Source organism: Dipodomys merriami, unplaced genomic scaffold (genome assembly GCF_024711535.1).
Source record: "Dipodomys merriami isolate MVZ:Mamm:240054 unplaced genomic scaffold, mDipMer1.0.p SCAF_10, whole genome shotgun sequence".
Lineage (NCBI taxonomy): Eukaryota > Metazoa > Chordata > Mammalia > Rodentia > Heteromyidae > Dipodomys > Dipodomys merriami.
In genome coordinates, this window is record NW_027202271.1 from 47,927,670 (window position 1) to 48,054,506 (window position 126,837).

Below are 126,837 nucleotides of genomic sequence, written 5' to 3' on the forward strand. Positions count from 1 at the left end.
CCCTGAGGTGAGGGCAGAAGAAAACTAATGGGATGACACAGGACTTGATGAAAATAACAACCGAACTGCAGTGTTGTGGCTTTGAGTTCTAGCTACCAATGCTGTGGTTCATTGGGCTCTAGGGTGAGGTGGCCAAAGTGTCTAATTGATAGCATTATGTAATTCAGGCTTTTGAAGCGAACAACATCTTCTCAAAGTAAGCTCCAGCAAACACAGCTTCATCTGAAAACCAGTTAGAACTGGGAATGACTGCACTGCAGACTTACTGAATCGGACTGTGAGGCAGGCCCTACAGTTTGTTCGTCCAGCTTCTAGTAAAGCCACTCCATCAGGAAAGCATCAGAACCATTGGCCCAGGGCCTTGGTTTCTCATGATCTTTGGTGTTGAGGACTTACAATTCATTCAATTACTCCAACTCTTTCTTAGCATTTGAATGTTTTGTCACCAGCAATTGACCAAATCAAAGGAGGGAATCTTTAACCACCAGTAGTATTTTAGTTGTAATATCAGGATAGTGGGTGACTTCTAAATCCATGGCCAGACAACTATTCTGTAGTCTGGTTATGATTATGATGAAGCTATTATTGTCAGAAGATGATTTTTGTCCATTTTTAAAGGAATTTTTCATTGTATACTCATGGACTATTTACTAGACAAAGATACCCTCGGGATATGTTTTTAAAAATCTTTCTATAAGATGCAAGTAGAATACCAATAACAACTGACTTACTAAGTTATTTTTCCTGTGTGTGTTTGTGTGTGTGGGTGCATGCACACATATCGAGATATAAGTGTAAGTGCAGAAAGTAGGATCTCAAAAAGGTATATGCCTTTATTGGATATGTTTGTATGAAGACCACACAGTACAGAATTTGGGTGAAACCACTTCCACCCGTTTTATAGTTATTAAAATTTGGTCACTGAGTGTACCTGTTCATAGTGACCTCTGCTGTCCAGAATCAGTATTGCAACTGTTCAAAGCATCACAGGAACTGGCATTACTGAAGTCAAATTGAAAAGGGGAAGTTTTATGACTTGTTGTTGGAATGAAAATGCAATGTTGTGGAGTCTGATCTAGCCTGAAAAAATCATATTGTGTCTATTCTATCACTAAGTTGGATATGTCCTATTGGATGAGGCCCCTCAGGAGGTAGGGCAGTGTTAGGATTTGGAAACTACTTTAATCTCCTTGTGACCAAGATAGCTCTCAGTCTTTAAGATGTCACTTCAGTATCTACCACTAGATAACAGTGTATAATTCTAATAGTAAAAAAGTATGTTATATTCTTTGGGGGGGAGGGCACAAGGTTTAACTTTATATTCTTTTTTAATATGTTTTCATTTTAAAAGTACTGTATAGAGGGGTTACAGTTACATGAGTAAGGTATTGAGTACATTTCCTATCGAGCATTGTTACCTCCTCCTTTGTTTTTCCCCAACCATCCTTTCTCTCCCTACCTCCCCAACTCCTCCCTCCCTCCCCCGCAAGTTGTAAAGTTCGTTTTCAACATAATGTTACAATGGGTTAACCTGTACCCATATTTCAGCATTTTGTAATTTCCCTACCCCTCCACAAATTAGAAAAATGTATATACAAGATGCAGGGCACCAGAATCAGGTACAGTGAAAACAGGTGATAAACCGTGGGGGAGGAACATACAAAAGAAACAAAAAAAAATACATAGTACATTTTAAATATATTAAAAACTATAGCAAAGTTTGTTTTTTGACATAACATCTTGTACATCTCATTGTTACAATGGGTCCACCTGTATCCCTATTTAAACAATTTCTTTTTTCTATTCCCCTCCACAAATTATACCAACATCAAATACAGTGAAAACAAGGGTTATAGTGTGGGGAAGGAACATACAAAGCAACAAAAGAAATCATCTTATAAATATGTTAGAAACAATAGCAAGAAAGAAAAACCATTTGAGTCCTTATCTTGGGGTTCATTTTGCCTAACATCAACTTATCTGACTGTTTCTGCTTGTCTCAGACATATACTTGTTATTGAAAAAAAGGGAAACCATGGGACCTATGTTTCTTTGGGCCTGGCGTACTTCACTTAATATAATTTTTTCCAAGTCTTTCCATTTCCTAACAAATGGGGCAATGTCATTCTTTCTGATGGAGGCATAGAATTCCATTGTGCATATATACCATATTTTCTTGACCCATTCATCTACTTGGCACAGTGGAGGGGGGGTGAGGGGGGATGGGGAAGGGTGGGGGGGAGATGGGAAGGGATGGGAAGGGAAACAAAGGAGGAGGCAACAATGCTTGATAAGAAATGTACTATAACCTTGCTTATGTAATTGTAACCCCTCTGTACAGTATTTTCACAAAAAAAATAGCAAGGAAGAAAAAACCAGTTGTGTCCCTATCTAGGGTTCATGTTGCTTAACATCATCTTATATGGTCCTATGTACATGGCTTTTGACCTTTTCTGCTTGTCCTAGACTTCTACTAATTATTGCAAATAAGGGAAACCATGGGACCTATGTTTCCTTGGGCCTGGCTTACTTCACTTAATATAATTTTTCCAAGTCTTTCCATTTCCTAACAAATGAGGCAATGTCATTCTTTCTGATGGAGGCATAGTATCACATTTTCTTGATTCTTTTATCTACTGAGGGGCATCTGGATTGGTTCCCTATCTTAGCTATGGTAAATAATGCTGCAATAAACATAGTTATGCTGGTAGTGTTAGTATGGCCTTGTTTGTGATCATTTGGGTAAATACCCAAAAGTGGGATTGCTGGGTCATAGGGGAGCTCTATGTGGAGTCTTTTGAGGAACCTCCATACTGCTTTCCAAAGTGGTTGAACAAGTTTACACTCCCACCAATAATGCAGTAGGGTTCCCTTTTGGCCACATCCCCTCCAGCATCTGTTGTTATTAGATTTCTTGATTATAGCCATTTTAACTGGGGTGAGGTGGAATCTCAATGTTGTGTTGATTTGCATTTCTTTTATGGCTAGGGAGGTTGAGCATTTCCTCATGTGTCTATTGGCCATTCTTATTTCCTCTTCAGAGAAGTTTCTCTTTAAGTCTTTAGCCCAATTATTTATTGGGCAGTTGTTTCTTTGAAGATTTGTTGTTGGGGGATTTAATTTTTTGAGTTCCAGGTATATTTTAGATATGAGAACCTTGTCCGTTGTATTGCTAGTGAAGATCTTCTCCCAATCTGTGGGATTTCTATTGATCTGGCTAGCTATGTCCTTTGCCATGCAGAGACTCTGCAGTTTCATGCAATCCCATTTGTCCAACATTTCTTTGATTTATTGTGTTTCTGGGTCTTTATTAAGAAAATTTTGGCCTGTGCCAAGGAGCCCTTAGAGTTTCTCCTATTCCTTCCTGTAATGTTTTCAGGGTATCTGCTTTGACTTCGAGGTCTTTGATACATTTGGAGTTGAATCTGGTGCAGGGTGATATGTAAGGATCTAGCTTTAGTTTTCTACAGGTGTTAAACCAATTTTGCCAGCACCATTTACTGAAGAGACTGTCTTTCTTATTTTTTTAGCTCCCTTATTGAAGATTAGGTGGCTATAGGTCTGTGGGTTCATTTCTGGGTCTTCAGTTCTATTCCATTGGTCCTCAGATCTGTTCTTGTGCCAGTACCAAGCTGTTTTGATTACTATGGCTTTGTAGTAGAGTTTGAAACTTGGTATTGATGTTCCTCCAGCATTGCTCTTTCTGCTAAGGATTGTTTTTGCTCTTTGGGGTCTTTTATTCTTCCATATGAATTTTTGGGTTGCTTCTATTTTATTGAAGAATGAGGTTGGAATATTGATAGGTATCACATTGAATTTGTAGATAGCCTTTGGAAGTATTGCCATTTTCATGATATTAATCCTCCCAATCCAGGAGCATGAGAGGTTTTTCCACTTCTTAATTCTGCTTTAATTTCCTTTTTTAGGTTTTTAAAGTTTTCATTGTAGAGATCTTTCACTTCTTTAGTTAACTCCTAGATATTTTATTTTTTGTGGGGCTATTACAAAAGGAGTTGCTTTCCTGATTTCAGCCGCACTCTTCTCATTGTTGGCATGAAAAGCCATTGATTTTTATGGGTTAATTTTATACCCTGATACTTTGCCAAAGTTTTGAATCAGCTTGAGTAATTTGGGAGTGAGTCTATGGGATTCTTTAAATAAAATGTTTTTTTTTTTCTTATAAAGCAATGTCTTGGTTTTATTCCCCTTTATGAATTAACGGCTCTATGAAAAATATGAAAGGGTCAGGAAGTATAAATAAAATGTTTTATTCTTTAAAATAATTTTTGCTATATACTATGAATGGTAGTATTATGGGAGCTACTAATAAAATGACTGGTTTCTTGGCAATCAGCAGATGATCAAAAAGTCTTTGTCTACTAATTAACTATGACAAAAATTATCAAGGTCAGATACAATGTCTATGTCTTTAAGACGACCCTGCTCACAGTAGAGAGACAACTAAGGCTGTTGCTCACCCGAGAAGTATTGCTTACCTCTCTTGTATATAGGGTCATATGGAAAATTGCAGGACTACCATTCTAATGATAGTATTTTCATTTTTCTTCTTTTGTAAGTTTTGCCAGTGGATAATTTAAGCACTTTAGGGCCAAATATTCATTGGTTCTGGTTACTTAGAAAAAAAGCTTTTAAATAAAATAAGCATTTGGATGTTATTTCTGTGTCAATCAATTTAGAAATATGTATTAAATGTGTTTCCTGTGGCAATTATTACACAATAAAAGAAATGTGGTCAATCAAGCTTTAGCACTACAATGAGTTCTTGCAACTTACTCTTAGTCATAGGAAAGGTACTTTACTTCTCTGAACCTTAGCTTTCACATCTGTGAAATGGGATACCTAATATCTACCATTAAGAAATATTTTCAAAGCAAGAAATGAGACAGAAAGAAGATAAGATGGTCTTTCATGCTATACTAGATGTATTTTCTAAAAGGAAAAAATGTAACTTTGCCAAATTTAGTAGGTTTTATATATTTTAGAATTTGGTAAATATAGTAAGTTGTAGCAATATATATTTCAGTTCAGCAGAGAAAATAGCTCCTATATTAATGGCTTCACTGTCTTGAAGAACATTAACTAGTTTGCTTTCTCTGAATTTTGTTTTTCCTCCTCTATCTTGGACATAATTCATGTTTTTCATGACTTGTATTGGCTTTCTTTTCTGCTAGCTTTCTTAATAATAGTCCACATAAAATTTGACACATACTGCCAGGTGCCAGTGGCTCACACCTGTAATCCTAGCTACTCAGGAGGCTGAGATCTGAGGATTGTGGTTCAAAGCCAGCCCAGGCAGGAAAGTCTGTGAGACTTTTATCTCCAATAAACCACTCAGAAAACCAGAAGTGTCACTGTGGCTCAAGTGGTAGAGCACTAGCCTTGAGCTGAAGAGCTGAGGGACAGTGCTCAGGCCCAGAGTTCAAGCCCCATGACTGACAAAAAAAAGACACATACTCATTAGATGTTTGTGTAAGAATTGTGTTTTTAATAAACATTATAATATTGTCTTAAAGGATTTATGTCAGAATTGAAGGCCAATATTTAGGAAACATAGTTCAGTGGCTGGAACATAATTTCCTTTTTATTTGGGGGGATTAAAAATGTTTATGCATGGTTCTTGTCCTTGCAGAAGTCAACCTCCAGCTCAGAAACAAAATGGTCACCAGAGTCTGATAAGGTACACTATCCCCAAATATGACATAATGGCATTTGACAAAAATAACAAAAGCAAGAAGTATACATCATCTTCGCTGCTCTTCTCCAAGGCAGTTCATAAAACCTTCATTTCAGAGGTGTTCAGAGAAAAGGAAATCCTATTCACAGAGACCAGTAGAGATGTTAATAAGCCCCAGAATAAATAGACCTTACCAAGTTCCCCTTGCTTTACTGCCATCAGATCATACCTATCTAGTCAGTCATACTTCCACATGACTGCTCGTTCTTCATCATTCTGAAGCATAAATGTACAAAAGTTTCTCTGTTCCTTCAGATCTTCATTTCTAAAGGCTTCTGTTCCCTGTGAAACTTACATGAAGTAAATTTGTATACTATTCTCTTGTTAATCTGCCTTGTGTAAGAGGAGACCCTAGCCATGAAGCAAGTGATAGATAAAGAAAAAGGTTGCTTCCCTTACACATGTAAGAGGTGATGGGAAAATGTCCACGGACCAGGGTATGAAGTGGGACTACTCTGAAGGCAGGGTTCAGAGAACAGACACATCAGAACAGACACATCAAGAACTTGAGCCTGATGAGGCTGATTTTTAAGCTTCAGGAATCTACATTTTCAATAAATATCCTTCTATACCCATTCAGTGACTCCAAGTCAGAAAAAGACATCCTTAACTTTCTAGCCAATGTACCAACTATGTTTGGAGCAGCTAAACAACCCCAAGGTTATTTTTTAAAAAGACATATTCAATAGACTGAAAGTGGTCAACTGTAGTGTGGGAATGACAGTATTCAACTTTGGGATTTGAGTAATTACTAAAGCTGATGCTGAGAATTTCCTAGCCTACTGATCTGAAGTGATCAGGAAAGCAATGCCAAAGTTAGGAGTTTGAAGAATTATAATGTAAATGAGATTATTAGTTACATCTGACCCTTAGGGTAAGGTTTAATGGCTTGGGTCATTTGGTTTGTTAAGTGGAAGACCTATTGTTCTAGGAACTATTGTCAACACACCTTATTCTTTAGGTGGGCAGAGGACTCAAAAACATCTTGTGAAATCTGACAGTTGGTAACCTAACTTCAATCTTAAAGTCTGGTTATGTGTGCATTGGAAATTTTAATAGCAATGTTTTCTCTCTGAAACCTTGTGATCTCCTCCTGAATTGTATGTTCTCCAACTGTTATGGTTAATGTTACCTAAGGCTTTCTTAGATCCTGTATCCTTATTTCACCTTGAGGTACCTTTGGTGAAGCCATGCCTTTCAGTACCATAGGCAGCAATCCACTTGGGTGTTTGTTCTGTTACATTACATTACATTCTGTTCTGTTGCATTCACTAAGGCTTAAACAGACTACAGAGAGCCAGAGCATTAATGGGTAGAGAAGACTTTTTGTTGTTGTTGTTTTGTTGTTGTTGTTGCTGTTATTCTTAGGATGCTAAGGATGGAACCCAGGATCTAGAGCAAGTTTAAGCACAAATGTTCCACCATGGAGCTACAACCCTAGCAGGTTAATTTCTAGCTGAGACCATTCTATATTTGGGGCCAAGTCGTGCAAATGTGGGCCTTCACACCAGAGAGCTAGTTTCCATTTGGGATCTCCTTAACCCCTAGTAAGGGGTCTCAGAGTCTGTTGGGTGATGTTCAATAATTCTAGAGTCCTTCTCTGGCCATGTGTCCCCCCCCTCTCTTTCTCTCTCTCTCTTTTTGCATACCCTTCTACTCCTGTAATCCAGGCTCTATGTGGAACTTCTTAAGTCTGGTCTTGCTACAAAGATTCAAGGAGCCTGACTCCAGCTTTCCTTTGAAATGTAGATGTATTTGCCAGCAGTCCCTGGAGAGCTCAAAGACATGATCAGCATGTTGAGTGGCTTTGTTTATCTTTTTAAAAGTGAAGGCTATACCAGAAGCAGGGCAAAATGGCTTAGGCAGAGGTAGGCTGTGCTTTGGTGAATGCAGCTTTCCTTTTCTTTTTCTTTCCTTCATCTTTGGTGTCAAATATTAAAAATTAATTCATTAGAAACCAAGTGTGGTAGCATGGGGAAAGGAAAACTAGTTGGCTTACCCCGCAGCCAGGAGGAATTGGAGAGGGAAGGACATCTTGTTGGTAGCATTTTGAACAACAGGATCTTGCCTATTAGCATTTCACTTTCATCTCCCATATCATTCTTTCCCTAAACCCAGTCTCCACCAGTGTCTGCTTTTATTATCTAAGTTAACTTCAGGAGTCTGCTTCCCCTTCCTTCCTAGCCCCCCGTCCAGCTGTGGAAAGAGGCATTATTCAATTCATTCTGATACTTAGAAAAGCAGGCAGTCAGAGATTTATGATTTATATAGCTTGTAGATGGCAGGATAATCTAATCAACCAAATCCAGTCTGACAATGAAAGAAATGAGGAAGAAGACCAAAAGAATGAGGAATTATGGACCTAACTCTTAATCTTTGGAATCAAGACCTTTGTAACAAACAAAAAGAAGACCTACCAGAGATCCATCTTGAAGCATTCCAATTCTCCCTGTTTTACCCAAGGCCAAGCTCAAATGAGGAAGAGGGTGCCATGTGTCTGACTTAGGCTTTAGTGCCATCTTCCTGTGGCATGTCTATGACTCATCCTCTCTTTGTCTGCCATACTTCTTTTTTAATAAATTTTCCTAGCACCTATACTATGTTTTGAGTTTTGTCTGAATTCTCTTGCCAGGTGTAAGACCCAGGTCAACTTAGCTGCCCTCAATTTCTCATATCTGGTGTGCTGGCCAGGAGAAAGGTAACAATTCCAGGCATATTAGTGAGCATTGGCCACAAGGTACTGGTTTGGGACGTAGCCTCTGAGCTTTCCCTAGCTTCAGTGAGTGAGACAGATGGAGAAATACTGCTCTTCTTGATAGCAGATCCCTGATTCCATTTTGGTCAGGAAAATCCCTGAATCCATTTTATATAAAGGGAAATGTTGTCAGACCGGAAATTAGAATCTTGGATATATTTTCCAAGAACTTTAAATCTTTGCAAATGCTGTAACTTTCCATTGAAATGAGCCTTTTCTCCTGAAAGGCAGAAGAGTCATTGATTCTGTGAACCTTTCTGCCACCCCTACCTGAGATCAAGGGATCATCTCCACTGATGACCACATCTCCTCACCTGGAGAGTAAGCTCTAACAAAGCCCTCTCCTACTACTCTTCATTTATTTCAAGGTATATTAATTGAATTTTTAGGGAGAAATCCTAAGAGTCAGAGATAGAAACTTCTGGCTGCTCAGTCAGACTTCCTCTGGGCCTCAGTTTTGTTACTCATGAGCTTTATGATCTCAAGCAAGTTGCTTGATCTGTCTCAGTGTTACTGGACAGTGAAACTAGCAAAAATAATGAGAACATTTATGAGGAAAAGAATACATTTGCAATGGACTGAAAATGGATCATCTCTAAGGTAAGAAGGTCGTGATTTTGTTTGTTTGTTTGTTTGCCAGCCTGGGCCTTGAGCTCTGGGCCTTGGCACTCACCCTAAGTTCCTTTTGCACAAGGATAGCACTTTGCCACTTGAGCTACAGCACCACTTCTGGCTTTTTCTGTGCTTAATTGGAGATAAGAGTCTCATGGACTTTTCTGCATGGGCTGGCTCTGAACCATGCTCCAGGAATACAGGTGTGAGCTACCAGGGACAAGGGATAATTTTAAATCCTAGTATAAGTTTTTTGGGAGAGGGGAGAGGGGAGATGTAGATTGGAAGTATAATGGGCTTAGAGAATTAAGTCTCTTCCCAAGACCAATCAGTGAAGGTTGGGAGAGGTTTGTTAAATGATAGTTGACCTCTAGGGGCAAGTACTTTACCCCTTGAGCCACACTGCCCTTTGTGCTTTAATTAATTAATGAATTAATTAAAAAGTCTCTTACTTTTGCCCTGGCAGCCTCCTCTTAGAGGCTATCTCTTCTCTATCTATTCTATCTTCCTGGAGGTCTGGAGGTTCCTGAGGACAATGTTGATGACAGTAAGTACCATGCCTGTGCTCTATGCTCTTTGTTTTGTTAGATATTTGACAGCAAGTCTATGTCTCACTCATGTTTGGATCAGCTGTTCCTAATGCTTTAGCCACATATGGGTATATATCCAAAGCGCCCGAGTACTTACTACAAGAGAGCAAAAGTAATAATTTTGTCTACCCATCACATGATTCAAGACAGATACCCCTTTAAAGGAAGACGAGCCAAAGAAAAGGATAACACATTCATTGAATCTGAGTTTGAAGTAGGAGCTTTTAGAAATAAAATGTTACCCAGCCAGGTTTTTTATACAGGTTCTTCTTGGATTCTTTCCTTCGCTCTCGGTACAAGTTTGATGCTTGTGACATAGAAATCTTTGGACCTACTTTCAAAGCAGGTAAATCAGAAAGTTTTTTTATGGCTGTGTTTCAAGGGAGAAAGGCAAGAAGTCAGAGATTAATTGTCAATTTCCTTTGGTTGCAAGTGCTCATTAAACCATAATGTTATATTTGGGGGGTGTTAATATTTGGGAGTGTTAATATTTTAGGGGTATTTATATTTTGGAGAAGTGTTTCTGCACCACAGTGCTACTGTGTGCAAGGTTCTGTGCCAAACTTTTATATACATGGTCTCAATCCCTAAAACAACCCCAGAATCTGCTGGGATTTTCAGCTCCAGCTAGATAAAGAAGACTTGAAGAATTGGTCCTCCATTACACAGCTAAGGAATGTCAGGCCATAGTCTAAATCCCTATGTCTAACTCGTAACCAAGACATTGTTGCTAACAGCCCACTCCACTAACTATTAGAAGTAGGTGCTTGGCAGAAGGAGGAAAGTTGCATGCATTGAGTGCAGCGGAGAGTGCACTTATTTCCTGAAGAAATGTTCTAGAATTCCTTTGAGATCTTTATTGAGGTTATCTGAAAATCTTCCATAGCCAGTGAATTACTGGCAAGGAATCTGCACTGAATCTGGGTTCAAGTCCTGAATCTGTTATTGTCTAACTTGGCATTGAGTTAAGGGCTTTACTCCCTGGAAAGCTAACACTGATGGAGTCTAGGTGAATTTTTATCACAAAATATGGCACCATAGCATTCGAGAAAATAGCAGAAGCAAGAGAGTCGCTTTCTGACCTTCTCCCATCTCTCTACTCTGAAGCAGGTCACAAAACTCTTGGTCAAAATGATCCACATACTCAGCAGTTATAGGGCCACACCAAAAACTAATCTGAGTGAACAGCCTTGCTAAGCTCTCTGGTTAATTACCATTAAATCACACCTCATTTGTGCAATCACACTTCTTCACAACTATCAATTTCTTCATCAAACCTTATAAAGATACTTAGTTTTCCTTGTGTCTTTGGGCCTCTAGCTCCTTTGTCACATAAAAGTTATTAAATATAGCCGGGTGCCAGTGGCTCACGCCTATAATCCTAGCTACTCAGGAGAATGAGATCTGTGGATCACGGTTCAAAGCCAGCCCTGACAGGAAAGTCCGTGAGACTCCAATAAACCACTAGAAAACCAGAAGTGGCACTGTGGCTCAAGCGGTAGAGTGCTTGCCTTGAGCTGAAGAGTGCAGGGACAGCGCTCAAGCCCAGAGTTCAAGCCCCACCACTGATTCCCTCCCCCCCAAAAAGTTATTAAATACATTTGTATGTTTTCTCTTGTTGATCTGACTTGTGACGTTAAGCATCTCAGCCATGAGCCTAGAAATGATACAGTTCCTTCTTTTCCATACAATATATCAATTTATCTATTGGAGTGCCATTGCTTATGGTTGTTCGAAAACCCCGATCAAGTGAAAAATTGGGAAAGGGCTTTATTCAATCTTCAGTGTTGGTACCTATTTTAGCTAGGAAAAAACCATTAGGTTAATGTATGCCAGAAGGAAACTAGGTTGGAAACTGGCATCCATCCACTTCTAGTCTATTAAAGATTACTTATCAGTGGACATCTCGATGTGGTGAGGGTCTCTGAACATGTTTACTGCTTGCTAATGTGGACACCTATAGCATCTAATCTAAGTAATTTTCCATATTTGAGGCACATTAAGCTCCTAATGACCTTTGGCTTTAAGGATGCTGTCTTCCAAAATACCATAGAAATTATATTTAAATTTGCAATTAGTGTGCTGTCTCTGAGTCCATGACCAAAACAACAAGAACATTGAACTGAAAGACAAGAAATCTAGATTCTTACCAGAGCCCAGTCAATTTCTGTCTGAGTGACAGAAAAAAAATCATGTAACCACTCTAACCCTCAATTTCTTAACCCATCATGGAGTCATTATCCTTTTGAAGACACTTCATGGTTGCTTGGGGGAAATAAACTGAGCTAAGACTTGGGCCAAATGTTTTGAAACAGATGAAAGCACCATGTAAAGTTGGACATCTCCCTTGTTAATTAGCCAAGAATGAAATTAGATATTCAGTTATTCCTTTTGGTGTCTGAAAGGTAAACATTGTCCTGGACATCAGGATCATAATTTCCTAGGGGGTAGGTAAGGAGAGGGAGGTGGGGACATTATAGCTACAAAGTTAAGCTGAAGGACAGAATGTTTTATGAAGGTATGTGGAACTATGAAGCCCAAGATGAAGAGAAGGAGAAGAAATCTGGGAGGTTCAGATGCCTTTGACCTAAGTCAGAAAGATGAATAGATTTCTACACTTGGTAAGAAAAACAGAGAAGAAAGAACTTAAATTAAGGAAGGGATTCCATGGTGATCCTAGCAGGAGTGATTTCCCTGCATGGACTCACTTGTCAAACAGATAGTTGTAGGACAGACTGGTCAGGAAACTTACGATCTGCATAATTCCTTTTCAGGAACAATACTTAGCCTTTCTGCTCTGTATCAGAGGCAGATCTGTGTTATTGTTGGACTAATCAGCCAGATCTGTGTTGGCTTTGGGGCAGATCTTTGTGAGTCATTTTGTCTATCAGAAATGGTATCTGTTGTTATGTCAGCCTTTATAAATGAAATTAGAATAAATGGGCCCATAAGATGTCATTGTGAGATGCACATGGTGATGCACATCTGTGATTTCAGCACTCAGGAGGCAGAAGCAGGAGGACTGCAAGTTCAAAGCTAGCCTAGACCCCATAGTAAGGACCCTTGTTTAAAATACCCAAACAAAATGAGATGATTGCGAACAATTTTCTGATGATAAATGTATACCTTGAAAAAATAAGTTCCTGAAAATAGTAGAAAGGACACATTAGCCTGCTTCCTTCCCCATTCTATTGCCTTAATATATTAACAATAAAATGAGGCCATAATAGAGAACAAAGTGTGTCAGGATAGGTGGTTGTAATAAGGAGTTAATGGCATGCCCTGTGCTTGGTGGATATAGTCATCTAGAAGGTGGTTGTACATTGGATTTAAATGGTTATTATTACCACTCAGGAATGCAGGTACAGCTACCCTATGGTTTGTAGGGAGTACTTACGTAAGTGGCAGCATCACTCTTACCTCTCAGTATCCACTCCTTATTACAATGAGCCTTCACAGCAGCTAGCTCCTCCCATCAAGAGGTGAAATCTATTTCTCCCATCTTTAACGCCAGGCCTACTTTGTCAACTACCTTTGAAATATCTCAGCTTCCCGGGGCCAGTGGGACTTGAGCCCAAGATTGGTGAAGGGAGTCACCAACACTCAGTCAATAGGGCTAGGAATCATTTATTAGCCATGGTGGCTGACTTCCACTATACCAAGACAGTGAAGATCAGCAATGAAGTCCAATAGCTCAGGGTATTTAAAGGCAAGATCCATGGTGGGGGATGGGGGCTAGTGGTAATTTTCTGATTGGCAAAGAAGCAAGTTATAGTAGCAGAGCTAGCAGTTAGTGATTACAAAATGGCGATTGTAATTCCAGTCATTCCAATAACCAAGGCCATAAGTCACAAGGCAAAGTTATTACCAAGGCAATAAATCACAAGGCAAAGTCCTTATCCCAAATCTTCCCACCAAAGGATCAAGTTAGTGAAATAGCAATTACAGTCCCAATAAGCAAAGCAATAAGTCCTCAAAGCAAAAACCACATTCCAAGTTTTTTACTTATCACACCAAAATCAAACCACTTTCCATGTTTTCTGGCTGTTTCTGAGTTTTACTGTTATTTACCGAATTCCAGTAACCTGGCGCTTGACTCACCCATTTACTCCAAGTCTTTATCTTTGGAAATTTTTCCTTTTGATGATTATCCTGGAGTTTTTCTCTACAGGGAGATCCTGCCTTTCAAGTTTGGCCCTATTTCTTACTCACTTTGAAAATTTCAGTAAATGCCAAGCCTCCATTTATTCTAGTCCTAGGGTCTATACCTATGTTTCTCAGGTTACCTGGGACTTGTTTGTACAAATTAAATTTCCTTTTCCCTTGGTCTAATTAATACTCTTATTTGTTTAATTCAACCTGGTTCTAACATTTAACCTAGTTCTAACACTTTAAAAATACAATACAGCAGAAGTGCCAAGGTGTCAGGGCTGTGTGCTTGCTTCCACCTGGTATCTTGATGTCCTTCCCTGTGTCAGCCTGGCTACTTGATGGATCAGAATCCAGTCGGCCCAGGCAAAATCATGAAGTCCACCTACTCATCCTGCAGATGAAGATGATGACTATATATTTTAAAAATTCCAGTCAAGCCTGCAAGAGCCATTCAGCAGAACATAGCCTGACTTGCTAATCTGAAGAATTCCTAGGAAATAAATTGTTTAGGCCAAACAAAAACTGTTGGAAAATTAAGTTTAGCTTGCAGGTGACCAAACTGGATCTATATTTGCCCTTACATATATCTACTACACTGTAAAACAATCCCTGGTAGAATCTAGTTCAATGAATAGTTTACTGTTCTATCTTTCTTTCAGGAAATGACTTAGCTATTCTGTGATCACTTGTTACTTTCACACTCTCATTTGAAATGTCCTCTTTTGTTTCCTAATCTGAGACTATCTCCAATGATTGGGTCTCTATAATTGACTCAGGACTTGTCTTCCAAATCTAGCCTTCTGATGTCCATCCCCACTCCTTGAATTTCTGAGGATGGGCATTCAAGGACAAAAGTTATCACTATTATGTAAGTAACAACTGGAATGGGATGTCACTGGAATGCTTTTCCTAGGGAAAACCCAGAAATCTTTTTTGCTGGTTGAGAAGACACCAGTAAAATGTCTATCTGTTCTGGAATTTTTCCCGGGAATTGTTTCCCTTTAGATAAAGTGGCTCTTAGTATTAAGGCATTTAATACTGTATCCTCTCTTTCTTGTTCTTCTGGTTGTTAAACTTTTATCAGGTAAGTGAGTTGTACGTGTTTGTGTTCCTTTTCCTACTTTAGTATTATAACATTTTTATGTGTCTTGCTCAACAAATCCTTTCCCCATAGAGTATTTGATTTGCTTTTTGTAAAAACAAAACAAAACAAAATCTCAGCATTCTAACAATAGTTAGATATAGTTTGCAAGGGAAGGTCCTATGGTGAGTCCTACTGAGAGGTAGGACTAGCTTTCTGGGATGTGTTTCTGTGAATTATATTTTATGTTGGATCTGATCACGAGTATACTAGTGTTGTAAAACTCATGTCACTCTTCCAGTAATGTCTCATGTTTATTCGTAGGACATCATTCAACCTATGCATTTTGTTTTAAATGCACGTTCGTTTAACATAAGACTTTTTCTTCAATAGCCTCCTAAAACAAAGTTCGAACTGTAGTTGAAGACACACTATGACTATGTTAGCTGATTAGTTACGAACTTAGACAAGACTGAAATTGGAGATTCCATGACAGCATCCCTGCTTCTCATTCATGCAGCAAACCTGTTCCCTGCATGAATCTGAAGAGATGTCACTATTGTGGATGGCTGCTCTGTGATACTCATGTTTTATCTTTATTAACAAAGAGGCAGTTCCACATATATATGCTAAAATATTGGCTCATTTGCACCCAACCACGTCTTTGTGTTTGAAATTTGCTCTTTTCTTTTTCTTTTTAAGGCTTTCATTTCAGTTCAGTGAGAGCAAAAATGAGATTGTTTACAGCATGAGACTTTCTCTTAAGTGCTTGGCAAGATGCTATTGTTGCTGTCTGTATTGAACTCACTTGTCCCAAGCTAAGATGGTAGAAAAGAGCCACCGTCTTGGATGAGGTCAGAAAGGGGAGATAGAAATATTAGGCTCTTGAAAAAGCTGAGATGAGTGTTTGCCATGTGATTTTATAGAGAGAAGTTGTTAGAGTAAATTAGACTCAGCCAGAAAACCACACGGACATCCAGGTAGGAAGAACAAAGGAAAGGTTTATTGCCAGTAAAGGGACTGGCAAGACTATATGTCACCAGGTGAGAGGAAGGGAGAGTGCTGGCTATTGTCTCAGGTGACTTTTATAACCTCTGGGATTTGGGGGATCTCACTGCCTTATATGGTTATAGCTATCCCAAGGGGGTGCTCTCTCAGGAAGAGGGGAGTAGGGGCTGATCATGGACCTAGTGTTGCCTAGGGAAAGGGCATGTTAAACCATGAGGGAAGAAGCTTCTGGGCTAACAGAAGTCTTCTTTTTAAGTGAGATCTTAGAAAGGGAAAAACAATGTCCTGCACTGTGGACAGATACAAACAGTAAAATTGATACAGAAGGGGGTGAATCATAAAAACACACGAGGGCTACAAAATGGTGGCCTATGTGTTCGAGCAGGTGTTGCTGGGGAGAAAAGGCAATGGCAGGCGGATGTGAGTGTGAGTTGGAACGTAGATTCTCATATCATCTTTTACCAAGACTTTCCCATTAGTGGGACCAGACCTGTTTCTAACGGTTCTGGGGAAATGGGAGAGTTATTTGGGCTGTGTGCTTTATTGACTAGAGACCAAACTGGGCCACAGATGTCATAATTTCCCTATTATCACTTTGTTGAGCACTTCCTGGCTTCCCTTCATTATCTTGCTCCACAGTAACAGTTAAATGGCCTCTTTATAGGATCCAAGCACTAGCTAGCTCCCTTTGGCAGTACTTGGGCTTGAGGACCCAGTGAGGGTACACTGAGGAGCCCAGCTTCTCTGCATTTCTAAAGTAGTTAAAATGGAACACTCCTCTCACCTCTCTCTCCCCAGCTTGAGGGACATTTCCTCCTCATAATAGTGAGGCAATAATCTGTCTTTTTCCACCCTTGGCTAGAAGAGAAAGGCATCCACACTGAGAGCAGGAGCACTGAGCAGAGTGCAAGTATGCTCACAGGAAAACTTAGTAGAGATAGTGTACAGATTTGGGGGAAGGTCATATGCAATCCAGGATGGCTCTCCAGGGACAGGTGGGTTATCCACCTTGCCTGATGGCAAGGTGTTCTGCCTTTATTCTCTAAGCAAAGGTCCTTATCATCAACAGAACTCTGGGTCTTATCTGGCCAGCACCTTCAAAACGTATTCTTGAATGAAGGAAGCTTCACCTGGCACAGAAATGTGGAATTTCAAAACAGATTGCTGACAATTCCCTTGATGATCCTGCTATATAATTTTTGTTCTTTGTGTGACCTTGTATGTCGGTTATTCTTAGCACACTACTGAAGGTGTGAACTTAGTGGGTTTTTTTTTCCCTCTGATCATCACTAGCTATGAATATTATGTGCATTTGTAAACAACCTTTTGCTCTAAATGATCTCTCGTCCCATAGCACACACGTCCTACGGAATTTAGGATTGAATGCAGCAGCTGTTCATCGTCAAGCTTCCCAGTATTATAAAGCCATGTTTTATAATAAAGTTGAGTGTGTAGAGCAAGCAGAGAAATATCTTTTCCTCACCAATCCCTAGGTTGCTTGCTGAGGCCCCTGTAGCAAAAGACAGATTGATAAAAGAAAAGACATAAAAATGCATTTAATATAAATTTTATGTGACATGGAGGCCTTTGGTGGCATGAGATTTTCTTCTGCTAATCTGAATGTGGAAAGGAAGGGACTCTCCCCTACCGAGCACAAAACAGATCTCTGTAAGAATTCTTCCATTTCACCAGCTCTTTGTCAGTTAGTCCAGGATTTTATCTGCAGTGGGGATTTTGGGGAACTCTTTATGGCCACTAGAAACTGAAGGGAGGAAAGAGTTCGCTCAACCTTATGAGGATCCATGGTAGGGACCGAAAATAAAAATGATATCAATTAACAGGAGAAAGGTATACGTAGTTATTTGGTAAGTTTTGTTGCTGTTGTTATTTATATTTACTTTTGCGGAACTGAGATTTAAATGCAGGGCGTCATGCTTTTGTGGCAGGCTGGGCCACAATTCTATTCCCAACACTATCCCTGGCTTTTTAAAATTTTTATTTTGTGATGAGCTTTTCCTTCCTGCTCTGACATGTGCCCACACAGCAGTCTACCTAGTTTAGACTTCCAACTATAGCTGGGATTTAAGTGCATACCACCATGCCCAACTTCTTTCATTGAGATGAAGTCTCACAGACTTTTCTGACCAAGGCTAGCCTTGAACCATAATGTTTCCATTTTCAGTCTGTCAAGTAGCTGGGATTACAGGCAAGAATCCCAGTGTCCAGCTAGTACATATGTTTTGTGTGACATGGATCCTTCGTAAGAAATAAATGCTTAAGGAACCAGGCGAATGTGTCTCTGGCAGTGCTTGATAGATGAAGGGTGAGGCATCAGGAGGAAAAGGGTATGATCTAAGGGCCATAAACTGGAGATGATATTCTCTTCAGATTCTTCTGTGTCCTTAGGCATTCTAATGTAGAGTCTAGGGAGGGTACATCTTACATGCAATATTATGATTCCAAAAGGAGAAGACCAGAAAATCCTTTCCAGTTGTTATGAGCTGATCCAGGAGAGAAATGTAGGAATAATCAAAGACCCTGCCACTTCCGCAGTTTTCTCAGATCCCTTCAATTTAATATACCCAACATCCCACAATGCTATATTTGTTCTGAAGCCCAGCAAACAAGTGAACAAATGAACTGGACCCTGCCATGGAACAGCTGGTGTATTCTCCTTGAGCGTATAATTCATCAACATAGTAGGTCTCTACGGCTATCCTGAAAAGTAAATAAGATTGTGTATATAAAAACCCCAAAGAGATGCCTACCTTGTAGTAGTTATTCATATAATTCTAAGTTGTTGTTGTTTTTAATTTTCCCTTCCTTCTTTTTCTTCCTCCTGAGCTTATTATAAGCTGCTAAGGAATAGTGGGTACAAATGTTCTGTTCTGGAAAGACCTCAACAAATATCTTGTGGTTTTATTACCATCTAATGGGGCCAGGTGGACAAATATGGAACCGCATGGCAACAAGTATGGCCCATTTGAAAAACTTCCTGTCTTCCCACAGGCAGATGAGCAAGAGCAACACAGTGAAGTCTGTATAATGGTTCTCTTGTTGGGGCAGAGAAGGAAAGCAGAGCCTGAACTCCAGCAGGTTCATTATTTTAGCTGGAGAATCTTAGGTGCTGTCTCCCTGCGTTGCTGGTGGGATTTCCTTGTAAAAAATCTTGATTGGCCACAATGAACATCCAGGACTGGGAGATGTGACCTGCATTCTCTCTAGAAATTCATGCTCTGTTAGAGCTAAAATCAACAAGCCAAGAAAAAGTAAGCAGTGCTGAACAATTGCATTTTTTAAAGGAAAAAAAAAAAGAAAATAACTCTTGGGAAGCCAAGTGACTATTCATTTTAATCTTCTTGCCAACAGCGTGTTCATAGAATATTTAGGGTAGGGAAGTATTTGTATGCATGTGTTGGATTGCATTTGTGGGGTAGAAAGAGAGGAACTGGGGGAAAGATTCATTCAAGGGAGACAGAGGTGGCACATCCTCGGAGACTGTGGGCAAGTAGGAAGGAGAAAAAGGATATGGACCATGTGCCTGGAGACTGGGCACAATGCAAAAGCTTGTGCTCATAGGTAAGGAGCCAGATCGAGGACTCGGAGGAAGAACAAAGGACAGCAGACAGGCACACAGCTGAAAAGGAGAGAGAGAAAGAGAGAGGCAGGGTGGATGCACGCAACAGGGGCCTCACAGCTTAATTAGGGGGATGTGGGAGCAGCCTTCTGTAACCAAGTACAACCTGTCCCCACCACGGAGAGGGGGCGTGGGTGGTGAGAGACTATAGATGCCCATGACAGGAAGCAGAGAGTCCTCACCAGTTGGGGGAAGTCAAGAAATTAGGGGAGGCCATGCCTTGACTCTTCATCTGGCCTTTTTGAAGCACATATTTTAAATGTCTCCTGAATTGCTTTCCCACTCATCTTCCCAATGCTTTGTCAGAGGCTGAAGATTCCCTCCCCCTAACCTCAATCTCTACACTTTAGGAATATATATTCTGAAAAGATCAGGAGAAACGAGAGTCCTGAATCCAGAAATGTACACTTGTTTGGCAGTTGTTATGAGAGCGGTGCTCACGATGCCTAAACAAGATGCTACTTTGCTTCCCAAGGGGCTTTATCTACAAAGGTAAGGATCCACGTGTTTCCAAAGGGCTATTTATAGAGTTGGCTTAGGTTTGGTGGTTGGGAATAGAGATGAAAAGCAGAGAGAATACAATGGAAGAAGAACAGTGCAGGAGCTGAGAATAAAGAATTAGAAATGAAAGGCCAGGCACCACCTAGCTACTCAGTAGGCTGAGATCTGAGGATCGTGGTTTAAAGCCAGTCTGGGTAGGAAAGTCTGTGAGATTCTTCTCTCCAATAAACTACTCAGAAAAAGCCAGAAATGGTGCCGGGGCTCAAGTGGTAGAGAGCTAGCCTTGAGCAAAAGAAGCTCAGGGACCGGCTGAGTTCAAGCCCCAAGACCAGCAAGAAAAAGAAAGAAAAAAAAAGAAATGAAGAAAGGGTGTGAGATAACCTTAAATCTCCTTCCATAATTAGGTGGCTTTCAAACTTTGGAGGTCACGACTCATTTTCAGAAATACCTTGTAACTTATGTGCTGCTACTTATCTGAGAGATTTTTGTCACTGCGAGATATTTGGCAATGTCTCCAGACATTGTCACAGCTATGGGCAGGAGAGTGTGCTATGGACATCTGGTAGGGGCCAACTGTATTATAGATCCAACTATACTACATGGGATAGCCCAGAACCAAGGATCATTGAGTGCAGAGTATCAATATGCTAGGGTAGAGAGCTCCTGCACTGGTCCATGTAGACATACCCATACACACCTGGGTGAAGTGGAGGCTTCACAAACATTACCTAACCTTACTCAGTGCAGTGTTTTCTGACATTTTCTGTTTTAACTTTGTCTGTCATTCAACTCTGCTGATCACCATCTCTCTATAGACTTGGCACTTTTCTATGTCTTCCTATTCTGCTCTCCTAAGGCACTTTCTTAGCTGTCTTCCTGCCCCTTCCTGCTTCCCTCAGTCCCCTCCAGGAACACTGCCTTTTGGAAGTTCTGTGGGCTTTCCGTCTAGGATATCTTTCCCTTGCATTTGGATTTGAATGTCTCCCTTTACCAGTTAAATCTTGTCAATTGTCTCTCCTCACCAGAATGAACCTTCTGAAGAACAAGGGTGAGGTCTTCATGTCTATCATGTCATCTAAAGTGTTTAGCACTTAATAGATGAGTGCTAGGAGTTTGGGGGTAAATACGTGAAGGTATATCTTTCAGCCAGAATAGACTGAGACTCTTATATCGCAATATTCTAGTGGGGGATTTGGAGATCAGAATAGTTCTGCCTACATAGAATATGGCCGGTGTGAATCTGAACAGTACAGTCAATACCTGCTTTGTTTGCCTTTTCACAAACTCGTTGTGTTTGAGCACTGCTTTTCTACAGGAAATGCTAATCCTTTCTTTTTTTAGAACCACCTGAGAAAATAACAGCTTCAGTGGTCTGTACCATGCATAGTACTGTGTCAGATGATTAGCAGTAAGACCTTTTCTAATCAGTAGCACCAGGAACTTTTGCCTTTTTGGGAATGTATACCAGCCAATAATCTCGGGAATAATAAGGCATTGTTATAAGTCTGTGCTTTTGTACCATCATGGAGTTATTGAATGTAAACTAGAGGAAGATCTGGATAGATGGCATGGGCCTGTTCAGGAGGTGTGGTGAGTACAAAAGGGAAGCTGTACTAACTCCAATAGGCCTTACACCTACCTTCACTGCAAGTTTTTATTATGAGATCCATTCTTAAGACACAAGAAGTGGGGTGTTTGGAGTCTGTGCCACATTCAAGCTTGACACTCATTAAATGGTAGAACCAGAATTCAACCCAGGTGTCTGGCATAAAGAGTAAGATCCAGAGATGCAGGCTGGGCAGTCCACACTATTTGCATGATAATTGAAGTCATCATGTAAATTATGTAACATGAGAAGAGAGAAAGGGGCCTTGAAAAAGATACTGGCAAACATGCCCATTAAGATCTAGGAAGAGCAAAATAACCCTGGAAAGGCTGACTGAGAAGGAAGTACATGACACAGAGAGTTAGAAGAAGCAGAATGTAGTATACAGAGTCCCAGGAGGACAGGATCACAAGAGCAAGAGTGATCCAGAAGGTCTGAGACTGCAAAAACTAGGAGCAAAACTGTGCTTGGGGACAATGTCCTGAGGGCTTGATAATATAGGAGTTAGAAGGTATCCAATGACCTTGGAAGGTACTATTTAAGTAGCCAGATCACAGTGAATTGGGAATGAAAGAGATGTAAGAAGTGATACAGAGGAAATACAGTTTGATGTTTCATTGAGGAGGAAAAAGCAGGGGGGGGAAGGGAGGGATGGGAGGCGGGGGAAGGGGACTGTGAGTGGTGATAGCTCAAGATCAACACAGGCTGAGTTTGTTTGTTCATTTTTAGAATAAGAGAATTATGTAAATTTAAGCCCTGTCAGGAAGTCCCAGAGAAGAAGAGACTGAAGATATAACAAATAGATCATCAACAGGTCAAGGCTCCTGAGTTCAGGGGAGTAGTTTTTCAATCCCTGACTTCATAGGAATTTAGAGAGAGATTTAAGGCAAGTCTGATATTAAATACCAGCAATTCATTTTCTTCAAAGTAAAAGAACCCACATTGAGATAGATTTTATCTTTTCTAGACCAATCATCTCTCCATCTTAGTTCTCTTTTTTAGCATTGGTAATTTTCATTTAATTTTTGTCTCATGTTCTTCATGATAATCCAAGATCCAGGAGGCAGTAGACTGTAAGAGCCACAGGGCAGGAATGGCTGGAACATGTTAGACATTTTCCCCTTGAAACATGTCTATTTGGAAAGCAGGATGAGGCTAAGTCCTATCTGATGCAAGAAAGTTTTTAGTTCATTTTGAAATTCAAGTAGAAACAGAGAAGTCATTAAAATGTAAGTATGTGAAGTTGGATAACATTGAATAAGTAATAAACCTAAGGGCACAGAAACAACATAAAATTCTCTCTTGAGCATGCAAGGACTCTTGAAGTAAGCATACAATCTAGCTTTCCTCTTGACCTTTGCCTCTGAGCTTGATAATTTTCAAATTAGAAACCCTTGATACTATTTTTTTTTCAAAGTAGAGGTCCTGGATGGGATTCTTAAAATGGAAACTTGGTGTGTCTTCTCTTTCTCCTCTCTCAATTCTCTCAAGAGTGTGAGGCCATACATCTGTCTTGTTGTCTCACTAGGTTACCCTGGCTTACCCAGAATGACTTTGCAGATGCCTGGGAAAACACTAGCACACAACATGTACTGGCCCTATTTGTTTGGGTGACTCAGAAGACTGTGATCTTCCCTTTAATTTCACCAGGCAGATCAGGAAGCCTTCTGCTTAGTACCCTGGGGGATGAACTTCCTGTTGTACAGATCACTTCCCCATCGAACCTTGAAACAGATACAAGAAAAATATACCATCTCTTAAGGATTGTTGCCTTGATACAGTCAGTGGAGCCCAGTGAAGAAACTGAGAGTAGGCAACTACATAGAAATTAGCATTTGAGACGTTGGTTTTATAATTAGATGATTAGAAAAAATACAATGAACTGCTCAAAGGTATTAGGAAAGTAGGGCTAAGTCAGGCACCTGTAATCCTAGTTACTCAGAAGGCTGAGATCTGAAGATCACAGTTTGATGCTGGCCCAGGCAAAAAAGTCCTTGAGACTTGTATCTCCAATTATCCACCAGAAAACCAGAAGTGGCACTGTGGTTCAAGTGGGAGAGTGCTATCCTTGAGCAAAAAAGCTCAGGGACAGTACCTAGCCCCTGTGTTCAGGCCCCACAAATGCAAAAAAAAACAAAAACAAAAAATCAAAAAGAAAAAAAAACAAAAAACAAAATAGGGCTAGATGCCACTTACTGCCTGAATTCTAAGCTTGTCTCTTAACTCCTCTGAGCTTTGATTTCCTTACAGGTAGAATGATGGCGATTAAGCCTCTGTGAGCCACCAATGTCATCTAGAGTGTCATGGTACACATTGAACACTCAGAAAATACAGATATGTCGTGATTTACTTGACAAACCCTTTGCAAATTGAAATGTTGTAAGTGGAACATGCATTGAATACACTTACCCTACCAAACACCGTAAGTGAGTGTACTGTAGAGCCCTAGTTGCCTCTCCTGTGATGGACTACATGACTGGGAGCTCCAGTTACTGCCCACTGGCCAGTTTGGGTAGAGAGGGTTGTGTTACCCATTGTCATCCTGAAAAGTGATCAAAATTCCAAGTACAGATTCTTCAGAATGCAAGCTGCTAAGTTGTCAAACTATCGTTGAGGACTTGTGTGAGGTTCACTTTGCCTGCAGGTTACTTAGCATTCTAGTTCTGTTTCAGTAAATCTGAGGTGTTTATCTCAGATATGCTGTGTGGTATGGTCTCAGGACATGAGATGAGAAAAATTAAAGGGGAATTAGGAAGTAGGTGTAGGCAGTGAGTTCAAGTTGAAATATGTTGATTTTTTTTAAATAACTGAGACTTTTCAAGAAGAGAGGTGGCAGTCAAATTTTCTGGGAGCTACAATTTGGAAATGATTAGCATGTAGGGTATTCATGGAGGAGAATAGTAATTTCTTGAACCCTTGGGAGTCTTATTTTTTAATAGCCGAGAGTGAGGAAGAGCACAAGAGTGCAGGGGAACTAACAGACTTGTAACAAATAGTAAAAGAAGAAAGGATTTAAAATGGCCAGACATCAACACTGCTAGATGTAGCAGAGGAACTCAATGACACAGTCACAGCAGTGTTTTCTAATCTTAAAAAGTGGAACTCATCAGTTACTTGATGGAGGTTTTCTAATGAAGTCAGAGGGGCAAAAGCCAGAACATGCTGAAAGATTGGACGATGAGGACATAGAGATAATGTCAATTATTGTTATTAAAAATCAGATTACATCCTAGCTACTCAGGAGGCTGAGATCTGAGGATCACAGTTCACAGCAGCCCAGGCAGGAAAGTCCCCTTATCTCCAATAAACCACTAGAAAACTGGAAGTGGTGCTGTGGCTCAAGTGGTAGAGCACTCACCTTGAGCTGAAGAGCTGAGGGACAGTGCCCAAGCCCAGAGTTCAAGCCCCACGACTGACCAAAACTAACTAACTAAATAAATATCAGATTACAACTCCAGAAAGAGAGACAGAGGATGAATTTATATTCTGGAAGAGAGATGTTTGAACAGCTGTGGGTAGTCTATGAAGAGGAAGACTGTAAAGAAAGGAAGACATGAAAAACATAAGCAAAGAATTTCTAGGGAGAAATTGAGGGATAAGTAGAAGGAATTGGATTAGGAGAACAGGAGAAGGGGTTGTCCTTAAACAAAACAATAATGTCCCATCTTGGATATGAAGAAAAGTAGGAATTTAGTTGTGTGGGCAGAGAAATTTGAGATAAAACTTTAAGGGACATTTTGCGATGGATTAATGGCACCTATCTATCATTACTTTGAATTATATTTTGGGATAGTCATGAAGGCTTTTTAAGATATGTAAGATCTTTGAGTTTTTAGTGGGGTTGGGAGAGATGGGGGAGAAGGATGGGTGAGGTGACATTGATCCAGATGCATTGTACTCATAAATGAACATGTTGGAATTGAAAACCTTTTGCTAAAGATCATTGAAAATTTAAATGATAAAAAGGCTTTTGGCTTTTTAAAGGTGATTTCTTACATCTAGACTCCATCTCTTCCATTATTGCATTATACCCTCCATGATGGCTGAGTCCTAACTATACTCAGACTGACTTGTCAACTATGAATTCTAGATCCTTTTCTTGAAGTATGTGTCTGTGTGCATATGTGAGTGTGTGTGTGTGTGTTCAACCATACAAAGATGCAATGCTCCTTTTTTTTTTCTTCAAGAATAGTATTCATTCATTAGTTACTTCCTAAGCTCCAGTGACTGAAGTCAGTCTGAAGCCTCATGTTGCTTCCAGGCTGGTGAGGATAATCACAAACCTAATATAAAGGACAAACGATGCTAAAACTTGTGAAATTAAGGCACAGGGTCTGATGATAGAGGTCCCAAAGGTCTGTACAGTCAGTTAAAAACTTCTGAGAAAGAAACATTGACTGGAGGATTAGAAAGTCACTTGACAAAGGGTGGGTGGGAGGGCGGTTTGGTAATACTGAAGAGAACAAGTTGAATAATTATCTGAAGGCAACAAAAAAGCATGATGGTTTATTTTTTCCCTAAACAAAGCCAATAATTTTGAGAGAGAAAAGAGCACAAAGTTAATTGAGAAAGGGAGATAGAACTTAGGTCATGCTGAGCCCTGTCGGCCATATTAACACTGTCAACGAATGCAATGGAAGGCTATCAGAGGGTTTTCATCTGTATGTGGAGGGGTAACGTGATCAGATTTACATTCTCAAGAGGGATCTTTCTTGTAGCTTTGTGGAGAACCATTGGAAGGAACTGAGAGTAGACAGAACATCAGAGGACCCTGGGAGGGATGCACAGAAAGGATGAGGATAGCAGCAGGGATGCTGAAAAAGAGAGGACTTACCCCAGATCTGTTTCTGGAGATAGAATCAATCACTGGATTGACGCAGTTTCCAAGAGAGAGAACTGTAAAAGATGGCTCTGGTATTGCCACAGTGATGCTTTGGTTCTGGCACTGCTTAACTGACCATAATCGTATCTCGACATCTTACCAACCCACTCTAATGAAATATCTTTATCCTATAATGCTTGCTTTTATGAATCTATTTCTTGATTCAATTACACTTCCCCTCTGGATCATTCCATCTTAAAATAGGAATACTAAGGTCTGTATCTTTCTGTGTTCTTTGTCAAGCTTTTTAATTGACTAAGACAGGTTAAAACACGGTTAGAGCCATGTTTGGCTCATTCTTTGCAATCACAAATTGTTTCATTTTGTTTTAGTCCAGTCACTTAGTACCCACTGGTTTTAGTATCATTATATGTCAGCATGGAACTCTTGGACAGAAACATCAGGAACTGATTGAAGATCAATTAAAGCAATATGGTAAAATTTCATTTGATTAGGATATTGTATTCCAAAAGTAGTATCTAGAATGGTTTATAGAGTATTTATGTACCTAATCAAGCATATAGCTTGAATCTCCTGGTTACAGAAAAAAAAATCAAAGGACAATAGAAAAAATTAACTGGTGTTTCAAGAAACAATTGGATAAATACAGATGTGGAGTATAAGATATTGTGTTTGGCCAGGCACTAGCCAAAGACTCCTAACTACTCAGGAGGCTGATATCTGGAAGAAAATAGTTTGAAGCAATGGGGGCAGAAAACTGTAAGACTCTAGCTCCAAAATAAACAGCAAAAAGCTATGTTGGAGGCGTGACCTGTGCTGTTAGTATCTAATTACTACTCTTCTCTTTTGGGTGAGGAGCCAAATAAATTACTGTTAGAGGAAGGTCACACCTGAACCTTATGACTGGGTTCTAGGTCATGTCATTATGGGTAAAGCTTGTTGTCTGGAGGAGGAGTGGATCCAGTTGGGAATAAAGCTTAATATTTAGAGGCTTTCTTTGAGAGAAAAGAATATAAAATTGCACCCACAGAAAAGGTATAGAAGCAAATGTTCATTTAACAAGGAAATCAATGATTACAAGTCCATAGTTGTTGTTGTTTTTAAGCAATGTACTTCCTGACATCAGTGGCTCATGCTTGTCAACCTAGTTACTCAGGAGGTTGAAATCTGAGGATTGTAGTTTGAAGCCAGCCTGGGTAAGAAAGTCTGTGAGACTCTTATCTCCCATTAACTAGCAAAAAAAGCAAAACACACAAAAAAACAAAAAACCCCAAACAAACAAAAAAACCAACAAAACCAAACCAAAACAAGGAGTGTAGTTGTGGAGATGGGAGGGAAGGGATCGTAGGGGAAAAACAAAGGGGGAGGCAACAATGCTTGATAAGAAATGTACTCATTACCTTGCTCACTTAACTGTAACCCCTCTGTACAGTATCTTCACAATAAAAAACTTATTTAAAAAAAAAACAAGGTCAACAATGAAGATATAGAAAAATAAATAATGTAACTTCCCCAAATAATAACTTCCTGACATATACCTATAATACCTTGCCCACACATTTTATCTGCATTTTGTAACTAGCCCTTCATCCAATAACATTTGGAAAATTATTCCTTTAGAGGCAATAGAGAGAAAATACCATCTTTACACCATCTTGAATTTTAAAAGGTTTGAGGAATTTCTCTCATCTTAAAAGACTCATTAGCTGGGCCCTAATGGCTAACAACTGTAATTCTAGCTTCTTAGGAGGCTGAGATCTGAGGATTGTGGTTTGAAGCCAGCCTGGGCAGGAAAGTCTGTGAGACTCTTATCTCCACTCAGATAAAGCTGGAAGTGGCCATGTGACTCAAGTGGTAGAACACTAGCCTTGAGAAGAAAGAGGCTCAGGGACAGCACCCAGGCCCTGAGTACTAGCCCCAAGACTGGCAAAAAATTTAAAGAAAGAAAGGAAAAGAAAAAGACTATCCTTGGTAATGTCATATTTATTATTGGAATTATTGTTGAATTGGGGAAAGTCTCTATGAGGTTTCTTTTCTAGATGGGATATAAAACTTCAACTTGTTTCAAGCTTCTTCCATAGTTAACTAATCGCAAGTTCTTTTTGAATGGATGGCATTCGTGAACTCGACTTTCATCAGTGTCATGAGATCTTGTCAGTGCTAAAGACTATGATGTGAAATTTTGCTCTGAGTGAGTCAGTGCTGTAGGTAATAGGACTAGTTCTGCAAACCATTCCCACTTAAGAACAGATAATAACCAGTTAACGTGACATGGAAATGGTGGGAAGCCTTACACATATATCCTGCTAAACCAAAAATATTTAGATCTTCAACTCAACTTCCATTTTGCTGGAGCCCAGAAATAATCTTTTATTTCCTGGATACCACCAGGCAGGGTGTGATGGGAAGAGTTAGGACTCAGCAGTTGATACACTTTATGATTGTTACTGTTTTAATAGCTTTCTAGTAAATTCCACGGAGTTTGAGGTAAGCTTTTCTCGACTCCACATAAATTTAAAGCATCTAGTAGAGTATTGGGCTTACAATGAGCTCTGACTGGCTGTTAAAACATTACTTAAGTTTCAGTTAATTTCTTAGGGAATATTTTATGTAGCATTATACATGTTATTTAAGAGCCTCAAATAAAATAAGCCATGAATAAAATATTTCTCGAGTCTCATTATTCGAAGTCTTCTTTCTCTATAGCACATATATGGGTAAAGAATCTTCTGGCTCTGTAGTTTTCAAGGCTGGCTGCACACTAGATTCTCCTAGACTGCTTTTAGAAAAATAACAATGAGTGTGTGACATAGGCTATTTTTTTTAAGCTCTCTAGGTGATTCTAATATTCTGCCAGATGTTTATATCCATGATTCTAATGCTTCAAATTCTTTTATATTTATTTTTTTGCTTAAATGTCAAAATTATTATTTTAGTTCTTCCTAGATTCTTAGGAATGAAATATAATGATAGGAGATTCAGGAAATGTAGTATGTGCATGAATAGTGCAAAAGCTATTATTGAAAATATATCTTTGCTAGGAAGGAACTATACTGGTTAAAAAGAAAAATACTGCTCCAATAGAGCACACTGTGGTGTGCTGACAAGACAAAGTTGGCACCAGATAATGTGAACAGCTCCTAATTAAAAATACAGTTAGATTTCCAACAAGTATCCTCTGTTGTACTTGGATGCAAATGCAATTTAGTCATGTCATAAAGAGGTCAGCTACAGAGGTCAGCTACAAAGGTGATTTCAAACAGGAAAGTGTCCAGCTCACACAGAAACATCCATTCCAGCTCATCAACAGCCCATGCATTCTCACTGTGGCTTAGGTAACCTGCTGAACTAGACAGAGCAGTCACCTGCCTGCAGCTTGCTCATCCATCCTACACAGTATTGCTGCAAACAGTATCTGCCGTTCAGGCGGTCTTCATGGACCATGCCTCTCTTATTTCTCCTCAAGGGGCTAATTTGGAGAAATGAATGCTTTATGATTTTTTTTAATGACAATGAAAGAAAATTAGAATTAGAGATACTTTTCCTCAGTGAAATATTTAGTGTTTCAATAGTTATTTTTGTCAAAAAAAATACAGACTCAATTGGATCTTTTCAGAGATGTTTTCATTTTTGTGAGAAAATGAAGAAAATCCCAAATATGCACCTTTCACATGGAAACCTTTCCAATAGAAGCATTCTGTTAGCACATATATCAATTGTGTACAATCATGGGGTTTACTCTACTTTCATATATATATATATATATATATATATAATATGCTTTTTCATTATATTGACCCTTGATTTCTTTATTTTGTCCCTTCCCACTCCCACTAGTCTCTTTTCTAGTCACAAAAACAATCTCCCTTCTACTTTCATGTGTTTTATTTATTCGTTTAAATTTCATAGATCCCATCTTTGAGAGAAAATGTGAAATATTGGTCTTTCTGAATTTCTTATTTTGCTTAATATGATGACCTCCAATTCCATTCATTTTCCTACAAATGACATGAATTGTGTTTTTTCATAGCCAAATAATATTTCGTAGGCACTACATTTTTTAATCCATTTATCTGTTGATGGGCACATAGGCTAATGCCATATTTTGGTTACTATAAATAGTGTTACAATAAGGATGGATTTGCAGAGATTTTGACTGCATGCTGACTTACATTCCTTCAAATACATGCCCAGGAATTCAATAGGATCATATGCTACTTCTAGTTTTGGTTTTTTGAGAAACTTCCATACTGGGTTCCATAGTTGGTGCACTATATCTCTATCTATGAAAAGGGTCATTTTTCTCACATCCTTACCAGTATTTGTTGTTTACTTGATTATTTCCATTCTGACTGGTATGAGATAAGATCTCAATGTAATTGGTGTTACACTGATGACTAAAGCTGTATCTGAATTGAATGAGAGTGGAGATAGTGAACAACTTTGTCTCATTCCTGATTGTAGAAGCAATGTTTTCAGTTTTCCCCATTTAGTTTGTTGTAAGTTTGTTGCATAGAGCCTTTATTATGTTCGAGTATGATGTTTTCTATCTCTGTATCTTATGGGGCTTTTATCATGTGAGAATATTGAATTTTATCAAGGCCTTTCTCTTCATCTTTTGAAATGATCATGAGATTTATTTCTTGTCCTTGGTTCTAGTTATGTGCTGACTATATCTGTTGACTATTGGAATTTATTTTAAGAATCATTTCAATTCATCTGCCTACTTCTTGACTAGGTTATTTGCTATTTTGGTGTTTTACATATTCAGGGTAGTAATTGTTTGTCAGATGAATAACTCCCATTCTATATGCTGCCTCTTTGGTGGTCTTCGCTATGCAGTGTTTTTACATTTGATACAATCTAGTTTGTCAATTTGTGTTCTTCTTTCCTAAGCTATGAGAATTTTATTCAGGTAATCTTTGTTTATGCCCATATCTTGAAGTATTTTCCCTATTTTCCACTAGTGTTTTCATAGTTTCAGGTTGTACATAAAGTTCTTTGATCCACTTTGAATTTATTTGTATATAGGATGAGAGAGAGAGGGGTCTACTTTTAGCCTTCTTTGTGTATATATCCATTCTACTGAGGCAGTCTCCTTTCCCAAAGTTTCGGTGATGTTGAGAATGGCTGTAAGTGCATTACTTTCTTTCTGAGTCTGTTCTGAGTCTATATATCTGTTTCTGTGCCAGTATCATGCTGGGTTTGTTATTGTTGTTTGTTTTATTTCACTTTGGCTTTGTAATATAATTTGAAATCAGGTATTGTGATATCTCCAGCATTATCATTTTTTCTTCAGGTTAGTTTTTTGATTAATTGGAGGATTCATGGTTTCCTATAAGTTTTAGAATTATCTTTTTCTAGTTCTGTAAATAGTATCTTAAATTTTCATGGAAATTACATTAAAACCCTGGGCCACTTTTGGTAATGTATTAGCCATTTTTAAATAAAAATTCTGTTGTTCTATGAACATGGGAAACCTTTCCATATGCTGGTATCTTCTTCAGTTCCTTAAGTCTTTTATAGCTTTCACTTTTGAAATATTCATAGGCATTGTGTATCTGAGGCTATTAACTGGTGAGGTTAACTTTCCTGACATTTCTTAACATATTTGTTCCTGGTATATAAAAACTACTGATTTTTGTGTGTTGATTTTGTATCCTGATACTTTGCTGGAAGTGTTGATCAGAGCAAAGAGTTTTCGGGTGCAGTCTTTAGAATCTTTCAAGTATAGAATCATATCATCTTCAGGTAGAAATAATTTTACTCTTCTTTTCTATTCATCTCCCTTTAACTGTCTTTCCTTATTTCTCTGGATTTGTATTCAAACTGAATTGAATGAGAGTGGAGATAGTGAGCAACTTTGTCTCATTCCTGATTATGGAAGAAATATTTTCAGTTTCCCCACTTAGTTTGCTCTAAGTTTAATGCACATAGTCTTTATTATGTTCAAGTATGATTTTTCTATGTCTGGATCTTATGGGGCTTTTCTTATGTGAGAATATTGAATTTTATCAAAGCCTTTCTTTTCATCTATTGAGATGATCATGAGATTTATTTCTTGTCCTTGGTTCTGTTTATGTACTGACTATATTTACTGGGTTTTGCATATGTTAACAATCCTTGTCTCTCTGGAGTAAAACTAACTAAATTATGGTATATCATCTTTTTAATGTGTTGTTGAATTGGGTTTGCAACTATTTCACTGAAAATTTTTGTGTCTATGCTCATCAAGGAAGTCAATCTGAAGTTTTCTTGTATATACTCCTCCAGTTCTGGTATCAGAGTAGTACTGGATTTCTAGAATGAGTTTGAAGTTATTCCTCTCCTTTCTACTTTGAGGAGCATTGGTATTATTTTTTCTTTAAAGGTCTCATAGATTTCAGCAAACTCTGTCTGGTCTCTGGTTTTCCTTTATTGAGAGACTATTACTGGTTCAATCTCATTGCTCCTTATAGATGTGTTTAGATTCTTTATATCCTTTTTTTTAGAATGTTGGTGGTTCAAATGCATCTAAAAATGTATTTTTTCCCTAGATTTTCTATCATATATTTCCAAAACAATCCTCTAATGGTCCTTTGAATTTCATTGATATATATTGTGATGTCCCATTTTTATTCACTAATCTTACTAAACTTCTCTAACATTCTCTCTCTTCTTCCTTCTCTTTCTCAACAAGTTTCATCCATTTGGCTTGTTTTGTTTCACCCTTTCTCTCCCTCCCCATTTGTCTGACCCTAACTCTCTAATGCCTAGCTCAGACAAGAAGCCTTTTAACATATATGTTCATTATTCAAAGAGATATCATGGTCCCACACTTCTGATCTCAAGCATTTCAGACAAGGTGCATTCACAGAGTCCTCTTAGTCCTGAAAAATAATATAAAGAATACACTTCATGTGTGAAACTGGCCCACGATGACTTGATTTCATAGGCTTACTGCTGAGCAGCTTAGCTATCAAAGGGTTTGGATGCAGTTCCTAGCTCAAGAAGGATTTATAACATGGTGGAAGGCTGCAACAGCATAAATAATGTCAAACTAAAATAAATTCTGTCATAAAAATAGCAAGCATTTGATGTCAGGGCCCAGAGCATTTCTTTCTGTGTTGATCTCTTAGACTCACTGGATCTATCTATCTATCTATCTATCTATCTATCTATCTATCTATCTATCTATTTATCTATCTATCTAAGACCTATATCTATATCTATAAAGACCTATATCTATAACTATATAGAGAGATATATCTATGGTATATATACTATATAGTATAAATATATACAGTATATCTATATATGCATATAGATATATCTATACATTTAGGCATATAGATATAGGCAAATATGTGTGTGTGTGTGTGTGTGTGTGTGTGTGTGTGTGTATCAAGGTTGCAATGTTTGTCCTTAGCCTCCACAAAGAGTAAAAGTCTTCTCAATTCAGATTGAAAAAGAGAGACTAGCACTACAATGTAAAGCATCACAAGCAAGTATTCTAAGACTGAAGTCAGGGTCTCATGGTCATCATGGTACATGTTGCTAAGACATTTTAGATCTGTTTTTGTGATCTTATAAGAGCATCAAAATCAATGTTAGATTGTTAGATTGTTGTTTTTTCTTTAAATTATTAGCCTTCTTCCTTCATCTCCAATTTAATTTTCTCTTGTTGATCTCTCAATGCATTAATCTGTTTTCACTACACATACAGAGATGTATGCAAATGCACATCATACTTCTCCAGGCTCTTCTGCCATTACATATTCTGATTGGTTTGCCAAGCCCATTTGATAAACTTCTCTTTTTCCTCAGGAAATTTTGCTTAGGTATCTCTTCATGAAGTTTCCTCTAAACTTGAATTGGCAAGATTAATCACACTCATGTCTGGGTAAATGTCTAAAATGTCTTAAATTTCCCCGTATGTTTATATCTCTGTCTTATTTGTTTCACATGGAATTTTAGCTCCTAGGGATTGAGAACATCTTTCTGATCCATGCACCAAAGATACACAATAATTTGATCAACTTCATAGAAACAGCTAAAATTTATTCCTCCCATTCACCCTTGCTCATTCTATTCTTTCATACTGGCTAGATCCCAGGATCACAGAGGATCAAACATCTCCTGAAAGAATTCTTTTATAATCCTGCTTAGACAAGCATGGCTATGGTACTTGTTGTTTAACTATAAAACCCAATTATATATATGTATATCCTTGTTTCTCTCTATATATCTATTTATCTATAAATAGATAGATAGATAGATAGATAGATAGATAGATAGATAGATAGATCCTTGTTTCTATCAAATTATTCCCAAGAAGGCTTGCCTAGAAGGTCTATACTTTGGTGGCTTAAAAAGGCTCACAACTCTTTAACAATCCTCCCATTGAAAGGCAGTGTACATTTCTTCTACTCTTGATCTTAGGTTGGTTTCCATATCCTAGCTGACCAGTAGAATATAGAAGAAATGACCTTCTGGAGGCTGGGTCACACATTGTAGCTTCCTTCCTTTTCCCTTGGAACTTGAAGGACTTCTAAGTAGTCACGTAATAGTCCAAATTACCCCAAGGTCCTTAAAATAGAGCACACTGTCTACATATAGATGGTCTTATTGACAGGCCCAGGTAGGCCTTACCTTTTTAACTACCCTGCCAAAGGGCCAACATGCAAACAAAGCCTTCATCATCTTTCTAGAACACATTGTCCACCAGCTGATTACCACCTAGTGGCCTCTGTTAGGAAAATGGAGGAGAAAAGCAATAGGCTGGACTCCACCATCAACAGGCAAGGCCTGTTTATTGAGGAACAGCAAGGGGCCACAGACCTTCCCTGGTTTGGAAGTTGTGCAGGTGCTGGGTTTTTATAGGTGGTTCGAGCAAGGAAGCAGAAATGGAAAAGCCACTAGCTCAAGGAAGGTGGGGGCCTTTCCTTTGGGCCCACAATGGGATGTTTATAGCTGGGCTTAGATGGATTGCCCTGCCTGCACATCCAACAAGTTCACTCATACCTGGGATTTGGCCTGGTGTCAGTATGCACCTGGGAAAATAGGGTGGGGGGTCAATTCTTCAGCATCTGTTGGCATTGTCTGGAACAGGGGAATCCTCAGGATGCACCTCACACAACTTCCCAGCCACTGCATTTTGGCTTTGTTACTAAACAAACCAAAGGTAACTGGAAGCCAGACTTGCCTCCTATACTTTGGTAATATTACTCAGTACTCTACTGGCTTCAACAGAAGGATTTCTACTCTGAGTTCTTAAAATTATTAGATTAATTCACTTAAGCTGATTTCCTTTCCCTATTCCTAGTCATTTTTTATACTCCTTACTCAAATAATGAACTTTCTCTTCTGATTGATTCTTTAAAACTTTCAAGCTTCACTAGTCTTATTCCTCCTTTTTTTTCCCCCCTCTGTCCCATTATATTCCTATTCCTCTTGTGCCATTGTTATATGCATGAATAACCACCGGATTTTCTTTCCTCCCTCTTCTAGCTATCTTTATAGAATCATTTACTGGCTGAAGTGCTAATAAGTATTTGAACAAGTAACTAAAAATTGTTGGAAACTCTCTATCCCTAGAGGACCTTAAGATATGATAAGCAATATAATGTCATGTATTGGATGAGTGGTTTAAATATCTCTTACCTCAGAATCAGAAGGCTTGGATTAAAGAATTTTCTATGAATCCTTTCTTCTAGAAGATTTTATAATAGACTCAGAAGCATAAACCAATCACAGCTCTGAATCATTTGAACCATATAAGTTTTGATACGATAATTCAATTATGAACAAGTAACTACTAGAATCATATATATACATGTATATTTATATATCTAGGTATGTACATACCTAGGTGTATATATATGCATATATATTCAAAATGTTTATCTTTTTGGAACATATTTTATTTTAAAAAACGAAGTACATTTCTCCCAACTATAATTGTTTGTCACTATATTGATTTTCTTTTTAGTGTTTTTAAGTCCACTATAATGATTTTCTTCTTTGATCATTCCTACACATTGTCTTCATTTTAAAAAATTTCTGGTGCATATAACTGGTGTTCACATGTGTTTTTATTTTCAGTCTACCTTGTGTGTAAAATAAATGGAAAGAGAAAAATCTACCTATGTTTTTGCCTTTACAACTAACCCACATGCTTCATAAATTAATAAGTTCTGTTTTCCCAATTCATGATGAGGTAGTCATCTTAGAATATGGAGAATTTCTTCTTGTCTATTCTGTAAAAGTGTTTTCTGACAGCCAAATAGCAAGAAGAAGAAACATGACCCTCTATAATATTTTTTCAAGAGCACACACATATATTTATGATTAAATAATTGTACAAAGGGATTTCAATGTAGCATGTCTGTCTATATGTGCTATGCATGTATAATAATTTAATAGTTACTTGTTTTGACTTTCAAATTGTTATCCTGTTCAGGAGTTTTTAGCTAAATCAATCAAGATTCCCAGCCTCTCAGTATTTCTCTCCAAACAAACACAGTCAGAGTTCTCTTTTGTGTTATGTTGAATAGCCAAAGAACAGGAATGGGTTGATCTATATCCCAAAGCAGCAGAATTAGAACTAGAGCATGGAATCATTGTTGGAGAAGGCGCATTGTAGAAGGCCTCACATTATATCATCTGCCAATTCTCAACAGGCAAAAACTTGGTTGCTGTAACTGAAAGACCACAGAGCTCTAAAGTTCCTACTTTCATGTCTAGTTCAAAGTGGGGCTGGAATCAGGTTGGAACAGACCTAGAGAGAGAGATGCTGTTCTTTATCAGCCTTGTCACAGGAGCAGAGGCAATGTCACTTGGTGTCTTAAGAGCCCAAAGCAGTCACCTAAGGAGAGCATCTGGTAGCAATGCGCCACAGAGTTCAGAACCATGACAAGTCTCACAAATTGAAGACTCTCAAAAAAGTAGGAAATGAAGACTGTGCCTGAAGATGAGCAGTATGCTCGCAAGTGAGGAAACCAAGTCAGACTGGGATGCTGCAAAGCAGGATTGTATCCTAGGAAGGCGAACAATAGAGACAGACAATGATCCCATTCCTGCCTGGATTGTGCATGTTACTAATCCTTTTCTAGCTCAGTCCTTTTCTGCATAGTGAGTGCAAGCCCTAAGGTAATCGTGTTATACCAAATGTATCTCTCATTATTGTTCTGAAAACACAAAGGTATTCAGCGTGTGTTTATTACATCTAATATAGAAGTTTTCTGGAGCCTTCCTTGCTGTTTCTGTTGTTTCTGTCCTCTGTGCACATTTTATAAACAGTCCATTATTTAGTTGAAAGTATTTATTAGCCAAGATAACCTCTAAAACTAGAAGTTAAGATTATCCATTATTGTAATTAATGATTACATTAATAAATTAGTATAGTTCATTACATTAAGCCACCTGGCTACTTTTTTTTAAAGCTACCTGCCTATAAAGTGGGGAGCAGAACCAACAGACAGCTAAAATAAACGTCTCATCAGTTATAATTCTGCTTTTCTGGCTTTCTACACGAAAGCCCAAACTAAACACTAGATGTACTTCTAAAGTTAATAGATTTATGTCCAGAGGCAGAATGTTTTTATTTCCCAAATGCTTAAAACCCAATATTCACGTCTTTTCCACTGAATCATCGACATTATGAGGTCAGAGAAAGAATCTACCTTACTCTACACAGATAAGACCTAAGATCCAATATTTGTTGGATGACTTTGCTTTTGCCTAGACAATATTTACTGAGGGATTATTTATGGTAGACATAGAGTTTGGTGGTAATAAACCCCCTTCTTTCATGAAGTTTATAATCCAGTGGTGAACATAGATAATACATAAACAAATGATAGAAAATAGATTGAAGAGGTAGATAGATAGATAAGTAGATAGAAAGACAGATAGAGAGATTGATGAGAGATTCAGAGTCCTTTACCCACTCCAATCAACCTAGCCCCTCCCGCCATACTCCAGACAGGCTCTGTTTTACATTCCTGTCATTCTATTTTTTGGCATATGTTAATTAGTCAGCAGGGTTCCAGCATGGTAGGCACCCATGCATATACAGTGCTTTAAGCAGATTAACACCCCACCCTCCTAGCCCATCCCCCACCCCCTTGCTTACTCTCACTTTCCCCATCCCTACAGCTTTCAGTGAGCTTATTTTGCTGCCTTCATACACAGATCAATGTATTTCAGCGCTGGCCACTCTCTAACATTTCCTTTTCCTCCCCATCTTTCCAATCTCTTCAAACAATCCAACACTTACATATGTGTTATATATGTAACAGATGCTACTATTGTATCTTGACTCACATTCCTTTGGATAGATGCCCAAGGGTGGTACTATTGGACTGCATGGTTGTTTTATGTTCAGTTATTTGAGGAACTTACAGACTGATTTCCAAAGTAGTTGTACATTCCCAGCAAGTGTTTGTGGTTCCTTTTATTCCTGTATTTATGTTATTGCTTGTGTTCTTGATGATGGCCATTCTGCTTTTTGGATAAGATCTAGTGTAATTATAGGGTTGGTTTTTTTTTAACCCTATGTGTTCAGGTTCTTCTAAGAATCAGGGGAAGCACCAACTCACCTCCGTGAGTTGGTGATTTGGGAGTTTAAGCAGTAGTACCCCTTTCTCTCCAGGAAATAAATATGTCCTGTGACTCCCCAGTGGATGCCTAAAGATGGGGTAGGACTAGTCTCTTATAAATGTGATGTTTTTTTCTGTACATATATATGTATATATACTTGTGAAAAAGTTTGACTGATTGGACACAATAATAAATAATAGCAATTACCGATCTAGGAGCAATTATAGCAATATAATGTAATAAAATTCTGTGGCTATATTATCTTACATAGTATCATACTTTGCTATCTTCACTTTCCTTGGATGATGTAAGATGGTCATGTGGGTTCTCCAACTTGGCAAAAGCTACTGTTGGCTATAAGCTGACGTGGCCAGGGGAGAATAAGAACATTTTGGGGTGAAGTGACATTTGAACTGATTATTTGAAGTAAGGATAATAGGTCATAGAGAAAAAAAAGTACAAGAAAGATATCCTTCAAAGATCAGCAGGAGACAAAGTGAAGCCAATAGAGTTTGATTGATGATGAGACCAGTATAGGAAATGGAGGAGGAAGGGAGGGGGATGAGTTGGGCTATGAATAACTGAAAACGTAAACTGGTAGAGAATTAAATAAGACAGATGCTCATTTCTTTCTCATATGAAGTTTGGAAATGGAATCCAAGGCTACTATGGGACTTCATTGTAGCAGGAATACAATTTTCTTCCAACTCATTCTGTCACACATGTCATCCTTCTCTAAGGAACAGGAAGGTCCTTGTGGATGCTCTAATCCCAGCCACAAAACCACTTCCCTATGTACAGGAAGGCACAAAGGAAGGGAATTTCTGTTCCCCAGCCATCTGTTACATCCACATATTTTTACTTATTTTCTAGGGCCACATTTATATAGAAAGAAGGCCTAGAAATATGTTGTGTATTCTGGGTACCCATGCACCCAGGTAATTGGGGTGATGGCTATATCATTCTAAAGAAACAAAGAAAATGATCCCTGAAGATAGATACTTCAGGTCTCTGAGAAGGAGTATCTCTCTGCATGAATATGTGTATATGTATGCACACACATGCCCGTGTATTTGTGTTATGTATATGTACCTGTGTTTGCAAGGGTCAGGCGAAAACTGAATGAAAAAATAGTTATGCAAGAGCTTTGAAAATGGATAAACTTCTTTACAAAATGGAATTTTTAGAACAAATTCATATTTTAGTAGCTATGTATTTAATGTTTTAAAACCTAGATTCAGTTTATAACACTCTGACACATGTGTACAAACTCAATAGAACTCATTACTTTCCCATTTATAACCCCATAACACTTTATACCAATATCATTATATGCATTTTTCTATTAATAATAATTTTCCATATTAATAATAAATGCTTTTATTTCTCAAAGACCATAAATTCTCTAGACTATAAATAAGGTTTTAGGTGGGGAGAAATTTATTTCCCTGTCTAATGTTTACTTGTGCATGGAGACAAATCCATCACAGAATTATCCCTTTTGATTAAATTTGGAGGTGAGGGAAGAGTAGCTCAACTGAGAGAGCTTTTGGGGTGAGGAACTGAACATATATAATTGTACCCCTTCCTCTCTTCTCTCTCCTAGAAGAACCTACCACCAAATACCATGTATTTATTATTTCCTGGTCTTCTAAAAACAAGTTCTAAAATTTGGGGGCATTAATTAACATTGGGAATATTGTAGGGGTGTGTGTGTGTGTGTGTGTGTGTGTGTGTGTGTGTGTGTGTGTGTGTGTGCGCGCACGCGCGCGCGCAAGATCCATGAGTCAGATTGTGGTTTTGGACTTAAGAACCTGGACACATGCACATAGCTCTTCCCTTGCTCAGGCATGTGAACTTGTACTCTGAAGATGTTGGCAATATGGTAAACTTGGCAGCTCATGGGGAAGGCTATGGATTTAGAACCACCATGGCTGTGTTAACTCTTAAGTCCACTGTTAAGCACTAAGAAGACCTCTTGTCTTGAAAACATAATCTTCAACAGCAGGTTTAACTTTGTTATCTTTTTTTTTTTTTTAATTGTATTTTATTTTATTTGAGAACATACTGTACAGAGGGGCTACAATTACATGGGCAGGATAATGCATACATTTCTTACCAAGCATTGCAGCCTCCTCCTTTGTTTACCCTTAACTTCCCTTCCCCGCCTCCCCCCTCCCCCCACCCAATTTTACCCCCCTCCCCCCACCCAATTATACCCCCCTCCCCCCACACACCGACATTGTAAAGCTGGTTTTGACATGACATTTTGTATTTCTCATTGTTGCAACAGGTCCACCTGAATCCTTAAACGACTTGTTTGTCCCCATCTCCTCCACATGTTATACTGACATCAAATATAGTGAAAGCGGGGGTTACACTGTGGGGGAGGGACATACAAAGCAACAAAGAAATAATCTTATAAATGCGTTAGAAACACATGCATGAAAGAAACGAAAACATTAAAATACATATTTAAGGGTTCATTTTCCTAACATCACATTATCTGACCTTTTCCGCTTGACTCATACCTATACTAGATATTGCAAATAAGGGAAACCATGGGACCTATGCTTCTTTGGGCCTGGCTTACTTCACTTAATATAATTTTTTCCAAACCTTTCCATTTCCTAACAAATGGGGAAATGTCATTCTTTCTGATGGAGGCATAGAATTCCATTGTGTATATATACCACATTTTCTTGATCCATTCATCTACTGAGGGGCATCTGGGTTGGTTCCATATCTTAGCTATGGTAAATAATGCTGCAATAAACATAGTTGTGCTGGTAGCTTTAGTGTGGTCTTGTTTGTAAACATTTGGGTAAATGCCCAAAAGTGGGATTGCTGGATCATAGGGGAGATCTATGTGAAGTCTTTGGAGGAACCTCCATACTGCTTTCCAAAGTGGTTGAACAAGTTTACATTCCCACCAACAATGAAGTAAGGTTCCTTTCTGTCCACATCCCCTCCAGCATCTGTTGTTGTTAGAGTTCTTGATTTTTGCTGTTCTAACTGGAGTGAGGTGATATCTCAATGTTGTTTTGATTTGCATTTCTTTTATGGCTAGGGATGTTGAACATTTCTTCATGTGTCTATTGGCCATCCTTCTTTCTTCTTCAGAGAAGCTTCTCTTTAAGTCTTTCGCCCACTTATTTATTGGGCAGTTGTTTCTTTGAGGATTTGTTGTTGGGTGGTTTAATTTTTTGAGTTCCAAGTATATTTTAGATATGAGACCCTTGTCCGTTGTATGGCTAGTAAAGATCTTCTCCCAATCGGTGGGCTTTCTATTGATCTTGCCATCTATGTCATTTGCCCTGCAGAAGCTCTGCAATCTTATGCAATCCCATTTGTCCAACCTTTCTTTGATTTGTTGTGCTTCCGGGTCTCTATTCAGAAAATTTCGACCTGAGCCAAGGAGACCTAGGGTTTCTCCTATTCCATCCTGTAATGTTTTCAGAGTGTCTGCTTTGAGTTCAAGGTCTTTGATCCATTTGGAGTTGATTCTGGTGCAGGGTGATATATAAGGATCTAGCTTTAGTTTTCTACATGTAGTTAACCAATTTTGCCAGCACCATTTACTGAAGAGGCTGTCTTTCTTCCATTCTATTGTTTTAGCTTCCTTATCGAAGATTAGATGGCTATAGGTCTGTAGGTTAATTTCTGGGTTTTCAATTCTATTCCATTGGTCCTGAGGTCTGTTCTTATGCCAATACCAAGCTGTTTTGATTACTATGGCTTTATAGTAGAGTTTGAAATTTGGTATTGATATTCCTCCAGCAGTGTTCTTTCCATTCAGGAGCGTTTTTGCTATTCGGGGTCTTTTATTGTTCCATATGAATTTTTGGATTGCCTCCTCTATTTCCTTGAAGAATGAGGGTGGAATTTTGATAGGTATTGCGTTGAATTTGTAGATAGCCTTGGGAAGTATTGCCATTTTCACGATGTTAATCTTGCCAATCCAGGAGCATGGGAGGTTTTGCCATTTTTTAAGTTCTGTGTTGATTTCCTTTTTCAAGATTTTAAAGTTTTCATCATAGAGGTCCTTCACTTCTTTGGTTAAGTTAATTCCTAGGTATTTTATTTTTTGTGGGGCTATTACAAATGGAGTTGCTTTCCTAATTTCAACCACACTTTTCTCATTGTTGGCATATAGAAAAGCCATTGATTTTTGGGGGTTAATTTTATAACCTGCTACTTTGCCAAAGTTTTGAATCAGCTTGAGTAATTTGGGAGTGGAGTCTATGGGATTCTTTAAATACAAGATCATGTCATCTGCAAAGAGGGAGAGTTTTATTTCTTCTTTCCCTATTTGGATCCCCTTTATGTCTGCATCTTGTCTTATTGCTGTAGCTAGGCATTCTAATACTAGATTGAAGAGAAGTGGAGAGAGTGGGCATCCTTGTCTCGTTCCTGAGTTAAGAGGAAATGGCTTTAGTTTTTCACCATTGAGTATAATGCTGGCTGTAGGTTTGTCATATACAACCTTTATTGTATTGAGGAATGTTCCATGGATTCCTAATTTTTCCAGAACCTTCATCATAAAGGGGTGTTGGATCTTGTCAAATGCTTTTTTCTGCATCTATTGAGATAACCATGTGGTTCTTATTCTTGCTCCTGTTGATGTGATGAATAATATTAATTGATTTGCGTATATTGAACCAGCTTTGCATCCCTGAAATGAATCCTGTTTGATCATGATGTATGATTTTTTGGATGAATTGTTGAAGTCGATTGGCCAAAATTTTGTTGAGAAGTTTTGCATCAATGTTCATCAAAGAAATGGGTCTATAGTTCTCTTTCTTTGATGAGTCCCTGCCTGGTTTTGGGATGAGGGTTATGATGGCTTCATAGAATGTGTTCGGTAGTGAGCTTTCTCTTTCAATTTCATTGAAGAGTTGGAGGAGTATTGGTGTGAGCTCTGCTTTGAAGGCCTTGTAAAATTCCACTGTAAAACCATCTGGTCCTGGACTTTTCTTAGCTGGGAGGTCTCTTATTGCTGTTTCTATTTCAATGCTTGATATGGGCCTGTTAAGCTGGTTTAACTCATCTTGGTTTAGTTTTGGCATGTCAATATTTGCTAGGAAAAGGTCCATTTCTGTCAAGTTCTCAAACTTATTAGCATAAAGTTTTGAGAAGTATTCCCTTATAATGTTCTGAATCTTGGTTGTTTCCGTGGTGATGTTTCCATTCTCATCTCTGAGTTTATTAATTTGGGTGTGTTCTCTCCTTTTTCTGATAAGGTTTGCTAAGGGTCTGTCAATTTTGTTAAGTTTTTCGAAGAACCAACTCTTTGTTTTGTTGATTCTTTCTATAGTTTTTTTGGATTCTAATTCATTTAATTCTGATTTAATTTTGATTATTTCTTTCCGTCTACTGGATTGGGGTTTATCTTGCTGCTCTTTTTCAAGGAGGTTTAGATGTGTCATTAAATTGCTAGTTTCCGATCTCTCCAATTTGTTGATGTAGGAGCTCAGAGCTATAAACTTGCCTCTGAGTACTGCCTTTGCTGTGTCCCAGAGGAGCTGGTAATTTGTGTGTTCATTTTTGTTGAATAGCATGAACATTTGAATTTCCTTTCTAATCTCTTCCATGACCCACTCATGATTCAGCAGTGTGTTGTTCAGCCTCCATGTGATACCGGACTTTCTTTGGTGGCTTTTGGTGTTGAGTTCTAATTTTATTCCCTTGTGGTCAGAGAGAATGCAAGGTATAACTTCAATGTTTCTGAATTTAGACAAGTTTGCTTTGTGGCCTAAAATGTGATCTATTTTAGAAAACGTTCCATGTGCTGCTGAGAAGAACGTGTATTCTGATGCTGCTGGGTGAAATGTTCGGTAAATGTCTGTTAAGTCTAGTTGATCTATGCAGCTGTTTAGATCTGCGGTTTCTCTGTTGAGTTTTTGCCGAGTTGATCTATCTAGTGGGGAGAGTGGTGTGTTAAAATCCCCAACTATTAATGTCTTTGGATCTATATGGGATTTGAGGGAAAGTAGTGTTTCTTTGATAAATTTGGGTGCTCCATTGTTTGGCGAATAGATATTTAGAATTGTAATATCCTCCTGAAGGAGAGATCCTTTAATTAGTATGTAGCGACCTTCTTTATCTCTTCTCACGAATTTTAATTTGAAGTCTATTTTATCTGATATTAGGATTGCAACTCCCGCCTGTTTATAAGGGCCGTTTGCTTGGTAGATTTTGTTCCAGCCTTTAACCTTGAAAATATGTTTGTTTTTACGGGCAAGATGTGACTCCTGCAGGCAGCAGATAGAAGGGTCTTGTTTTTTAATCCAATTAGACAGTCTATGTCGCTTAATTGGAGAGTTCAGTCTGTTAACGTTAAGAGATAGGACTGAGAGGTATTTGGGAGTTCCTGCCATGTTATCCACCTTCTTGGGGGCTGTGAAAGCTGGGTTCTTCCTAAGGTTCTTGGATTCTCAGTTTGGGTGCAGTTTCTTGGCCTTTGTTGCGTTCTTGTTGGTTTTCTATGTGTAGGACATCTTTAAGAATCTTTTGTAGGGCTGGTTTGGTGGAGATGTATTGTTTCAATTTTTCTTTGCTATGGAAGGTTTTTATTTGGCCTTCAGTTATGAAGGAGAGTTTAGCTGGGTACAGTATTCTGGGTTGATAGTTGTTTGTTTTTAGGGCATGGCATACGTCATTCCAGGCTCTTCTTGCTTTGATTGTCTCTGCTGAGAAATCTGAGGTAATTCTAATTGGTTTCCCTTTATAGGTGATTAACCTTTTATCCTTGACAGCTTTAAGGATCTTTTCCTTGGTCTGGGTTGATCCTGTGTGGATTATAATGTGACGGTGGGATGTCCTATTCTGGTCTGGTCTATTTGGGGTTCTAAAAGCTTCTTGTATCTGAATAGGCCTATCTTTTTGTATGTTTGGGAAGTTCTCTGCTAGGATCCTGTTAAACAAATTTCCTAGACCATTAACTTCTGTTTCTAGGTGCTCCTCTACACCCATTATCCTTAGATTGGGCCTTCTGATGGTGTCTTCCAGGTGTTGGATAGACCTATCATATTTCTTGGACTTGTCTTGGATGGTTGTATGTTCTTTCTCTATAATATCTAGGCTGTCTTCAATCCCTGAGATTCGATCTTCTGCATGGTCTAACCTGCTGTCAAGACTCTCTACTTTGTTTTTTATCTCTTTTCCTTCTAATTGGTCAGCTTTGATGGCTTCAAGTTCTTTGTTGAAGCTCTGTTTTAGGTCTTGTATGAATTTCTTTACTTCCTTAATTTGGTGTTCAGTGTTTGTTCTCAAATCACTTAGTTGATTGGTTATGGTTTCTTTGGACTCCCATTCCTTCTGTTGGGTTCCATTCAGCATTCCCTTTGTGGTCTCCCTGACTTCCTTCAGCTCTTTGTTAATGGATTCCATGAATGCCTTTAGTGATCTTTGTGTATTCTCTACCTGGTCTCTTAATTCGTGAATTACTCTTTGATTAGTTTCCTCCCTTCTGTGGGATTCCTGCAGTTCTCTTTGAGTGTTCTCTGCCTGCTCACGCCATTCCTCCCTTTCTCTTTGAGTATTCTCAAGTTGTTCACGCAAATCCTGTATCAGTTTTTGAGAAGCTTCCTCATGCTTATGATATTCCTGTATAAACTTCTGGGATGCCTCCTCTCTCTCCCTATCACGCTCATACAGAGTCCTTTGTACATTGTCAAACTTCTCATTTATCATGTTTGCAGAGCTATTTGGGAACTCTCCTCTGGATTATTCTTTATCTGTTCTAATCCCTGATTATCAAGGTTGGGAATTGAGATACCCGAATTTGCCATTTTTCTTGTGTTTTTCCGGCTTACTCGGCCCATTTGAGATAAAGATTGCATCAGTTTTGTGCTAGAACACTATCTTAAGGCAACCATCAACCAAAGTTTGCATTTGTACAGTCAATAGTCTACAGATACAATCTAGTTTAACAGATACATCTATTCAACATCAAACGACTATATGTTAAAGGACTTCGAACCGCAGAAAAGAATTTGGAAAACCAGAAATTATTAGGATTAGGGAGAGATGTGGGTAAAAAATGGGAATAGATTGGTGTGGGGAGGCACAGGGAGAGTTAACTATGTCCTAATCACAGTGCAGGAAATGGGTTGGGTAGGATGCAAGTAGAGAGAGAGAGAAGAAGAAGAGACGGAAAGGGGAATAAACAGAGACCAGAAAAAGAATAGAAACGTAAAAATTAATGTTATTATAGAGGTTAAAAGACCGTCTATTTAGAGAGGAATGTGAATATGTTCAGAGAAGGGGAGGGACATAGAGGAGATGTGAAAATCTTTAAGGATGGGAAAGGGAGAAGAAAAGATCAGAAGTTCAGTATAGCTAGATAAAAAACAAAAAGATAATTAAGAAAGAAAGAAAAAGAGAAAGAAGACAAGAAAAGAAAGGAAAACTCTCATTCACGTATTCCTAAAATAAAAATTATAAGATGAGAAAAAAAAAAGTTACTGGAAAACAATTATTTTTTCAGAAGAGGCAAAAATTAAAGATTAATAAAAGTTTTAGAAGGGAAAAAAATTTATATATCTATATATATATACATATATATATATATATATAAGGTAACAAAAAACAAAAAACAAGCAAAAAAAAAAGAAAAGAAGAAGAAGAAGAAGAAGAAAAAAAAAAAAGAAAAAAAAGAAAAAAAGTCTTTTGATTTTTTTTTTGGGGGGGGGGAGGAGTGGGAAGAATCCTGTATCTCCCTTTTGTCTGTAACCAGTCTCTTGTTGGAGTCTCTGGTCAGCTTGAGGTCCTGTGGCTTGATTGGTTTCTTAAGTCGGTTGGTTGGAAGAGGCAGAAAAATGCTCTGCTTTACCCAAGATTTTGAGATCCCCCTCCCAGGTTAGTTTTCTGGGAGGGTGGTCTGCTTTGAGAGTCACAAAAGAGGGGGATGTGGTGATGAGGCTAGCTTCTGGGTAGAGTTGAGGCCTTTCAACAAACAGTAGCTTTTCCCTGGGGCTATTTTGTGATAAAGCTCACAGCGCCCAGCCTGGAGCCATTCTCAGGGTTTCTGTTTTTCAATTGATTGTGGTGGCTGCTAGAGGGAGGGGCAGCCTCTGGCTCTGGTTACCCAGTGAGGCAAGGCACTCCGATGGCTGGCACCTGAGCTGGGTGACTTTTCCCTGGATGGAGCTGAGTCTGGCAGGTCACTTCACCATTAAGTTCTTGTGACCTGCTAAATGACTCATTTTATTCCAAGGCCTGAGCTGGAGCTAGCAGCTCCTCCGAGCTTTGTCGGTATCCAAGATGGAGATCACCGGTGCTGGGGGGGGAGGGGTGGCCTTCCTTCCTCTGCTCCCTGAGGAGTGAGGATGTCGGGCTTGTACTCACGCCGGTAGTCTCTGGTCTGCAAACAGCAGGATGAAGATGTTCGCTCCTTGTCGGTTCTTGTTGGTGTTGAGTAGAATCCGCTGGTCCGCTGCGTCTGGCTCCTTCGTCCCCGACTCTCTGTGTCTCAGGTATGAGTCCGCGGCGGTGGTCGCCGCCGCGACCCCGCCGCCGGAGCGGCAGCTGATGCGTTTCCTTGGCTTCCCCTCTCTTGTCTAACTCTCTGTCCTGTGATGGCACACTTGGTGTGAATCTCTGGCTTAGGACTGTTCACTGGAATTCTAAAACTACTTTCTATGCGAGAGCTTGTTCAGATTCCAGCTTCTCCTCCGCCATCTTCCCGGAACTCCTCTCTTTTTTTTTTTTTTGTCAGTCATGGGGCCTGAACTCTGGGTCTGGGCACTGTGCCTGAGCTCTTTAGCTCAAAGCTAGCACTCTACCACTTGAGCCACAGCACCACTTCTGGCTTTTTCTGCTTATGTGGTGCTAAGAAATCGAACCCAGGGCCTCATGCATGCAAGGCAAGCATTCTACCACTGAGCCACCTTCCCAGCCCCAACTTCATGTTATCTTAAGGCAGGATTCCATTCTTTCATAAATTGTTGGGAATCGTGGATTGGCACTACCATATTCAGTGTTCTTTATCATTTTTTAACAGAAAGAGTGATAACGTGCATTTAATTTATTACTGTTGTCTTATTTCTCAACAGAGTTGGAATGTGCATAGGAAGAAACTATGTTTGGGGTCCCAAGATTAACTGTTTATCTGACTATGTGTCTGTCTTCCTCTGTATCCATTCATCTTATCATGCATGTACTAAAATAATGAACACATGGATGGAAGGGTGGTTGACCTTGTGGGTGACCTTGAGAAACTCTAATGTCTAATGAAAAGAGTGAAATAATTCAGAAAAGGCATACTTCAAATGCATAGTACCTTAAGAAAGAATGATGTCCATTTGAGTTACAGAGAACTAGATTTTTGGTTTTGGCAGTACTGGGATTTAAACTAAGGCCTTGTATTTGGTAGGCAGGTGCTCTACTACTTTAGCCATACCTCCATCCCCTTGTGCACTAGGTTATCTTTGAGATAGGATCTACTTTTTGTCTGGGAAGGCTGGGAGTGTGATCTTTTTATATCTTTCTATTTTCTGTCTTTCTGAGGTAGCACAGATGACAGGCATATGCCACCATATGGTTGAGATGATATCTTATGAGACTTCTTCCCCAGGCTGGCCTCAGACATATCTCTGCCTCCTGAGTAGCTAGGATTAGAGGCTTGAAGTCCTGACATCTATCTTTAAAAAAATAAATTTAAGGGTGAAGCATTATGCTCAGCAAAGTACACACCTATGGCCTCCAAATTTGGAAGAGTGGATTAAATTGAGGGTGCTAGGAATATATTTCTTACGTATCTATCTTGGAGTGGGGGGGCGAGGAGAAGGGAGAGGGTGAGGGCTGAAATCACAAACTTGATCTTCCATGTCTTGGAAAGCTCCACTTTATCCAACCAGTGCTTTCCAAAGTGAGCCCATGCAATAAATATCGTCACCGCTGCCTCCTGACAGTCCCGAGAGTTCAGCCTGTCCTGAAACACGACAGAAGCCTTTATGTACAACTCTGTTATGTCCTTAGGGAAAAGAAAGAAAGTTTTGGACCGCAATGGCTCTTCTGATGGAGAAGGGGACATTTTCGAAGCTAGATCACAAGGGAATCATTTGCAGAATTGGAGGGGGCTGTTGAGAGGTTCGAATATCTGGGAGGCGGTGCTGCTGGACAGGGTCACCTTAGCACACATTCCCCCTTTGCACCCCCACAGCTTTCTCAGTTGTGGGTAGCTGAGAGACTATCTTTAATTTTTTCCCCCTTTCCTTTGTATTTAGTAACTCAGGAGCCCAGGGAGTCTAGAAGATGATGAGAAAGTCAAAAATGGGAATCATGAGCAAACCAGGCTGCTTTTCTTTTGTATTTGTTGAGCATTAGACTTGTTTCTGTTTTTTAAGTAAGAAAAAAAAAATCCTGTAACACAAAGAGATACCATAATCCACATTTTGGTTCATTTGAGTGGTTGAATTCAGATATAATGGGATTGGCTTATATTCTCTTCAGTAATAAATGTGACACCCTAACACAGCCTGGAGCTTTTCTTGTGTAAACAAAAGACCAGAGAAATTAGCATTAGGATGGACTGTATTTATTAGACACTATTAGCTTTGGAGATAAATTTAGACTATTTTCTTTTGACTGCAAAAATCCTGTATTTCTGTCTCTTTTCTTTTCAGTTATCTATTGAATTCAGTACTCTAAACACACAGGCGCCCCACCCCCCCACCCCAACATGTTCAATAAATATATCCAGACAGTGACAGGCTTGAATATAAAAGCAAAATAGTACTCAGAACTGTTCAAGTAAGTTGGCTATAGTTAGATGGTTTTTTTTTTAAAGGTCATGGTCGCATAATTTGGAAGGATCCCCAGATTCCCTTAAATGATGACAAAAGATACCCAGGGCTGTCGCTATAAAGCCTGTGAGTGTCTAGAATAGAAATGAATTAGGAGAAGAAAGTCCTGGGGACTTAGCAGAGAGCTTTGTCATGGTACAATGTAGGGTGGCATAATTCTGAAATTTCCCCATGAAGAATCATCATAGCCATGGGTAAGCTTTTCTACATTTCTCTGAAAGGGCACAGGTAGCCCTGCATTAACTTGCTGGGTAAAAAATAACAAATTACATGTCCCATTGGGCACTTTACAATTGACTTAGTGGACTTTGCCGATGTCCCTTGCTGGAGACTTCAAGCTGAAAGCTTTATGAATGGATGATGGCTGAGCTCTGAGACTTGTCACAATCTTCCTCACAAAGATTTGATCATCCATAAAACTACGGTCCCTTCAAAAACAACAACCACAACAAAAGCGATCAATTTCAAATTCATTTGTGAGAAAAGGGACTTTTACTTAGACAAAATCCTCTTAATGTACACAGGAAAGAAGTCAGAAGGAAAGCCATTCTGAAACAGTAGGCTCTCAATTTGGGTTAGAGGTTAGAAGTAGGAATAGCTGTATCTCCATTCTTTAGGGATCCTTTTGGTTTCACAGAAATGTTGTCTAAATGAAGAGAGAAATCAGGTAGGATTTTTCTAGGTTGTGCTTACAGACTGCTTCCTGATTCAGCCAAAAGTCAATGCAGTTGGTTTTACTGGCAGTTTATGGCTGGATTTTCACAGCAAGTATAAAATAGTTGAAGCAGCGAAATGATTTGTGAGGGAGCCTGTTGGCTGGGGATAGGGCAGGATATATTTTTCTCTTCAGCAATCTGCAAATGCACCTGCCTGTGCAAAACCTCTTCTCTGTGTGTGGGACAACTGTATATATCTTTATTGTTTTTAGTATTTTCATATTCTGGACTCCTTTCTCAATTCATTTTTACCTCTAATCAGAATAATGTCTGTGATCTCTCTGTCCTGACATGTACTTTGTAAGCCGATTTGTAGTACTGGGAAAATGAGGAAATGCCTCAAGTATAAATGTTTATCAGCTCTTCTCCCTCTATTTATTTTTACATTTTTCACTTTTTCAATTCTTATTACTAGAGGTCTAGTGCCAAGCCTGTAGTATGCTTTCATTCCTTCTATTACTTTTCACAATCATCTTTCTTTGTTCTTTACATTTCATCATAGGCAGAGTCATGTTAAGGACTTTCCACTTTTACTTAGTACTTGTGCTAAAGTCTGTACTGACCAACAGGCCTGAAATGGACATTTGGATGAGCTTTTACTTGTAAGACTTTACATGTTTGAATTAAGCTCTCTGGTATAGATTTTACCCCTATGAAATCCTGTGCATGATGAAAATATAGTCTTTGCAAATCATACAGGTATTAGGAATCTAACAAAGACCAAATCCTTTCTCTTCTTTTTCTCTTGTAATGGAGGTATGTTTGGCTTCCCTGTCTGGGACTCTATTTTATATCCAATCTTACATCTTCATGTGACCTAGAGGTGAATCATGTTTGGGCTCTTGGTAGTAAAAGAGGAAGCAATGTGTATTGTCTTTGCTTTATTAATCTTGCAGGATATCCCTGGTCCTGGCCTTTAAATTGTCCCCTTTATGATGGACTGGCAGCGTTATTAGCAGAATGACCGAGGAGGTTGTATCTTCAGAACAGTTCTCTGGAGTGAATCAGAGAGCAGAGTTGTCAGCTGACCTAGAACGCCTGTCCTGGGCCATTGTGTGAGAGAAATGGATTTCTGTTGGGTTTGAGCCTTTGTACTTTCAGGTCTATTTGTAACCACAGTTTAGCTTACTATAATGACCCCCCAACATTGTTATTGAGCTCATATTGGTAGCGATTTATGGATTCATAGAACTGGAAAGAGCCCTGGAGGTGATCTGGCAAAAACGAAACAAAACAAAACAAAAAAATCCCTGGTAATACTTGGAGAGGCAACAATATTTAGTTGGTCACAAAACCCATCGTTGCAGAAGAGGAATGAAATCCAATTTTCATTACACAACCTTACCTCTTTGTAGAGTGAATAAAATGTATAGGGAATCCAATAGCTAAAAGATGGCAGAATATGAACAGATTTGGCAAGTTATGAGCCATTAATAACCCTTTGTAGACATAGCAGATAAGATGCAGATGGACAGGGTTTTCCCCAAGCATTTTTACCTCCCCCACTCCCCCTTGTAGAGTACAGGCTCTGGGGCTTCTTTTACCAACAATCTTTGAGCTGGGGTTTGGGGAGGGGAGGGGTATGGTGGTGTTATCTATGGGCCATATAACATGGTATAAGCCTATTGGGTCTTGGGTGAATACAACAACAGGAAAAAGTAGCCAAGCTGGCAGTGGTCTGGAAATGTTTTAGCTACAGCTGCCTAGGAGCTAATGTGCTCAGGAAGATGGATCTAAAATGGCTTCTCAAAACATAACCCAACAAGAGAGAGACAAGATTATGTTTTAAACATTTGAACCAGAACAAGCTCGCTCTGCTTTAAAAGGTCCTATGGGACCAAAAAAAAAAAACCAAAAAGCCCAAGGAAACAGAAGTTGTTGTTCTCATTAAAGGAAAGAGGTATTTTTATTCATTGTTTTTATTCACATCAGTTAATTTAACATGCCTTGAAGGAGCCTCTTCCACAGGTTAGCAGTATTAAAGTAGCAGCTTACTCTCTGGTTATAAACAAACATTAGTCAAGTTTACTTACAAAAGTTGGTGCATGGAGAGAAGGAGAGAAAAAAGAAACACAAAAGAATTACCTCCTACTTGACAGATGGGAGGAGACCCAAAGGGCTCTTCCAGATTTGTGACAATATGCCATATTAGCAATTTGCAATAGAATTCAGATTCTTTAACCATCACTTAAAATCTCCCTATGATGTGCTAGTCCATACCAATTTCCTCTCTCTCTCAGCTCATGACCTTCTTTCTTTGGCTTACCACTGACATGACCCATCTAGACTCCCTGCTCCTCTATCATAAGCTAGATCTAGGCTTGGTGCTCAGCCTTCAGATGACCAGCTTCTTCTCTTGTCAGATTTCATTCTGAAATAGCAGCCAACCACCTCCAAAAGGAGGCTTCATTCCACTCCATTTTTTTCTTTAAAATTATTATACAAAGGTTAGTACTAATTTTATCCATGTGTCTTATTCATCTTCTGATGGACATGGGTCTCTGCTACTAGGCAGTGACTTAACTGGTTAACTACCCCTTTTGACCCTCAAAAAGGCAGGGTCTGTAGAGTGAATAAAATGTATAGGGAATCCAATAGCTAAAGATGGCAGACTATACCAGGGGTATAGTCTGAGAGCTCCATGCTGAGACTGAGCTAGATGTTCCAGAGAGAGAAATTCAAACCAAGAACTAGCCGTGCAGAGTGGGATAGTAACCTGGCTAGGGTTTCTTTGGGGTGATTGGCCATAGTTAAGGCAGACTTACTTCCACATAGAAGACAATCTAGTATGGAGAATAGGATAAGAAGACAACAAGGTCAAAGACCCAGAGGAAGCCAGTAAAGTTGAAGGTAAGCAGGGAGATGAATTGTGTCTATCTCAGAGAGATGCACTGTCTACTACTAGCCATCCATAACAAGTTATCAGCATGTTGTTACTTTCCTGGATAAATGGGATCCAGTCATTCCCAGGATCTATAAAGGCCTGGATGATCAGACTGTGTTGTCTTGGTCTCCTGGTCTAGTGACGTCACTCCCCTCTGGAGGTGAGTCTATTTTGGGGTGGAGGAAGTTAAGACAGTTGGAGAGTGCTACTCTTTGGTATTACCCCAAACCAGTTCTCAATTGCATGCAATCTCACCAATAGGATGCTTTCCTGTTATCTGAGTACACTAATGACATTTTTATCCCTTTGGTCTAGAAACAGTTTGCAAACCTTGAGAAGCTTCCCTTATCTCCCCTCAATTCTGACTGCCATATGCCCCATTCATATAGCAAAACCCTCTTGAAGTTTTGTCTCTTTTAGCAGAACTTCACCCTTGCTTTCTTGAAGAGGGACCCAGAAATCCTTCTGGTTTACAGATTATCCACTAGTGAAGATTATTTTCTTTTGCTTTTCTGTTGTTACAGTAACAGCAGATTTGCCTTCTGGAATGTTTTTTTTTTTTTCCGAGGGGGAGGAGACACTATTGAGATTATTGAAATATTTACTTAGTCCCAACTTCATTTCAGATTAAACAACAACAATAATTCTGTATTCATAGTATATTTCTTTTCTTATAGAAACAAAAAAAATTGACAGGGTAATAGACCAAAACTTGGTAAGAAGAAGGACATCTGGCATGATGAAATCTGATACGTAGCATGTTCTACATAACAGGGGAAAAATTATAATGCTAACAATGTAACAATATTTCAATTATCAGAGTAAATTGTACAATAAAATATATAGATATAGTTGAAACTTCACAAGGGACAAGTAGCTGATGAGCAACATAAAACGGGATTGTTTTACTTAGCGTGGATGTTAGTATCTCCAAAATAAATGAAACAATGTTTTTCTATGCAGAAGGCCATATTATCATAAATAGATTTGCTAAAAGAAGAATCGTAAATTGTGGTTACATTTAGCAAGGTTTGATGTTATGCATGAATGTTTATTTGTGATTAAATGTGAACAGTTGTTCCTTTAAGGTAAAGGTCTGTGTATATGTGATCAATCAAATTGAAATGAAAGTGCAGACAGCTCACGCCATGCCTAGTTATCAGAATGATTGATTTTTAGTCCATGCTTCTAGGTGAAAAAGTATCTGTTAATAACTCAAGTAGCCATGTCCCTGATAGCAGGGCTAGCTCAATGATTTGTGCAAGTCTTACAGTATCAGGCTTATCTGTAGAGATAGAGCTTTTGCAATGATCTACTGGATCACCACATTATATTGTGAGAACACGACATCTAGATTTATGCCAGAGTGATGCACATTTCACCAGAGAGAAGTTTAAAATTGCTACTGTTGTAGCTGTCATGGGCATGTTATTTTCTTGGGTTTTTGTGTGTAGGCAAAACTGTCAAGGCTTTCTTATACAAACTGGTGTTTTTGTGTATCGCAGCTCTCTGCCTGCTAGTGACAGTCAGTCTCTGAACTGACTTGCTATTAAGTCTTCATCTCTAAGCCTAGTACTTTACCAACTTGATTAAATTACACTTGGTCATAAATACCTTAATGTTTAACTGGGCATAAAAGGTTCAGAATAAAATAGGAACCTAGTGTCTCTGTAGTAAGTACCAGTGGACTGCTGATGGTGATCGTTGCTTATATTCACTTTAGGGAAAGATGGGGTTGAAGTAAAAATTCTGTTACTTGTCCTATGGAAGTAGAGCACCTTAACTTTCAGTAGTTTTTGTATGCAGAACATGGTTGTCTACTCTATCCTGTAATGACTGATTTTTTTCAGCCCAAACCATTGTGGTTTGGTGGTCTAACACACTGTGGGCTTGCTCTTTCTTCTAAAGAAATTTGGTCTCTCTCACAGCTACTAGGAGTTTGTTTCTAGATGTGTATTGGTCTAAAATACCCATTTAGTACTAATTGTCTTCTAGAATAGTTTGTTTTTCTTATATCCCTAGTTTTGTTTCCTTGTTCTAAAGAAACCAGGAGAGGTAGACCTAGTATAATGGAGGCAAATCTCGGCAGAAAACAAGCAGTAGATATCTTTCATGTGATGAGCTGTCATGCCAAATATATCTTACTTTTGGGAAAGAAAATGTAATGCTCACAATTTGCTGCTACTTGATTTACTACAGTACACTTTGATGTCTGTATAATATGGCTTTTGGTTATAAGGGGAAATATCAAATGCTACAAACAGTAGCACAATTAAACCACACTGGGTTCATTTATTTAGCTTCATTGGTTTTATTTAGCTTCATTGGTTATACTTTTTTTTTTAATGAATGAACCAGTGTATTCAGAAAGCCTTTCTAGAACATTCCATGCAATTGTGCCTGGCACAATATCTGCCCCACTATAGGCATGCTATCAATAGAAATTATTGTTATTGCTATTTTATTACTATTATTATAACATCACCAAGACTTATTATATGCATGCATAATTATCTGAACAATGGTCACACAATAGAGGTCAGAACAAAATTTATTCACCTGAGTAAGTGAGCATTGCAGAAGTCCACACCTAAGCCAATGAACTCCTCTCAGGGTTGGCTTGCTGTGCCTGGTAAGTAGCTTCTGAAAATGGTGGCCTAATTCTCTAGTGCTGTGCTATCCAGTGCAGGAACCACCAGTCACATGTGTTATTAACATTCAAATCAATTGCTATTTGATACAATGAAAATTCAGTTCCTCCTTCACCCTTCCCACATTACAAAGCATTCTCAGCCACACGTACCTAGTAGCTGTCATTAGACCTATGGCCAATGTTCTACAAGAAAATCTTGTAGTGGACAGCATTGCTGTAGGTTAAGCTCTCCAAAGACCCTAGAAGTGGGCTCCAAAGTCTGAAACATGCAGAAAAATATGGTGTCATCATGGGAGAAACCACATCTGTTTATGGAAGACAATTAGCAAGGAAATACAGAAGAACAAGTTGTGCTTTATAGCTGCATTTAAAGACCTTGTCTTCTCTTGAGTGAATGAGTAGTTGATAGAAAGAAATGGGCAGCTTAGGGAGAAATATCATCACTCTGTACCCCAAGGGGGAGGCCTACAGAGCTGCAATGGGAGGGAAAACAAAAGCAAATACATCCAAGGACAAATGGTTCTTGGCAGATTATCTTCGCAAAGTGGCCCAGTCAAACACAGAGTGATTTGGTGCTTTCTATGGTACCTCTGAACTTAATCATGTGTAAAAGGTGAGCAAACTTGGTACAGGTTATTTATTCCAATAGATCAATTCAGAATAATACACCACACCATCATGAATAGTATCACATTTATTAATGATACTCAATCCCAAAACAGACAAGTATAATTTCTGTTTTAGACTTGACATTTGCTAGGAATGCGGCTGATAGTTTTGCCTTCAGAATGAAGTACCCGAAGTTTACTACCTGTGAGAGAGGGGCAAAAATAGGTGGTTTTTGAAGATGATTTTTCCTCTGTAAAAGTTTCTCAACATTCTCTGTAATTTCTGCCCAAATAATTTGTTACTTCATTTAGGGAAAATTATAGACTCCTGGTCTTGAAAGATTCTGCCACATGTAACCGCCCAGGGAATTTGAATGTTGTAAGTATTGCCAAAACTTCACTAAATTGAAAACTGAAATTGTTACTTTTTAGAAAATGAAGTAGAGTGGATGGCCTGGTCAGCATATTAAATCTTGGGTGCAAGTTATAAATATTATTGATTCTTTTTAAATTGGAGAAATGTCTGTGCATTCAATATCAATTTTAGGTCATTTTTTAGAAATCACGAAATGCATTAGAATTGTAGTGCTAGCAGGAACATCAAATGAAAATCTTATCTTTCCTCTTAGACTATAAGCCATGCTGGATAAAAGTGATCCTTGGGCGTGGAGAGCTTTAGGAAAAGGGGGTGGGGACGAAGAATGGGGTTGTGCACTCATGCCATATCCTCTAGTCCCATTTCTGCAGCAACTTTATAATGATTTCAAGTCATTTGGATGGCTCCCACAATGATTTGAAGCATGATTTTTATTATACAAATATGTGGAACAAAATCTGAAAGAACATTTCATCTAATAGATGAAAATGAAAAGAACAGCAACAACAAATTTCTATCATCTGGCTACCCAGGGAGAAATCACCTTAATACTGACTTCCATATTCTTCCAGATCTTGTTCTATGATGCATGCATTCACTTCTGAATAGGTATTATATAACAACTGGCAATTTAGAATGTAATCCTTTCATACCAGTAAAGAAAGATGGCATTGAAGGATTGACTTCTCATATTTGATCTTATGAATATGCCAGCATTTATTTTGGGATTTATGGTGAACATTTGAGGTTTTTTTCCCCCTATTTCTACTTTTATAAAAATGCTTCAGCGAACATTTGAGTAGCTCGAGCTTGGGCATATTCTTAATTACTTGGGATAAGTTTCTATAAGTAAAATTATTTGGGCAAAGTATATGTGTGTGTGTGTGTGTGTGTGTGTGTGTGTGTGTGTGTGTGTGTGTGTGTGTGTGTGTGTGTGTGTGTGTGTGTTAAGATCTCTTGAAACAGATTGGCAATTCCTTCTTGTTGTTTAGTGCCCATTAACTGGTATGGAATATAAAACATACAAGTATAAAACACACAAGGACTGTGGTGAAAAGATAGGTTGGAGTTCCTCTTAGGAATCTTGCTATCTTAGTAATTTTGATCAGACCTATCCCCCTGACCCTTGATGGCCTCATATGTCAAATGGAAGTAATAACATTCACTCTATTCACTTAAAAGTTAATACACAAGGGAAAAGATATGGTTCATAGGGGACTAGGACTTTGAAAGTCATTAAGTAATATGAATTGATAGAAAGTGTTTGTGTATCCCTCTTGGTGAGTAGGACCAGTGGCCAGGATGCCAAACAGCTCATCAGATCCTATTGAATTACACATTTTTGAAAACATTTTTGGTTAGATTAGCATTCCCAAAAGCAGGCTGTTGGTTTAATGGGACTCTAGTGCGTCTATCAGTGACTCAGGGATCCAGTCTGGATTCCGATGCATGTCTTCATATTGGTGTGTCTGTTTCTTTTCTTGCACAAAATATCTATGGCCCGGGAGTCGACTTTGTGTGGTTACTGTATTGGTTTGTTTGTTTGTTTGTTTGTTTCTCTTTTGTTCCCTTGCTCTTTCAAGCTGGCTATTCACTCAGTCTCCTGCTGCTCTATTATGTTCTCTAGGAGGTTGTCTTTATTGGTACTCATGGGTGGCACTTAGCACTCATATGGCACTTTTCATCTTGACAGCACTTTACAGACATCCGCTAATTAATTTTCACATCACAGCATGATAGGTAGGTAGGGAGCTAATCTAAGCATTTGAGCTATGGCGATGAAAGGTGTGTTAAAAGTACAATAAATTATTATTTTTTTTATTATTCTTCAGAGAAGGAAAAGATAGTGATGCGATTTGTCCCAACTCCCAAAAGGCATCCGGTTGGAGCTGAAATCCCGCACAGTCTGGCGAAGTGAGTTGCTTTACAGGCCTTCTTACCAGTTTGGGTTAGTCACACAGATGCTACTAAGAGAATGAGACAGACTAGCTGGCCTTCCTTTCCACACTGTGGAGGGAACAGCATTACTGGCCCTTGAGTCATTTCCTTTTCTAAGGTACTTTTTTGAATGATGACACTTATCTGAAGGAACCTGGTGAGAAGTTTGAAAACATTTCAGAGAGGCTACCAAACTTATGAGAGAGAAAAATAGATGACATCAAGAGAGAGCATCCCACAAGGGCACACATGGTCAGATTGTGTTTTGCTTTTGAAAACAAAGAATCTTTCTAACTGGTAAAACAATGATCTATCATCCTTACTTTGGTGGTAGGAAATAGAGAAAGCCAAACCACCTGGCTTGACTTAATCCTAAGCTAAGGCACTCGGGCTTCTAGGGTCGGAGGGAAAGCAGAAATGGCAGAATCTAGAGGCATTGGCTCAATATGTTGCTCTTCATTTTCTGGCCTCCTTCAGATCTGACAGGTATCATGCATGCGTCTTCCCTCCAGTCTTGGGGATGCTAATCTGAATCTCCAGAACTGATTTCAGAAAGGAGACAGCACTAATAAAATTGATTGTTATGAACAACGGCAATGTAATCAGGATCCTCCCAAATTCTCTTTCCTGGAAAGCTTGTGGGTAGCATGGAATGGTGGTGGGCTCTGAATCTATAGGAGCTCTCTCTTCATTGACATTATGGAAAGTAATTCAGGATCATATCCTTGTTGGAAAATATCTTAGTCAATTTCTTGTATCTTGAAATGTGGTTGAATGTTACCTCCACCCTCCCCCACCCCCCCAAAAAAGATAGTAATTTAGATCATAAAGCATTTAAACTATGGAAACTAAAAGGGAAGAGCAGGGGTGAGGAAAGCTAGGAAGATAAATCCTGGCTTTCAATCCACTAGACAATGATTCTTCCCTGCTAGTCACAGTTTCTCTACAATTTCTCACAGCAGCCGGTGTCAATCTGAACACCAAGGCAGATGCCCTAAATAAGAGGGGAGATTTGACATTTAGCTGTTAATTTATTTTACGATGTGGGCTGTCATGTATTATACATGAGGTAAATAAAAGTGATGGACTAATTATGGAAACGTGTGTTGCCTCCCAATTATTCATGGATTACCCAGTGTAATATTTTTGAAGCATTCCAATTATAGGGAGATTTGTCATTGAAGCAAACTTTTATTTGTAGAATTCCAACTTTATCTGTGGGGAGACTCAGCTGATTTTCTGCTAAATAAATGAGCATCCTAGACTTTGTAATACAATTGGAATTGTGTGTGTGTGTGTGTGTGTGTGTGTGTGTGTGTGTGTGTGTGTGTGTGTGTGTGTGTGTGTGTGTGTGTGTGTGTGTGTATACTTGAATCATGCTTTAGACTTACAGTTTCTGACAACCTATTTCATAGCTGACTGGCCTCCCCTTCCTGAGATTCTAGACCACTTTCAAATAGTAGATCCCCACATGCTGTAATAAAAGGGCTATTTTGCCATGTTTAAAAGATCACTCCCAGTTAATTCATGATCTGTAACTTGTTTCGGTCTATTAACTCTATCATATTTCTTTTAAGCACAGTTTGATTAGGGAGAGGCAATGGATCAGATCAGCAAAATAGTTTAATATTATCCAAGTGTCTGGTTAAAAATTATGCATTAAAAACAAAACAAAAGAGAAGCAGCTAAGATCTTCCATGCTCAGGTTAGTGGCAGTTTGAGAAACACTGAGAAAGAAAGAAAAACTAGAGAGTTGTCTTGGTCTGTTTCTAAAGAAGTAATGAAAAAAATTATTTTTCACTTCAATTTTAACATGCTAATTACATAAATTTTATGAAAATGCTAATAGTTTGTTTTCTCTTTAGGGCAAAACATAGTTATCAACTAAACCAGAACCTACACATTTTTTAAATCTTTTGCAAAGAGTGAAACTTCCTATAGTGAAAACAAATAGCTATAACATAATAGCACAATAGAAAATGCTATGGATTTTATGGTTTGAATATTATGTTCCTAAGTTGATGATATTATTTTTATTTGCTAATACCTAATCTCATTCCAAAAACATCATCAGAGACAGCTTATATCAATACATAAAACAAAATGGGTAAATATAAATGAGTTATGATAATAAGAAACCATAAAAATTGAAAGTTAAAATTTAAGGGAAGAATTAGAGACTAAAGAAGAATGAAATGAATTTTGTCCTTTCTGGCATCCCAGCAAAAAGGATATAGGATAAATTCTACAAATAATCTATAAGGTGCAAATGTATACATTCCTGATCATTACATTTTTTTAATGCTAGAATGGATGCCATAATAAAATATGAATACATGTAGTTTTGGAAGTAATTCTCAATGTAAGTATTATTACCGTGTGTCATTTTTGTTCCTTCACAACAAAACCATACATGGTAGTTTACCATAACAAGCCGTTATTGTTTCTTCCTATTCTATGGGTTCCTTTTGTCTGGGTTGGCTTGATCTGGCTAAATCATCTAGAATGGTCTCAACCAGGGGTCTTAAAATGACTGGATTCTTTCCTTGCATGTTTTCTCATCCTCTAGGAGGTAATCTAGGCTCTTTCCCACAGTGTCAGAAGGGTCCTAGAGCCAACAGAAAGCAAGCTCCAATAGGTAGCATTTTTTAGAAAAGACTCTGCTCATATCATGCTCGTTAATACTCATTTTACCATTAGGATAATAATCAAGGCACATAGCTAACCCCAGATTCAAGGAATGATGAAAGACATTGTCTTTCTTGAGGTTAAGGGTCCAAAACCCGATCTCAACAGAGCTCAAATGCAGAAAAGAGAGCTATTATTTGGGCTGTTTTTGAAAATCATCTCACCTAGTTGGGCAGCCAATCTTTCTCTTTAACATTGCTCAGTGATCAAGAAGGCTTACCTTTGTGTCACCTATTATTGTCCCCACTACCTCAATATAGGCACATTGTAAAGGCCAGTGGTATCTTTGAACACTTTTTCTTACAGCAAGCAATATGGTAAATTCTCTCAGTAAAGGTCACTGGAAGGACATGAGGAAGAGGCTTCCCCTGTCTTCTACTGTGTGTGCGAGTCACCAGTGTGGGTATGAGTGCACTCCAGAGAGCCTGAACTACCCTAGGTCTAGACCTTGTGAACTCGGGTGACTTCACAGTATCAGTCAGGTGATGGCCTTCAGTTCTCTGCTGGTAGAAACGTTGTACAATCCACAGGCTACTTGTGTTTGCAGAGTCACACACTCTGAATAGCTTACTCACTTGGCAGGCCTCTGTTTTGAACTAAGCACCTGCATTCCCACTGCACACCCATGCCACCACTTGCTGAGTGTCTACTGCTAGTTCTCTACTGCATCACTGAGGGCTTGTCTACCAGACTAGCTTTGGCTTGGCTAAGCCAAGAAACTTCTCTGCTGTTCATGGCTGAATTATACCTTCCTCAGTGAAGTCTGAACTCCTTCCAAGTTTGTCCTTCCTAAGCTCTTGGGTACCATACAGTGTAACCTTTTGTTTTCGTCTCTTCTCTTTTATTTTCTTTTCGTTGGTCATGGGGCCTAAACTCTGGGCCTGGGTGTTGTCCTTCAGCTCTTCAGCTCAAGTGTAGTGCTCTACACTTGAGCCATGGTACCACTTCCAGCTTTTTTTCTGCTTATGTGGTACTGAGGAATTGAACCCAGGGCCTCATGCATGAAATGCAAGCACTCTACCACTGAGCCACCTTCCCAGCCTGTAGTGTAGCCTTTTCTAATTCCTCCTTTATCAGAGAATAATTTTAATTTCCCCTGCTTAACCTAGAGTAGAGTTTCTATCTCTTAGTTGGACCCAGATTGCTGCAAATGAAATGTGAAGAAAATGTAAACAATGGTGAATTCCGTGCCTCATCCCAATAGGAAAAATGGAGATAAGAGGGAGATGGAGATGGTCACCTTTCTTCTCCTTTTCCCTTGGGCAGAAGCCAAGGATTGAGTTTTCGACATTAATGCTGCCACATCCCTACAGAACTCTTCACAATTTGGTCAGGAGTCTGCCATGACATGTTCTTTGACAAATTTCTAGCAATTGTTTTCATTGTTTTAAAAATAAAACTAAAATACGAATATCTATGACAATGATTTTATCTGTAGGAATTGATTGAAAAGAAATAAAAAGAATAAATATCCACAGAAAAAGATTTTTTTTTCAAATGTATGGTAGTCCAAAATCATTTTATTTTAATGTAGCAGACTGGGAATATAACTCAGTGATAGTGTTCACTTTTGGTGCATTTCAAGGCAAATTTCAGACATCTGCACACTCCCATCCAAATACGTTATCATACTCACCAACTAATTCTATTTGCTCCACAGTTATGTGAAATAAACCATACTACAAAGAGCCATGTGATGTTCTACAGAAAGCTCTAGAAAGAGGAGAAGAATGATCTCTGTTGAACAGAAGTCAGAACATTGGTTGTGTCTGCAAAGGTGGAGGCAAGGATTGAACAGGAGAGGATCTGTACGAATTTCCTGGGATGGTAGATGAAGGTGATGTTCTGGAATTTTGCGGGAATCATACTGGTCAACATTTGTCAACATCTACAAATATACATTTTAGATGTATTTAATTGTATAATCTTACATAAAAATATAAGATACTATAACTGGCTAATAATAAATATGCTGAAGAACTTAGCAGGCAGCATACAGATATCTGTAATTTACTTGGAAATATGTCAAAATAATAAGATTGATTGAGTGCATAGATGTAATAAAAAGAGCATATTCTTGAACTGGGCACCAGTGGCTTACAACATCCTAGCTACTCAGGATGCTAAGATTTTGACAATTGTGGTTCTAACCAGCTTGGGCAAAAAAGTGAAAGAGACTCCATCTCTGAAAGTAGCCAGCAAAAAGCCAGGATACAGATGTGGCTCAACTGGTAGAGGACCAGCTGAGCAAACCTATTCTTAAATGTTCATGGTAGTAATTGGGTGGAATCAAGGTGTTTACTATATAGGTGGTATATAGCTATTTACTATGAAATTCTCCCAATGTTGCTACATTTTTTAAGCTTTCATGAGAACCTTTACCATGTGGGATTAGGTAGGAAGTGTTACAGAGTGGAGCACACCATCTTGGTATAAGGGAAGACTGTACTGCTGGATAGGCTGTTTTCAGAGTTCGTTGGCATGGACTGGCAACATGGGCATGGCCCCAGAAGGTAGATGGGTGGAGAGCTCCAAACCAGTGCTCCTAGGGCTTATGCTCTCTGTTTGATATTCTTATTTTGCCAGGATTTCAGGTGCCCAGGATGGGCGCATGGGCCTGAGTGGCAAAGATCTGGGGTCAAGGTCAGAGATCATTATAAGCAACAATAAGCAACAAAAGACCAAGACTTGGGAACAAAGACCCAAGAATTGTGTATTGTCATGCTATTCAAGAGTCAATGATATGACAGATCCTAGGGGCCATCTGTTCATTCATCCCTCCAACAACTGTTTACTGAACAACTACTATGTGCTAGTGAGGTAAGTATTGTAGGTATGATATCCAACACAATAGATTTGGGTGCCTATAGTTTAGATGTTTGTATCCTGGTGAGGGAGACAGAGAGACACCAAACAAACAAATAAATAAATAATATACCAGATGATAGTAGATGACATGGAATAAAATAAAGCAAAAGAAAGTAATGTGAAGTATTGGTACAGAAAGATTCATAGTTTATTAGTGTGGTATAAGGTAATATTTAATCAGGGACTTAAAAGATATGAAGGAGTGAGCCATATAGCTCTCTTAGGGAGTGGAAGAATATTCCAGATTCAAGGAGAAATCAATGCAAAGGCCCTGAGGAAGAGGCTTGCTTGCTATTTTTGTAGCGGAGCAATGAGGTCAATTTGAGTGGAAGCAACAAGGAATAAAGTAGAAGCTGAGTTCAGGCTGGTTGTGGGATAAAAGGGAAGAGAAACAAAATTAGGCTTTTATCCTGAGTACAGTGAAAAGACATTGGAGGGTTTTATGCAGAAGTATGAACATTGAGAATAGCATTATTTGTTTTTAAATGGGAGGATTATATTGGCTATGTGCAGAGAGATTGGCAATTGTGGAATCAGGAAAGCCAAGGATGGACCCCTGATTTCATCTGGGCAGAAATAATGGCGGCTTGGAACCCCAGCTGCTCCGATTCTGCATATGTTTGGAAGCTGAGCCAATAGATTTATTTACAGATGGAAGATAGGTGGAAGGGGCAGAAAGGAGTTGAGAGTCTAAGATTTATAGTCTAGATTTATAGTCTAGCACTTGTAATAATACATATCGTGTATTGCATACCATATACTATCATTTTTATATCATATATATTTATATCACACACACACACACACACACACACACACACACACACACACACACACACACACACATATATTTAAACATAGAACCCATTTGAGAGGAAGATCAGGATTTCAGTGGACAGATTGAGCCTGGGATGAATGCTACTTATTGAAATTGTCAGGCAGGAAGTTGGACGCACGTGTGTAGAATTCAGAGGGGAGGTCTCTCTTTCGATATCAATTTGAGAGTTCCTGCACACAGATGCTATTGAAAGCTGGGAGGCTGGAAAGAACACCTAGGGAGACAGTGTAAGGAAGGAAGAGAGGAGGCCCAAAGGCCAAATCCTGAGGACAGTCACGCTGAGAGGTCAGGGAGATGAAGAGCAACTCACCAAGAGACTGAGAAGGGTAGGCTAGTGACGAGGACCAACGGGACAGCTGGAAGCCAATGAAGAAAGTGCTTCAAGGAGGAGGCAGCAATCGATAGGACAAATGCAGCTGACGGTGCTGGGAGCAGACAGCAGTCCCATCCAGTAGCTCTGCCACAGCCCAGTGGGGACCCAGGGGACATTGTGTGCCGTTCATGAGAGACCTACATGGCAGTCATCCCTGCAGAGCAGCAGGCCAAGGCTGAGGAACAGAGACACAAGGGTTTAGCAAGAGGCCACTTAAATCATTTCATTGGATTAACTTTACCTGTCAGATTAAAAGCTTCTTCCTGCAGAGGGAAGGATGGATGATTGATTTATCACATAGATAAATGAAGAAGTGGAGCTACTTTAAAAAAAATACAGCTGAACGTGTGATAAGTAATTAAGTGACCCCACTTCATTAATAATTAAGTCATACTCTGAAGGGCCTATTTTTAATGCACTTGACTAAAATACGATTTTCATTTAAAAAATATAATGAGCAATACAGACACAAGTTTCATGTGCGTACTGATTGTAAATGAGATGCAGAGTTTAGTATTATGCAGAGGTGGTCCAAGAATATATACAGCATATACCAGAGTAGGGGAGCAGTGTTAGGCATTCAAAAAATACATGTTAATTGAATGAATTCAGTTTATAATCTTCAAGGTGTTTTTGTTGGTTTTGCTTTTGCTCTGGTTGCTTACCTAATACCGTAAGAACCATAGTAACATGGTCAAACTACAAAAGACTGAATGATAATAAATGTCTGTCTATCTATCTATCTATCTATCTATCTATCTATCTATCTATCTATCTATCTATCTATCTATCTATCTACCATTTCTTGGCATTAGGGATTGAATTCAGGGCCTTGAGTTTGCAAGACAAGAGCTCAGCCACTTAAGCCATACCTCCAGTCCTCTCACTTTTAGTTTCTCTTTCAGATAAGATCTTATACTTTTACTCAATCCAGCTTCTGACTGAAATCTTCCTACTTCTGTCCCCTAAATAGTTGGGATTACAGATATGAGCCACCATGCCTGGCCATGAGTAGATTCTTTTAAATAAGGGAGGTGGGGTGGGATAAAGACCTTTAAAAATGGGGTATTTAATTAAAACTTGCTAAATGAAGTATCCTTTATCAGGTACAAGGTCTTCATGTTGTTCACAGTGGATTAAGTTTGTGTTTGTGACAGTCTTTTAGGGTTTTCTTAGAAGTATCTAAACCATTCTCCTACTTCCAGATCAGAAACTAGGAAGTCAGGAAGCTATGAGATTGTTCCAGGTTATGAATTAAATAATAGTAACTGTGGTTCTTGAACTAAACTATGTCTAGTTTTTTCCTTGTATCAATGATCCTCAGTTCATAATTGGTATTTCTTTTCTTTTCTTTTCCATTCTTTCCTTTTCTTTTCTTTTCCATTCTTTTCTTTTCTTTTTGCCAGTCCTGGGGCTTGAACTCAGGGCCTGGGCACGGTCCCTGAGTCTCTCTGTGCTCAAGGCTAGCACTCTACCACTTGAGCCATAGCGCCACTACCAGTTTTTCTGTTTATGAGGTACTGAGGAATTGAACTGAGGGCTTCATGCATACAAGGCAAGCATTCTACCACTAAGCCACATTCTCAGCCTTCAGCATTTTTTGTTCGTTCGTTTGTTTTTTATTTTCTTATGAACTCCACTTGACTTATTATTTGAAAAATAAGAGAAAAAGAAGAAATGGTGGGCATATGCAAAGTATTTGTATCTTTCCACATTCCTAACCTTACAAAAGAAGGAAAGTACATGTGACTGGAGAGCAAAGGCAGAGAACCCAATGCCTCCAGGGTCCCAAACTCTTGGTGCAAATGTACAATCCCTATGGGAAGTGGCACAGTGGAATGTACATGGGTGAAAGAAGAGGAAGTTGCCCACCTCTGGCCCATCGCTGCCTTACTTTCTGAAATTCCTCAGCCTTTCACTTCTATGTGAACTCTGTAATGTTGTATGTTGGCCACTAATTCAACATTTCAAAGGTAAGGTTGACCAACCCTGTACAGGCAATTGTTTCTTCATGAATAAACATATCTGTGGAGTAGATTAGGCCCAAGACATTCTCCTTATACTCCTAGTGTATAGATTTGAACTCGTTTTACAATGTCTAACATTTGTAATCCCTGCGGCAGCCAAGCAGTGAATTAAGTTGTATGGAGGAAAGGGAAGTAAAATAATTTAGGGTGTGCTTCCTAATGTTTTAGAAGGTTGTATCTCGTGAGTGAGAATAGCCCATGTGTGTGTGTTCACTTATACAAGAGGGAGATAACTAGGGAGGCTTGTAATCAGTGTTGGATTGGGTAGTATAAAAATAATAGACATTATGGGAGTTCAGAGAATTATTCATAGGAACACACTGGAGTGAATGCTGATCATTGAGACATTGCTCTTCAGTTCTAAATACATCCTTTGTGCCTGAACTGTGAAAATAGATCTGGGACCTGACACAGAGTATTTTCCTCACCCATTGGCATGATGTTATGCTCTGTTATTGTGGAAGGAAAGTTCTGTGGTGTTATTCTGGCAGGCGTCCTGGCTTGCTTCTCTAACGCCTGCTTCTCCTCACGGACCTGTTCCCATCACGCACCTGCTCCTGTCATGCCCATGGCTTCTCTGGCTTCCAGCTTCATTGTACATAGCAACACCCGTGGGCCTGCAGCCTTTCCTGGCTCCTGCCTCAAACTGTGTTGATGGCTTTCTTCAGACACCTCCCGATGGAATCGCTTTTCCTAGGTCCCTAGACAATGCATTTCTGGAATATTCCAAAGGAGGAATTCAAGTCATGTCTACCAGCATATTACCCTTGGCTTTTTCACTCATGGCTAGCATTCCATCACGGGAGCCCACACCCCAATTTTGGCATTTTTGTTGGTTAATTGGCGCTGAGTCTCATGGATTATCTGCTTAGGCTGGCTTTGAACTGTGATCCTCAGATCTCAGCCTCCTGAGTAATTAGGAGTATAAGCATGAGGCACCAACAGCTGGCTTATCTTTGGATTTCAATATGAAGGACATTTTAAAGGTGGTATGTGATTTTACTGACTCATTTTGAAGTTGAAAAGAACAAAATTCAATGGTTGGAGTTAAAATATACTCTCTAAATCCAAACCTATAGTTGTGGATAGAACTATTGCTGTTTTTTAAAAACAAAAACAAAAAATCAAAAAAAAAAACAAAGAAACCCAACAAATTGTAAGGCTTTTTAAAAATCATTATCCTGCTTGTTAGTTTTAGCACAATAACACAATCTGTCAAAGATCTTTGATTCTGTCATCTGCCATGTGATGTCCCTTCTGGCTTTATTTCATCCCCAGATTGGATTTGCATGATCCTATATCACAAGGCAGTGACAGAATGTGAGGTAGGACAGAAACAGGTATGGAGCCCGAAGCCTGGTATAAAGATGGCCTCTGGTATTGACATAGTCATTGATTGGAACTCTTTTATAGTAGTGTTTCAACCTGAGATATATATAGATATATATGTATATATGTGTATATATATATATATGTACGTATATGTATATGTATATGTGTATGTATATATATATATATATATATATATATATATATATATATAAAATCTGAGAAAGAATTTCTTCTAGTTTAACAGAGTTAACAGCAGGGAGAACCTGAAAAAGAGAGAAATATTTCCCATTTCCCATGCCACAAATGGAAATAAAAGATTCCTCAATCATTAAAGAATTAGCTCATGTGATTCTGGAGACTCAGTAACAAAATCTGGGGGGTACATGGATAGGTGGGAGGTTCAGGGAAGTGGCAGCCTGCTGGCAGTATTCCTTCCTGCTCCTGAGAGTTCAGTCTTTGCTCTACTCAAGTCTCTAATTCATTCATTAGCCCAGCTCCCACATTCCCCATACATTATGTCATATAATCTGCTATACAGAAAGTTACTCACTTAAATATTAATCACATACAAAAAGTGTCTTCACAGGAACATCTAGCGTAGCATCGGAGCAAATATCTAGACACTGTGGCTCTTACTCAAAATTTACGTGTTCGAACTGTAATCTCCCAATGTGTTGGGACTCTTTAGGTGATTAGGTTTGGATGAGGTCATGAAGTGCAACCCTACCATGGGATTACAACACCCTTAGAACAAGAAGAAAGAAATGTCATTCACTCCTGTCTGTTATCTCTCATCCTCTCTGTCGCTGTGTCTCTCTGTCTCAATCTTTCTTTCTCAGACACCTTGAGGAGGTAGAAGCCATTTGACATCAAGAAAAAGTCTTACCCAGATCTGAACACCCTGGCACTATGACCTTGGACTCTTCTGTCTCTAGAACTGTGAGAACTAAATTTCTGTTGTTCCAGCCACTCAATCTGCAGAATCTTGTGGTGGCAACTTGCACTAACAAGATAGTGACCCCTCCAAGGTGGCACATAAAAAAGGAACCATTTATACTGAGCTTAGACATACTTAGACAGCCACGAAGGGTGGTGTGCAGAATTGTATACCATGTACCATGTTGAGGAGAGAGGGAACACTGACCTGTGTTGTGAATAAATATATACATATATATATATATATATATATATATATAATACCAATATTATAGTCTTGAAGGTGGCTTCTAACTTTGACTCCACTTCTTAATAGCTAGGTCCATGGGATAGCATTCATTTTTATGAAGCCAAATTTCTTTATCTGTTAAAGAGGTATACGCATCTAGTTGTAAGACTGCAATAGATGATTTAACAGTATTCTAGTTTGTCTGATGTGTGACACGCAGCTGAGAGGTGGGAATGGTAACCTGACAATGATGTCTAATTTTCCTGATCAACAATGTGGCCTTCCCTTGTAGAAACAATATCCCTATTCATTATTTTTTTGCCAGTCCTGGAGCTTGAACTCAAGGTCTGGGCACTGCCCCTGAGCTTGTTTTGCTCAATGCTAGCACTTTACCACTTGAGCCACAGTGCCACTTCCAGATTTTTTTGGTTATGTGGCACTGAGGAATCGAACCCAGGGCTTTATGCATGCTAGGCAAACACATTCCCAGTCCATCTCCGCTCATTTTTTTTTTATCCCAAATACTCCTCTTTTACTTGGCTATCCAAACATTAAAGAAGGTGAGACAGAGAGAGGCCAGGAGAGGAAAAGGAGAGAGAAAGATTCTTATATTAAAATTCTTTGTGTGGGGGAGGAAAGGACAGGGAGAGTCGGGGGACAGTGAGATGGACCCACACGTTCTTATTGCCTGAAGCACACAGCTGGCAAGTCTAATTTAAGTCCCAAAGTCCCTTCAGAGGCTCCTAAATGGAGAATGTCCCATTTTATCAAAACAAGTGAGTTCTAGAGAGACACTAAACAGATGACAACTGAGCAGCACACATGGTCCCAGATACTGTTTGTAAATAAATTAACAAGTATGAAGACATGCAAGATGAGGAGTGGTTATAGGATAGGACTCTTTTCCCTTAGTTAAAAAAAAATCTGCGCTGACTGAAACATGGTTAAAAAAAACTGCGCTGACTGAAACATCCAAGCACAGGTTTGCTTTTCGTGGAGGAAGGACATGGAAAGAAGAATCTGATCATTCTACCGCTCCTTCTGATCTCTAATAGGTAATGGTTTCAGTGTGACAACTCTCTCTGGGAAAAAAAGGATACAGCTAGGTATAAATTAATTGTTAATATCTAGGAAATAAGAACAATGACTTGATTTGGGGGGGGGGATGAAGAGTTTACAAAACAGCTCCCATTCTAATAGACTCTATTCAAGATTTATGTGGATTTTTTTTTTCTCCTAACAGAGCAAGTAAGCACCCTTAAGTCTTACTGGTATCTCCTTTCTCTTATCTACAGAAAAACAGATATAAGAGTCACCGTGGTACCTTGTGCTCACTTGGTGGAAAGAAAATCAGATATATTAGAGGTGTATGTATGATATGCCATATATCATATGGTGTCTCTTTTCAGTAATTCGTCTGCATTCCTGCCTTTTCATTCTTCCTGCACCTGAAGTAGGGTCTTCCTGTGTGTATGAAGGAAGTGAGGGAAAGGAAAAAGAAGGGAGAGAGAGAAAAGGCAAAGGAAGAAAAAGATCAGTGGCTGATCGGCCAGCAGAAACAAATAAAGAAGGTGGAAAGACATCTTGACAGCCTCCTGGCTTTTCTTTGCTTTTGCTTTTTTTCTTTTCTTTCTTTCTTTTTTTTGGGCTGGCATCCATTGAGGGAGATTGACTCTGTGATAACTTATTGAGGGTAGAAAGAACTCAATGCTTTGGATGAGCTTTCTGCTTCTGTTGCCTTAATCTGCTCTCAGCTCCTATGCCTTCCTTTGACTCAGTTCTCTCTAAGCCATAGATAATAGAATCACAGCCTCAGAAAAAGTCTTTTAGGCTGTCTAGTTCATTTATTTTCTTGTAGAGGGAAGAGCTGAAGTGTTGTGAGGGATGACTCAGCCAAGGTCATTCCGCCAGCTGTGGATGCAGCTACGCTGGAATCCATGTTTCTCAAGGCCAGCTTGCTCTTCTGTTACTGCCCCACGCACCGTTCAGCCCACGGCTCACCGTCCCCATTGCCTCTGCTTTGATGTCACTTTGAGCTTTCCTGAAAACGGGATCAGACACAGACTAGTTGGCTTGTGCATTCATTTGCTTGTCTTAGGCTTTTTCCAGGAGCCTGGCAGTCATTCTAAATATCTTGGCTTAGGGTAAAAGGTTCTCCATCATCCTAAGCTATTCACTGTCCCTTGCAAACATTCCGCCCCATGGTCGCACCCTTGTGCATGTCACAGCTTTGGATTGAAAAGCCCCAACAGCAACGGCAACCAAGCTATTTATCTGGTTATATATACTGCCTCTCTAAAACTACAGTGGACGGCCTCGTGACTCTGTGTGTTGGAGCCCTGACTTAACTAGCAGAAGTATGGAGACACCACAGCCTGGTCACCCACCATTTCTCTGGCTGAAGGACATTTGTACTAATTGTGTGGAAAACCCAATCCAAGCTGGTTTATGCTACAGGTAGGGTAGTTTGGCTCTTGGCTGTGCACACCGAAGGTATTTCTGGTTTGTGGTGAAGTTGGCTGCATGCATGTGTGTAGGGCTAGCCATAATCCTTTACTCTCCATCACTCTATTTCTGTCTGCTTTGCTTCATTCTCACACACTTTTCACTTGAGGAGCTGCACATAGGATCTACCAGCCTTGAAAGTTGAGAGGGAAGAGAATGGCTTGCTCCTCTCAGTAAAGTCCCAGGACTATCTCTAGTCTCATGCACAATCCAGGACCCATGGCTCTGGAAGTAGAGATGGGACACACTGATTGCCTAAGTGTAGGTTGTATGTGCCTCTGCAAATGGAATCAGCCTTACCCCACCCTTGTAGCTTGAGAATATGGTAGAAAGCATAGTTTCTAAGAGAAGAATCAGAATGTTGTTAATATCAGATGTTAGTCTGCTTTGTAATAACTACAACAAAATGCTCAAGACAACTACCTTATAAAGAGAACAGGTTCACAATTTTAGAGGTCCTAGTTCATTGTTTCGGGTCTGTGGTAAGGCAGTGCATCATGACAGGTGTGTATGTGTGTGTGTGTGTGTGTGTGTGTGTGTGCATGTGCGTGTATGTGCAGAACAAATATGTTTATATCACTGGGTGGAGGGAGAAGAGAGGAAGCTATCCCCTTAGGGACATACTTTCAGTGATTTAAGGACCTCCTATTGATCCCTCCTGTGTAAGTTTCCACCATTCCCAATAGCACCCCAATAGGACCTGGGGGAGGCATGCAAGGTGCCAAGCTTTACCATCATGCAGGATAGTGTACAAAGGTAAAAATCACAAAAGTCTACTAGCTGGGCCTCTAATGTTCCAGTAAGTAGTGGTACTTCCTCAGCTGCCAGCATATAGCTCATGTGAGGCAGATTGGGTTGACCAACCATAAATGGATCTTATTTAATTAGGGTAAGTATAACAAACTGTCTTGGAAGATACCCCTTAGAGATCTTTTCCTTGTAACTCAGCTCTTTTTCCTTTCTTTTTAGGTCTCATAAAAGCAGTCAAAAAGAGATGGGGAGAGAGAGAGAGAGAGAGAGAGAGAGAGAGAGAGAGAGAGAGAGAGAGAGAGAGAGAGAGAGAGAGAGAGAGAGAGAGAGAGAGAGAGAGAGAGAGATTGAGAGACATAGACAGAGACATAGACAGAGAGAGAGAAAGATTACCCTTTCCTTTCTTGGACCATGAAACTTGACTTTACCTTTCCTCTAGTTTAGTCACTGAAGTGAACAAAGACTTTGAAGCTCTTAAGAGCACAGAGCATATAGATTTCATCAGGTTACAGAAATTTGAGTTTTATCATGCCTGAAAAACTAACCCTACACTGCCAACCATGGCTCTGTGATTTATGTGTGGCCACTGGTACAGCAGTGTGAGCAAGAACTGACCTTTTAGATTACAGCCTGAGCCTTTATTCAGAAGAGCATCCAAAATGACAGCCATGCATCTGAGGAAGCCCAGCATTCCACACTGGTAGCCCAAGCAGTGAAAATTGACTTGGCGTGGGATCCTCCACTCCTGGGCCCCCATACTGGGAGCCAGGGGCGCAAGACAGCATGTTGGCAGATTCCAATCACTTAGGAGCTTTCCTTTATGACTCTGCTTTGTAAGAATGCATCTAGTTAAATCCACAGGGTCATTGCCTGTGGCTTTCAAAACACAAGGTTTTATGAAGGAATGCGGACCTGGAATCCAAGGTTCAGAGCCCAGACCTTCAAACAGATTAATTGCCATGGGGAGCATCAGAAGAGTTTTCCAACTTTGCCTTCATCCTGTGCCCTAGCAACCATGGGGCCCCTATTCAACAGAGCCGGGTTTCCACTATGGTCTATTGGACAGAGCCCTGGGCTGGGAGCCAAGAACTGGGACAGTCTCATTTCAACCCTCGCAACTGGCTCCCCGTGTGCCCCCTTGAGCAGGTTCTTAACTGCTCTGTCTGCATTTTCCAGCTTTTTAAGTTAAGAGGAGAACAATAATTCTCCAAGACATAGAGTTCCAGGGTGGGGGCGAATGGCTGGGGCAGGTGGATATGTGTGTGTGTGGGGGGGGGAAGTGGGGGTTGTCTGGAGGGTGAGTAAATCATTTGCCATGGCGAGCATCCTACACTGTCTAGTGGATAAAACAAGTGACCATTTTCTGCTTTTACACTTGCCTTCTGGTAAGATAACGCAGATGGGAAGACTATCTATCCTGTGAACTTAATGCAATCTCCCTTAAGAGTATTTTGGAGCCATGCATTTAAATGTAAAGCCGTATTTTTACACATATGCACACACACACACACACACACACATACACACACACACACACACACACACATACACATACACTAAGTAAGAGTTAAGTAAGAGTTAAGTCACTGAAACTATTTTAAATATTTATTAGAAAGCAGTCTAACTACCAGGCAGATTGCTCTTAGCACCAGACAAAGAGATCTGTAGGGGATTTTATGGTTTCACATTTTGTTAAGTGCCTAAGGTTGCCAAATGTGGGCCTCCCACTTTGTATAGGTTGCTTCATTTTTTCCCTAAGAGCGGCTGGTAGACTAGAGTATATGCTATGATGCTTGTTTTACAGATTGGGAAACTAACATAGCTGGTCCAGGAATTAAATACTTTTCTCAGAGATTGTTGAGTACAGATCTACCCTCTTGTGTGAATGTGCTATGCCCAGTACTGTCTCTCTAGTACTGTTTACCTGATACTACCTGCTACTGTCTATCCAGTACTGCTTCTCCAATACTGCCTGCCTGCTTGACAGTGCCTATCCAGTACGGCCTTTTAGTACTGCCTATCCAGTACTGACTATTAAGTACTGCCTACTACTCAGCATTGTTCATCCAGTACTTCCTATCCAGTATTGAGGCAGGAGAACACACAACTGAAAGTAGCACTCTTAAGTGTCTGGTTTGGGCAGGGTTGCCACACTAAGCCATTAAAAGTACAGCGTGTTCACTTGTATTAGAATTTCAGTTAAACAACAAGTGTATTAAGTATGGCCTGTTTAATGTTTGGAATGCATTTGTACTCATAGGTTACTATTTGTTTATCTGAAATTTCAATGTCACCAGGAGTCCATCTTTTATATTGCCATCCTCTTCCTGGGAGACGTGTTGACTGTGGAAGAAAGAACTCTTTCCATAAATCTTTGCCAGTCTGAGATTTTTTTAAATAATCAAGCTCCTCTCTTTAATTTACCACTCATTTTTGGTATTCCACCAAGATTGGTGGCAACTACTTGTTTCTTCCAGACTGGTTGAAATCTAAGGGTCTAAGGCATCTGTCATAGGCACAAGTGACTGAGTAAAAGGAAACCAGGAGAATCTGGTGGAGAGAAAGCATTCTTGTGTGAAAGGGAGGTTGTTTAGCAGGATGTGTTCAGGGGCAATTTCTGCACAAATAGTAATAAAATCTGGAGGCCTGGCCCCTCCAGCTGCCTGTGGCTCATGGTATATCTTCTTTGCTTGTGGTTTTGGTCATGGTTTTTTATTTTTATTTCTTAGCATAACAGGATGAATTTCATTGTAACATTTCTATATGTTTACAATGTGTCCTTATCAAACTTACCTCTTCCTATCTCTCTACCTCACTGACTTTCCCTCTTCTTAAAACAAGTTCTAGTGCATCTCATTATTCTGTTTTATTTGTACATACAAACAAACTATGTGAACCATATTCATCTTTCTTGATTATCCCCATTAGCCTTTTCCCCTTGCCCAACAGAGCCTGCTTCACTTTCCTGTTGTTAACAGTTTTTCAGTGTGTATTAATTATACCAAGGGATTTTACCGTGGTATTTCAGATGTACTATATTCTATTTTGGTCAAAATAACCCTCTCTGTATTGCTTTTTCTTCCCCTCTTCCTCAACCCCCTATAGATCAACAGCTTTTAGTGAGCTTCTTTATGCCATATTTATACAGACAGTATTTTGAAATTATTCACCCTATATTTTCCTTCTTCCCTCCTTCATTCCCCTAAACAGGTGAACAGTTAGAATCATTCCATGTGTATATATAAATATATATTGTTTGTGTCCATATATATGCATACACATCCCACTAATACATTGTATAAATATATATACACATATACATATGCGTAAGTACATGTCCATGAATATATATTACAGATACATTGTCTTTGGTTCTATAATTATTGCTGAGTTGTTACATTTTATCAACCTGTCATATTTTTTATACTTGGCTACTGGACTCTTCTTCTACTTTATGTTGCCTGCCTGTAATGTCTCCTCAGCAATTAAAATTGATAGCCTCTTTTATAAAGATAGCTCCCCAGGAGATAACCATAATTTGATTTCAATTCTAAACCACATTGGATTAAATGTCATAATTTAGACAAATGCATGCAGGCCTTCATACAGTTTCTGAAAGTTCCCAATGGTCTTCCCATTTCATACACAGGGAGATGACCACTGGTAAAATCCTAGCAATGCCCACAGATAGGAGGTGCGTGTATATAACTGAGCACAGTATTTGATTTCTGTTCTCTGAACCTTGACAGGGCAAATGATGCAGACATTAGCAGGGACTAATGTGGAGAGGAAGGTTCAGGAGGCTGGACTGGAACATCTTTAGTTTAAATGCAATGAAGCATTTACTCACTGATTCACAAACAACGCAGAACCAGCTACAAGCAAGCATATCCATTTTCTGTGAATATGATGTATTCTGCTTATGAGAATCTCTCCAAAGAAACAAGTCTGTCAGTCATTTAATTGAAGAAGAAAAACTAGTATCTTACACTTTCATTTTGCCTGCCCTGATGTAAGTCAGATCTTGAATGTAGAAGGTTTCAATTTTTATCCTGACACCCTTCTCTGAATAGCATCAGACCTTAAATCTCTGAACTCCTCAACTGTAGATAAAAGGTCATTCAGGGTTTTAAGAAGGGATAGGACCACATCATGTTCATAGTTTTATTAACTACCTTTTGCTTTAGCCTCCTTTGTTCTCTTACATCTTTCACTAAGCATTAGGGAGTGGAATACCTAGCCACAGAAGGGATTTGGAGAGTCTACATTGTAAAAACATGTCAGTGGAACTGTGAATGTCCTGAACTTCCTTTCTCTTGGCATACAACTCAACTTCTGATTTGTAAATCATCAGCTCCTTATTTGGAGAGATTGGCTTCTACCATGAAAAGTGACATTTAGACCAGAGAGAAAAAAAAGTATCTCAGATTAACTTTCCTGTTTCTAGCCATACAAAGATGGGCCATGAGAGGCCACAGGAGAACTTGGACATGATAGTATAAACGTGAAAGCCTGGTAATGTATTTAAAACTGGCTGGTGATCATTTATCTTCATGTTCCTTTTTATCCTCACCCAAACCATTAGGTAATCAAGTTTAGACTATTCACATCGGCATTTTCAATATTTATCTTGAGGCCATTTAAACCAAGGTGCATTTCCGTGATTAAAAGTGGCACAATAAGGAGAGTTATGAAAAATGACTATAAAAGAAGAAAATTGGAGAGATAAGCTAAATAAACGAAACCAATTAGAAAACAGGCTTCACAAAGAGATGAAAATACATGTAATTTTGTGGAAGAAATAGATAATGTTAGTTAAAGGTTTATAAAGTGCTTGGGGGAAAATGAGAGTCAGCCATTTAAATGTGAGGCAGCGATGAGCTGGTAATCAGTGGAGTTGATGGAGTGGGAGAATAAATTATTTGAGATTCAAGGTTTTAAATAGGGTTTCAATAGTGTTTTGAGACAGAATGTCAGAAGACCAACATGGGTGAATTACGGAGATCAGGATGGGAGGTAATGAATAAACTTGAGGAGCCTGGATAAAGAAAAGAAAAAGAATGAATTCTAAGAGATGAAAGGGGTTTTGAGCAGTAATGAATAACATATTGAGACTAAAATATGAATATTCAGCAGGAATATGAGATCATCAGATTAAAGAGTTAAGAAATGATATGAATACAATTCAAAATAGAAAAGACAGCAGATAGAAGAGAAGGCATTTTTAATTTCTCTTTTAGAATTGAGGGTTCTGATAGCAAATTGGGGGTATGTCAAGATAAATAAAATCGATGCCGTTTTGGCAAATAAAGGAAGCTAAAATGGAAGAGAGATTAAATGATTCCTCCTCCCCCCCACCAAAAAATCTATGACAGGTTCTGGTGGCTCCTATAATAAGACTGTAATAAGCCTATAATAATGCCAGCCCACATAGAAATGTTTGAGAGATGCTTTCTTAACACGTAGGTAGGCATGATGGGGTATGCCTGTTATTCTAGGTACGTAGAAGGCTAAGACTGGGAAGATGCTCCAAGTTCAGCATGGCAGAAAAGTCTATGAGACTCTGCTGATCCCAATGGAAAGAAACTGGGGATGGTAACATACACCTATCATTCCAGCTATGATGGGAGGCCTAAAACAGGATTGTGGCAGGAAGATCCTAGCTCAGAAAGAGAGGGTAATCCAGGAGCTAGTGGCTCATGCCCGTAATCCTAGTTACTAAGGAGGATGAGATCTGAAGATCATGCTTCAAAGCTAGCCTGACTTTTGAAATGGTAACCCCTCTTTACATCTCCTTTATACTAATAATAAAAAACACTTAATAATTTCTTTTAAAGAGCTATGGCTCAAGAGCACCAGCTTTGAACAAAGACTGCTAAAGAAGAACACCCAGGCCCTGAGTTCAAATCTCAGTACACACACACACACACACACACACACACACACACACACACACACACACGAGGGTTGAAGCATGACTCACCAGCAGAACACTTGCCTAGCACGCATGACACTCTGAGTTCAAAGAAAACAAAGTAGGGCTGGGAAGATGGCTCAGTGGTAGAACGCTTGCCTTGCATGCCTGAGGCCCTGGGTTCGATTCCTCAGCACCACATAAGCAAAAAGAAAAAAGCAGGAAGTGGGGCCGTGGCTCAAGTGGTAGAGTGCTAGCCTTGAGCTGAAGAGCTGAGGGACAGAGCCCAGGCCCAGAGTTCAGGCCCCATGGCCAGACCCCTCCCCCCCAATAAAAGGAAAAAGAAAAAGAAAACAAAGCACCTGCTTTCAATCATTCTTGCTTCTCCCAGGAAGCAGTGGTTGAAAAGTCTCATATAACTCCTACTTGTCACTTTTCTCTTCATTTACACTCATCTCTGTTTCAGGTACTTATTTTTTATTTCATTGTTGTCATGTATGTGCATTTCATGTTTTTTCCACTATTTTTCAAGAGCAAAGAGTAGCATCCTTATTTGTATACTTCCTCCAGTGGAAAAGCATCTGCTGTAGGTGCTTTTGAACTGCAAAAAAACAAAAACAAAAAAACAAAACAAAAAAACCCAAAACTACTTAGTTATGCAAATAGTCGTATTTTTGGAGTTTAATATTCCAATTTAAAGCAAAAATTGAAACCCAGAAGCAAGTAATCTGGCTAAGAAGCCTGGAAAAATATTAAGCAGTGAGCACCAATTCAAGCATGTGCCTGACCACAGGGAAGTCACAGTGACCATGATGGAACAAAGACGTTTCAAGTTGGAAATGGAAAGTTAACCCCAGCATCATTTCACCTGACAAGGACTATCCACAGACTTAACACAAATGGATGTTTTTCTTCTTCTTGGGCAGGCAAATCCATTACGTATTTTTTTTTCCTAAAAAGGGTTGTCTTCTTGCTCTGATAACTATGGGGCAATTTGTACCTCACCAGGATGAATGTTCTTAGGCTCCTGTCTCTGATCGTACATCTGACTAGATTGTCTCCTGAAGATTTTGTGTTACAGTTTTTAATTGTTATTATAAAGGTGATGGACAGGGAGGTTACAGTTACCTAAGTCAGATAAAGAGTACATTTCTTTCTGGACAAGGTCACTCTCCTGAAGATTTTTAAAGGCATTGGAAAGCCCCATCTCTAGAGAATAAAATGTATTTAGCCATCCAAGTAACTGAGAGGTCATGATGGTCTAGCTGTCAGATAGGAAGTACTTTTTTCTTTCTCATGAAAGATGATTTGGTCATAGCTACAAAACTCCATACAGATGGTGATACCTTAATTTACCAAATAAGAAGTAACACTTCATGAAGGTATATTTGGGTAATTTATGGTGAGTCTGTTAGATGCTCTTTTATTAACACTCTTGAATTCAGTACACTAATAGACCTGTTGGCAGAAGGCAATTTTTATTCCTTATCACCAAATGACCACTTGAATTTAGGTCCCTCCTATTAGGTCTCAATAAAGTTGCCTTTCTGCTCTGAAGTGATTCCCCCCAACTGTGTGATTAAGGGTATTCATTTGCAGCTTTCCAGTGCAAAACAAATGAGAACTTTTTCTGTGCAACAGAAGTCTGTATTACAGAGCATTAAGCATTCTTTATGACACAAGCAAGATTTAAGCAGAGCATGTTTCTTTTCTCAGCTGAAGTGCTAATGTGGCACTTTCTGGAATCAGAGCATGGCACAGGGAACAGAAGATGTCATTATGTACTTGAAAACAAAAAAAAATCACATTCATCTGAGTTCCAACATGATCTAGGCCCTTGCTTCCATCAGTTTGGGGGCTAGCAATTGTGTCCGTGGAAAGCAACTGAATCTATACGCATGTCTCCTAGGGAAAAGAAAACACATTTCATGGTGCCTGGTTAAGGCTTTGGATTGTGGGGTAGGGGATTTGAATGCTCTATTGCTTCATATAAATTGAAATTCTTTCTGGATTTACCTCTAGTCTAGATTTGAAAAGGTTTCTGCCCTCTTCAGGTTTTTTTTTTCTCTCTCCCCACTGGCATTGCAAATTTCATTCATTATTTTTTAAATTTCATGATTACAAAACCCAGCCTGTGACCTTATTTTAGAACTCCTTTTCAAAAGCAATTTTTTTCATCCCAGTTTTCTTCTTTCTATGTATGTTTCAAGTCTTAGGCCAGACACAGAGTTGGGGGATTCCAAGCGGGATGATAGAATTGCCAGGAAAAAAAGCAATGGGCAGATTCCCTAGTGAATCAATATCCCTTGTCGATTCCTCATCAGAAGCTGACAGAGAAGGCAGTACCAGGACTCAAGGTAGGGATAGGCTCCTTCCATTGTAATAGAGTTGATAAGTGTTTGTCATTAGAGAGCTTCTTCCTTGGCTCTACAGGACAGCCAAGAATGGCTTCTGAGTCAAGACTCAGCCAGAACTTGTGGCGTTTTTAGTGCAAAGTAACTTAGACACTGAAGGAGCTTCAGATTCAATATTGAGTGGTGATGGTCTAAGGAGAAGTGAAGGAGAGGGAAAAGAAAGAAGGAATTTGACAATTGAAATCTTGTAGAATAAGCAAGTAAATAGCTGTGTGCGTGAGAATACTATACTGGGTATAGAGGTTGGGCTGTTTTAAGAGGGAAATGCAGGAGTCGGGAGTGTAGGTCTTTGATCCCAGCATTGACAGGCTGAGTCCAACGTGGACTACAGAGTAAGATTCTGTCAATAATAAAAATTATTATTAGTAGTAATAACAATTACTAATAATGCAGGAGACACTTTGAAAGCTTTCAGAATTTATATATATATATATATATATATATATATATATATATATATATATATATATATATATATATATATATATATATTGAGCTTGTATGTATATGTACAAATATATGTGTGTGTGTGTGTGTGTATGTCTACATAAAATGTTCTGGGAACATGAACTAGGTATTTTTGTTTTTTAATCTGGGGAGAGGGTACTAGGGCTTTTGTGTTTCTACCACTTGAGCCACACCTCTAATTCCAGCTCTCCATTAGTTAATTGGAGATTAGAGTTTCTTGGCTTTGTCCGCTTGGATGGACTTGAAACTATGATCCTCAGATCTCAACCACCAGCATCTGGCATATTTATTTAAAATTCTTTTGAACCCTCAGCATTCCTAGTGACCTTGGTATGTGCTTAATGGGAAAAAATACATTGTTGGTATGAATGAAGGTGATTTTACTTAAGTCAGTGGACTGAAGGGATCCAAGGTTTAGAAAGGTGACTGGCATCAGAGTGGAGGGCCACTCTACACCTTTAGAGCATAGAGGACAGTGGGAATGCTCACATTCAAAGCCAGAGATAGCAACAAAAACCAGTATGTACCGCTCTACTTTTATATGGTTGTGCATTGCCACATGATGTATTTCTCACTGTGTCAGAAACAACAAAAAACACAGTTTAGAAAACCATTTAAGAAATGCTGGATTGGAGTTGGGAGGAGTGTAGACAGCAAGACAGCCTACATCTGTAATAAAGGCAGAAAATAATGTAGGTCCAGATTTGACAACTGCTTTAAGTTGCTGGGAGCTGCGTGGGGTTCATTTTCTGCCTTATCGAACAGATCCTGTGTTGGGTTTTATAGGACAATGAGTAAAGGAGGGATTGTAAGATGAAAGGAAGTGCTACATTTAAAGTCAGAGAGCTTGTTTGAGTCTTCACTTTGTTACCATGCTGGGGCAGCTGTCTTCCTCTTAAAGTGTTTTATTTGTTTTAGAACAAGAAAAAGTTTTAAATATTTATGCTAAAAGTATTGCTATTAATTTCCCTGGTGTCTAAGTCCCATATTTTAGTGTTAACGTGGACAGATTCATAGATGTTTCAGAGAAGGAGAAGAGCTGAGTAATTAAATATCAGAATGTGCATTAGTTTCCAGTGGCTGCTATAACAAGTACTTCAAACAGTTCTGGAAACTGAAGTCTGAAATCAAGCTGTTGATGGGGCCATCTTCTTTCTCAAGTCTCTTCCAACTTCTATTGAGTGATGATACTATTTGACAGGTGTCTGTGATACTCCTTCTCTGCATGTTGCCTTCTCACACCTATTTTATCCTCTGTGTATCTTTTAAAAGGACACTTGTCATGGGGCTTAGGGCCCTCCCAGATTATTCCAGAAGAGTTTTTTTTTCTCATGATCCTTAATTAACTGATATCTGTAAAGATCTTTATTCCCAAATAGGCTCACATCTACAGGTTCTGAGGAGTAGGATGTAGCCTTCTCTTTTAAGGGTTTGATTTGGCCAATATTTGTCTATGACCTTTTACCAAATGTAAATCTGGCCTGTCTACTGGCTATGGTTTAGATATGTGCTCCCTATACCCACACAAATTCATATGTTTAAGAAAAAAGCTTGGTTCCCAGCCTGTGGCACTATTGGAGAAGCTGCAGAACTGCACAGGGCAAAGCCTAATGGGAGGTCTTTAGGTCATTGGGGCTATCTCCTTTAAGGGGATGGAACCACTTATCCCTTCCTCTGTTTTGCTTAGGTGGGGTTGTGTTCCATCCTGCACTCTCATGCAATTTACTACCTCACCAGACTCACAAACACACACACACACAAACTACAGGGCCAATCAAACATGGACTGGAAGTCCAAAGCTATGAGCCCAATTAACCCCTTTCTCTTTGTAAGTGGATTGTCTCAGATGCTTGTTCTAGTCACAGAAAGCTGCCTAACATATCATGCCAGTTGGCATTGGGGGAGAAGAACTTCTTTTGTGGATGACATTGAACTGTAGTGCAGAGGCAGTTTGGCAAATTGTAAGGGATAAGGCTCAGATTCAGAGTGGAGACTTTATTCCTTGCTAACTATGAAATAATGGTTATGAGTTGTCACTACTAAAGGCTTATGTTTTCTTGTGGTACTGTTCTGGCAGAATAGCCCTAACTATGTGATGCAGGTGTGTGCTCTGACAGACATACCTCACATATACAATTTGGAGCAATTGCCTAATCTCTCAGGTTCTCAAAACATCTTCTATAAAAAAAAATCTGTGAGTTAAACAGAATAGTTGTAAGTCCCCCTTTACTTGGAAGTTATTTTTCTCCATAGTAATGATGCAGCAGGGACCCACCCTCTCTCCTGTCATCTTGCATGGTTAAGTGTTATAGTTTTCTTGTACTATGAGGAGATGGCTTCTGGAATCTGAGGAAGCCTAACCCAGCACAGCCTGTTTCTCCTCTAGTGGATGGGTCTCTGGAGGACTGCACAGTGGAATCTACCTCCTTAAGCAAATTAAACGTTTTATTGGTGAAATATAACTTGATAAAACGTACATATGCATTGCGCTTGTAACTTAGCAAGAGAGAATATTCAATTTGGAACACCAACAGAAGAGCAGATGGAAGTTTGTCTGAGAGGCACATACCACAGCCCCATGGAATTGTAGATGTTCAGTAATGGCTTGCTGAATTTCAATGCACAGGTTGAGGGAAAGCGCGCGCTGGGCGGCCCCCACTTTTGAAGGAAACCTCAAGAGATGGAGTATTGTCACCAGCTTGCCTACTTTTCCTTTCACTTCAGAGCTGAAGACCTGGGATTGCACTCACCCTGGGGTTCAAACAGCCTCTTTGGCCTCAAAAACTCCAGCCTTGTTAGGATGTGGCTCTGTTCCTTCCCTTCAGTGTCTGCTGCCCCTGGCATTGTCTTCACTCCAGGATTCCAGGATTCAAACAGCCCTGCAGCCACTAGCAATTTTGGCTCTAAATGGCCTCAAGCAGTTTGAGTGCTTTGAACCTCTGAAGCTAGGCACCTCTGGGCTCGAGGCTTCAGTCCTGAAAAACCTCTGTGTTGCTATCTGCTCCCTCCAGCATCAAGCCTTCAGTTAATTGCATATCCTCACCCCTAGCAAACACCCTTCTGCAGGACTTACCTTCTAGTCTGCTGAGGTGCTGGCCTTCAATTTTCCTTCATCCCCAACAGAAGAGTGAAGAAAGGAGAGAGAAAAACTGAGCCAACTTCTATGACTCTGCTCCAAGATCTGGCCCAACTCTGGGGGTCCCAACTCCCCAGGCAGCTCAGAAGCAGCATCAGTTACTGTGGCAACCCAGCATGCACAGGGACTCCCAATCCTCATGAATATTAATACCAATAGAGATCCTTCATCTTAGCATTTCTCCACTTCAGACTTGCCTGTTTAAGCACAACTTCAATTTACCTTGTTTGACTCATTATACCTGTTTGTTTCATTAGCGAAAACATTGGCTATAAGAAGTCTCTAATACGTATTTGCTGAAAAAAGAAATAAGGTGAAATATAGGATTTCTGAAACCACAGAAAATAATTTTAATCAGACACAGTGGAACAGAATCCTCTAGATAACGAGGTGCAGATTTCTCAAAATCGGGAGATCTAGATACTTAATCTTTCCTCGTGCAAATCTATGGGGTTTTTTAAGGAGATAAATTTGTGCTATTATTAATGGAATTTCATACTATATTTGCTTCTGTTCATGTTAAATAGGGAGCTTTGAAACTTTGTTTTATTATTTCCTTTAAATAGTTGGACAAAGGAGTTGCTACTTAACAAAGCAGTTTATGAGTAGAGTGTGTCTTTCAAAATTCTCATTGTTCCTCCCCCCCCCCACTCCTTCCCTTGCTCTTCTTAATTCTGGAGGACTCGTGATTGCATGCTCTCCTCTTCATTCATCTCCCATTTTCCTTTTGACCCCATCCCATCCCTTTCCAGTACTTGCTTCCTGGTGTTTCATTTTGCTGAAGTTTGGTTTTGCCTTTCTAAGGAAGTTCACTATTTGAGTTCTCCCTTGAATCTACCATATTTCAGTTAATACATTTGCATACACTTGCTTCGCCCCAATGTACTTATTCATTTAACTATGGTAAGCATGAATTTTATGTTGGTTATTAGTCAAATAATTATTTCCACATAACCTAAAATGTTTAAGTTGGGTGTAGTGGTACACAAGTTTAGTGCCAGTTACTTAGAAGGCTCAAGCAGAATTTCTTGAATCCACCAGTTCAAGTCCAGCAGCGAGACCCTGTTTTCTTAAAAGAAATAACTAATAAGGTAAAAATGTTTAATTTTTGTTATCATCCAAGACATTGCTTTTTGCTTCAATATTTGCATACTCTTTAAAGATGTGACTTTGATTTCATTCTAGGAACTTCTCCTGGGCCTGCCTAAATTTCTCTGATCTCAATTCTCATTAGTTCTAGATATGTCTCCATCATGACACTTTGCTATTATAGTAAGTCTTGGTGTGAGATTTCATCCTTTTCTAAACTGTAGACCTTTTCAGTTCTGAGACTCAAAAATTCTTAATTTTCCCATTCCTAGTGTGACTGGCACCTAGACATTATTCAAAGAATAGTTGTGGAACTGAACTCAGTCCTGCTTTCCCCTCCCTCCCTTTACCCAGCAGGGCATTCCAACGTTCATTCTTCAGCATCTACTTTGGGTCTTTTAGTTACCCTTCAGCTCTGGGCTTGCAGTGTCTTACAGAATGATCGCCAGCAGGATCCTGGCTGGAGGTGGAAAGTGAGGTCAAATGACCAGTCTGCTAAAGGGTTAAGCTTCCAGTGTAAGTTATAAACATTCAGGCAGGGAAGGATTCTCAGAACTCACAAAAATCCCTTTGTAAGAACAGCAACAAACTTTCCCTTCCAACCAATGGCCCCTCTCCAAACCACAACATTTTCTTGAGTGTGATACATGTGTGTTTAGTTGAAAAATATTTACAGTGTCTTTCATGTGGTAGAACTCTCAGACAGGATGGGCTAGAAACCAGTATGATCTTTAAAATAGGCATCCAGGTGAACTGTAGAAAAACTTTTGTTACAAAAGGTGCTTAAAATTCCTTTCTCCGGGAGGTCTTAACTGTCTTTCTTGGTGTTGAAAACCAAAATCAGAATGCTAAGACTTCTTCAGCAACTATCTTCTTTCCCTAGAGAGATTATTTTTCTTGGTTCCAAAGAATGATTTTGAAAGTTCAATGTTTACATTTGTCGGTTTGGGGAAAATAGCCCAACTCTTTCAAATAGCTTATTTCTCATTCCTTTAAAATTTATTTTGTCTTTTATCTTTTATGAGACATTAAGTTTCACTGTTCTATTGCGTGAAGCTTTGCTGAAAAATGAAATTGATGTTGACTATTCTGTGGGAACTCTATTTTTGCCTGTGTGTGTGGTTTTTTTTCTGGAACTTTCTAAAGAGATAAACAAATGTTTTGCTTTTTCATTTTTTAAGATATAGAACTCTGGTCTGGACGTTGAGTACTTGGATTTGAGCCCTAGCTCTTTCTATTGAGACAGGTAACTATTTCTGATGTCCCTGTTACCAGGACAGAACAAAAATGGGAGACCTACCTTGGAACCCCCTGCTGCCCTCTCGCCTTTTCTTCCTTATCTGTCGTAGAGAGTCTAGTCTAGCTCCTATCAGTAGTAATTCTCATCACCAAAGTCTTTCATTTGTAGATTGACCCTTTTCAGAAGGTTCATGTAGCCACCATGATGGACTGTTGCATTGGTTTTGTTTTATTAATGAGCTGAGTGACTTTGGGCTAGTCTGTGCTCACTCATCTTTACGATGAAGTAGCTCAAGAATCTCTAAAGACCTTTTCTGGCTCTGAGATTTAGTTGCAATCTATACACCTTGTGGGAAAAATGTTATCATATACTTGAATATGTCTTACAGAGTCAAAATAGGTTCAAATTTACTTTCCTCGGTGGTGATGCTGTGTCCTCTGGTTTTTTCAGTTTCCTTGAATCTTGGGGAGATTTTCTAGCTCATTCATTTATTCATTCATCAAACATTTATGCAGCACATATGAAATGACAGTCTTCCTTGATGGTTACAAAGATAAGTCAAGTATCTCTGCTACAATGCTGTCCACTGAGAAAAGTAGTCAGGTAAACAGTGTAATATATTAACATAGAGAAGAGTATGAAAAGGAGTGAGTAGAAGCTTCTAGAACCTGTGTTTCTTTCTTAGGATGATAAAAGGCATATGTGAATAGAGACATCAGGTAGATGTTTGGTCTTCCATTTTTCCTGTCTTCTGTCTCTTTCACATACACACACACATACACTGAAAGTTAATGTATATGAAGGATCGCTGACTGTGCAAAGTGCATTAATGAGTGAGGGACTGTCTACTTTAATAAGTGGTTTACACCCATAGAGAGAGAAATGATTGGTTTAAACATCTGCCTAGAAAGGAGAATGAGATGCATGCCAGAGGTATGGTCTAAGCACCCTACATGCTCCAAGAAGAGAATACTGCAACAAAAATACCATCAGGGGCCCAGCAAAAGACTGGGGTTCTCATGCTGATGCTCACAGTATTGGGGATCTTCCATCACTTTTATAGTGCAGTTTTCAATCACTTCCCTTTTCTCTTTTTGTGATGGCACACTTCTCTTTGTACAATATGTTTCAAATAACTGATGGAAGTTGGCAATTTTGGACAATAGAAGCCTTTTAACTGGCTTCTGAATTTGTCTGGCTGCCACCACTCTAACTGGCTGCTTTGAATGCCTATCAGGAGTCGGGTTATTTTTCTCCCCTAGCTGGGTGTTTTAAATAAATATTATGTAAAATTACTGAGCATATTTTAGCTAAATATCATGTAAAACTGATGAAAAATGAGAGAGATACACAGAGCTATCCAGAGAGAGATAGTTAGAGAGCCCGAGACAGAGAGAAAAAGAGAGAGATGAATTATTTATAGAGAAATTGCTAAGGTGGACCCATTGCAACAATGAGACGTACAAGCTGTTATGTCGAAAACGAGCTTTACAACTTTGGTGGGGGGGGGGTTGGGTGTGGGGGGAGGATGGGATGGGAAGGGGAAACAAAGGAAAAGGCTACAATGCTTGATAAGAAATGTACTCATTATCTTGCCCATGTAATTGTAACCCCTCTGTACAGTATTTTCACAATAAAAAATCCTTTAAAAAAAGAAAGTAAATTGCTTTTTGAGGTTAAAGATGTATCACTAAATAAATACTATTAGAAATAATGGGAGAAGCATTATTGTGGAGAACCATGCAAAAAAAGTTTTGACTGTCACATAAAATTTGGTGGGAAAATAAATAGCATTGAAGTATCATTGTAATGATCCTTTCTACAACTTGATTTTTTTTTCAGTTGAGTTTTTCAAATTCTGTGTTAGGGCTTTTGCCCTAGCTCAACTTTAACTCCTTCTGCTTTGCCATAGATGTTATCAGTGTCTTTGGGGGTAGAGGGGTAATTGCAGGCATTCTGGATAGCCCATTGGCTTAACTTTGGATTGTCCTAAAATGGACAATTGCCACTGAGATTAAATTCTAGCTATCACAAACCCAAGAATGGGATGGTAGCTAATTCTGAGTTCTGACAAAAGACAAAGGGAAAGATTTTTTTTCTCTTCTGGCTATTTTTCTTCACATTCTACATTTGCTCTCTGGACAATCCTTTCCCCATGTACTAACTCCTAAATCTGTATTTTTGGCCCCAAGTTCTCTACATATTTCTTACTGACTATTACATTTCTTTTATATAGGCACACAAAGCCCTTGACTTGTAAATCTTGATACTCCTTGGGTTTATTACCTAATCTCCTAGTATATTTTCTCTTGTATGTTACTATCTCTCTACACCCCCCCCAAAACAAATTTCTTTTTTTTTAAAATTTAATTTTATTTTATTTGTGAACATACTGTACAGAGGAGTTACAATTACATGGGCAGGATAATGCGTACATTTCTTACCAAGCATTGCAGCCTCCTCCTTTGTTTACCCTTCACATCCCTTCCCAGCCTCCCCCATCCCCCCATCCCAATCCTTCTCCTTCCCCCCCCTCCCCCTCACCGCCCCCCCCCCCCCGCACCGATGTTGTAAAGCTCGTTTTGGACATGACAACTTGTACTTCTCATTGTTGAACAGGTCGACCTGTATCCTTAAACGACTGGTTTTTCCCCATCTCCTCCACAAGTTATACTGACATCAAATATAGTGAAAGCAGGGGTTATACTGTGGGGGAGGGACATACAAAGCAACAAAGAGATAATCTTATAAATGCGTTAGAAACACATGCATGAAAGAAAAAAACATTAAAATACACATCTAAGGGTTCATTTTCCTGACATCACATTATCTGACTTTTTCCGCTTGACTCATACCTATACTAGATATTGCAAATAAGGGAAACCATGGGACCTATGTTTCTTTGGGCCTGGCTTACTTCACTTAATATAATTTTTTCCAAACCTTTCCATTTCCTAACAAATGGGGCAATGTCATTCTTTCTGATGGAGGCATAGAATTCCATTGTGTATATATACCACATTTTCTTGATCCATTCATCTACTGAGGGGCATCTGGGTTGGTTCCATATCTTAGCTATGGTAAATAATGCTGCAATAAACATAGTTGTGCTGGTAGCTTTAGTGTGGTCTTGTTTGTAAACATTTGGGTAAATGCCCAAAAGTGGGATTGCTGGGTCATAGGGGAGTTCTATGTGAAGTCTTTTGAGGAACCTCCATACTGCTTTCCAAAGTGGTTGAACAAGTTTACATTCCCACCAACAATGAAGTAAGGTTCCTTTCTGTCCACATCCCCTCCAGCATCTGTTGTTGTTAGAGTTCTTGATTTTTGCTGTTCTAACTGGAGTGAGGTGATATCTCAATGTTGTTTTGATTTGCATTTCTTTTATGGCTAGGGATGTTGAACATTGAAGTAAGCCAGGCCCAAAGAAGCATAGGTCCCATGGTTTCCCTTATTTGCAATATCTAGTATAGGTATGAGTCAAGCGGGAAAGGTCAGATAATGTGATGTTAGGAAAATGAACCCTTAAATATGTATTTTAATGTTTTCGTTTCTTTCATGCATGTGTTTCTAACGCATTTATAAGATTATTTCTTTGTTGCTTTGTATGTCCCTCCCCCACAGTGTAACCCCCGCTTTCACTATATTTGATGTCAGTATAACATGTGGAGGAGATGGGGACAAACAAGTCGTTTAAGGATTCAGGTGGACCTGTTGCAACAATGAGAAGTACAAAATGTCATGTCAAAACCAGCTTTACAATGTCGGTGTGGGGGGGGGAGGGGGGTATAATTGGGTGGGGGGAGGGGGGAGGCTGGGAAGGGAGGTGAAGGGTAAACAAAGGAGGAGGCTGCAATGCTTGGTAAGAAATGTATGCATTATCCTGCCCATGTAATTGTAGCCCCTCTGTACAGTATGTTCTCAAATAAAATAAAATAAAATTTAAAAAAAAGTATAAAATGTTTCTTATATACGACTACTTAAAAATCACTTTTGAAATATATGTGGTAGAAATGCTTATATTTTCCCTAAAAAGTTGTTCTCTAAAGCCAACGCACCTCTTTTGCCTCTACATGACTTACAGGTCCACAAATACAGTGGTTAATTACCTTCCAGATGGAGAGCGGGGGAGATCTCTTTGAAATCAAGCCTCTGTCTGCTTTGATCCCTCATGCAGAGGCTGGTACAGGAAAATCTCCAATAAATACCTATCAAACAGGCCAGAACATCCTCTGAGTCATGTGTGTGTGTGTGTGTGTGTGTGTGTGTGTGTGTGTGTGTGTGTGTGTGTGTGTGTGTGTGTGTGTGTGTGTATGTGTATGGAGTTTCCTGCCCAGGCTAGCTTTGAACTGTGGTCCTCAGTCTCCTGAATAGTTAGGATTACAGGCATAAGCCACCGGCACCCGGCCCAGAACATGCTCTATAATAATGGTTATTTTATTTAGCAATCTGCATGTAGTTCTATTTTAGATAATGGCTTATTCCAGTGTATATAGCTAGCTGATAACATTCTATACATCTGATAATGTACTTGGTACCTTTGGACTCTAGAAACAATAAAGACTTATATTTATATACATAATGTGGCTGAGTTTATAAACCACATCAAAGGGCAGTCAAGCCAGTGAATTAAAATAGTCATTGGTTCTAAGAGAGGCAGCATTCTCAAACATTTGGGATTGAAATCTTCCTCTTTTGTTTATTTTCCCCAGTTGGGCAAATGTCGCTCACCTCATGAGCAAGTCACTTAAATTTCTTTGTATCTCAACTTCTCAGCATCAGTCAAATAAGATCAATAATAATTGAATCTACCTCTCCGGCTATTCTAAAGATTATTATGAAAATATGTCTAAATATATACACTTTATATATGACTCTACATTTATCTTGATATTATGTGGAACACCGGGTATGTAAATGCTTAGCAATACACACATATTACTTGCTGTTAATACTGGTCACAGCATGGTACTCATGAATAGGTTAGAGGCTGAGTTAGACCCTCTTAGGATCTTGTTGGACTTCTCAGGACTCAGAGAAATATAATCCTTTACACAACAAGCAAACAAGCTCATAGTGAATAAGATGGTAAATATGTTTCTAAATTTAAGAATTAGTTTCACAAATAAGGCATGGTGGCACATGTTTGTAACCCTAGCCCTCCTGAGGCTGAGGCAGGAGGATCTAGGGTTCAAGGCCAGCATGGAATACATAGTGAGATTCTTACCTCCAATTAACCAACAAAATGACAGGAGTGTGGAGGTGTACCTTAAGTTGTAGAGCAGTAACCATGAGTGAAAAAAAAAAAAAAGAACAAGCAAGAACACACACACACACACACACACACACGCACACGCACACACGCACACACACACACACACACACACACACACACAGAGTTGTCCCTTGAAAGCTACTTTAAATGCCTAGGAAGCCATTTTTGTTGCAGTTTTGCTGCGTGTAGTTCTATGTAGTTCCTACATATTTCTTGCACTCTTACTTGGATTAATATTAGAAATAATATAATAGTTATTTCATTTTCTTTTTCAAATGTGTTTTTTGTGCTTACCTCTGCATTAGAAGCTATTAATATTTTCTGAGGAAACCACATTCGTGAGGCTTGTTGGCAATACCAACAATCAGGTGCAAGTCTGAATCCCTCAGGGAGACAATTTAAAAACAAAAGAATATTGGGTTCCAACTCCAACCTAGTTAGAACTAAGGAAGCAGTATGTTTTCAGGTGGGATTTAGAATCTCTTTTAAACCCTTATTCCCATCTCCCATTGCCCATATCTTTCGCAAAGTGTGAGGACTGTTGCACAAACCCACCACCATCTGGTGGAAATTAACTGAAGTGCAAGTCCAAGTTCCTGGGCGAAGCATCTGAACAATGGCCATTTTGACCAAGCTTCAGACATGTAAGAGGTAACACAAATCACACCTTCCTTTTACACTTTGCTACCTAAGAAATGCATATCACACGATTGAGTCAGAGAGCTAGGTCTGGAGAGGTATTTAATTTATTCATATTGGCTCAGTTTCTCACAACAGAGAGAAAAGTTAGCAGGAACACATGGCTACCCACATTTGTCTCAAATCCGAGGTGCATTTCTGCCAGAATCCAAACTTCAAACTTCCTTTGCTTTGCACTTCAGTCTGCCTGAGTCGTCTTCAATCATAGTAATACTTTTCGACTGCAATTGTTTCTGTAGAACATTGTCTTTTGCAAGACTTGCTGGCAAAGACGGTTAGTAATTTCCAAAGTCATACTTTCCTTGGCTGAACATAGCCTCTCCTTTCCTCAGCATTACTCTTTCTGTCTTTGGTCCACTTATCTAGCAGGTCTCCATCTTTGATTTTTTTTTCTCTCAACCCAGAGTGAGGTTCCTGACTGTTTAGCTACTATTTGTCTGTTTCTCTCTCCCATTTCTAGAAGTATGCCAATTTCTAATTTGCACAATAGAATTTCCTCATTCCCTCATCTTCCCATCTTGATTGGTTTCCTCTGGAGCTTTCTCTTTCTACCTCTTCCTGTGGGAGTTCAACAGCAAAATATGCAATCTAGGCCTTCCAAAGGCCATCTAGGCCTTTGAGTTAGTAACATTAGATAAAAACAGAAATGAATTGGCTAAGTGGGCAAAACTGGGATAAATGGGTAATAATAATATGTCTAGTGGACATTGTCTTGTTAGATTATGGCCTAATATTTCTAAAAAAGACAGAGACATCCCCAGTTTGTGTGTGTGTGTGTGTGTGTGTGCCAGTCCTGGGCCCTGAACTCAGGGCTTGGGTGCTGTTCTCTGAGCTTCTTTGTTCAAGACTAGTGTTCTAACAATTGAGCCAGACCCCACTTCTGGCTTTTTGGTAGTTACATGGAGATAAGAATCTCATAGACTTTCCTGCTTGGGTTGGTTTTACACTGGCACTAGCATCCTCAGATCTCAGCTTCCTGAGTAGGTAGGAGTACAAACACCCACCCACCCCACAACCATAATTTTAAGTAAATTACCTTGTTTTAAAGTTTCACATCTTGTTTTAATGTTCCTAAATTTCTGAGACAATCAGCTTATAAAGAGAACAGGTTTATTTTGAAATCATAGTTTGGCAAGTTCTAGTCCATGATCCATTGTGGGGAGGCACTACAGCCATGGTGGAAATGTGTGGCAGAGTGAAACCCTTTACCATATCACCAGGAAGCAAAGGAGAAAGAGCAAGAGGCCGAAGTCCTACCATGCCTTCAAAGACACACCGCCAATGACTTAAAGACCTCGCATTAGGTCTCATCTCTCACACCTTCTAATAGCATCACCCTGAAGCCCAAATGGATACATAGTTTGGGGGGAAAACATTTAAGATCTAACCCACAGCATATTTAATTTGATTACCAAGTAAATTGTACTTTTTCTGGGGGCCTACTTTTACAGAAACAAACCTGTTCTTCCTATGCTTATTTCCCCATCTGCCCAGGGAGTTTTTTTTTGTTGTTGTTGTTGCATGAGTCAACTCCAGAACTGTAAATGTGGAGTGCCTCCTTGGGATAACTTCAGGACATACATGGTCCATGGAACTGAATGGTAGGGAGTCCAGGAGGGAAACTTTTCTAACATCTTGTAAAGACATCAAAGAACATCATCACCTCCATTCCATTCCTTCACTCATTTCTTCCCCAGAAGTGGGAGCAATGAACTGTTAGAGGGAAAATACAGAAGCAGGAGGGAAATTTGCTGTGACAATGCTGACTTGCTAAGTGTTTGTTATCCCCAGCTTCAGACTTGAGAGCAAATTGTTGCTATACACCTAAGCTGTGTTTTCCTACAGCTAATAAAGCTGACGATTTCTTCTCCATCTGTCATACTCATCTGTCTCTTGGTTGGTTCCACATTTCAACAGTGAAAGTTGATCTCCAAGAAGTAGAAATCAGAATCACAGTAATCCATGTCTGGAAATGGTGTAGGGGAGAGAGGGGGATGGAGAAGGGATGGTGACTAAGTTCAGGGGTATTGTTGAATAGCAGGGATATCTTCTAATGTTCTTTGGCATAATATGATATAAACAGTTGACAGCCGTTGGTTGACTATCTCAAAATAGCTAGCAGAGATGATTTGGAATGACCCCAACACAAAGAAAGGATGAATGTTGGAGGTGATAGATAAACCAGTTACCCCTATCTGTTCACTGAATATTGTATACATATATTTAAAGGCCACATTGTAACCTGTAAGTATGGATAATTGCTATGTGCCAATTAGAATATAATAATTAAACTATGTTGTCAGTGAATAGTATGTCATTTCCAATCTCAAATACCAGCTTTTAAATACGTTGAAAACAGACACTCTTAACTTCAAACCTGTTCTGCAATAATCTATCTTTCTGAGCCTCACTAATAGGGTATACTGTCTGATCCATTCTACTGCAAATCAAAGTTGGGTCTCCTCATTTATACCCTAGAAAATTGGTGCCAGAGGGACTTGTGTGTTGCCAGCAGGGCTGACAATCAATAGCTTTATTTTTTTTCTTAAAATATCCTTCTAAGACTTTTTCTATTGGGGCATTAACAGTACGTTTGTGTCCTCTTACTACTCTTTAACTACTGAATCTCTTATTGTCAAGTTCATTGGCTGGAGTTATGTTAATCTCTTCTGATGTGAGGCCAGAAAGTAAGGCCAACCGTTTTTCTCTTCTCATCAAATATCATCAAATGTTTGTATCATAGGCATTTGTTTTCTTCCAAATCTTTTAATCATTCGCATACTGAGGGAGGAGAAGATGACGGGAAGGGAGGCCGATGTATCATGTACATATTTATGCTACTCAAAGCCAACTTCCAATCAGTCAGATTCATTAAGAACTATAGAGATTATCACCAGGGCTTCAGAAATGAAGAGGGAAAAAAATGGAGAGGAAAAGCAAAATTTTATGGAGTGGCCCACAAATGCGGAACTGTAGAGAAGAAATAAATGTTGTTTTAACATTGACATGATTTATCTGGCTTAATGCATTTCTGCTTCATAACACATGTTCACACTCAGGAAAGAGGCTTTCATGGGTAGAACTGTACACATCGATCCTTCTAAGGAAGAAAATCCTTGCACGTAGGAGAGACCAAACCTTCTCCTGCTCACTCTGCATTTTCTTCCCTTTAGTCAATCCCTTCCGTTACAACCCGTGGAAGCCTTCTTTGTGCAGGAATAAGTTACAAGCCCACCTTTGCTTCCAAAGCTCTTTCCTTACTCCTCTAATTTATCTTTCTTGACAACAATGTTATTTCCTTGATAGCTGATAACTGAAAAGGAACCCTTTGTGCACTCATTTTGAATAGTTTTAGGAAGAGGGATCAGTCAACTCCTCCTCCTTACAATTCCTCCATATTTCTTTTACGACTATCACTCAGGAAAAAAAAAAAAGCTTCCTATTGAGAATGTATTCATTATTCTTTTGAAGAGGAAGCAAACACGTGGAACATGCTGATCTTGTCCAGAGTCATCAGTTCTTCTTTACTCCAGTCAGCCCTTTCAGTGATGTGTCTCCTAACTGCTTCTAATACCTTGGCTTTGCTCAGTTTCATCTCTGATGCCTGCCTATCTAAGGATGACATTTCTCTTGCATTCTGAGTCTACTTGACTTCTAGAAATTCTGCAGTTCAGTTTATTTTTCTGTCTCTTTCACACATACTACATATACAGAGAGAGAGAGACAGAGAGACAGAGACACAGAGACAGAGAGAGAAAGAGACAGAGAGACAGAGACAGAGAGATCTTTCCTTAAGGTATATTGATTTCTTCATAGAATTTGACACTGCTGCCCAAATTCCAAGTCATAAAATTCCCTCTTGCTTCAAATATCCATGTCTTTATTTTCTGTTCCTTTCTGGCCCCTTTTCTTCCTCCTTTTCCTTACTAATTCAGTGACAAGTATTTTTTTGATGTTTTCTGCTTGCTAAGAATTCTGTGTCAATTAGGTTTGCATAGTGTTTTCTCCTTCACACTGCCTCGCTAATCTGGTCCATGATGATCTGGTTTGGATGAATGCCTTCACTGGTCATATGAACGCAAGATGACTTTACAATTGACATCATCCATTCTTTTCTACTCTTTTTCCAAATCCTGCTTTTTAAACTGTCCTGACAATAGCTCTGTTTGATATCTTTTAAACATTAGCTTGTTTTCCCATTTCCATTTCTGTTTGTCACATTGCTACCACTACAAACACACCAGAACATGGTATTTCCTCACTTTCCAAGATCTGCCCATAGTCTTCCACAATCAACTGTTTTTTTAGCTTCTCCATTGCATTCTTAAGTCTGTCATCTGTGTTCAATCTCATTACCTTTTGACTATTATGATGATCCCCTAAATGGTTTTTAATTTAATATACATCCTAATTAATCTTCCTAAAGAACTCCCCTGTTTATAAATTGCTTTAAGGGCTCTCAGTTTCTTGCCAAATAAAACTTGAACATATTGCATCAAAACTCTTCCTATCTGGGCTGGAGGCATGGCTCATGTGGTAACACACCTGCCTAATGAGTGTGAGGTCCTGAGTCCAAACCCTAGTACCCACTAAAAATAATCTTTAATTTTTGGTATTAAGCTATTCTACTCTTTTTGGAATTCTTGCCCTTGTTCCACTTTTCTTCAAGAAAAACCAAAAAACCCATTACAATAGGAGAACTTTCCAAGTTCTCACTATGTTCAACATCTGAAAATATTTTTCCTCTCTGCCTTTGGAAATTCTATCTACCATGAAAGCTCCTCTGTTGAGACTTATTCTGATTTATCTAATTATGTCTTCCTTCCATAAACACCACGCATACTTTGCTTCTCTTTTCTCATCTCTTATTTGCTTGCCTTATGTTAGAATCACTCCGATGTCAGTATCCCTTAGGACCTAACAAGAAGCAGGATGGAAGAAAAGAAGAATGTTCTACCAAGTCAGACTGGTTTGACTTGAAAAATCACCAACTGTAGGGGTTACAGCCTGTGTGTCCCTTAATATATTTGCTCAAAAAATTTGAGCTTCAGTGAATTGGTCATTTCTTGAAAACTAGGGACAACAATACCTGCATTTACCAGTTTTTGTTGAGGAGTGAATGAGAAAACTTATGCAAAACACCCAACACAAACTGTGTTAGACAGAAGCCAGACACAACCAGGATGTGGGTACCAGGAATGTGTATTCATCTTTGCATACGTACCTTCACCTCATGCCTAGCACATTGCCCAATGTGTGAGGCTGCTGTTTGTTAAATAGATAAATGGACAGGCGAATACAGGAACGGCTGATAGATACTCTGGATAAAACAACCATTTGACTTCTTCATAAAAATCAAAGTCATTGCATTAGAGACTGGGAATATAAATTAAATCATTCATTTTGCCTTCTGTATTTGTTTCCTATGACTACTGTAAGAAAATACCATCCACAGAAATATACAGTCTCACAGTTTTGGGTTGCCCAAAGTCTGAGATACTGGTGTTGGCAAGTTTGAGTTCTTCTCTGAGTTCTGTATAAAGCAATCTCTGTACTAGGACTTTCTCCTTATTTCTGATGGTTTGCTGGCCATCTTTGGTGTTTCTTCGCTTGTGAAGGTGCCATCTGAACTCTGCCTGGACATCACGTGATAGTCTCTTGTGTCTCACCATTGTCTTTGCTCTATATGTGTCTATCTCTTGTGTTCAATTTCCCAGGATACCATCAAATTAGCTCATCTTAACTTGACTCTGTGCTCTGGAAAGACTGTTTCCAAATAAGGTCATGTCCACATGTAGTTCAGACTTGAACTTGCTTGTGGGAAGCACAGTTCAAGTTCTAGAAGCTTCTATGCTATAGAAAGCATATGTCGTGGGGATATAAAACCAATGTAAGAATAATTGATGAACTATTTAAAAGAATATGTATTTAACCCTTATACTGAATATCATAATCCTTTACTATGCTTAGACTCAATAAATACCACACCAAGGCAAGGTCAACAGAAGCCGCCTGGGTAAAGGGTGATTTAGAAGTGGGCTATTTCCTTAAATAAACAGTATTCCTAAATGAGTATTTTTTTAAAAAAAATATATTGTTATTGCTTCACATTTTGAAATAGCTTCAGATTACTTGAGCTAATGAGACAGCTCAAACAATAGGATCAGGCTGTTAATGTAGCACGCAATAAATGCGTGTTATAAGAAAGAAGTTTCCAGGGAACAAGAATTGCTATGGTAACCTGATATATCATTAAGAATGTAATGAATAAATATCATTAGGGTCTCAGACTCATCACCCAGGAAAACTTCAAGACAAAGATAACTAGTTCTCACCATGATTGTTCAATGTGTTATAAACTAAACCAGAGTGCTTGTCCATTAGCAAAAAATAGTAGTAATAGTCAACTAATCCAGGACTCTATAAAATACATAAAATCTCCCTTGGTATAGCCTTTCATTTAAATCTCTGCCATTTTCCTCAAAATATTAATTTTAGCTGTAAGAAATAGTCATAATAATAGACTTGATTATATGCTTTTCAGAAGAAATAATATTTTACCAACTCTTAAGAGTACAATAGACACTTTGTTTGGTGCAGTTCAAGGAAGGGGATCTTTGCCTTAGAATTCACTCCTGTTGGTAGACAGTTCACCTTCCACACACACACCCCCCTTTCCTCTTTCTCCCATTCACCTCAGTGGCTCACATACTCCATCAGACGCATCTTGTCATTTGTTCTTTCCTTAAACCTCATTGAATCAATTTCTGCAGAAGGAGCCAGCTGGGCTAGCATGTCTAGTATTACATAAAATTATTCAGCCTTTGGGCTACAAATGATCCAGTCTTGGAAGGGGTGATAGAGGCAACCCTACAGAGAAATGACATTCTTACTTTCCTTCCATCAAACCTCTCTCTGGTAGATACTTCCTGGCTCCCCGTTGTGATGTTGATACCTTCTCCTATATTCATTTTCCCATCAATGGAATGTGATGACATCACCAACAATCACTATGTTTGTGCCTACTCTTTCTACCTTGGGATGCTTAAACACACTATTCCTCTTCTGTGCAACACTACTGCCCCACCCCCTAATTTCCTTGGTCTGTTATCTATGTTTTTTTCTGTAGTTTGTAGCTCCAGACTTATTTACTCATCTCCTGACTAGCCATTTTACCCTCCTTCTAGCAAATTTGACTTCAAACTTGATTTCTGTTCATAATACTTGTGCTGGTGGCACTCACGTGATCATTCAACCACTGGAATCTTCATCGTGGTGCTATGTCTACTTTAGCTTTCCATGGTGTTTCTGATTTGGTTACATATGATCTCAAGGAATGGTTGTGAAGGAAATGAATGAATGCGTTCGTGTTTCTTGGATTGTACTTAAGAATTTCTTACTTAGATGCATTTATCCAGGATGCATTTTGATTCCTGTTTGCCGTGGCACTGTAAATTGGCAATTAGTGTGATTTGCTTTCACAATCTATAGTCAAACCATTAATGGCTGTTGAAAAATGAAACAGTGTTTCAATCTCTTATTTGGTAGTAGGTTTCATAAATTGTATCACACAATTATAGTATCGCCCTCCTTGCTGATGTGTTGTTCATATAAAGATCACAGTTGTTGATATAGGGGAGCCAGAAAATTTCTGTTGAGAAGAATGCTAAGCTCTAATCGTTTTTGATATATGATTGAATGGTTGCCACTGTGAATGCAGCTAGCAAAAATTGATAATAAATACATAGAAATCCTTTTGGAGTATAATTAGTTCTTTCAGATTATGAGAACATGTTTGTCTTTTTTTTTACTGTGAGAATATTGTACAGAGGAGTTGGTGCCATGGCTCGGATGAGCATAAGATGTTGGGAATGGCAAGACATTTGCTCTCATTGGTTAGTTTGGAATCACCAGGAAGTATAGGAAACGCGCTCATAATGTAGCTGAAAAATCTCACCATATACTTGAAAGATGCTCCATGCAAACACAAAGGCTGGATTCCTCCCAATGGTGATTAGTCATAACCCTAGGATCAACTCCATAGTGTCTCCATGAGTGATGAGGCTCAGACCCCAACCCCACTGCCTCTCTGATTTCACCTGCTACCCTTTCACCCTCCGTCCTACTCACCCCATCCTAGCCCTTGGCCAGTTGACCTCCTTCCTCAGGACCTTTGCACTTGTTAGTTCCATGTTCCCCCACAAGGGCTAGTGCCCTTGTATCCTTTCGAACTTGACTCTGTCACCCTCTAGGTGGGGCCAATTTTGGTCATTCTTTATAACTGGAGTGTCTGCTGCTCTCACTGCTCACACTCCCTTATTTTTCCCAGTTCATTGATCATTACCAGATATCACTGTATATGTCACTATTCATCCTGTGTGTGTGTGTGTGTGTGTGTGTGTGTGTGTGTGTGTGTGTGTTGCTGCTTTCTCTCACTAGAATGTAAGTTCCACAAGAACAGTGATTTTTGTTTTGTTTCACTGCTTCATCTCCAGTTCATAACATCAAACACAATGTAGGAGCTCAATGAGGATTACTGAATAAATGAGTGAAACCATTCCTTTGAAGAAAAAAAGGTAATGGGTAAAAGATTTGGAGATAAAGACCCTGTTGCTGCTGTGCATTCTCTGTAACTCAAGGCACAGCATCTAACTTCTCCGCACTTTGTCTACAAAATGAAGAATAAGCTTGCTTATGGCTCTCTAGACTTGTTCTCATATGTGCCAGCTTTTTGGTCCCTAGAACCAAATATCTGTAAGGAATTTTGGGGGAAACTCTAAAGCTAATTTTATCACACCAAAATCATAGAAAGACAGAACCGAAGGAATATCAGATGAAATCAAATTCAGTAACTTCATTTTCTAAGCTCAACTTTAGGAAGTGATGACATGGCTGTAATTAACACAGCTGGTTTCTAAAAAGCTAACAGAGAACTTAGATCACAATAGCAAGTCCCTTCCTCCATTCCTTCCTTCTCTGCCTACTTTCCATCCTTCCTTCCCTCCTCCTCCTTCCTTCTCTCCCTCCCTTGCTGCTTTTCTCTCTCTTTCTCTTTTTCCTTCTTTCCCCTCCTTCTTTATTTGGAAGGTGTATTTACTAAATCCTTCAATAAGCAATGATTTTTTCTGGATATTAAGAAAGTGTTTTTCTTTTTACTACATTCAACAAATTGCTACTGGAATGCAATTATTTAATATATTCAGATTTACTCTGAGCCTTTTATCTAATTGGAATTGTGACATGAAATAGCTTACTTATTTTCTGTATAGGCACCTTTTTGTTGTTTTTTAGAATTCTAATAAGATTTGTTTGGGGTCAATAGCACCTTCACAGAAGGAAGGCAAAATCATTAATAGTATAATCTTAGGTAAGCTGTTCAAACAAATACAACAGCACACATTAATTTCTTTAATTCTCACTAAATTGTTAGGGAAAATTACTCATGTTCACAGTATGTGTTCTTCCTTCTGAGGCTGTAAAATGAAAACAGAAAGAAGTGACATGAAAATATTGAGAGAAAAGTCAACAGTTAAAGTTTTCAAATTTAACCTTGTCACCTGCAATTAGGCAACCAAGTAACTGAGTCAGCTTTGAGATAGATCTTAGAAAGTTTCCAATTAAAAGGGGTGATTCCACATTCATCTCTTACTTATATCTAAGGTGCAATTGAAATCCTCGATATTATTTTTAAATTAGACACTGTGATTAAAATTTAATAGATCATCGTGTATTACATCAAGGGCTATAATGCATCTTCTTTCAAATATCCAACTGTAAAAATGGTCATATTCAACCTTTGAATAACATAGAATACACTAAGTGGAAGAACGAAGACATAGTTCTATCTCTGTGTCCGTAAGGGGAAAGAATTTGAAAATACTTGTACCTCAAGCTTACACGGGATGCGACTCTAAAAGGACTTGGCATTGCTTCTTTCGATTCCCACATGTGAGTCTTTTCTGACATCTAAATCAGGAATGAGAAGAAAAACAGGGATGTGGAACTGTGCTTTCTCTTTGATCCATTCTCTGATCATAAAGGAAACTGGGAATATGGAAATGTGTTTCTCTTTGATGCAAGTTTTGATCAGCATATTTATAAGCAGCAAAGGGAGTTCTTGCAGAGAAGGAGAGATGGGAGAAATCTCCCACCCTGGTGCTTCTTTGGTTCCAATATATCTGACATGATTATAGAAAATACAGAGGAGCTCAGTGTTCATGGTGGGGTTAAATCAGATAGTCCACCAGTATTTATATGGTATCTACAGGGCGCATAACTTTGAATAGCACCCCAGGCATGAATAGCAACCTCTCACAGCTCAGCTCAATGGATAGGAGATTTAAGTATGGTTAAGAGCGTCATACAGGCAAACACTGGCCGATTTATCCTTAATCCAGAAACTGGCATTAGATCTAATATGAAGTGCTTGTCGCTCAGGTCTCACTCACAAGGTTAGTATGGAAATTCATCCAGGTCCCGGAAAGCCTACATCTGTGCTGTCTTCTGCTCCTGGTGTGAGAATTGTATTCTCATTTTGAGTTCTTCCAATTCCCAACATCAAATGGAAATTTCACTCTATAAGTGACCTTGGTTGTGTTCCTAGAAAGACAACAAAACAGACTGTGTGTCTTTGATATAATAGATTTGCAATTGGATCCAATGTCCCCTCCTTTTCCTTCTTTTATTCACTTCTATTACCACCTTCCTTCCCCAAAGTGTTCAAATGAAATGCCTCCTCGATTCTGACTCTTATGCCCAGGCAGGTCAGGAATATTACTATGACCTGTTACCATGCTATCTGAGTCTGAGCTGCTTAATTCTGGAAATTCTTTCTTTCCTACTAGTCTTCATTTTATGAAGCTCCAGTTCAAAGGCACTGGGAAATGGAGCACTGGTTCCCAAGTCTCCACCGTGATCTAAATAACCAAAGGATCATTCTTCAAAAAACAGTTTACAAGAAACTTCTAGGCCCATTTCTGCAGAGATTCTAACTTCAGTAAGCCAGAGATGAAACTTGAAAGATGATTAAGAACAATGAGAATGTCAGGCTTGAAAGATGATTAAGAACAATGAGAATGTCTGGCTATGCATGTGAGTGCATACAGTACATACAGGGTTTGCATGTAGATGTGTGGGTGTATATTTGTGTTATGTGTTTGTATTTAGTATGCATTTTTATATGTCAATATTTGTGCATGGTGATGGGAAAAGGAATATTTTCACTTTCTAATGAATTAGTTTTCTAGAGCTGCTATGGCAAAGAATCACACATTGGTGGTTTAGCCAACAGAAATTTATTCGCTCATAGTTCTGGAAGGTAGAAGTTTAAAGTTATGGGCTCAACATAGCTCAGCTTCCTCTCATGGTGCTAAGGAAGGATTTGTCCCAGTCCTGGCTTTTGTCTCCACTTAACGATTACTCCCAGGCTCTAGCAGCATAATATCTTCTTCACATGACATTCTTCCCCTGTGTCCCCATGTCTCCAAACTCAAGAGAAATCCCAAATAGCGTAATTCCTTAGAAAGGCAAAATCAAAGTTCATCAAATAAACACCAGGAAACAGGTACTTAAAAGAGGTGGAGTGTGGTCAAGAGGAGAGAGGTAGATAAATGAAGAGAAGAGGAGAATGCAGTCAAATTAAGAAAAGTAAAAGAGAGGGTAGGTAGGGGAGGGATGGAAGAGAATGTTGAAAGATCAAGAAATAGTCATAAATTGCCCTGTTAAATGACAACTCTTTGTACAACTATTTAAATATCATTTTTTAAATGCATGAAGCCAAAAAAAAAGTAGGAGAAAACTCCTCTTTGGCATAATTGCCTACTCTGATAACATGGGAGAAAATACTATAGCTTGGACAAAATAGCAGAGTCTGATGAAGTGTAGTTTAAAGCATGATTGTTAAAGTGCTTCTCTATCACTAAAAGGAAAAAGAAAAACAAAGAAAAACAAAAATCCATGCTTCTATAAACATGTTAGCCATGTTGAATTAGGGCTGACCCTGATCACTTCCTTTTAACCTGATTACCTCTCTAAGGACTCTTTCTCCTAGGGGTCACATAGAGAGTAAAACACAGGAAGTGGAACTTCACCATTGCATTGAAGGAACAAGAAATTCAACTCCCAACATCCACAATGAGACTACAAATTAGAAGGCCGGTGTGGGGGTCCTGAGCCCCAGAGCCCCCCTCCCCCATCTCCATGCTTAGCTTGGACTTGCTCAGAGCCACTGTGGAGAAACGACGTCTTCAAATTCCCTTTTCCTGGCCTTGAATGCCACATCAGCGAGGTTGATTATGCTCAGCATCATTCCAGAGACACAAATCTTTTCACTTTGCTGACTTTTAAATCCTGGTCATAAGCAGATGGAGGAGCAAGACAAATATCTTGGATGGAGTGCTGGCAGGGTTTATTTCCACTAAAAATCAAACTCACCATAATTTCTTTGTAATGGCCCAACGGATTCCTGATCCCAGCCTACAAATCCACCAGGCTCCTGGTCCTTACAGCTTTCTGAGACTAAAATGTCAGCTCTTTTCTCCACTAGGCACTTTGTCAGGGCCCCCTGAGGCTGGGTTTATGATTGCTGTGACTGTGAGGTGTGGTCTGTGCATAATCTGAAAAAGTCAGCTATGCACTGAACAGCCTTGATTTAAAGCTAAGCCCTGTGGCTGCCCGAACTCACCGCCTATAGCAGTGGGCACGCAAAAAGCAGTGAAATGAAGTTCAGCGTGAGAAATGGCTTGGATACATGTTCCTCCCATATCCATAGAACTTAAGGGACCCAGAGCAGTACTGCCAAATAGAAGAAACTTCCACCCTGAGAGGATTTTGCTGAGAGCCAACAATCACAGTGATCCACTGCGGTGGTGGAGGGAAGTCTATTCATATTAACTTTGTCAGTGACAGCTGACAAAATTTTTGCACTTAAATCAGGTTCAAGGTGACTGATCATTTGGAGAAAGTGAGTACAAATAGGCAAGGAGAGATTTTTTTTCCCCCTGGTACTGGGACTCAACCTTAGGACTTCATTGAGTTCCCACTTTTTTGCTGACAGCTGGTGTTCTACTACTTGAGCCATGCTACTGACTTCTGGCTTCTTGCTGTCTAATTGGAGATAAGAGTCTGGAGGATTTGCACGCCCAGGATAAACCTTAGTTCTCAGCTCTGGCCTCAGGAAGCTAGAATTAATAAGCATGAGTCACCAGTGCTCAGTGTGAGAGACTTCATGTACTTCCTGTAGGATCGTTCAAACTGTGTATATAAACTGCTGTGGGATTGAGTTTGCAATATAATTCTCCCCTCCCCTTCTTTCTTATCTCTTCCCCTCCCTCCCCTCTCTTCCCTTCCTCCTCTCCTCCCCTCCCTCCACCCCTCCCCTCCCCTCTCCTCTCCCTTCACCTCTTCTCTTCTCCCCTGCCCTCCTCCCCCATAATATTCTATCCCATTACTCTACCCTATCTGTCCTTAGTTTCTTCCAATGTTGGCATTCCCTACTACAACTGATTTTGTGATCCACCTAGTGAGTTGTAGCCTGGAACGGATGAGGAGGGTGTCACTCTATACCAGTGCTTCTCTACAGCACAGAGAGTGAGGAGAAGCCAACAGTAGCCAGAAAAGTTTGAGAGATCTGACAGTTGGGAGGGTGCCATACTGCTGTCTTCTGTTTGGTAGAAGCCAGGCCTATTGCAAAATATCCTACAGTTTCCAGAGTGGCTCCACAAGGCGGAGAGCTATCCCCACCCTGAATAGCAATGCCGCTTCTGCTGAAGATGTTTCTCCAAATTCAATGTTCTTCAAATTTTCCTTGGAGTGGTCTTGGTCTGACTTTGGGAGCTCTGAGAAGTAGTTTAGAACTCACGGTATATGGAACGGGGGCGGGGGCAGGGCTAGGCTCCCAGGAGCCTGAGTAGGCTGGACTGATTTGTTTGTAGAGTGCCAGCACTTCTGTTTAACATGGAACCTTCTTGGTTTCAACATTAAAGTAGTGTATTTTGGGACAGCCCTGGGAAAGTAAGACAGTTGGTCACTCTTTCATAGACAAGAAGAATGGCCCTACATACAGAAGAAGGACTATGACTAAGAAGAAGGAAAGGATGCTTAAAAGCCACTTGCTTTCAGAAGCATAAATCTCAGAGCACTTGGAGGAAACCTCAAAGGCATCGTTCCTAAAACATTATTAATGGTTTGAAGAACAATCTTGTATAGGAATGATAAAGACCAAGCTTTTCCTCCTCAGGCTGATCACCTTGGAGAGAGGAAGACCTTAACCACCCACCTTCATGAGACCCATGAATGATTTGAAACAGCTATTCTCTGCTTTGACAGGTAAAGAGAGATTCTAATGAAATATTAGGAAGACTTCTTGCCTTGAAGGAAGGTTTTGGAATGTCTTGTTCTGAATTCTTCTGAGGAAAGAAGAGTTAAGAATGTGTGTGTGTGTGTGTGTATACACACCTGTGTGTGTGTATGTGTGTGTATTATATGTATATAATTTTGTGAATTGGGTCACTCCTAAAGGCAGAGAATCCTGGCAGCCTCCTGAAAACCCTTCCCTCTCATTTTGTGAATGGTTTAAATCTGTACTGGGTAAATGCCTTAGGCAAGTTGAACTCTGGAATTAATGAAAAAAGACACCGATCCTTTTCTTTTAGGAGATGACATTCCCCAAACAGTCAATCAAAAATCAACAGCTTCCTTTTTTTTAGGTCATATGTTCTTGAAAGAGTCCCCTGGAAGGATTTTTTTTTCTTCTATTTCCTGCAAGCCAATTTATTGTGGTGACTCAGGTAGTTTCTCTTAGATCTCAGAGCTACAACTAATTAAACTTCAACAAGCTACTACCAGGCCTGGCGGCTTGACCTCCTTTCTCGGCCATTTTTTTAGACCTCGGTTCACTGTTCCTCTATCCTCTTGGCGCGAGGTCAACAACAACAACAAAATTTCAGAGTTATAATTAATAGCATAACTTTTGTTCTTTCATTTTCTTTTGGAGCAGTAGAAATGTCTCCTTGATGTCTACTGGCTGCCCAGAATTAAGACAGTGATAAATCAGATGGGTTCATCTGGCATTCTCTTTCTCTAGAAGAAATTGTTTTAATAACCATTAAATGAGGGAAATTTTTTTAAATTTAAAATTAGGATAATAATGTCTCTTGTGAAAATGGAATCTCTGACAAAAAAATGAGGAGAGAGAAGACATTTCGGAATGTGGAATAAATGTCTTCAACCCTTTTAAAAATAGAAAAGTGCTATTCATTTCCCCAGTGTGTTGTGCTTTTGAGTAGAGAGTGACATGTAGGTGAAGTCTGGCTCAGGAAGTGAGAGAGCTGTTCAATGAGATGGAAAGCTCACCCCCCCCCCCCAAAAAAGAAAAGGCGTGTGAGAGTTCAGCGTTCGTCAACCTGCTCTGCTCTGCGCCCTTGGCACTGTAGAGAAGAATGGAGTGGGGCCTCTAGAGGCCATGTGCTCACAAATGTGACTCTTCTACCAGCTTGTTGGGGGGCCTTTTGTGCATTCCTAACAAGGCAACACCTCATTTCCTTCCTGTGGGAAGAAAAAGAATCTCTGCAAGCTCAGGAACTGTGTTACCATGTTTACAGTATTTTAATTATTATAGACCCATTTGCTCAATTGAAGAAGCCTTAGCTAACACTTCAGTACCTGGATGGTGTAGCCTACATTTGAAGAGTTCACTGAGCTACAAAAATGCTCCTCTGCCAAACACTCTTGTCTTGGACCATTAGTTGCTACTCAGATCTGTAATGATTTGGCCATTTCCGAGATAAGCAAGAGAACTGGTTCATTATCCTCAGCACTCACAACTGAAATCACTCCTTACAAACTCTTAACTGAACAGTTTTGTTTGCTAATAGTTCTGCTTAAAATGAAACTTTTTCCTTCCTTCCTTCCTTCCCTCCCTCTCTCCCTCCCTCCTTCCTTCCTTCTTTCCTTTCTTCCTTCCTCCTTCCTTCCCCCTTCTTTCTCTCTCTTTCCTTCCTTCCTTCCTTCCTTCTTTCCTTCCTTCCTTCCTTCTTTCCTTCCTTCCTTCCTCCTTTCCTCCCTTCCTCCCTTCCTCCCTCCCTCCCTCCTTCTTTCCTTCCTTCTTCCCTCCTTCCTTCCCCTTCTTTCTCTTTCCTTCCTTCCTTGCTTCCTTGCTTCCTTGCTTCCTTCCTTCCTTCCTTCCTTGCTTCCTTCCTTCCTTCCTTTCTTTTCTTTCTTTCTAGAAAGAAAGTCATTTCCCTCCTCAGATAATTATATAGGGTTTGTTTCAAGATGTGTTATTATTCCCTTAGCAAAAATTGGATGTAGAAATCTTTCTCACATTTTGGGTAAGAACGCTGTCAGGCAAAGTTGCTGCTGCTTGAGTGAAAGAAGTCACTGGGTAACAGAACCACGTGAGGTAGTGGCCTTCTCCAGATGGCGTTTAAGGCACAGCACAAACACAAGATCCAAGTTGGACAGAGGAAGGCTTGGTAGAGTATACAGGTGGGCTGGAGGTTCAGGGTGCTTTGGTGATTTGCCATACATTTTTTAGGATTGGTAAGGAATGAAAACACAGGACTACTAAAGCAGTTTAAATATCCAATAAATAAATAGGAAGGGGGTGTCTCTGAGGTTACAGCTGAGAGGAAGGAGAAAAGAGAAAAGGAGAAAAGGAAGGCTAACACTGCTGAGTGGCTGGGCTGGGTAGAGCAGAAATGAGGGTTGTTTGGAGAATAGAAAACCAAGTAGCATTCTCTCCAAACCTCTAGTAAAATCCAAAATGGCTTCTATACTCCTACATTCCCTAGCTTTTAGAGTATTTATCACCTTTAGAGCACTTCGCCATTGTATAATTTGTATGTTGGCTTAGAGTCTAGATTGTGCCTATTTAGATGAGGGAGTTCTGACCATTTGCTTTTGTGATACAGTCCAAGCCTTGGAGCAGCGCAGACTCAAAGTCGATGTTGACACACAAACACACATACATACCTACACACACATACACAATCATACACATATCTTTATATTATATATCACAGAGGATTGAACTTCTCATGCAGTCACTCCACTGTTTGAGCCATTCCCTCCAAAATTATAATTTTATCCTGCTTTTTCATATAGTATCTCATGCTTTTTCCCTGGTGGCCTCAGTCTGTGATCCTCCTACCTACATTTCTTTTTTTTTTAAATTTAATTTAATTTAATTTGTGAACATACTGTACAGAGCAGTTACAATTACGTGGGCAGGATAATGCGTACATTTCTTACCAAGCATTGCAGCCTCCTCCTTTGTTTACCCTTCACATCCCTTCCCAGCCTCCCCCCTCCCCCCCAATCCCAATCCTTCTCTTCCCCCCCCCCCCCCCCGCTGCCGCACCGACGTTGTAAAGCTAGTTTTGGACATGACAACTTGAGTTGGTAGGACCTCAGGGCATGCCACCATATTTTCCATCGTGTTTTTGACATAGGGTCTTGCTATGAGGCCCAGACTGGCCTCAAATAACAATCCTTCTCTCTCTACCTTTGGAGTAGCTAAGATGACAGATGTGAACCACTCTAACCAGCCAAATATTTTTGAAAGGCTTTTTAGGGAGACATGAGAGAGATGTGGAGAGGCTGGTCAGCCTACCTCATGTGATCTTACTTACTGGCTAGTGTCATCCTATTTGTTTTTTAAAGTTCTAACCATTCCTTATTTCCTGATATCTCTCTTCCTCAGTAGCTTACTTTTTTTTTCCCTCCTCTGGGCCTGGGTGCTGTCTTTCAGGTCTTTAGCTTAAGGCGAGCACTCTACCACTTGAACCACAGTGCCACTTCCAGCTTTTTCTGCTTATGCGGTGCTGAGGAATCGAACCCAGGGCCTCATGCATGCAAGGCAAGCACTCTAGCACTGAGACATCTTCCCAGCCCCAGTAGCTTACATTTTTATTTGCACAAATGTATCGTCCCTCTCCTTAGTCCAAGTACATGGGCTAAATTGTATCCTGGATCTCATTTTTTTTTTTTTGAGGAAAATGCTGTGGGCTTACAGATACTGATAGAAGTTTCTTTTTCATTTTTGATTTTTTTAATTATCTTTAAGCAGTTGTACAAAGGACTTACCATTTAACAAAGTCGTTTATGAATAGAATGCATCTTGATCAAGGTCACCCCTTTCAATATGCTCATCCATCCCTCCCCTACTCACCTCTTGCCTCACTCTTTCTCGATTTTGTTGTATATATCTTGGGTTCTTGGCTTGATTCTCCGCCTCTTCTTCTCTTCATTTGTTCACTGCTTTCCCTTGGCCCCACCCCACTCCTTTAACGTACCTGATTCCTGGTGTTTGACTGTGCCTTTCTAAGGAATTACACTAATTGAGATCTCCCTTGAATCTACTGTATTTCAGTCAGTACATTTGTATACTTGCATACTACCCAACGTACTTACTTGTAAGTTTGTAAGCTAAATCTAGCTTCCACAAGTAAGGGGAAACATGCATCCTTTATCTCTCTTGGCCTGACTTACTTCACTTATCATTTCTTAACATCATTATTTCTCCTCACTTGAGTAGGGTATTTCCCCCCCCCCCCAGCTCTAAAAGTGTTCAAATTGACTAGATTCTCCGAATTTCAAATTCTACATCCTGCTCCCTGGTTTTTAGCCCTGAACTCTTAAAACTTGACAGTCTTACATTAAACTTGCTGAACTAATGCTACGTTGTTATGAGGGAAGCAATAGAAATGCTCAGAGAATAGGACAGCCATGCAAATGCACAAAGCTGGTCTGTCAGAAACAGTTGGAGAGATGGGGTGAGAGATGGGGTGAACTGCAGAATGCTTGCATCATTTGAATTCAAGCTCACATTTTGAAGTTTTGCTGGCCAAACATATCTTTCTTAGCAGATTGAGAATGCTGTTTTGTAATTATGATTCCAAGTCTCAAGCATCAGGGTGTTAACAAATTGATTTTGCTCATTAATTTTATTTTGTCTCTGATGATTTCTTAAAAACTGCCCTCTCAAATCCAGACACTAGACACTCATGCCTGTCATCCTAGCTACTCAGGAGGCTGAGCACTGAGGATTCCAGTTTGAAGCCAGCCTCCACAAGAAAATCTGTGAGATTCTTATCTCCAATTAACCACTAAAAAGCCAGAAATAAAGCTGTGGCTCAAGTGGTAGAACACTAACCTTGAGCAAAAAAAAGCTAAGGAACAGCACCCAACTCGAAATTCATTACTCACACACACACACACACACACACACACACACACACACACACAATTGCCTTCGCACTTTTGGAATCGCCAATATCAAGTATGAAATATCTATGTATGTATGAATGAGAGTTATGCACCAAAGTGTTTTGATACAGAATGCAGATAAAATATGGGGGAAGCACCTTCATATTGAAATCATTAAAAGTCTGAAGTTGGAGGTGGCAACAATAGGAAAAAAAACGAAACTATCACCTTGCTTACCAAACACCTGGAGAGATCAGTAAGCGTGAGACTGTCCTTCCTACCACATTTGACGCATGAGTTAACCCAGGTCTTCTTGTAGGTTCAAATCTCAGTGTTCAAATCCCAGTTCTACTCTCACTAGTCATGTGATCTAGAATAAGCTCCTTGCTGGCTGTGTGCCCGGCCTGTCCAGGAAGGATTACAATGCAAGATTCTTGTTGGCTTGGAGATGTTCTCATAGTCAGGTGATGAGGACACACAAAGCACCGGAATAGGAATAGGCACTGTCCGTGCAAACTACAAGGCAGGGAAGCTCTGCTGATGAGTCATCTTTATTAATTCTTTCATCTTTTCTTCCCCAGGCACCCATTTGCTTAAGGCAACTGCAATGGTGGCACTGATTGTTATAACTCAGAGGACTATACACCACTTAAGGATAGGCTATTATATATGTCATATCCATATATTATGTTATATATGGCTATGATATATACGTATATTATGTATATGTATAGACACACACATCTACACATACCCACACATACTGGATTCTGCATAGGGCTCCTCCATGCTTCCTAAATAAGCACTGTGCAACTTGAACCCTAACTCCAGATCTTATTTTCTTCATAGGTACCTTTCAGACAGGGCCATGCTCTTTTGTTTTGCCAGCCCAGGGCCATAATCCTCCTACCTCTGCCTCTTACCTGGCTGGGAATACAAGCATGTATCACCATGCCTGGCTCTGCATTTTATAGAAAATTTTATGTTAATGTCTCTCAATTTTAAGCAACTGCAATGCAGAAAACAGCCCCACCCCCCGACTCTTGGAACTTTGATATGCTCCTAAGCCTTAGATTACTTGAAAACCCTAATGCCAATTTACTCAGCAGCATTTCACACTTGGTATTATTTTAATTTAATCTTTGATTTAAAAAAAAAGACACCTGTGGGTTTTGTGAACCTACGGTGTACCCACATCCCAAATCAGTGGCATCATTTTCCCCCAACGATTTGATTTGAAGAGACTCTGACTATTTCTCCCAAATGCTGGGTTGCTACTGCCTTTAGTTTTACAATCCTTCGGAAACCTGGCTCTTTGCTCTCAAGGCCTGATCACACCTGTGAGCAAGACTTAAAAGTGCTCCTTCAATTTGTGTGCCTCAGATGTCCTGCCAACCTTTCTGCCATCTGCTTCATATCTCCCCTGGGTACTTTGTGCCCGCCTGCGTACACACACACACACACACACACACATACACACACACACACACACACACACACACACACACACACACACACACACACACAAATGCAAGACAATGCCCTGGCAATTCCAATCCCTCCCCCAAAGGAGCCCTCCAATCCCCTGTGCACGTCCCCTGTGCAATGGCCAGTGTACACTGAAACTCTTGTCAAACCAGCCTTGCAAAGGAGAAGATTAATCTGAACCCTCACAACCCGACACAAATAACAGATTCCCTCTAGGCCATCAGCGAAGACCAAACTCCCATCCCTCTGTCAGAGAGATAAGGTTGCCCTCCACTGGCTGCATGTCTCTGCAAGGCTGCTCAGTCCTTCTCAAATCCATTTTGAGGAGTTTAATGGAATCAATAAGTTCTAAATAAGGCGAGATAGATTTGAAGAGGCCATATGGAATTTGTGTCTGGATTTAGCCACTCGCTATTTTGAAATTTCAGACTAGTTGTCTCATCTTCCTGAACTGGAGATTTTTCTTAAGGTTGAAACGGGGGAATAATGCCAGACCTCACCAAGCTGTCTTCGTAGACAAATTAAATTTGCTAAGCAAATCCTTGACATTGTCATCCTTCCTTAGATGGAGGAATGGCTCTGACTAGTCAGAGGCAAAGGACCCCAGCCGCACTATTGGTCAGTGGCTCTCAGCAATAAGGATGCTTCAGGAATTGTTTGCAGTGGTTAACCTTTTCATTTCTGGAGAAGGACTTTGCTTTGTCTCTTTCCCTGCTCCTCTCCCTTATTGAGAGAAGGACCCACTATTGAGTCCAGGTTGGCCTCATCCCACCTCAGCCTCCTGCGGGCTGGGGTTCTAGGCTGCACATTACCATCCCTGGCTTCTCTCATCCTTCTCATGAGTGTTATTGCTTCTAGACTCCAATAGCAAATAACTCAGTTTTTCCTGAAGCAGTATCATCAACTGGATGCTGATGGCTCATGTCTATAAATCCTAGCTACTCAAAAGGCTGAGATCTGAGGATCACAGTTTGAAGCCAGCCCAGGCTGAAAAGTCTTTGGGACTTTTACTACCCATTAACCAGCAAAAATAACAGAAGTGGAGGTGTGGTTCAAGTGGTAGAATGCCAGCCTGGAGGGAAAGATGCTAAGTGAGAGTGCTAGGCCCTGAGTTCAAGCCCCAGTACTGGCACACACACACACATACACACACAGAGTATCATCAATATGCAATAGATGCAAGTTGCAAAACTTGGTCAACTTTGGTTGTTAAGGAATCGTATACTCCTCCCTAATTTCTCAAACAATAAGGCAGCCACAGCATCACCCAACTGCAGTCAAGAATTTAAAGTTTTTGATTGTCAAGGAACTTTTAGAGAGCGCTTAGCAAATAGACCAACGTGAAGAACAAAACATCTAAGTTGTTTCTCCGTGTATATGTCAGAAGTAATATACCATTATCTAGGATAGACAATGCTTGCAAATCAAGTTACTCACTGACCTATCTTAAGCATTGGCTATGTGCCAGATATTAGGTCAAGTGCTTTGCATGTATTAACTCTTTTAATCCTCGTAGGACTGAATACAGATGGCTTGCATCAAGTCAAGAGACTGGTAATAGGGTGAGCCAGGATTTTATTAGAAACAATCTGAGGCCAGATTAAAGTCTTGATTACGGCAACACTTCATCTCACTGAAGACTTTGTGCTTCCGGCTGGCTGCTGGAGTCTCACGCATATCATCCTAGCTACTCAGGAGGTTGAGATCCGAGAGTCAAGGTTGGACACCAGCCCAGGCAGGAAGGAATGGGAGCCTCTTATCTCTAATGAACCACAAGCAAAGCTGCTGCTCAGTAGTAGAATGGCAGCATTGAGTGAAAAAGCTGGGCCCTGAGTTCAAGCCCCAGGACCAGCACAAATAACCAATCAAATAGCTGGTTCAACTGGGAGGATTTTTCTTTCTGCTTTTCCTCCTCCTGTCTAGTGCTTACATCTTGGGTGATCACTGTGATCCTAAGGGGGCAGTCATGGTCTGGAATGGGGGAACAGAGAGCTCACAGCCCCCACACCAACTCTGTTCTGCCTGCCTCTGGGCCTTTCCTTTCATTAATGTCCAAGGTTTGAAAACCTTTTTTGTTTAGGTGAGAGATGTCACTTGAAATTTGTTTCCTTAATTTTGCTGTTTTTATGATCATTCTCCATATCTTTCTTACTCTTCATTCTGCCTAGTCTCTTGACTTTACTTTCTTCCCTATCCCTTCCTGTCTGTCTGTCTGTCTGTCTATCTCTTCACCTATGGTGCCTTTTCTAGTGTTTCTTCTCATTAACTGCCCTAGTTCCATTTCAAGCTCCCTATGGGTCTTGGTCTCTCTCTCTCTCTCTCTGTCTCTGTCTCTGTCTCTGTCTCTGTCTCTCTCTCTCTCTCTCTCTCTCTCTCTGTCTCTCTCTCTCTCTCTCTCTCTCTCTCTCTCTCTCTCTCTCTCTCTCTCTCTCTCTCTCTGTGTGTGTCTCTTTCTGTGCCAAAAAATTGAATATAGGAATTAAGAGTGTACACAGACAGTGATCTACAATTTTGAATGCAAATACAGTAATTGTATTTGCATGGCAGGATTATAGATAATTTCCTGAGTACTCTATCACTAATAATGCACTCTAATGCTATTTGTTTTCAATAAAATGTGAGAGATTGCACATTTATAATTCTCTCTTAAAATCAGTATTTGCCATTTTATTGTTTGTGCATGACATTCGTGATTATTTTTTAATACTAAGGAGGTTTTTCTTACCGTTGAAATGGTCAGAGGTTCTCATTGGTGGATAGCTGGCAAATCAGATCTGTTGTTATTAGGGAAGGGAAAATGTAATTAGAAAGTAAAATCTAGTTTTCAAAAACACCTAATACATTTTAATCTGCGCCCCCAAACAAGGACCAAGGAATTGTCTTCAGGTTTAACAACTTGCCGGAATTGTGCTAATTGAAATTAATCATTGGCTATGTGATCCTGGGAACATTGCCTAAAACCACTGTTAAGTTACAACCAAATGTATGTTAAGAACGAACAGTATGACATACAGTACAAACACTTTGGCTCTTGATACCTGATAGTTTGTGCTGAATGAAGATCTATTGATGTACTTATTTAAAAATATTCTTAAGCCCACCATGGTAGCATAGGCCTATAATCCCAGCATTTAGGGGACCAAGGCAGGAGAATTGTGACTGAAGTCTCAAGAAACCAAGGGTTAGTGATGTAGATTAGTAGCACAATAGTAGCCTACCATTCACAAGAGCCTGGGTTTGATTCTAGAACCACAAAAACAACAACAGCAAAATGCTCATTTTCTTCTTTTACCTCTGTTTTAGAGACTCATACTGTATAGATCTAGGTTACTATTCGTTTGTTTTGTGCTGGTACTGGGGCTTGAACTCAGGGACCTAATGCTATCCCTTAGCTTTGTGGCTCACGGCTGATGCTTTTCTACTTGAGCCACAGCTCCATTTCTGGCTTTTTTTGCTGGTTAATTGGAGGTAAGAGTCTCTCAGGCTTTTCTGCCTGTGATTCTTTTCTGACTTTGATTCTTGATCCTTAGAGCTCAGACTCCTGAGTATTTAGGATTGCAGATTTAGTAAAGGAAAGTTACATCCAAGTACTTGAGCTCTTGAAATCATTGACCAAGGAAATCTATTTTTAAATCAGAGCTGAACAACTTGAGCTGGCTCTTTCATTAATGCATATTTTCATTTTTAGGCAACGTTCTATCCAAATATAGAAGAAATGATATGCTTTTTCTTTTAATCTTGATATGCAGGTTCTCATAGACATTTTTTTTTTACCAAGGCAACTGGGAAAAGGAGACTCTGATTTGAATTTCTTAAAAGAAGAACATTTCTGACAACGAAAATAAAATGTATCTTCATTTCTAGAACTTCTGAAGTTTAGGCACATGGTGTTCCTCCACTTGTCACCTTGAGAAATGTGTCCAAATTCTGATAGCCTTATGTATCTATATTGGTTTAATCATTACACAACATGGGCCTATTAATTTAAAAGAAAGCTGCAGCATTTTCTTGAGCAATTTGCTTTCTTCATGGTTTTTAAGGCTCCTTCTCCTTTAAAGGGTAGCCTGCCAGGTATTATATCTTCCTTGTCTCAAAAGTTCAGAGGTTGCTCTTTTAACACTTTCATGCCACCTGACTTCTCAGGGAAAATAAAAATCTTATTTTGCTATTCATGCCAAGTCAGGCAGTTCTAACTTGGAAGAAAACATAGCCTACAGTTTAAAGCCAGCTATCAAGAGGTATGATAATTAAATTCTGTTCTGTGAATTATAAATTGTGTTGTCTCGTGTAGGTAGTTCTGATTTTTTGTTGTCTGTTCCTACAGTAAATCTCTCTCTTTTCCTTTCACTCTCTCCTTTTTCTTCCCCCTTAACAATATTAAAAAGCCAGTTCAATGGTTTCCTTATCTAAGGAGACCAGCTGTTTCCTGGAGGTTGGATCTAGTCTTTCCTTTCTAAATCAATGTCTGTCATAGAGAGACAAAAATATGTGTATGACATACAGGGTTTGTCTTACAGGAGTGATGAATGTTTAGTTAGAACATTGATTATAAAATTAGAATCCAGACTTTGAAAAGCAATTTAAAGCTATGGTATCTGTCACAATCATTAAAAACTAATGAGTATATTTCTTTGTTGTACTTAATCTTTCCCCAGTCTAACCAGCAGTGTTAATGTCAGAAAGATTACATTCTGTGCCTGACAAACATTTTGTTTATTAGTTTCTAACTTCCATGCTAACTATTTAGTCCATTTTTTTCAGTGTGGTAGATGGTAGAATCTGCTTCTTAATTAATAGACATGTGGAGAATGATGTAGACGGCAGGAAGAATTCAAAGAACATTTCAATTCCTCATGTGTTTTGTACTCAAAGATATATTAAATGTGATTCAAGTTTTAAATTGTTATAAGAACAGTTGTTTTCCAAAGAGATGAGGGTTTGGGCTTATGTACAACACATCTTTCTGCAGTTGGCTTATAATTATTTATCAAATGTCTGACAAGGCTAATGAGCTTTGTCTACATTTTCAATTCCTGTTGCTAGAGTTATTTTTTTCTTCTGTACTTTCAAAAGCTGCAGATAGGCATAAAATCACAACTGGCAGAATTTTCTCTAAATTGGGGGAGTTTATAACAAAGCAAGTAACTTTACAAAAATAACCTGAAGATTAAGTTTGAGATATCTAAAATTCACAAATCTCGTGTAATTGTAGTTTCTATTTTAAAGAAGAATTTTTAGGTCTGTGAGGTAGTTACGGAAATTGTAGTCACCAACCCCTATTTATTTTGTCAAAAGAAAATAATGAAGAAAAATTCAATTGGGAAGTGACTTTTTTACTTTTTTATTATATTTTGCTTGGTTGTGTCTTGGGGTTTTTGAGACAGAGTCTGCCCTTGAAATAGTGATCTTCTTGAGTTTTGAGATTTACAGGTATGTACCACCATGTCCAGCCTAAGAAAACTTTTATTCTCCCCGATCCCTATGCCCTTGGGAATACTGGAGTTTGAACTCAGGGCCTTGCTAGTCTAGCACTCAACCAGTTGAGCCATGCCTCCAGCTCTGTTTATTTGCTGGTGATTTTGGAGTTGGGATCTAGTAACTATTCTGTTTAGGCTGGCCTTGAATTGCAATCCTCCATATCTCATCCTCCTGAGGAGCTTAAGTTACAGGAATGAGCCACTGGCGCCTGGCATAAGGATTCTTAATAAAGCGTTCCTTACTTACAAAATTGAGGTATTGTAGCAAGAGAATCTCTATAGATCATGTATAAGCTATGTATTTATAAATACATCTGACTATAAGTAACAGGAAGTATAAACTGGTTTTGCCAATGAAAATGGTTAGCTCCTGTAATGGGCAGACCTAAAAATCTGTTGGGTTTCAGGGCTGGTTAGATTCAGTAGCTCAACTATTGTCAGTTTATTTCACTCTGCATTTTTGTATATGAATACCTTTATCTTGAGTCTGTTTATCCCACCACAGCAGAAGACAATGGCAGTGTTAGCCTTTGTATCTACCTACCAATTTCTCTTCATCCAAAGAGAAATCTTAATCCCTCAGAAAAACAAACCCCTTTCTTCTCTAGCAGCTTCTAGAAAACTGCCCCCCTGGTGTTTCAATTGGACCAGAATCACTCTACAGTTCTAACTGCTGTCTAGGTCTGGATTTATTTAATTAACCAAAGAGATAGATTGAAACATAGATGTACCAATGGGTTGAAGCCTAGAGGCACAGAAGTCCTATCCTTGCCCTAGCAAGTGCCCCATAATTAGAGGGCAAGTAATTATGACTTCCATTACTACTGTGCATCTCTAACTTCTAATGACCATAAAGATAATTTATGCTCATTGAAGAAGATGTTAAAAAGCCCTATAGAAGTAATAAAAAAAACACATTCCAGAAGTTATGACTAGCCAGATGTCAACTAACCATGAACCTTCATTGCATCTTCAATAGTCAAAGGTACCAAATGAAGATTTTTACTGTACCTTTATTATCTCAGTCTACCTCTGAATAGATCTATCTTCATCTTCATATCGCATTTTACATTTGAATCTAACACTGCTACAAGTCTTTCTCCATCACATTTGGAGTCTTGATTTTTCAGAGAGGCAAGAGTTAGAATTACCAAAGAGACAATAAACAGTTTATAGGGCAATGCCTTGTTTCTCACCAGGCTTTTTAAACCTTTTCAGCTTGTCTTTTACCATCGTCAGGCTGAAAAGGTCAGTGAGACTCTACCTCACCTCTGAATGGCTCTAAAACCTCCCCAGGGTTCCTCGACTTGCTATAAACTAGGCCCACAATCACTAGGAGTAGACCGGCTGTCAGCACTGGAGGAGGGTTTAGCGAGCCTATTGAAAGGTGATGAGGCAGGTAGCTGGGATTTTAGATATGACCACCGTCAGTGGGTCTCAGTTTTCTTATCCCTCAAAAAGAGGATAGAATAACATTAATGATAATGTGTTGATCTCATTCTATTCTTCTTCTTCTTGCGTTGCTGGTCCTGCAGTATTAGAGTTTAAACTCAAGGCCTTGTGTTGACTAGGCGGAGGAGCTTTCTCACTTGAGCCGTAGCTCTGGTCCTTTTGGCTCTAGTTGCTTTTTCAGACCACTATCCTTCCATTTTCATTTCCCACATAGCTATTGTTGTGTACTATTTCGTATTGTTGTGTTTTCTTAGGAAGTGCTGATCTTGATAGAGTAGCTATACTGACCATCTATGACATATGAGCAAATTCACTGAGTGCCATATTACGTGATTAGTATTAGAATTGCCCTGCTCATCAAAGAAATCATCTGAGTAAAAACATTTGGGAATGAAGACAGTAGTGATAATGTTCACATCATAATGGTGACAGCAGTCAAGTGAGGTTGTGCAACTAAAAGTTGGTAGTGGAGATGTGGCTCAACTGGTAGAGCACTTGCCTACCAAGTATGAGATATTGAGTTCAATTCCCAGTACTTCCTCCCTCCCCAAATTAAAAAAAAATCTATTTCTTTAGAATCTAGAATTGGTTTCTCAGTTTTCTCTCATCCAGTTGAATATTTTTTACATTTCTTGCCCAGAGAGCTGTGCAGTGCCTAAAAGATAATTTTTTTAAAAATTCTAAACGATAAACATTATATATAAATCAGAAAAATGAAGTCTAGATTTCTATCTGTTGGGATGGAGTATGGCAGATTTTGGCATGTGACTATGTGTATTTATGTTCAGACACTTACCATCTGGCACCTACCATTTTATAGCCTTGGAGAAGTTTCTTAACATAGAGCTCGACATTGATAAAATGTGGATGAGAACTTTACATACCTTTAAGTGTAAGTTTGAAAGTTCTATAAATGCCATTTAATAATTGCGCTGTCACAGAGAAAACACTCAATGTCACTATCCACAAAACTGTGGGTTGTCACAGATGAACAGATGTTTTTATTTTGTTTGTTTTTTGGTCAGTCGTGGGGCTTGAACTCTGGGCTTGGGTGCTATCCCTCAGCTCTTCAGCGCAAGGTGAACACTCTACCTCTTGAGCCACAGCACCACTTCCAGTTTTCTAGTGGTTTATTGGAGATAAGAGTCTCAGGGACTTTCCTGCCCGGGCTGGCTTTGAACCGTGATCCTTAGATCTCAGCTTCCTGAGTAGCTAGGATTACAGTCATGAAGCCATCAGCCCCCGGCTGACCAGATGTTTTTAGAACATCAAGTGAAAAACTAGAAATAACCAAAATGTCCTCCCATAGGGGCATGATTTAGTTAATTACACTGTGGAATATTATGCAACCACTAAAATTAATCAAGTGTATCTAAAATCTGACATTAGATTGTAAGGCCATTGAGGGAAGGGATAATGCTTCTTTAAAAAATTCAGGCCATAGGACATGCCTATAGATCAATACTCAATGTTTATTACAATACTGAATGATTATTAGCTTAAAAAGAGAATAAATCTTTTTATTAGAATATTTTAATTGCCCAAAGCTACTTTGTTGTGACATTTCCATACATGCATGATGTATTTTGATTAAATTCACCTCAATTGCTCTTTCTTGTTCTCCATAGCCCCCTTTTATCTCTTACTCTTCACAAAAATCCTCTAAGTAGGGGCTGAAAATGTGGCTGAGCAGTAGAGTGCTTGCCTAGCATGCATGCAGCCCTGGGTTCAATTCCTCAGTACCACATAAACAGAAAAGGCCAGACGTAGCACTGTGGTTCAAGTGGTAGATTGCTAGTCTTGAGCACAGAGAAACTCAAGAACAGTGCCCAACCCTGAGTTCAAGTTCCAGGACAGGCAAAAAAAAATTCTCTAAATGAAACAATGATCTTAGTGTAAGACCTGAAAGTTTGAAACTCCTACAGCAAAATAATAATAATAATAAATTTTTTAAAAATTAAAAAATAGGGAAAACACTTGAAGATAAAAGCAAGGACATCAACTTTCCAAATAGGACTCCAATTGCTTTGGAAGCAAGAGCAAGAACAAACACATGGAATTGCATCAAATTTAAAATGTTCTGCACAGCAAAGGAAACAAACACTAGAATCGAGATGACTTACACAATGAAAGAAAAATCTTTGCCAGCTCAACAACAAAGGATTAAGATCCAGGATATATATTCTTAAAGCCCACAAAATTAAATACCCCCCCAAAACCCAAACAGAATAAACCCTTATGACTTCATGGAAAAATACCTATTACACTGAAAACAAGTGGCAGAATTTCCTCCCACAAGTATGTTTTATACTTTCTCACCCAAATGGTTTCATTGCTCAGAGAGCATTGTCCTTAGTGAGAGAAGAGCTTTCAATATTTTCTATTCCAGCTCCTCGTTTGTTTCACTGGGCTGATCATAAATCTTAATTTCTCTTATACATGCTAATCTAAGATGTCTTTCTCTCCTTCAGTTACGTGGAAGGTGACTATTGGCAAGCACTATGTTTATCTGACTATTTTACACCCTCAGTAGCCAACCAGATGATAGATAAATGTTTGCTGAATGAAGACAAAATTCACACTAATATTAGAAGGATTCACAATAAATGATTAACCAAAATTACTTCCGAACAATGTAGGAAACTGGGTGGAAGCTGGATACAGCAATTCTTGGTTATTTTTTTTCACTCTATCTTCTTGTACATAATTTTAAAAAAGAATAGTCTGAGTCACATTGTTTACCAAAATATAGAAACTCTGCCAAAACAATCTGCCTTGACCAGGAAATGATTTAAAATATTCACCTGTTAGTGGTATGATGACCATTTCTCAATGACTTCTCTGTAGAGATCAGTTGTGACAAATTTCCCCATCGTGACCTTCTAGTTCCTCACAAAGGAACTTTCAGGTTTGTGAGAGAAGGTAAGAGTTTGGCTGGTAGATCCACTCTCCCTTCTTTTTCCTTCTTTTTGTGGTTTTTCTCTTTTTAAGCCTGTTATTTGATTATATACATGTTGCTGAATGAGTTTATTTACAATGCATTTTCTAAGAGTCTCTTAAGATGTGTTCAAGTGTGGTTTGGGAGATCACTTACCTATTAATGTGATGTGAGGAGACACTATAGATGAGGCACACAGAAAATCTTAGAAAATTACTTACCCTCATCAGATAAACAGGTGCTGGTACTGAGGATAGAACAAAAAAATAACACGCATCCCACAGATGTGACGATACTTCCAAAATGAGGACAAGAGGTTGCCCCAAATTACAGCAACCAAATAGCCCACCTGGAGATGCTTCAGTGACTCAGACTTCAGGCTCCTCTTTGGGCCGCTATTGAAACCATCCTTTCAACATAAACATCTGCTTTTCCTTACGGGAGGGCAGCCTGAAATTGCTACTGGGTGGTGATCACTTCATTGCCCAAGTGTTGGCACACAGATGGGTTCAGCCTCGATCTTCTCTCTCCTACAAACAGAGAGCAGGGGGAGGGGAGAGACAACACAAAACCATTGTTGCACACTTCGCTACTTTTTCATTGTTCATATTTTGAATTGGAAGGGTTTTGTTGTGAAAGGTTGTATGGGACATTTCAGCTTCGTTTTGAAGATTTTTTTTCACTTTTTTTTTTTAGTCTTTTTTCTTACGTGATGATGTCCCTCTATGTTTCTCTCCCCTCTCCCTCCTTTTCCCTCTCTTTCTCCTTTCCCTCTCCCTCTTTCCTTTCCTCCCTCCCATGTGGGACCACACTGCAAAGTATTGCAGAGAGGGAGAGAGAAAGAGGGGGGAGGGAGGGAAGAAGGGAAGGAGGAAGGGAGGGAGGGAGGGAGGGAGGGAGGGAAGGAGGGAGGGAGGGAGGGAGTTTAAGGGTGAGAGAATCCTAAACTCTGGCTTTCAAGAATTCTAAGCCAACTTCCCTAAGCATCACCCTTGATTCTTGTCCACTAGATGCCAGAATCACTTCAACTCTCCGTTGGGACAAGCAATAATGTCTTCAGGCATTGTCAAAATTCTTGGAAGGTTAAAAAAAATCACCTTTTTTGAAGACCATTGCTTCTAAATCACATTTTCCTAATCATGGGAGCAATGACTAACATTACGCCTCTCCTTTACCTAGAAGTTCATAGTATATAAAGCCCGCAGAATACATTTCAGAAAATCAATTCTACAGCCACCAGGGAAACCAGTAGGAAAAAGTGGACGGCTGTGTCTTACAGTGTTCTTCCACAAGCTCTTATTGCAAGAAATTGTTGGCAGCGGGAAGCTGATGAACGAAATGTTCCTCTTGGCTTTACTTCCTTTGATGCCACCTGCAGTTTGGGATCC

General features: G+C 39.4%; 1 long non-coding RNA gene across 2 annotated transcripts; it reads left to right on the plus strand.

Moving 5' to 3' along the window:
* The first annotated feature begins 19,792 nt into the window (after positions 1–19,792).
* Positions 19,793–86,717, plus strand: LOC138838044 (uncharacterized). Of its 2 annotated transcripts, none has more exons than XR_011375543.1 (4): positions 19,793–20,082; positions 64,456–64,632; positions 65,382–65,615; positions 86,174–86,717. It is a non-coding gene; the product is annotated as an uncharacterized lncRNA (long non-coding RNA). The 2 variants fall into 2 exon arrangements; XR_011375544.1 differs by lacking the exon at positions 19,793–20,082 and adding an exon at positions 60,012–60,083.
* Positions 86,718–126,837: the final 40,120 nt, after the last annotated feature.